The sequence below is a fragment of the Bos indicus genome, chromosome 3 (genome assembly GCF_029378745.1).
Source record: "Bos indicus isolate NIAB-ARS_2022 breed Sahiwal x Tharparkar chromosome 3, NIAB-ARS_B.indTharparkar_mat_pri_1.0, whole genome shotgun sequence".
In the NCBI taxonomy this organism is placed as follows: Eukaryota; Metazoa; Chordata; class Mammalia; order Artiodactyla; family Bovidae; genus Bos; species Bos indicus.
In genome coordinates, this window is record NC_091762.1 from 2,717,922 (window position 1) to 2,862,100 (window position 144,179).

A 144,179-nucleotide genomic window follows, 5' to 3' on the forward strand; every position below is an offset into this window, starting at 1 on the left:
AACACACAACCTCAATCTGCTTCCACTTGTCACCTTGTTTTGGCTATTAGGATCACATGTATTTAATTGCTGAAGCTGGAAAACTTAGAACTGGCCAGACTCTTCTCTTAACATCTAATCAATTACCAAGTAAATCGATGTTACCTCTTAAATGACTCTCAAAAGCAATTGGGCCTCTCCAGTCCCCTGGCACTGCCCTAGCTCAGACCCAAATCATCTGGCATCACAATATTCTGACACAGTGCCTCTAACCTGTCCTTCCTCTATCCCCCAAGTTGATAGAGAGTAATTTTTCTCAAAATGCAAATCTTGCATTCATTAGTTTCCACTGAAGATAAAAATATGGTTCCATCAATAACTGGTTCCTGGCCCGTGAGTCTGATGTCCATGGGTCTACACATAACACTTTGAGAATTGCATTGACTGTGAGCTGTTTATTTTCCTAATTATGCGGTGTTCTTTCATACCTCTATGCATTTTTGTATTTATCCAATTCTTGTGCTGCCCGGCCTTTTCACTCCTGTACTCTTAGCGAATTTCTACCAGACCTTGTAGATTCAATTCAAATGCCACTGCTTCAGGAAAGCCACGTGTGAATCTCTCAGTGGCTCCTCTATCTGGGCTCCTGTGGCCCTGAAAACATGCTATTAAAGCACGTGTCACAGTTCACAGCAAGAACGTGGTAACAAAGTTATCTTCTCCTGTGATCCACAAGCTCTTGTCTTTGAATCCTAGTATTTAGCACGATGCTTGGCTCCTGCCACGCAGTCAGTGTTTGCTGAATGGAAGGACCAGCGATTGAGATTGGTGGTTACATGGTAAAATGAGAGAAGCATGTTATCAAAGGGCAAAAACTACATTTTTTGTTAACTCTAAACTGAATCAAGGTGCCAGGAAAGTTAAAATAAGGATAGGGTACTTTTAGATCTCAACTGACTTTTAAATTACTCATCACATCTGTCCTTAGCTAAAGACTAACTCTAACCAGCGTCCTGTGCAGCCTAAGTCAGAATATTTCATACTTGGACACTGGATCCAACAAATGCTCAATGACCATGGAAGAAGTACTTAAAAAGAAGGTACTGGCTTTAAAAATACAAATGGGAAAAAAATGCCCAGTAAAATCATTTGCTTTTTTTTTTTTTTCCCCTGTTTGGTATTTTAGAGCACAATATCAGACACAGGGCATCACACTGTACACAATGTCCAACATCTGTGGTGGCAGTCTCCACTAAACAGTTACTGCGATGCTGTTTTTTGTTCACTCATTCATTCACTCACAGAAACTGCTGTGCAGCTACTGCGGGCCAGTCACCAAAGCACAAGTGAAGGAAACAACAGGTCCCTGAGATCCAGGATTTCTACAGGACAGATGGATTACTACAAATGGCCCTGGACTTGTATCATTAAGCAGTTACTATTTAAATCCAGCCCGGTTCCAAAAATGTTCTCAAGTTCTCCTTGTACTTAACAGGTCACAGGTTACCTTGGGTAACCTCAAGAAGGCTGCTAAGCATTCTAATGCAGCCAGTCTGTAACGCAAGGCATAACCCGTCTTGGGACACAGCTACATTCAAAATGCAGCGTTTAGGGTACGTTCACTACTGCTCTAATCTCCCAGTGGGTAGGGGTTTGCTGAAAGTCGGTTTTCTAAGAAGGAAAAGATTTGGATGAAGACAGATGATGAGTGAAGCTGAGTTCGAACTTCAACCAAAACTCTTGGCGTGTTAGGGCACGGAAGAATTCTCTGGATACCCTCACCATGTAGAGTGGTGCAAAGAAAAGCTTCCAGGGCAAACCCAGTCAGGGAAAGACGTGAATTCACTGCATTTAGCACCATACTGGAGCCCAGACTTCGGCCTTCTTCAGGGTAAAATACTAGGGGAGCTCAAGCCTAATTCTTAACAAACTACATTATAAATGACGGGCCAATCTCAGATATAGCTGCTCCCCTAACCCTTAGGCTGCCCCATAGGTTCACTGCCGGGTTCCCACCCAGACTCTGGACAGCGCCCCGCCCTTCTCGGTCCCACCCACTCACCCCAGAAGGGGTCCCCGCAACCCCCAAGCCCACCCCTAGAGAACCACCCACTGCAGCCCCGCCCCTCCCGAGACCCACGTGTCGGGCCCCACCCCGGCGCTGGCGGCCCTTTAAACACCCCCACCTTTACACAGTACCCCCCCAACCCCGACCCGAACGGCAGCCGGAGAGGGACAAAACTCATGGCGTTCAGCCAGCTTCCTCCGCGGATCACGTCCCGGACTGCCCTGCCCGTGGGGCCTTCCACCCTGGGTCACAGCCCCTTGCGGCCCCGAGCCCGCGGCGGCCCGGCAGAGGAGTGTCGCAGCGGCCCAGCTGCGGGGCGGGGCCGGCGGGAGAGCAGGTCTCCGCCGCTGCCACGGCTGCCTCCGCCTGCTGCTCAGGCTGCCCGCTCGCCCGCCGCTGGGTGCGCTGCACGCGGGGGGCCGCCGCGGTGCAGAGGTTCATGCAGCGGCGGCGGCGGCGGCGGCGGCGGCGGCGGCTGCTGCCGCTGCCGCCGCGGAGGCAGACAGACCGGGCGCTGCCGCCGCCGCCGCCCTCCCCCGGCTCCATGCCGCCACCGCTGCCGTCTCCTCCTCTCCGGCGAGGGGCGGGGGGCTCCGGCCCGGGGTGGGCACCACTCCTCGCAGCGCTGCTCCCCTCCCTGCCCTCCGCTAGGGCCCTGGAGCTGGCGGGGGCGCCCGCTGCCTTCTAGGAGCGCACGCTCTCCGCGCGCCCTGCGGGAGAGAGGGGGCGGGCGTGGGCGGGGGCGGGCGGGCGTCGGGGCAGCCGGGACCCCGCAAGGCGGCGAGAGGAGGGGGCTGCCTCGGAGGATGCCCGGCGGCGGCTCCCCGCTCTTGGGCGCGAGCTGAGCCGGACCCAGAGCGGGCGGCGCGTCGCCATGCCGGTGTGACGGGCGCCCCCGGCTGCCCGCGCGGTCCCCGGCGCTGCCCCACGCCGCGCCGCGCCGGCGCCGGGCGGCAGGATGGGCTGTATCCAAAGCATTACCTGCAAGGCGCGGATCCGGCGCGAGAACATCGTCGTGTACGATGTGTGCGCCACCATCGACCAGTGCCCCACGCGCATCGAGGAGACCTCGCCCATCGTCCTGCGCTACAAGACCCCCTACTTCAAAGCTTCAGCCCGCGTGGTCATGCCCCCCATCCCCCGCCACGAGACCTGGGTGGTGGGCTGGATCCAGGCGTGCAACCAGATGGAGTTCTTCAACACCTACAGCGACCTGGGCATGTAAGCGACCGGCCGCGCGGAGTAGGAGCGGGCTTCGTGGCAGGGTCTCTCCCCACCCCGACCCTCCTCCCCAGCTCCTTCTTACTGCTCTCCCCATCCTTTTTATAAACCTTCCTCCCGCCTCCTTTTCCATCTCCCTCCTCCCTACGCTTTTGTCTCAGTGACAGGGCTGATGTGTGTAGGGAGGCTCCTCGCGAAGGCATTTTCTCGTAGTTTGCTTCTGATTCCCTATGAATGCTAGGAGCACGGTGCGGGGCGGGAAGAACGCTCTGAGGAGGGTTCAAGAGACGGAGGTGGGGGTGGCTGGCTAGTGCCCTGGGAGTTTCGGGGCGCCGTCTGTGGTTTGCAGGGCTTCTGGGGAAGAGTTTGGGGGGACCTGTAGAGAGTAGTGGAGTGCTGGGGGCGCGTGGGCTGTACCGCGCGTGCTTTGGAGAAACCCGAGCCGGTTTGGAGAGGAAGGTCCCAGGCGTCCAGCCTGGACTTGGTCTGCCCTTGTTCCTTCGACTGTTGACTTCGAGTTCTTGTACCCCGAACCGGAAAGCCTGGAGGCGTTTCCATCCGGAACCGCACACCCGACAGCCACCTCTCTGGCTCAGCGCCCTCCTGAAGAGTACTGGAGGTGGTGGGAGTGGGAAGGCTCCGGGCGCGTCCCAGCGGAGCGAGGCTGATGGCCTTGTGCGAGCAGCCTCTGATTGGCGTGGTGCGATACGTGTCTTTGCTCAGTGAAAGTATGGGTCTCATGTCGGTCTAGGGTCTTTACTTACTCCAAAACTTTATTCTCCGGCGCTGGGAGGGATTCCCCAGCGCCCACCGCCGAATTCTGTCCGAGAGATGGGAGCTCTCCAACTTCTTTCAGCAGCGCCGCTCGGCGCGCGCCTGGCTCCGCAGCTGCGGTGGAGACCCGGGATCGCGGCGACTCCTCTGCCGCCAGGGGCCGACAGCCTGCCCCGGCACCGCAGGCTGCTGACAGTCGCGTCCAGGACTTTTTTATTAACTAAATTTTCATAACTCCCTGCCAGACTCCTTTCAGAAGTACACTCTACACAGTTGGCAACTACAATGGCTAAAAGGTTTGGGGCCTGCATTTTGCCTGCTGTTACAATGTAGGTCTAAACACCCTAATTAGCTTGCAGCCCGTAGGGAAACCCTCTTCTGAAAAGTCAGCCTCATTTCATTAGTAATCTAAAACTCCAGAGTTCCCAAGGTTCATCTTTTGAATATGGATATAAGGTGGGAGAGTTTCCATTTTAAAAGGTCAAACTATCTTTTTAACAGCAGTTTGCAGGCTTTTTATTGCACTTTGGGAGCATGTAAGTTAACACTAGTCATAGGTGCTAAAAGGAATTCTGACAGGTTGCTTTGTCTCTCCCGGCTTCCACTCCCACCCTTTTCCCCACCCCAGAGAGTCTGAACTTTCCTCTCTAATCATAAAAATACAATTCTGGAGAAAGCTCCTTCCTAGGGAAGATGTGTGACAGCCCGGTTTACTCCGTCTCTGCACCCGGAGTGTATCTTGTCTTTCTGGAAGGCAGCTGGATGTGAGAAATAGGGGAAATCTTATTTGGGGTGAATTCTGGTGGCTCAGATGGTAAAGAATCTGCCTGCAATTCAAGAGATCCTAGTTCAGTCCCTGGGTTGGGAAGATCCCCTGGAGAAGGAAATGGCTACCTACTCCAGTATTCTTGCCTGAAGAATCACATGGACAGAGGAGCCTGGTGGGCTACAGTCTCAAAGAGTCGGACACAACTGAGCAACTAACACACATGCCATTTACAAACATACAGCCCCTCAAAAGAATTATTATATCTGAACATGTGTGTCTTTTAAAGATTTTTTTTTTTTTAAGAAACTCATTATTTCCAGCTAAATCAGAGAAAGCCCCAGACAGGGCAAGGGCACCCTCACGTTTGTTCTCTTGGCCTGGCCCTAACGGCAGTGTGCAGCATTGGTTGGGGGCAGTAATTGCAGCCTGGGGCCACTCTGGGAGACACGAGGTGGGACTGAGCCGAAAGTCTTATTTTCCCAAGACTGCACAGCCAAGAGTCTCTGCTGCCTCACATCTCCTGTAAATTAGTAATCTGAAAGTAAATAAATCATTCTTTCATAAAAGAGAATATATTCCACCTCAGGAGAAGCCAAGGTGAGGTATAAACAGACATGGTAGTTGAACTTCCTTGACTCTATGAGATGTGTCTACATGGGAACCCACTTTAGGGTGTGAGTTGGTGTCTGCTCAGAGGGACACATTCTCCCTGACCCTTCCTTGCTGAGTTCTTGCCTTTGGGATTTGGAGGGGAAAAAAAGTTCTGCCTTTAAACTACCACTTTCAGTATTTTAAGATTCTTGCTTTTCATGTTGTTGTTGGCGGGGGACAAAAATAGTCCCCAAGAAATCATAAAACATATTATTTTAGATTTGTGTCCAGGGGCCTCCTGTCTTTGTGGCTGCAATAATGGCTGTGTGTGTTTAAGGCCTCTTTGGAGCCTGGATTTGATTGAACCAATTTCCACGAAATGTTTGAGCCCTGAAAACTTGGCCAATGTAAACTTTCTGATAGAAACCCATATTGCATTAAAGTCACTGCAGCCTATTAGTTATTATGTCCATTTTAGCCAGTACCTTGAGTGGAGAAAACACCACAGGCTGAATTCTCCCCCCTGTGTAATGCTCTTGTTACATGAAGTATGGTATGATGAGAGACTATAGGTTATAAAACTGCCTTTTTCAACATTTAAAAGGGACTATGCCAGAGGAAACCTGCAACTTAAAATGCCAAGAAAATTTATCTATAGGTTTAAAGAAAACATGAGCTTTCATGGTTTAAATTTCTCCACATTTCCAAGAAAGAAAAGGCTTCTACAAGAGCATTTGAAGTAGCTGATGGTCAGGATGGCCAGAGCTTAATTTGAACTTTAACTCAAGTGACTTGAAACTCCCTCTAGTGATTCTGTAGGAAGCAGGCTATTAATGCTTGTGGCCCCCATTTCTTTCTCATTTGGCCCTGATGAACCTGCTCCTGCAGCCCTGCCAAGACTGCTGCAAGGCTTCATCCTTCAGGGAGGAAGAACCACTGGATTTTCTCAATCAACCCATCAATAAACAAATGTTTATTTTACCAACTGCCTCTGATGTACCAGTGCCAGCAAAGAAAACAAAGGAATAAGCAGGCAGCTTCAGTGTTCCTCAGTGCAGGAGGTAAGTAGGGGCACAGGCAGAAAAGGCCAGTGCTCCCAAGTAATATAGGAGAAATGCCAGAGAAAGGGACCAGGCCAGGTATTCTCGATATGTAAAGACTCAAGCTGGATGCAAGGGACTGGTGAGATTCAGCCAGGCAAGGAGGAGGGGCTAGTTCTAAAGGGCAAAACCAGCAAATACATGGAGTAGGCAAATAGAAGGGGGCGCACAGAGGCAGTAGAGGAGCTTTCAAGGTGAAGAACAGTGGGCGATAAGGTCAGAAAGGGTCTGCTGGGAAGGCCTGGAAGAGTAGATCTGGAAAAGGGAAGCTTGAGATCAGATCTTCTTAACCAAAAGAGTATGAGGAAGCGCTTCATACCCTTTCAGTGCCTCTTGGGCATACAGGAGCTTTTCAGTAGAGACTTAAGACCTTTATGATAGAACAGGGTTTGTTTTATTTTCTAATTTATTGATATAGTTGACTTACAGTGTTGTGCCAATTTCTGCTGTACAGTGGAGTGATTCAGCCTACATATGGACAGGGAGGCCTGGCATGCTGTGATTCATGGGGTCACAAAGAGCTGGACACGACTGAGCGACTGATCTGATCTGATCTGTTATTTGGGGGGGCTCAGCCCATAAAGAATCCACCAGCAATGCGGGAGACTGGGTTCAATCCCTGGGTTGGGAAGATCCCCTGGAGCTGGGCATGGCAACCCACCCCCGTATTCTTGTCTAGAGAATCCCATGGACAGAGGAGACTGGCAGGCTACAGCCCATGGGGTCACAAAGAGTCAGACATGACTTGGAGGACTAAGCACAAGTACATATATGTGTACACACACACACACACACAGACACACACTCTTTTCTGTTACGGTTTATCACAGGATAGAGCGCAGTTCCTGTACAGCACGGTAGGCCCTTGTTGTTTATCTGTTGTATGTGTGATAGTTTGCATCTGCTAATCTCAGACTCCCAATCCATCCCTCCCCCCACCCCATGATGGAAGTTTTGAATGCTCGAGTACAATACCCAAGAGTAAGGAGTGGGGTTCATGTGCCAAAGATGCAGGCAAAGCTGAGGTCAGGGGGAGAGCCGGCAGCGGCTGAAGGCCCTTCCCGCTCCCTCCGCGCCTAGGTGTGGTGTCTTCTAGAGCTGTAAGGGTCAGCTGTGGTCAGCTTAGGGCTGACAGTGTAGGGCTTGGAGAGCCTTGGCCTGGGTGCAGCTTGAGGAGCTGGGAGCTTACGCCTCACCTTCAGGAGACAGCTCCTGCCTGTCTCTCTCCTCCTCCCGCAGAGCCAACATTACTGAGGGTTTGACTATCCCCACCCACCTCTGTTACCGTTTCAGTTTATTCCAAGCTGGTTTCTCTCAGTTCCAAATTTGCGCTTGCTCAGCTTGTCTGGGCTTTCCATATTTCCAGATCCAGCGGACACTTACCTTTTCATCAATATTCTGTATGACAGCTTTCCTGTGTCTTGAGTCACTTCCATCATTTAGCCCTCCTGCTGTTTTTCTGGCTGTTCCTCTATCTGACCTCAAAGTGCAGTTCACTGGGACACTTCTCATTCTGTACTGGATGGATAGTTATTTCATCCATCCCAAGGGCACCAGATGGCCTCTGGGACAGAGTCACCTGCAGTACAGGCGTATGTGTCTACACAGTGTCCACTTGGCTGGCTGGAAGAAATCTCAAGCTCAGCGTATCCAAACCTGTGCTCTCAATCTCCGCTATAGCTCCCACCCAAAAGCTGCACCTCTGCCATTCTTTCCCATCTTAGTAACACCTTCAGTCCCTGGGTTGCTTCAGCTGAAAATCCGTTTGTCACTGTAGATATTTCCCCCGACATTCATTCCATTATCAAATCCTGCTGATCCCATCCCGCAGATAACTAATCCAGCCACCACTTTCTATGCCCACCTCTTCCAGTGTAGGACATGTCACCATCCCCTATCACTTGCTCCGACAGAGGATTTCTGACCAAACTTGCCACTTCTGTTCTTGCCCTCCCCCATATGTTCCAGCCTATCCCCCATATGATAGTCAAGTGACATTTTAGAAATGTAAATACTGTTGCTTTCTTGCTTAAACCCTTTAATGGCTTCCCTTTACAATCCCAGGATGAAATTTGCAAATCTCTTCCCACTCTGAATGTCTGTTCTTAAGCCTCTTCAACCTTTTTTCATTTCTTCAGAGAAACTAGCTTCATCCTGATTCAGAACTTCTCCATGTGCTGCTCTCTGTCTGAAATGCTCTACACACCTACCCTTTTCTAGCAAATTCCTACTCCTCATTCAGGTCTCAGCCGTTACCTCAGAGAGGCAACCCTGAGTTCATAGTTTATATTAGGGTTGTCCTGTTCTCTTGAATAACACACTACTCTTTTAGTTGTTACCGTTAATAAGCCAGTATTTATATGTTTATGTAACTTCTGATTTATCTACAAGACTGTAAGCCCCATTAAAGCAGGTATTATATACATTTTATTTCTCTGTGAATAGTGCTTGGCCCATAACAGGTGTTAAACATTTGATCAAAATAAAGGAGCCCTTTTTCTAACCTCAAATAGTCTGTGTCCCTTTCAAAAAATCATGTGTCTCTGGAAAATTAGCCTTTCATGTAAAACCTAGTGCTAATTCCACAAATCTCTCCAACTCCCGACACTCCAGCAGTCGCTTGACACACGAGCAGTTGAACTCCACCGTGCTTCTGTGTCATTTTGAGCTGCATCGTCCCGTGAGATTCCCTGCTCCTCAACCCAGGGCACGTGTATGCCGCTCCCCCTGTTTCCCTGTGGTCTTCTGCACACCAGGAGTGGGGTTCAGTAAACACTGAGGCCTGCCTGTCACGTTGCCTGCTGCAGAGTGGCATTCAGCTGAATGCCATGTCCCATGCCCAAGGAGCTGGGACATGGAAGCCGTGTCCTAGCACAGCTCCACCTGCATCATCAACTCATAGCCTGAACTCCGGGACTTCTGGAGGTGATGGTCCTAGCCAGGCCGAGTAGGGCGATTGCCCCCCTTGTTCAGGGCAGCACGTGCAGCATAGCTTTGAGCGTGGCCCTCACTGGTCATCGAGATGCCTCCTTCAGGCACTTTGCTCTTGCGTCCCAGGAGCCAGATGAGCGTGAGGTGCAGTGTCCCACCAGGCCCAGTGCCCCTCAGCAGCTGGCGGCCACGTTCTCAGTCTCCCTGTGGAGACCAGAACCTACACCCCTCCCCCATTCCCATGATGCCCCCAGTCAGGGGCCTTATTATCTGGAAGTAGTGAAGGCGGATCCTCACCAGAAACGATGGGGACCCCTGTCCCAGAGCATCAGATGGGAAAGCAGGATGCAATTCCCTTATTAAAGTCCTGAGTGCCCTTGAAAGGGAGGCAGCCTAACCCTTTGCCTCTAATCTTCTCCATCTCGGCAAAAGAGGAGCAGCAGCAGATTAGCTGGTCTTATCAGGAAGCATTAATCTCACTGGAGATAAAGCACAACTCTGGAGTTGGAGGGGGTTAGAGGAACAGGCAAGGAAACATGATTCAGAAAAAGAAGGGGAGCAGTACGTGGGAGTTAAAAACAAAATGTGGCTTGTGTAGCATGGGATGCTGAAACAGCTGCGCTGGGTGGAGAAAGCAGGACAGGTGAGCTGGGAGGTGCGGGACTGCAGGGTGTCAGCGACCTTCCCCATGACAGCAGCGGCAGATACTGTTTGTGGGGTGAGGTCTGCACATGCTTCATGATCTAGGTTAAAGGAGGCTGCCAGTTGAGTCAGGAAATGCAGAATCTAGTGTAAGATGCAAGATCCCAAACATCCCCTTCCCTCTGATTTGTGGAGTGCTGCGATCTTGTCTCATCCTCCCTATTATGACCCTGGGAGCTAGATGCTCTGATTATATCTGTTGAGAAAACTAAGGCTCAGGGAGTCAGAGGACTTGCCTGAGATCATGCATCTAGTTGGTGGCTGAGCTGAATCTTTGTGAGAGGGTAGGGCCAGGAGGGTGAGATACCAGGTCCATCCATTGCTGAGCTCATTCCCTGGGAGCAGGGGGACACCTCCTCACCTCTCAGGGACCCAAGCTGGCCAGGACTGCAGGTTTTAGTCCTGTGCTGTCTCCTCCAGGATCTTCCCTTGGGCTCACATGTCAGCCCAAATGGGCAGCCCTGGACCCCAGACCCCTCAGTTATTGTACTTGTGAGCCCTTTCATCCCTCAAACTCTCCACACAATTGCTGTTTGGACAGATGATTAAGAGGAAAAAAGAGGACCCCCTTCTGGTAGTGGGAAGGACCCCTGGCTCTACCCTCACTCATCGGACTTTCCGCTGGCTCCTAGGAATTCTTATACTATTATTGCAAGGTTCACTCAGGCCTAGCTGTGTGGACTGTGTGCGCTGTGTTAGCTGTGTGGACCCCACTCCCTCAGCAGCTCTGACACAAGCCAGTTGGAACTGTCCACTGTGCCAGTTGAGGGTATACCAGCTCTCTTTCCAGCACAGGGATTTGAGTCAGAAGACCTTGGATTTGATTCTGAGCCATATGACCTTTGGCAAATTCCTTAACAATCAATCTAGTGTCTAGTTCGCATTCATGTAAATAGACAGCAAAAAGTCCTGTGCTGTCTACTTGGCTGGGGGTCAGGAATCAAGTGAGATGAAAACCGTGAAAGTGCTCTCCAGACTGGTGTATTGTGCACGTGTTTTTTTGTTTTGTTTTTTTTATAGCGCATGACTCTTGTTGGGCTTCCCACGTGGCTCAGCAGTAAAAAATCTACCTGCCAATGCAGGAGATGTGGGGTCAATCCCTGGGTTGGAAAGATCCTCTGGAGAAGGAAAGGGCAACCCACTCCAGTATTCTTGCCTGGAGAATTCCATAGGTGGAGGAGCCTGATGGGCTCCAGTCCATGGGTTCGCAAAGAGTCAGACATGACAGAGCAACTAAACAGCAACATGGCTGTTGTTACTAGAGGGTGACTCTGGATCAGCCTCAAGGAACAGGGAGGTTGTGGCTTCCCGCACAGAGAGAAGCATTCACACTCTGGGGAAGGGTCCCTCGTGCATCAGCCACACTCCCCCAAGTGCCACTCAGAGTCAGAGGGGAGGAGAAAGGCTCACTTTATACTTCAGATCCAGGGCTGTTTTTCATTCATACTCAGAGGAAGGGGGTAGCTGCTACCTTTTGTCCCACCCAGAGGTTGCCCTCCCAGATCTGCTCTGAGCTGTGGACTCTGGGCAGCAGCCAGGACCCTGCCGCTCCCAGTCCTTGGCGCCATGCCTGCATCTCAGCCAGGTCCTCATGGGGACTGCCAGCCCTGCCCCCAGACCCCCTGATGTCAGTGTCAGTTAGGCCCCAGATGAGAAGTCAAGGACTTGGGGCTGGAGTGATACTGTGCTGTCCCTTTTCAGGAAGGTCTGGAGTTTCCAGCCTGAGTGGGCAATGAGACCCACACCTGAAATAATTTGTGTCCAAAACTATTTCTAATACATTCTTCCTGATACATCTTATAGTAGATCTTTAACTTATACTTTCATGAATTTGTCCCTTTAGAAGGCAACCTCACGTAATCCTGAAATCATGAGAGCTATGTAGGACAGCCATTTTTCCTATTTTAAATAAGCAAGCTGATTAAATAACTAATGTACTCAAGGTCACTCACTGTGGCAGGCACTGGTAGAATCAGGGCTGCCTCATGCCCTCCTGTGCCAAGTGCATGGTCTGTGCCAACCCTGTACAGGAGGTGGGGATGAGAGAGGTCATCCCCGGGGTTGTGTACATGGAGCCCCAGGGGCAGTCGGTGCACAGGCATTTTGGAGGGCATCATTTATGGTCTCTGAAGATAAGAGTGGGCAGATAGGAACATCCAAATGTGTTCCAAAAAGGCAAACAGAAATTTTCAGGCTGTCCAATTAAGCAAAATAAATAAGGCCGTGTGTCACCTGACGGCGCCTCGGTGGGGTTACTGTGACAAGCCTGTCTCAAAAAGCCTCTGGCTGACTGACTCTCTGGAGACCTGACCTTTCCAAGCTGGCGTGTGGGCTATGTCAGGCCAGGGTGCCTAGAGGCTGTCAGAAGTCTGGCTAATGGGAAGCAATAAATCGGCATCCTCAGTCAGCAAGCTCAGCAGCATCCTGAAGGGACAGGCAGGCCAGGGAGGTCACGGTTTGTGGGCACGAGTGGTGACAGGGACAGCCTTTGGCAAGGCTGGAAACTGCCAGAAACAGGCAAAGGAAATGTTCCTTTGCCCTGGGCATGGGTAAGGGGAGTGAGTCAGGATCTGGCATGTGTCGGGAGGGAAGGATGAAGAATGAGAAGTGGCTTTCTCCCTCCTCCTCCTCCCAAGAACCACCAGCTGAGCTTCCATTCCAAAATGGCAAATGACAGCCTTCACACCAAAGCCTGGGCAACTCGCTTCAAGACCAGGCTTTAACTGACTCGAATATCTGAGGCTCTTTCAAATTTCCATAAATAAACTTCACTGTTTTTTTTTGTTTGTTTTTTTTTGTTTTTTGAGGAAGGATAAGAGATTTGTGCTAAAGAACTAAACCCAAATTCCTGTTGAAGATGTCTTCCTGACCCTTGGAGCCAGGGAGCTTGTCTTCCTGGGACACATGTACACTTTAAGAAATGGGCAGGCATTAGGCTATTGTCTGTCTCCCACGAGGCTGTAAACAATGTATTCAACTTAATGATCACAGCCACCGTTTATTGAAGACTTCGCCAGTGCTAGATACTTCGTATGCTCTGAGAGCCGGGTACCATACTATCCCCACATTAGAGATGACAAAACCAAGGCCCAGAGAGAGTGGGTAACTTCCCTAGCATTAACCAGCTCACAAGCAACAGAGCTAGGATCGGAACCCAGAATTCCAGTGACTCCTTACGATGTTTCACTGCTGCATTAAGGCCAAATGGTAGAGTGAATGGATGAACACATGGGTGAGCAGAGAGCGTTCAATATAATGCCTTGAGTGCTTGCCTTTGTCCTTGCTGTGGAGACTCAGGGAACAAAGCGTTTAAATCACTTTGGAAGCAGCCAGTCTCGTCGCCTCCCAGCTGGTTTGCTCAGCTGGTCCGGGCATGTTAATGAGATCAGGGTCTTGGGGTCAGACCCAGGGGACCCTCCCAGCACCCAGGTCAGCACTCTCTGCCCTTCCAGCTGCCTCACACAAGACTGCTTCCAGGTACCAGTCATAGCAGACTCTAGGTTACAGGGCAGAGGCACAGCCGGGAAAATGCGAGTCAACAGAGTCACCCTTGACTTGGGGGTGTTAGGGCCATGTGAGAAATCGTGTAGCCCAGCTGCTCACATTACAGACGGGGACAGTGAGCCCCAGAGAGGTGCACTGACACAGCGAGTGAGTGCTGGAGCCGGGAAGAGACCCGGGTCTCTCTGACTCCACAGCCAACGTTCTTCACCACCAGGCTGCACTGGGCCTGACGGGGAGCAGGTAGCTCACTCCATGAGTCAAGGCTGGTGCACCCCGGTCTGTAATGCAGTCATCAGGGGTCAGCGCCACCTATTTCTCGTTTGTTGAGGGTCCGAGTCTGTGGGCCGCCCAAGGGAGGCCAAAGCACAGCCCTTCTGCACAGAGAGGAAGTCAGATGGGCCCTGGGGAACAGCTACCCAGGTGCCAGGAGCACAGAGACCAGCCTCTTCCCAGTGTCCATAGGCAGTGATTAGCAAACCAGAAAGGAGAGGGGCTCCCCGGAGACGCCCGGCACAGATGGCAGGAAACGGGAGGGCTTGGCAGCCAGGGGAGGAGGCATGCATGGAAAAATTGAAAATTGAGATTCGGCCTGGATGCCCAACAACCCAGAATCCATTTCCTCCGCCCCTCAATGCTCCCCATCCCCAGCCCAGGTGCCAAGGCCATCCCCGGGCCCCTGGTCCCCTGCCCACAGGCAGCAGGGTAGCTCCAGGGCCCCTGGCAGCTCCAGAAGAAATGAGATCCAAGTGATGTCAGAGATGGCAGATTGTGAGGGGGCCAGGGCCCTCCCCTGACAGCAGGGCTCAGCTGGGTGGCCCCTGTGGAGCGGGAGCAGATGGGGAGTCTGAAAGGGAGATCCTGGAAGCCTGGAGACTGTTTCTATTGTGGCTTTTAGTTGGGTTTTCTCCTTTTTTTTTTTTTTTTTTTGTGAACTCAATACAGTTTAGCATCGGGTTCTGATCCAGTTTTGCTGTGTCTGCTTACTCTAAAGGAGGTGAGGGCGGGGAGGAGCAGGAGCGAGCAAGCTGGGCTACAGCACAGTTTGCTTTGTCCTTGTTGGGATCTGAGGGATGGATTAGAGGAAGAGGGAGCTGAGTTTGTGCCTCCAGGCAGCCTGTCACCTCTGCCTATCTGGCTGAATCCAAGATCTTTGCACCACTCCAGGCTGCCTCTCCTGAGGAAGATGCTAGAAATTCAGCATGATGTCAGGGAGTCTGCTTTCTCTACACATGGTCCCATTCCAGCGTTAGCCCTCCCTTTCAAAACCTGTACTAGTGACCTACCTCTGGCATTCTCTAGAGGCCTCCGTGGAGGAGGAGACACCTTTAGGTCTCCTGTCTAATCAGCCTATATTTGGGAAGGCTTTGCCTGCCTTTATCCCTGTCCAACACTTGTGCTGTCTCCGTGTCCATCTCAGTATCTCCCTGCTTGCCCTCTGACCCTGTTTCTGGTCAGGCGCTCTTTCAAGCTGTTGGGCTTTAGCCAGATGCCTGCTCCCAGGCGCCCTGTCTCCTGGCCCTCCTAGTCAGGCTTACTCTGTCCCTCTGATGGGGAGACACAAGTGCAGAGGGAGCTGCTGCCAGAGAAGCTCACACACGCCTCTGTCCTCCTTGGACCCTCCAAGCCTGTCCTGGACTTCCACCTTCGTCTCTTGAGTGAGCATGATCTCTGTAAAGAAAACTGCTTGTGCCTTAAATGGGCAACTAAACTAGTGTTCTGGAGGTCTGATGAGGCAGCCGGAAGAGCTAGAACCAGAGCACCAGAGACAGCCTCAGAGCAGGTGGGGGCAGGGATGAGGAGATCAGTGTGACAAGCCTTCAGGCCTAGGCAGCACACAGTCTGGAGCAGGGAGAGGGGGCATAAAAGGAGGTTCAGAACCTGCTTTACAGCCCTTGGCTTCCCAGCAGCCATCAGAAAGGCCTGGGTGTCCAGAGCAGACCCTCAGACAGAGAGGACAAGTGGCAGGGATAGATGGAGTCCCGGGGAACCATGGGCAGCCTCATTCCTGCCCAGCATGCCGAGATAAGCTCTGGACGCTTTGTCTTCCCAGGTGTGAACGTGGGGGGGACTGGCCCATCCTTGTTTGGACCCCACCCCACCGCACAGCCGATGCCACAGAACAACCTCCCGCAGAGGCTTCCCTGCAGAAAAGCCCCCGCAGGAAACTTTCTCCACATGGGTAGTCGAGCTGAGAGGCTTCTGAGATGGAAGGGAGGACCGGAGCCGGGAACTCCAAAGTGGTCTCTCTGCAGCCAAGGCAAACATCCTCCTGCCCGAGCCAGTGCCGGCTCCTCTCAGATGTCTCTGGAAGAGTTCATCTTTTCAGGACCTAAATCCCACCGGGAACCTAGACCATCTGGCTACTAGTGGGGTTGCTAAATCACTGTTGAAAAGACTTTCAGAAATGGACCTGATGGAGAGTTGGACCCAGGGCAAGGCTGACAGAGAGGGGTCTTGCAGATGTAGTGCCAAGGGCCCCTCTCTCCTGCAGAAACCCCAGGCCTCACTGCCGAATGGAAGGAGAGAATTTGTCCGCATGAGAAGAAGTTTTCATGGAAACTGTCAACCTTAGGATCTGTGCCCAGTTACCTTTCCACCAAGTGGCCAGTGGTCTTTCACCAAATAGTGGCGTGGATCCCACATTAAGGCTGAGACATGGGTACAGCCCTCATGGAGGATTGTTTGTATCTACTTGGAATTGAAGATGGTTTCCTCTCCACTCACAGAGGCCATAGTTTCTGCAGTTTGTATCAATGCCTTCAGACTTGGGATTAAGGAGTCACAGGCCAGGTACCCCTACCATCGGACAAACAACCGCTATTGAGCCGAGAACAGTGGGGGTGCTTCTGGATGAGAACACAGGCATGTTTGTGTGGTTATTCTGAGAAAGAAATCCCCTACTTGGATGCCAAGAGGTTTTTTTCAAGATTTACCCTCAGCATCTGGTGCCTCCTGAAACGTCTGGTTGTCAGAATTGGTATCTAGAGTTACATGCCAGTGTCTGCGTCCACGAGAAGGAAAAGCACCTTGGAGTGTTGTCATCCCATCTTGAAAGAACAAAGACATTGAAAAAGTATTCTCCTAGAAATATCTCTGGTTAAATGGAAGCAGAGTAGCCAGAGAGAAAGAAGTGGGTGGGATGGTCAGGCTGTTTTCACTGGGACAGGTCAAGGGCTAAGTATCTATCAACAGTTCAAGAGCGCAGACCAGTTTATAAGGTAGCAACGAACTCCTGAACTGTTTCAAGTCTACATGCAGTTGTTTCCAGTCTCAAGTGTTCATTTTCTTCAGATGCATCCCTGTTTGTCAACAGTGGGATATTTACATGACCCAGGATAGAACTGAGGTGGGTCTCCCTGACAGAAATCACTTTTCATAGGAGCTCAAAATTCCAGTACCAGGCCACTCCATTTAACTTCTAAACATTCCCGACGGGCTTCTATGTATGCTTAAAATGAATGTATTTTTACTATTTCTTATGTCCATAAGCTCAAGCTTGTTAGCTGTGTTATGGAAATGTTCTATATTCTTGCCAAGTTTTATCTGCTCAGTCTATCAATGATTGAGAAAGTCTGTTGAAATTTCTCTCTCGCTTGTGTATTCATGACTCTTCCTGCAGGGCTGTCCACTGTCGTTTTATACATTTTGAGCCTGAGCTTGTTTACCTGTTTGATTTTCAGTTTCCTCTTCATTGCTGACTCCTGGGGATTTGTTTTGCAACCTGAACTGTGGATTCAGTAAGAAATTTGTAACGGAGGGTTTTTCAAGATATTTAGTTTACCACAATTATGATTTGCGTACTAGATTCTTCTGTTCCTCAACTATAGACAGAGCTTTTAGTGGCTACTTTTTCCAGTTTGAAGGGATGCCTTTCAAAGCAAGCTGCCTATCTAGGAAAGGTGCTAAGGTGCTTTGATAAAAAGAGCTGAAGTTTCTTAGCACTGACATTGAGGGTGAAGAGAGGAGCTAAGGCACTGTAAGGATCTTGGGCCCACAGCTCAGGACAAGAGTGTCCAACAAGACCCCTGCTCTGTACTGGGCATGAATGACAGGTGCAAACCACTGCCTCAGTGGACCCAGCGCCTCTGCAATGTGGTAAGCGACTGCTGAATGATAACTGCATTTGCCAACCATTTGTACACAATTCAGGGCCCCGAGATAGCCTTGGCAGGACAGAATGTTCTGCTGGAGAAGAAGCTGCTTTCCTAAGAAACCTCAAGGCCCCACTCAAACACAGGCATCCTCAGTGACTCTCTGTAGTGGCAGAAACATGAGTTGGCTCCAAGATTCCCCACTCTCCTTCCCTGGGCCTTCCCCGCCCCCCAGCCCCGAGGCTCACTTTGCACTGGCATTTGGCTTCTGGCAAATGGTGAGCTTGTTTTACCTCCTTCTGTTCCAGATGGCTCTGAGAAGGACCAACAGGAGGAAGGAGGGTGGGAGGGCAGCTGGGAGGCAAAGCTGTCTGCTATTTGGAAGGCATATCCAGGGACCCCTGAGAAGGCATACATGCCTGGCATACATGGCCCTGGCACTCAGCAGGCTGACTCTCTCCAGAGGTAGGGGCAGGGGGTGGAGATTCCCTGTATTGAGCTATTTAGGGCTGTGTAGATCTCAAGGTGGTTGGGGCCACATAAAGCTCAACTTAGATAAAGAAAGACAAAGCTAGCATGTCGGCATTTACAAAAATGCTTTCAAGTATGTTACCTCTGTTGAACTTCATGCTCACTCTTAGAGATGATATTGTCCATATAACAAGGGGAAAACCAAGGCTAAGCAAGTTGTAAGTGATTTGTCAGGTTAAGTGAGGAAGTGGTAACACTTGCTATCTGATTCCAAGTTGATTGTTCCCTTTAGGTAGCTGATATTGGAAGGAAAAACAGTGATAGACCTTTGGAAGCTGAAAAGATGTTGAAATTCCATGCTCTGACTCCTTTAAATTTTTTGCAGGTTAAAAGAAGAGGGGAAAAAAAAAAAAAAAAACATAAAAAGAGGTAAAAGGAATTGTCCAAGGTCATACAAAAAGTAAAATGGCAGACCACTTAGCAATCCTCAAAGGATTGCATTTATTTTAAAACTTTGTGTTTCTGATAGCATATCAATTCAGTGAATTTCATTTTTTATGAAAGCTTATCATTTCTTTGGGAAATACACTCCATAATGTAATGATAGTCTACAGGAATGGCCTAGCCTAATAGACAACTATATTGGTAAGAAAGGTCCTGACCACAATTGTCAGCTGGGCCTCCTGACTCCTAACTGGTTGAGTGAATTGTCTCCTCCTTCACATCCATTTAGTACCCATCAGAAATCTGAGTTGTGTAACCCACTTGGCTGTCAGTATAGGTCCATTCCTAACCCAGATGTCTATTATTGATTCATCACCTGATAAGCACAAGACGAACAGGAGATGTTAGGTGTTTTACACAAATTGTTGTTGTTCAGTAGCTCAGTCATATCTGACTCTTTGCGATCCCATGGACTGCAGCACGCCAGGCTGCCCTGTCCTTCACCATCTTGTGAAGCTTGCTCAAACTCCTGTCCATTGAGTTGGTGATGCCATCCAAGCATCTCATCCTCTGTTTTCCCCTTCTCCTCCTCACTTCAGTCTTTCCCAGCATCAGGGTCTTTTCCAATTAGTCATTTCTTTGCATCACTTGGCCAAAGTATTGGAGCTTCAGCTTCAGCATCAGTCCTTCCAAAGAATATTCATGATTTGATTTTCTTTGGAATCTGGTTTGATCTCCTTGCAGTCCAAGGGGCTTTCAAGAGTTTTCTCCAACACCACAGTTCAAAAGCATCAGTTCTTCAGTGCTCAGTCTTTTTACGGTCCAACTCTCACATCCATACATGACTACTGGAAAAACCATAGTTTTGACTATATGAACCCTTGCCGGCAGGGTAATGTCTCTGCTTTTTAATATGCTGCCTAGGTTTGTCATAGCTTTTCTTCCAAGGAGCAAGCGTCTTTTAATTTCATGGCTGCAGTCACCATCTGCGGTGATTTTGGAGTGCAATAAAATAAAGTCTGTCACTGTTTCCATTGTATCCCCACCTATATACCATGACATAATGGGACCAGATGCCATGATCTGCTCTTTGAATGTTGAGTTTTAAGCCAGCTTTTTCACTCTCCTCTTTGATCTTTATCAAGAGGCTCTATAGTTCTTCTTCACTTTCTGCCATAAGGGTCCTGTCATCTGCATATCTGAGGTTATTGATATTTCTCCCGTCAATCTTGATTCCAGCTTGTGCTTCATCCAGTACAGCATTTCATGTGATGTACTCTGCATAGATATTAAATAAGCAGGGTGACAATATACGATCTTGAATCTCCTTTCCCAATTTTGAACAAGTCCGTTGTTCCGTGTTCAATTCTAACTGTTGCTTCTTGATCTGTGAAACCTATATAGGTTTCTCAGGAGGCAGGTACACAAATTACATCTCATTTAAAGTTCATTTATATTCATCTTATCTCTGTTTCACACATAAAGAAACTGAGGTTTTTGAAAGATCATGTAACTTGCCCAAACTCAACAGTGCTAAAACCAGAATTTAACACCAGGTTCAAAGGACTCCAAACATACGCTCTGACCACCAATATTAGTATATTATTGCTTCATCTGAAAGAATAATTCAAACTCCAGGCGGTGGTTGAGAATGCTGGGAACAGCAAATAATTTGAACATCTGATAACAAAACTATTGCAAACATTCTTACCAAACTGCATGCATATGAAAGGTATTTCAAGATTTATCTGTTAAGCCAAAAAATCAGACTTAACAGAATAGTATCAAAGATTTCAGTTCTTTTTGTGTTAACAGCTCTCTAGACCCCTTACATCTTACCTTGCATTCATCTGGGGTTTCTGTGTAGGTGGACCACAGCATTGGAGACTCATTGTTGTAGTTATTATTGTTAAAGATAAAGCCATAGGTGAACAGGTAGAGTGTGCCCCTAGGGAGAAGAGCATGGGGTTCATAGCCATTGGTCACTGAAAATGCATTGTGCTTTACTTCTCTCTGACGGGAAGCACTGTAGCATTAAAAAGCACTGACCTTGCAGCCTCTGTACACAGGTTCAAATCCTGCCTCCACCACTTGTGTGTGTGTGTGTTAGTTGCTCAGTCATGTCTGACTCTTTGCGACCCCATGGACATCTTCTCTGTCCGTGGAATTCTTCAGACAAGAATATTGGAGTGGGTTGCCATTCCCTTCTCCAGGTGGTCTTCCCGACCCAGGATCACACCTGGGTCTCCCGCATTGCCGGCAGATTCTTTACCATCGGAGCTTCTCGGGGAGCCCCTCCCTGCCTCCACCACTTACTAGCCGAGTAACTTCAGGCAGCATAACTAACCTCTCTACAACTCTGCTTCTCCATCCATAATGAGAGGTAATAATATTTCCTACATCATAAAGTTATTAGGAAGATGTAATGAATTCACATTTATAAAGTGCTTAGTATGGTGCCTGATGAGTTGCAGGCATTATGTTTTTGTTACGTTTTAAAAAATAGAATGGAAACCACAATTACAGAAAACTAACCAAACTGATCACATGGACCACAGGCTTGTCTAACTCAATGAAACTATGAGCCATGCCATGTAGGGCCACCAAAGACGGACGGGTCATGGTGGAGAGTTCTGACAAAACATGGTCCACTGGAGAAGGATATGGCAAACCACTTCAGTATTCTTGCCTTGAGAACCCAATGAGCAGTATGAAAAGGCAAAAAGATACGGCACTGAAAGATGAACTCCCTAGGTCAGTAGGTGCTCAATATGCTACTGAAGAAGAATGGAGAAATAGCTCCAGAAAGAATGAAGAGGCTGAGCCAAAGTGAAACCAGTTGTGGATGTGACTGGTGGTGGAAGTAATAGCTGAGAAAAGAAGAGAAGCAAAAGGCAAAGAAGAAAAGGAAAGATGTATCCATTTGAATGCAGAGTTCCAAAGAATAGCAAGGAGAGATAAGAAAGGCTTCCTAAGTGATCAGTGCAAAGAAATAGAGGAAAAGAGTAGAATGGCAAAGACTAGAGATCTCTTCAAGAAAATCAGAGATACCAAGGGAACATTTCATGCAGAAATGGGCACAATAAAGGACAGAAACTGTATGGACCTAATAGAGGCAGAAGATACTAAGAAGAGATGGCAGGAATACACAGAAGAACGACAGAAAATCTAAGATCACTTACCTAGAGCCAGACATCCTGGAGTGCACAGTCAAGTGGATCTTAGGAAGCACTATTACGAACAAAGCTAGTGGAGGTGATGGAATTCCATCTTTGTATCCTCAAAGATGATGCTGTGAAAGTGCTGCACTCAGTCTGCCAGCAAATCTGGAAAACTGTGCAGTGGCCGCAGGCCACAGGAAAAGGTCAGTTTTCATTCCAATCCCGAAGAAAGGCAATGCCAAAGAATGTTCAAACTACAGCACAACTGCACTCATCTCACATGCTAGCAAAGTGATGCTCATAATTCTCCAAGCCAGGCTTCAACAGTACATGAACCAAGAATTCTAGATGTTCAAGCTGGTTTTAGAAAAGGCAGAGGAACCAGAGATCAAATTGCCAGAAAAGGCAAGAGAATTCCAGAAAAACATCTACTTCTGCCAAAGCCTTTGACTGTGTGGATCACAGCAAACTGTGGAAAATACTTCAAGAGATGGGAATGCCAGACCACCTTACCTGCCTCCTGAGAAATCTGTATGCAGGTCAAAAAGCAACAGTTAGAACCGGACGTGGAACAACAGACTGGTTCCAAATCAGGAAAGGAGTACGTCAAGGGTGTATACCATCACCCTGCTTATTTAACCTATATGCAGAGTTTATCATTTAAAATGCTGGACTGGGTGAAGCACAAGTTGAAATCAAGATTGACGGGAGAAATATCAATAACCTCAGATATGCAGACGATACCACCCTTATGGCAGAAAGCGAAGAGGAACTAAAGAGCCTCCTGAGGAAGGTGAAAGGGGAGTGAAAAACCTGGCTTAAAACTCAACATTCAAAAACCTAAGATCATGGCATCCAGTCCCATCACTTCATGGCAAATAGATGGGGAAACAATGGAAACAGTGACAGACTTTATTTTCTTGGGCTCCAGAATCACTGCAGATGGTGACTGCAGTCATGAAATTAAAAGACACTTGCTCCTTGGAAGAAAAGTTATGACAAACCTAGGCAGTGTATTAAAAAGCAGAGACATTACTTTGCCAACAAAGGACCATCTAGTCAAAGCTATGATTTTTCCAGTGGTCATGGATGGTTGTGAGAGTTGGACCATAAAGAAGGCTGAGCACCAAAGAATTGATGCTTTTGAGCTGCAGTCCTGGAGAATACTCTCAAGAGTCCCTTGGTGAGCAAGGAGATCAATCCAGTCAATCCTAAAGGAAATTGGTCCTGAATATTCATTGAAAGAACTGATGCTGAAGCTGAAGCTCCAATACTTTGGCCAGGCGATGCAAAGAACTGACTCATTGGAAAAGACCCTGATGCTGGGAAAGATTGAAGGCTGGAGGAGAAGGGGATGACAGAGAATGAGATGGTTGGTGGTATCACTGACTTGATGGACATGAATTTGAGCAAGCTCCGGGAGCTGATGATGGACAGGGAAGCTTAATGTTCTTCAGTCCCTGAGGTCGCAAAGAGTCGGACATGACTGAGCGACTGAACTGAACTGAATGAACAGTGCCTGATGAGTAACAGGCATTATATGTTTCTGTTACATTTTTTGAAATGGGTGAAGAAATTATTAAATGGACAAATATTTATTGAATACCTGGTATGTGGCAGGAACTGTGCTGGGAAATATTTCATACTGTGAAGAAAAGCTTGCCGTGGTTGTGTAAGAACCCTTTATCCTGCTGGATCAGCCTGGTGGTACTGTGCAGCACCTTGGTACTTGGCACCATGCTGGGTCCAGGAGGCCCACCCAGAGGAGGGAGAACCCTGTAGATGTGTAAAGACCAGCTGACATCCACCATTAGTTCACCTTTTCATCCAGCTTTTCTAGGCAGAATTTCTAGGTATCCAGTTTCCTAGAGTATCCTTGTGGGGTCTAACTTGCTCATCCCTGGACTCTGTTCTCAGGGAAGATCTAGCCTGAGCAGGCAGCAGCCATGAGAGACTTCCCCAGGCCTCCTGTTTACTGATTTCCATCTGGGTGTTATTTTTCCCAGTGTTGTATCTGCTTCCTATCTCTGGAACCATAGCATTCCAGTAAGAGATACCAGCTGTTACCTTCAACAGCCCCTAGGACTTTGCTGACTGTCCTCACTTCACACACAGCCGGTCTTTCCTGTCCTGGGTTTGAACAAATTTCCTTTCCTTGTGTCAATTGCTGGCTTGCAAAGTTGCACTTTGTTCTTCCCGGACATCTCTGTGCTCATCTCCTCCTAGATATGGTCTCCCTTAAACACCAGGCAGGTGAGATCCAGAGCCAGAGCTCAAAGCCCTGGAATTAGGTTATGAACTCAGAATTTCTAGGAACCCTGAGGGCAGGGGGTGAAACCAGCGAAGAGGGACCGTAAGTCATTATCACAAAGTCATAAACTGAGCTTGAGCACGGACTACTGGGGAAGGCTAAGGAACTAATGCTTCACCAGAAGGAAGCCCAGGAAAATTCCAGGTCCTGTGAGCCCAAATGAAATGAATACCAGTGCTCAGGAGGCTCTTTGCCTCTGCTGAGAGGTTGGAGGAAATGTCCCCCAAGACGTGTTCCCTGCTCTCGGTCCACTTTGACATCCTGTTGGCTTTATAATGTGCCACCCCTGGCCCAATAATCAAAAAGGTTAATTCAGAGATAGAAAAGGTGACTCAGACAGGACCTTCAATAAACCCAATGTTTTGTGGTCCCAGATGCCATAAAACCCTGAATGGAGAAGTTAGAAATTGGCCCTTGAGGTCAAAAGCCTTTTCAACAAAATGGTGGTGGCAGTAACTCTGAGATATTAGTCTGTTGGACTAAAGGCCTAAAGCACACCTCTGAATTGTCCTCAGGGAAGATTCTGGCCCTTGCAAGCCATGTTACTACTAACCATCCTTCATCCTGGTAATAAAAGCTTACAAAGTGCTTTTGCTTATAACATTTCTTTTGCTTCTCACAGTAGCTATGAAAGTAAAAGTAGAGAAAGTGTCATTTCTCTTCCAAATGAAGAAATGAAGACTCAGAAGTTATGTGACTTGTCCAAGGCCAGAAGGTGCAGATAGACTAAAGTATCTTTACCATCCTACTAGCCTTTCGGGTCCTGAATTTGAGAAACAGTTTAATGTGCCACCAACCAAGAAAAAGAGTCAGTCCCCTTTCATTTGGAAAACTTGCCTAGATGGGCCCCTTTGGGTGCCACAACTGTGTCAGACTGGAGATTGTTTTTGATCATATACAAACCCAAGACTGGACATTCTGCTGACTTTTTCTAAGATAATGCTTTGTGGCATCTCTCAAACTTGTGAAGCAACTGGAACGGAATTGGGGGAAACATCTGACTCTTCCTCTCCCTCCTCCACACCGCCCAGAACAGGTGGGTGTCCTGTACCATGCAGGCCCTTCCACACATTTCCTCTGCCCATTAGGAAGCCCTCTTTTCCTTTTAAAGCACAGGCAAAGTGCTGATGCTATGATGGCACCTGGTGCCAACCAGCAGGATGCCCTGGAGGCAGGATGCCAGATGTGCTCCAGGATGATATTTTTTGCCAAACAGGTTGGGCAGGGGAGTGAGGCAGGTGGGAAATCATGCAAAATGTAAAATCTTGGCTCTGTTCCTTGTGTAGGAGGCACCTCTAACTTGGAGAGGCAAACGTGACAGAGGCAACCTTGATGGAACAGATGAGAGTCTGAAGCAAGGATGGTTGTGCCTGCAGTCCTTGGCCTCCTGAGGATGTCACACAAGGGTTCAGCTTTTTTTGTCCTCAGGCACATTCTTCACTTTAACTATAATGGACTCAACCCAACCTGAGGGCACCCTGCCTCCTGTCTTCTTTGACAAAGTTTGAGATCTAGGAAACTGGGAGCAGATGTGTGTCTTTCAAATGATGGTCATGTCTGGCAGGTACTGAGTCCCCACAATACCCACCCCATCTTTGGCTTTTTCAAAGAAACCCCAAAGTTCTCCCTTTCCCAGGCAGGAGGTTGGAAGAGAGTTGCTTTTCTTATGGAAAGATGAATGAATTCCTAAGGAAGCCTCCAGGTGAGGTACCTCCGTAGAGAACATAGAGGGGGCTTCCCTGGAAGGTTTGTCCTTCACCCATAGGCTCTGTACCTTTGGTGTGCTTTTTCCCTTTGCAGCAGAAGATCTTGCCCTGAGCGAAGTTAGTTTACACCTTGTTACTGAAGAAAATAGCTGAGGTTTGAGAGATAAACAGCCACCCACTCCCTGTCTGTCAAGAGCCAGTACAGCTGAAGATGAATGGGAGACCTCACTCTGCTCCCATCTCTGCCCGCCCCATTACTCTCTAATTCTTTCTGCTCCATCATGGGGACAGCCAGCCGCCTCTTCCCGGTCCTTGCCTCCCACCTTCCAGAACTGAGCTTATCCTTCAGGAAATATTTAATGTTCGTATGCCTCCCTTGCATAGAAGCAGTTTAAGGGTTCCTGTGATCCTGGATTTAAATCTGTCTCTTTCATTTTCTACAAATTTATTGCCATCTGTTGATTTCATTCCAGTGACACCCACATCACGATCATTCATAAGGAGAATCAGACTCATTCCTAGACCCCTCCCTTACTCACAGCTCTTTCTTCCCATCCAAATGCTGGAGCATGCATGAATTTGTGAAAATATAGTCTCTCTCTCTCTGTCTCACACACACACACACACACACACACACACACATTTGACAGACTGCAGACTGTCAGGCAGTTTTACATGTTGATATTTATTTCCTGAAGCATTAGCAGTAGAGACCCACCGACTCCTTTATGCTTTGGGAGCCCTGGTTACTGTGCCCACTGATCTGTGTTCAGGATTTCTATGGTGCCTTTTGTCATCTGTTTTGGCTGCCTCATGATTACTTACTCCTTGATAAAATTTCCTTTTTTATTTCTTCAAAGGTCAGTTAGTAGGAAGTGTCTTATCTGTCCTCTAGTCCCCAAGTGCATCTGTCCTTCCCTCATCCCTCCACCGCACCCCTGTGAAGTTCGTAGGGTATGAGTAAGGACTAAATGAGATGATCCATGCGGGCTATTAAGCCCAGGGCCTGGACCGTTGTTGAGGGCTCCATATGTGTTATTATTGTTGGTAGTTTAGTATATGCCAGTCTTGTTGTTTAACACGACTTATTTAATCTTTCTGGGATCTGTCTGTCCTTTTCTCTCTGTCCCCACTTCTTTACTGCCAGCCTCAGCATCTCATCTGCCTTACTGCCATGGCCTCCTAACTGGCCTCCCTGCCTCCCATCTCCACACTCTTCACCTCTGCCACCCATCCTCTGCATCACGGTCAGAACGAGCATCTCACAGTATAAATCTGATCAGGTCACTCCCTCCTAAGGTTCTGCATGCCCTTCAAGATAAAATTTAAACTCCTTAGCAACTAATGCCAGACCTTCCCCACTTAGAAAATCCGAGGCATCTCTTAACCATCTCATCTGTGGTCCCTCCGCCAGGTCCCATGGACACAGTCAGTCGTGTCCAACTCTTTGCAGCCCCATGGACTATAGCCTGCCAAGCTCCTCTGTCCATGGAATTTTTCAGGCAAGGATACTGGAGTGGTTTGCCATTTTCTTCTCCAGGGGATCTTCTTGACCCAGGGATCAAAGCCACATCTCTTGTGTCTCCTACATTGGCAAGTGAATTCTTTACCACTAGCACCACCAGGGAAGCCCCCCTCAGCCAGAGCCATACCACATTACATGCAGTTCCCAGCCAGGATGTGTCATCTCCCCAGAGAGTCCCCCTGGCACCTTCCCCCAGCCTGGATTCAGTGTCCCTTCCCCCAGCCCAGCCTCCTCTATGTGTTAATAACTAGCACTTACATGTTTCCAGATACTTCATATATCTTAACACATTTAAACTGGGATCAAGATTGCTAGGAGAAATATCAACAACCTCGGATATGCAGATGACACCACACTAATGGCAGAAAGCAAAGAGGAACTAAAGAGCCTCTTGATGAGGGTGAAGAAGGAGTTAAAAAGCTGGCCTCAACATTCAAAAAAAATTTTTTTTTCAAAATATTAAGATCATGGCTCCAGTCCCATTACTTTATGGAAAATAGATGGGTAAAAAGTGGAAACAGTGAAAGATTTTATTTTCTTAGGCTTCCACATCACTGCAGATGGTGACTGCAGTCCTGAAATTAAAAGACGCTTGCTCCTTGGAAGGAAAGTTATGACCACCCTGGACAGCACAAAAAGCAGAGACATTACTTTGCTGACAAAGATCAGTCTAGTCAAAGTTATGGTTTTTCCAGTAGCCATGTACAGATGTGAGAGTTGGACCATAAAGAAGGCTGAGCACCAAAGAATTGATGCTTTCAAATTTTGGTGCTGGAGAATACTCTTGAGAGTCCTTTGGACTGTAAGGAGATCAAACCAGTCAATCCTAAAGAAAATCAACCCTGAATATTCATTGGAAGGACTGATGCTCAAACCGAAGCTCCAGTATTTTGACCACCTGATGCAAAAAGCTGACTCATTGGGAAAGACCCTGATGCTGGGAAAGATTGAGGGCAGGAGGAGAAGGGGATGACAGAGAATGAGATGGTTGGATAGCATCACTGACTGAATGGACATGAATTCGAGCAAACTCCAGGAGATGGTGAAGGACAGGGAAGCCTGGAATACTGCATTTCATGGGGTCACAAAGAGTCAGACATGAGTTAGCAACTGAACAACAACGACAAAACATTTAATCCTCACAGCAACCCTGTGAACTAGGCACTGTTACTGTGGCCACTCACAGAGGAGGAAATTGAGACACAGAGAAATTAACTGATTTGTCCAAGATCTCACAGCTCTTTGGAACTGGGATTTGAATCCAAATGAACTTGGCTCCAGAGTCTACACTTGTAACCACTGGGCTCTGTCACGTCTAGTGCTGTCGGCCAAGCCACAGTCCTCTCTGGTCCCAGCCCCTTGACCTGAGAAGCCCTGTGCTGTGCATGTTTGATCCTGGAGCCCATCCCACTGTCTCACTCAGGGTATAAGCACAGTTCCTTTTCAGGTAACCTTTCCACCAAACCATCGTTCTAAGTCTGTGGCACTCAGTAGATTTAAGATTAACCCAGTTTGCCACCAGTTGCCCCTGCATCATTCCATAAAAAAAGGTCTAGAAGGCCTTCATGTGCTAAAACTTTGGAGTCAGAGACATAGAAGATGCAGCTGCACCCTTGGGAGACTTATACTTTGGTTGAGATAGAGAACATTATACGCAGGCCTAAAGTAATGATATTGATTCCTCAAATCACAAACAAAATCAGTTTCTTTGTTTTATAACAAGTCCTTGTGTAAAAATAGTCTCCCATTCGTCCCCACTAGATCCCAAGTCCCTTGAAAAGCGAGCCAGTGAACCGCAGCTCCACGCCCAGTGCTCAGCAAGGGCTTCTCTGTGAACCTAAGACTTCTGCAGCTGCACTGTGTCCTAGCTTCGGTTATGCAGTCTTCCCAGGCCTGAGTAATAAAGGTCATCTGAGAGATTCCAGGTTGGAAGTGGATTTCTGGGCACAAGAGTCCCAAGCGGCAATAGACCCAAGTTGTTCAGGACACTGGAGCCTCAATAAGTACAGCCTGACCCCTCCACTCGTTACCAGTTGTTTTCCATTGCACAATACACTCTACAAGGCAGCTGCCTCCATCCATGCAGACACGCCCTAGGGCAGAGCAGGGCTGCCTGCCACTGTGTCAAGTCACCCCCATAGCCAGTCTGACCACAGGGAAACTATTCTCAGAACAAGGAAACCCAGGACCTCTCACAGTTGGCACATCTTGCCAGGATTGCAAGAAACACCACATTTTTGCGAGAGCAGCTCACTACCTATCAGCCTGCCTCCTCGCCTTCTCTACCTCATCCAGCCCAGAACAGTTTCCCTCTAACAGAGTCAGGGGCACTTGCAGTCTATCCCTGGCTTATACAGCTTTGCATCCTTCGATGTGGATTAAAAGGCAATGCACGCTGTCAGGGACTGCCTCTAGAAGCACCTTGGACAGCCAGAGGGTTGCCCACTCTTCTATAGGTCACTCTTTACCAGGTCCCGCATGCATATCCAAGTCCTGTCACCTTCTAGTAGGAACACACTTTTCTCTTCTGTAAAATGGGAATAAACATACCTACTTTGCAGAGTGTTTGTGGAGATTCTATAGCTGTTTGTTTAACAAATATTCAAGTACCTATTAGGGACACAGCTTCCGGTACATAGTAAACACTCAAATGTAATAGCTTTAAGAAATTCTGTCTTAGACAAAGTGGTTTCAAAACAACATGGAAAAACACACAGGTAGCAGTATTCCAACTCTTTTCCTTCAATTGTTTGATGCTTTTAGAATATGCAGGGAAATAGAGTGTCTTATTCGGTAACTAGAGTCAAACCCACAGAGATTTCCATGTCTCCAAACCTCTTGTGGTGGGGCACTTGCCCCATTAGTCATCTGTCTGACTATAATGTAACTGTGTGTTGACTTATCTCTTTGTTGCACTAGAGACCATGAGGGCAGAGACTGTCTCTGCACCTTACATGTTGTTGCCCCAGTGGGCACATCATACAGATTTGTTGGCCCATGGCGGGTGAGCCATTTATGCGCATTTTGCCTGCTCACTGACCCAGCCTTCAATATCAAGGGAGCATCGCAAACACATAAAGGTGTCCACTTTTTGGACACTTAGTGCCCCTCTAGTTGAGCTACTTTCACTTACAGAGGCAGCCTGGGCTTTAGTGTCCGAAGGTCAGATTGTAGTCACAGCTCTGCTATTGGTTGGTCATAAACTCTGAGCAAGTTGCCTGATTTTTCTAACCATCATTGTCTCTTCATCTAGAAAACAGACATTAATAGTAAGATCCCAGCCTCATGGGAGTGTTCTGAGAGTGTATAAGATGATGGGAATAGGAAGATTTTGTAAATTTCAGAGCACTGCCCCTCCTCTCTTGCTATAAACCAGTGGTCAAGACTGATACAAACCATGGAGAAAAAAAAAAAAATTTTTTTTAAGTCTTCTTTGTAGTTTTCTTATCAAGCGTTTTCTTAGAAATGTCCACTGTTTCCTTATATTCAGCAACTTTGCCCACTGTTTGCAATAAGGGAAACAGGCACATCATATGACTTTGCATTGGCAAAATAGAAAAGGACGGAGGCCTTCTGCAGGTCAGTTTCCTCATCCCACCCTAGTGCAGAGATGAGGGTGCCTCTTTCCTCTGGCTCAGATTCATTAGTTGCCCTAACGATCATTTTCTGAAGGCCCAGTGCTCTGTAATGCTGCTGTCTGACTTCCCAGATTTATAATCAGTCTCTAGCCCCTAACAATGTCTGGATTCTAATTTGCATATTCACTTTCACTGTCCAATCCAGATCCCCCAGGCCGCAGTCTGGCTGGGGCTGGTTCTGTCACCTAATTGTGGTTGCTGCTCTTGCCTCCTCTCTCCAGGATGGGGGCAACTCTTAGGAGTCGTATGTTGGCAGTTGATTGTGAGGTGGACGAAAGAATGAATAAGGAATCTGCACATTTGAAGGCTTGGTGGGGAGGGGGATGCGATGGGTAGATAGCAGTTCTGCTCCTGGAATAGAAAGGCTATCTCCTAGCTAAGAAGAGTCCAGCCCTGCTGGGTGGTGTCAGAAACACCTGTGCTCTGCAGCTCTCTTTCCTGGTCATTTAAAGCAGTCCTCCAAAAAGGTTTGGAGAAATCTCCCTCCACCCTGCCCCACATCCTGTATGGCCATCATTACATCCTGCCTTTGAGGGTCCCCTGCTGATGGTAGTAGTGAGGCGGCCACCCTGGCTCTGCATCATAGTAGAGTTCAGCCTGTAACCTTCATCCCCAAAGTAGGACAGCCCAACTTGGACTTGCCTGATAATGCAACGGCAGCAGGCTGTTCAGCTCTTTGGCCGAAAGAACATATTTCTGGGGCAACACAAGCCTGGCTGATGGTGTCCACAGGAAGAGTAGCCCATGGGATTTGCTAGTATGGTTAAGACCAGCCCTGCACCCCCTCTGCCAGCTACACATCTGTATGTATCAGGGTTCAACCTGAAACCAGTGGCAAACCCAGACCAGGCATGTCTTGGTGGTGCTTACTGGTGCTCAAATGCTCCTTCCCTCTCCAAGAAGCCTACCCCACCTCCTTGACACTGACTGAGTGGCTCCTCTCTCTCTATTCCTATTAACTCTGCCCCTGTATCACTGTGGCCATTTTGTCTGCTTGGGTTTCTCCACTAGACTGTAAGTATCAAGTATATAGAAGTCTAAGTGTCAAGTGTATAGAAGTGTGTCAAGTGTTTTTCCCTCCGCTTTGTAGCCTCAAAGCCCAGCACAGTTCATAGCACACACTGATTTGTCAACAATGCTCGTTGAAGAAATAAAAAATCTGACTAAATAGGGAGCCATAGTCGTTAGTTTCCTTTTAGAGACACCTGTTTATGCTACTCACAGGGATAGCATCAAAAAGTTGGGAAATGCATTGGGACTTGTTTTACCTATGAAGTTTCTGCATCATAGAGCTTATCAGTTGTGTCTGATGTTGGCCTGCATGCCAAATCACTTCAGTCGTGTCCGATTCTTTGCGTCCCTATGGACTGTAGCCTGCCAAGCTCCTCTGTCTATGGGATTCTCCAGGCAAGAATACTGGAGTGGTTGCCATGCCCTCCTCCAGCGGATCTTCCTGACCCAGGGATTGAACCTGGATCTCCTGCATCTCCTGCATTGGCAGGTGGGTTCTTTACCACTAGTGCCACCTGGGAAGCCCTTATGTTGGCCTACCTGCTACTTAATAAAGATTTGAGCCCAGGCCTCTCCTCCTAGCATAGTTGCTGTGCCTTTATGGGTCTCCAAGTTTGAGTCTAAAGTGAGAACATGGATTAGCTCGGAAAACATCAGTTATCCCCCTTGCTGTCTTGTGATTCTGGAGCATGTTCAGAGAACACCCCAAGATGGGAAAAGGTCTGGATAAACTTCAGATAATATTTAAGGGATTGTCAGTATTTAGGGATGGAGGAAAAAGACTCAGGGATATACCAGTTGTTTTGAATTATATGAGGTGCTATAATATATAAGATAAAAAGAATCAGACTCTCTCAAAAAGCCCTAAGGGCTAGAAAGAAGACCAATTGTTGTTCAGCAAATAATTATTAAGCATCTTCCATATGCAGGCACTATTCTAAGCAATGTTGTTTAGTCGCTAAGTCATGTCCTACTCTTTTGAGACCCCATGGACTATAGCCCACCAAGGTCCTCTATCTGTGGGATTCCCCAGGCAAGCATACTGGAGTGGGTTGCCACTTCCTTCCGCAGGTGATCTTCCTGACACAAAGATTGAACATGCATCTCCCACGTTGCAGGAGGATTCTTTACTGCTGAGCCTCCAAGGAAGCCCTATTCTAGGCAAAAGGGATGCAGTAATGAAAAAAAGAGACAAAAATCCTTACCTTCGTGGAGTTTGCATCTAGTGAGCAGTGACAACCCAAAAATAAAATAAATGTATTGGGTGGAGTTTCTTGGACTCCCAAAATGGGCTGCCTGGGAGCTAGTGTTTGCTGTGTTCAGGGATACTTTTCTAAATGAGTCACAAAGGACTCATATATCTGTACTCATAGAGCTGGAACTGAGTTCAGTTGCTTAGTCGTGTCCAGCTCTTTGTGACCCCATGGACTGCAGCACGGGGGAACTAGGTGTTGGGACCAGAATATCTGACATAATGAAAACGCAGTGGACTAGTTGTCAGGAGTCCTAGCTTCAGATTTCACTTCTGCTACAGTCCAGCTGTGTGACTTCAAATACATTAATTTTAATATTTATGATTTGTTTCCGGTGGCTGGTTAGACTAGAGCTTCTTAATGCCTTTTAGCTCTGCAATGTTATGAATCTAAGGCTAGTTAAGATGAGTGATCTGGCTGTATTCTAACACCTGTAGGCTTAATCATGGCCTCTACTCTGGTGACTTTCATTCTAGGAGAAAAGGTAGATGCTGTGGCTGTTTTTATGAAAGGCATGCAAGCTCAATACTTCACAAACATGCATGGCAAGGGGTGGGTGCTTTTTCTTGATATCACTGTGATACTGAGGCTGAAGAAGGAGGACTTCAGAAGCTATGCAAGTCGGTTGAAGAACCAATAAGAGTGAGTCAGAAGGAGGAGGAATTAGCAAGCCTGAGAGATGGAGCCTTTGATGAGCAGAATGAGGTGGGAGCAGAAGTAAGAGACAGACAGAAAACCCCTGAATGCAAAGCCAGAAATCCCAGCTCACTCTCCTGTAAGCCCTAATACTGACAAGTGGGGAGGCTACCTGCAGTCCAGAATTCCAGTCACACAACTCATGTTCATTGACTAGGTCTGGGACATGTACTCTGGAAAGTAGGCTAGAAGGATGAGTGGGATATAAGAGGACAAAGCTTCTACCTCCAGTCCCATGCTCTCCTCTGCAACATACACAGACCGACTGCCTCCCAGGGGACTGAGGACTGCTTCCCGGTTAGCCTTGCTTCTCTCCCGTCCTGAGTGTTCCTGAGCTGAGCCCATTTGGCTATAGAGAGAAAGCCTGCAGAGCACCTGCAGGTGTGGAGCGGATGCAGCTGAAGAGAATCTAGGGCTCCAGACTCCTCACTTCCAATAATACTGCTTTGCATTTTTAGGGCTGCTTTTGCCTTTCAGTGTTTTCATGTCTATTGATAGCATCGTGGTGCAGTAGCAAGAATGTGGGCCTGGAAGCTTCAAGTTCTGAAATTCTGGCATTTCATTTGGTTTTGAGTAATTCTGAGACTGATAAAACAGGGTTTTATCTCCTCTAATCTGCAAGTGAGGAAACAAGAGTCACAGGGGACTGTATTTGTATCTGTATTTGTAGAGCTAGAACTAAGTATTGGGGTCAGGATATTATTATGAAATAGTGAAAGTGTACTGGACTAGTAGTCAAGAGTCCCGGCTTCAGATTTCACCTCGCTTCCGTCCATCTGTGTGGCTTTGAATATATTAATTTTCTAATAGACTTTATTATCTATAATACAAATAGGTAGACTAGAAAAAGAAATATGACAATAGATAACATCCTTGGTTCTGTTCGCCCTTTCCAGACCTGTGGCAGACATGGCTAATCGGTCACAGCACACTTCTCCCCTCGGCAGCCCCAGAGTTCTCAGTGCCATGCTCCCAGGGGGTCGGCAGCCACCACTGAGAATCAGAGTTCGCACATAGAAGGAAACTGCTTGTCATCCCCCAGCTATTTCGCCAAGTTCTTTTCTAGCCTAACATTCTGGGGCGTAGAAACCTGGCCTCCTCCCTTCCAACTCATGCTGTTTCTACTAAGTCAGCCTGGGACATTCCTTTTCTACAGACATTTAGAAGAAGTTATGGAATGAGATGATCTGTGTTCAGGCGCTTTCTCTCTCCTTTAGAGTCGTAGTGTTCTTGAGTTTAATCTGAGGGTCAATAGCACCATGGTAGTTATGAGAAGTGAGGGGATGAGGTGAGCAAGCACTTTACTAAACTATAGAATGCAGTACATGTACGGACACTTAACAGACACTCGGTGGGCACCTGTTGTATGCCAGGCACTGAACTGACACGTGGGGTAGAGCCTTATTTGTACTGGGCCAGGCCAGGACCTAGAGCACCCCACCAGGCAACTAGATCTTCTTCCTGCCCAAGGGCAGAGAGCCTAGACTCTCTGGAGCAGATTCATTCCCAGCTATGGGCAGGGTGGCCTGGGACCTTAGGCAGGAGGTAGATTTGTCCACCCCATACTTACCATGTGCTCATTGTTTTTTTCTTTTGGAACATCTTTCTGTTACCCCCTGTACTCACTTATCTGCTCTTTGGCTCTCTTATTTTTGGTTATTACTTAATAAAGTTCTGCTGCCATAAAGAAAGTGAGAAGTAAGGAGTCACAGTTTGGAGTAACACTGGCAGTGAGAGCTGTCAGCACTGGCAGCAGCAATCAGGGCAGAAGGATGAGACATCTGGATATGGCTGTCTTGGTACCCACGTCACTGATCTGCTCTGGGGGGCCAGCACACAGCTATAAGTCTGCTTCCCCAACCTTACACCCTGTCCCTGAAGGCTCAGGCTTTCCATTACCCAGGCTCTGGGAAGATTAACGTGTCATCTTTAAAGCACTTGGCACTTCTTGGAATAAGCCATGCTGTGAATTCAGACATTGGTATAGATTGAACTCATTAAATCTCTGACACCCTCCATGCATTAGAATTCTTAGAGCCTTGTTCTGTTACATCTCCCGTGTCCTTTGCTAGTTCCCAGCTGGTCTCATAGACAAGCAAATTACTAGCAGGGTTTGGTTAAGGCATTGTACTTAGCCCATCTTGAAATACTGGTGATTGACAAGTCCCCCTCAAAGGGGCTATTTGAAAAGATTTAGTGTTGAGGCTTGCTATGTTTATACATTCCTTCTGCTCCATCTTACAAATGCATGAACCCCTGGGGATTTCCTGGGTCTTGGGAGACTAGATCTCTTCTTAATACATAGAAAACCGGCTTTTGGAAAGTGGGTTTGGTCTGTACTGATTCTAAAATACCTCAGATTATTAACCTTTGCACTATCTCTGTGGAATGCATACAGATTGTAAATCTATTTAGAGGAGAGAGAAGCACATTTGGGCACCAGCCTCCACTCTCCTCTGGACAGACGCCATGGTGCTGAACTAGAAGCACTCTGTGCCTGTGTCGGTTGGGGCTGCTAACGCAGAACCCTGCACCTTAGTGGAAACGGCTCCGTCTGGAATTCTCTCTGGCCCAGTTTTCTCTCCATCCCTTTCCTGCCCTAACCACAAAAGGAGACTCAGAGGGTGCCATATAGCTGTTCTTTCTTTGAGTCTGGGAAAATGTCTTCACCCAACATGTCTCATGCTATGGGCTGAATAGAAAACAACGGAAGCTTATTCCTTATTGTTAGCGAAACAGAGGCGGGGGTGGGGGTGGCAAAGCATACTTTCATTAAATCGTGATCTGGAAGGATTCAGGTGATGAAATCTGAATCTTCATCAAAATGGTGTTTCCTACTATCCCATCTCCCAGCTTTAGCTATGGGAGTCAGTTAACCATTCCCAACATACCTTTGTCAGAAAGGAGTTATTTTTGGTTTTGGACTTTGAAAACAAAAGAATGCATTTTCACGATGTCATTGCTATAAGACTCTAGTTACAGATTATATATCCCTGCCCCTCAGACTCCCTGTTTTCATTTTTCTTCTGGGGAAGCCACAAACCATGCCCACACAGGCATGAAAAGAAAATTCCTACTCAAGTAGATTCTACCTGGAAGACATCTGGAGAAGATCAAGTCCTGTAGGTGGACTGAACTCTTTCAGGAAACTTGTAGGAACCTCAAAATTGGCCTAATTAACGCTTTTGCATAGTAAATATACCTGTTTTCATTGTAGACTTAATTAGCTGCTTTAAAAATAATTCTTCAGGTGAAAGATGTTAATGGCTTCTCGTCCTGACCTGCTGAGCACAGCTAGAGAACTTGATAGTTTTAGGCCAATAAAAGGAAGTAGTACTTTACACTGTAGGTAGTAAATGTGTGAAAACCGTTGCTCCTAGAAACAGTATGGACTGAAATTATAAATAGATTCCAGGAATGAACTTTTAGAGTCATAGATGACAAATATAAATTGAGCTAAGGAACCCAATAAGTTAGGCAACATTTTCCAAATGCGTAAGTTAACATTAAAGATGAGTCTCCCATATTTTCCCTCGACCCTTGGTGACACCACCATCAGGGGCTCGGGATAGGGTGGAGTGAATGTTGGTCTGACTCACTGAGGTGTTTTAAATTCTCATACTCCATTCCTTTTAAGCCATTTTAACCAATTGAACCTCTTGTTTTTTCTTTCCTTTTCATTCTTTTCTTTCTTTCTGCTGTTGATGATTATGATGTTCTGATCGTTTCAACAGCCACTTTTTCAGAATTCTCTGAAATGGTCTGAAAAACCTACAGGGGATTAGTGGAGAAAACATAAAAATTCTAAGTAGGAATAAAGAAAAAAATCTTACAGGGTAGTACAGTCCAACCGTAAGACAGGGCCGTTGAGCTCCAGCCCTGCCTCTGCCACTAACTAGGTGCGTGACCCTGGAGTGTCACTGCATTTGTCCTGCCTGGTTTTCTTCTCAAAGAAAGGGAGTCCAATCAAATGCCCTCTGAGGTCCCATTCGTGGTGAAATTCTCTGAATCTATAAATAAGTATGTTATGCACATTCATTCAAGTAATTCATAGAGTAAAGAATAGTGGGGTGGAAGAGCTGTTTTGTCTTGTTTTACAATAGGGATAAAGTAGAGAATTTCCCCCTTCTGATAGGAAATGGACATTATAAGGGCGGTGCAAGGAAGCTGGTGTCCGCACCAGGAAGCTCATAACTTCCTTTTCTTTGAATTTGGTAGATGATGTGAGACAGAGAGAGGGGTGAGACAGTGTGTGTAAGAGTGAGGCAAAATCTGAATTCAGATGTGGCCCAGTCACCAGCAGAGTCCAGTCTTTCGATGGTAAAATGGAAATAATAATGGAACTTGTGGCATTGTAATGAGGCTGAAATGAAATTAGTGGCATAAAGTGTTCTGTCCAGTTTCTGGTATAGAGTCAGTACTCAGTAAATCATAATGTTTAGAGAAAAGAGAGAGGTGTTCCAAAACAGAACAGTTATAATGGCAAGCTCCTCGTTAGTAGCCTTCAAGGAAGGAGAAGCTGGTGCTGCTGAAGGAAGCAGCCTGGGAAAAGTTGCAGCCTGCAGTCCACAGCTGTACAAAGTCTTCTGCAATTAATTAGGCTTGAAATTAGCAGCGGAAAACATTCCTAACCAGTAAAAGTCAGATTCAGTGTTCCACATTATATCCATGTTTTCTTTTCTTTAAAATTGCTCAGCTTTGCATATAATATTGTTCAAACGTTGTACATGTTTTAATAAATCAGTGGACATAACAGTTATACACTTGTGGAGTTTGGGGAGAGATCTCCACAGAAGCAGATGTCTTGTTTGGTTCACATCATTGTCCTCTACTGGCAGAGTATGTAAATTGCAGGTTCTTTCAAGAAATTGTACCTTAGGAAAGATAAACCTAAAGTTATTATACAAGAACAACAATCATCTTTTCCTGAGATGTAGCCTGCTCTTCAAAAAGAAACAAAGAGGGCCTTATTAGGAGTTTCAGGCACTGCCTTCAGCTCCTGGATCAAGACATTCAGCTCTGCAAAGCTCAGCCCTTGTTCACCATAAAAAATGCCAAGAGAACACTGGGGTCTGGACTCTAGCAGAAATACTGTTCTCAAAGATGAGAAGGAAGCCACTTTGTCCTTCCTAGATTCAGCAATACCCCTTTCCTGCCAAGATCCTGCCAATTTAATAAACAACCCATCGCTTCCCACATTATTGGAAGCACAGTGGCCCAGCAAATACCCAGTGCTGCTGATGACATTGGACTGGCCCAGAGATTGTCCCCATATCCCTGAAGGAGACACATGGGACAATGGACATCCTTACAAACTGCTCTTCCTGCTTTCATCATGCTTCATCTTAAGAAGCCAACAGATATTGTGAAATATTGTTTCATCACACTGATAAGCCAGTGTTATAACTCAGGTCACTGTTTATCTAATAATACTTGGGGGCCATTAGCAACAAAACTGACCTTCCTGGTTCACATAGTTGATGAATTATACTATACTTTATAGTTGTTCCTTCACAGCAAACAACTGGAAGTGAGTGGCTTTTTAACTTGGTGCCTTCATCTTAACATGAGAATCTTTGTCTAGTTGGGCAGAATAATTCAGTGAGAAGAACAACTCTTAGGTGGAGAATTGTGCAGTGGAGGGAGGCAGAGCAGATTCTTCCTCTGCTGCGACTTACAGCAGTACAAGGAGAGGGAAATGACTTGGGAAAGCCCTTTGTAATGATGGCTGACATTCAGCAGCCACCTGACCACACTTCCTGTGCCCTGTATGAACATCTCGTTTAATCCTCAGCAGTCACCCTATAAAGGTAAGTAGTAGTATTATCCCAATTTTACAGATGAGGGAACCACAATGTGAAAATTACATGACTTACCTAAGGTCACCTGTTAAGCTGCAGTGTCAGATTTTGAATTCAAGAAGTGGCAGTCAACGTCAGTGTATCGTTCTCTTCATACTGTGAGTGTTGGGGGAGAAGAGAACTGGCACCACCCCTCTCAGTAACAAAGTGAGAACAGAAAAACCACTTTTCAATTGTTTACTGAGCCACTTAGCCCCCATGTTACACAAAAGTAATAAGATACCACTGAACATACCCACTTTATTACAAGTTTTCATAATGATAACCAATACATGCTGACTCTTCATAGCCTGTGGCACTTACCATAGAGACATCTGCTAACAAATTTAAAAAACTGGAGAAAACTGTACTTAAGCGAGTTTTTACGGCCTTCCTGACTTTCAGTCTCAAATTGAAGCGGAAGTCTTTCTCAACTGAAATCAACAGCTTTGATCAGAGTGAAAGCAGTGCATATTCGTCACTGTCACTGCAAAATTTAAGACCTAGGTCTTCTGAGTTGAGCTGAACGTCTCCTGCTATGTGGGGGCAGGGCTTTTTCAAGTCACATCTCCATCCCAGACCAATCATAAGCTTAGACCCTGCAATTGGCACATTGTCACATAACCTTGCTTTTTCTTTCATAAAGCACATAGGATTTTGGAGATATCTAATTGGGAACTTCTTCAACATCTCTTGGAGATCATCTAGCTTACTCAGAATCCCAATGATATGGAACTTCATGCAGTTGTATACGTTGTCTCTATTCTCTCTCATATTGGGCCCAAATCTGTCAAATTTTATCCTGTCCATGAATGTCAGTTCTACCCACAAGAGCCCCCAAGATAATTCCTTCTCAGAGATCCACATGGCTGTTGAAGAAGCGGTCATACCCACCAAGCCTCTGCGCTCCCCATCAGTCTTCCTCAGCCCTTTTCCATCCTATTGCTCTCCTACTGATGGTAGGTTTCAGGACATGGGCCCAAATGCTAAGAAAAAGTGATATCTGTGTCTGTCAAGCCCTCCATGCCAGCATGCTGCCTCTCTTGAATCAAGGAATTCAGTAAGCAAGCCTTGGTGTAGGGTTTCCCAGCATGACATTTTCATCACTGGATATTGACTCCCCTTGGGCCTCTTCCCAGACTTCATACAACACTTGGAGCAAGGAAAATTGACCTTGATGCTATTCGATCTCCACAAAGCCACTATCTGCTGGAGGGTTCAATTGTCTATTGATGGGAAGGGCCGGCGTTTTCCTCTCTCTGACACCCTTCCCAACATGGCACAGTGGAGTTGGTTCAACCCCAGAGCAATCTGGCCCTACCTCCTGGGATGGGGGTCCACTGCCCTCTGGCATTGCCTTATACTATCTTGTTCAATTTGGAGGATCTATAGAAGAGCATCCTGGAGCAGGGGTGGGTGGTAGACCAAGTTTTCCAACCTGGGCCTACCCGCATGGTTGTTTTGGCATCAACCAGGCTTAATAATAGCATCTTCGTCAGGTCTGGTGCCTCTGAGTTCCTGCCATGGTGTCTGCTCTGTAGATGGATGCATAATCTAAGAGAAAGAATGTAGGGCTGGAAAACAGGGAACCTGGAGTTTAGACAGAGGAAAATTACTGTCACTTAAACTGCTGTGTTATTGTGGGGAAATCATCTGTCTTGTCAGTTCTTCATCTGAATTATGGGGTTAATATGCCTGTTTTACATTAATCTAGGGTTTGTCAACAATAGTGTTGATATTTTGGCCCAAATAATTCTTTGGTGGGGGCCTGAGTGGAGGACTGTCCTGGGAATCGCAGCATGTATAACAGAAGGCCAGGCCTCTGCTCCCCAGATGCCAGTATCATTTCCACCTTGTGGCAGCCTGAAGTGTCTCTAGACATTGCCAAGTGTCCCCAGGTGGGAAAAACTTCCCCCTGTTGAGAAGCACTGCATTAACTCATAAGATTATCTGGATACATGAAGTAACAATGTGTGCAAATACAGGACATCATAGTTGACATCATCATGCTTTTTACATTTTAGTGTTCTCTGATTTGACTATAATTCTGTAGAAGCAGAAACACCCTCTTCCAATGACACAAGAGAAGACTCTACACATGGACATCACCAGATGGTCAACACTGAAATCAGATTGATTATATTCTTTGCAGCCAAAGATGGAGACGTTCTATACAGTCAGCAAAAAACAAGACCGGGAACTGACTGTGGCTCAGATCATCAACTCCTTATTGCCAAATTCAGACTTAAATTGAAGAAAGTAAGGAAAACCACTAGACCATTCAGGTATGACCTAGATCAAATCCCTTATGACTATACAGTGGAAGTGAGAAATAGATTTAAGGGACTAGATCTGATAGAGTACCTGATGAACTATGGACGGAGGTTCATGACATTGTACAAGAGACAGGAATCAAGACCATCCCCAAGAAAAAGCAATGCGAAAAAGCAAAATGGCTGTCTGAGGAGGCCTTACAAATAGCTGTGAAAAGAAGAGAAGTGAAAAGCAAAGGAGAAAAGGACAGATATAAGCGTCTGAACGAAGAGTTCCAAAGAATAGCAAGGAGAGATAAGAAACCCTTCCTCAGCAATCAATGCAAAAAAATAGAGGAAAACAATAGAATGGGAAAGACTAGAGATCTCTTCAAGAAAATTAGAGATACCAAGGGAACATTTCATGCAAAGATGGGCTCAGTAAAGGACAGGAATGAAGGACCTAACAGGAGCAGAAGATATTAAGAAGAGGTGGCAAGAATACACAGGAAAACCGTACAAAAAAGATCCTCACGACCCAGATAATCATGATGGTGTGATCACTCACACTCACCTAGAGCCAGACATCCTGGAATGTGAAGTCAGGGGGGCCTTCATCACTATGAACAAAGCTAGTTCATCACTATGAACAAAGCTAGTGGAGGTGTTAGAATTCCAGTTGAGCTATTTCAAATCCTAAAAGATGATGCTGTGAAAGTGCTGCACTCAATATGCCAGCAAATTGGGAAAACTCAGCAGTGGGCACCGGACTGGAAAAGGTCAGTTTTCATTCCAATCCCAAAGAAAGGCAATGCCAAAGAATGCTCAAACTACCGCACAATTGCACTCATCTCACATGCTAGTAAAGTAATGTTCAAAATTCTCCAAGCCAGGCTTCAGCAATACATGAACCGTAAACTTACAGATGTTCAAGCTGGTTTTAGAAAAGGAAGAGGAACCAGAGATCAAATTGCCAACATCCACTGGATCATTGAAAAGGCAAGAGAGTTCCAGAAAAACATCTATTTCTGCTTTACTGACTATGCCAAAGCCTTTGACTGTGTGGATCACAATAAACTGTGGAAAATTCTGAAAGAGATGGGAATACCAGACTACCTGACCTGCCTCTTGAGAAACCTGTATGCAAGTCAGGAAGCAACAGTTAGAATTGGACATGGAACAACAGACTGGTTCCAAATAGGGAAAGGAGTATGCCAAGGCTGTATATTGTCACCCTGTTTATTTAACTTCTATGCAGAGTACATCATGAGAAACGCTGGGCTGGAAGAAGCACAAGCTGGAATCAAGATTGCCGGGAGAAATATCAATAACCTCAGATATGCAGATGACACCACCCTTATGGCAGAAAATGAAGAAGAACTAAATAGCCTCTTGATGAAAGTGAAAGTGGAGAGTTAAAAGTTGGCTTAAAGCTCAACATTCAGAAAACTAAGATCATAGCATCCGATCCCATCACTTCATGGCAAATAGATGGGGAAACAGTGGCCGACTTTATTTTTGGGGGCTCCAAAATCACTGCCAGAGACGGCAACGGCAACCCACTCCAGTACTCTTGCCTGGAAAATCCATGAACAGAGGAGCCTGGTAGGCTTCAGTCCATGGGGTCGCTAAGAGTCAGATACGACTGAGCGTCTTGACTTTCACTTTTCACTTTCATGCATTGGAAAAGGAAATGGCAACCCACTCCAGTGTTCTTGCCTGGAGAATCCCAGGGACAGGGGAGCCTCGTGGGCTGCTGTCTGTGGGGTCGCACAGAGTCGGACACGACTGAAGCGACTTAGCAGCAGCAGCAGTAGCAGCAATATCAACTGTGTGTTAGGTGAAGAGCCAGAAAGATGAGTGAAAGTGAAGTCACTCAGTCTGTCCCACTCTTTGTGACCCCATGGACTGTAGCCTCCCAGGCTCCTCTGTCCAAGGGATTTTCTAGGCAAGAATACTGGAGTGGGTTGCCATTTCCTCCTCCAGGAGATCTTCCTGACCCAGGGATTGAACCCAGGTATCCCGCATTGTAGGCAGACGCTTTACCATCTGAGCCACAGGGAAGTCCTTTTTCCAACATATTAATATCAACTGTGTGTTAGGTGAAGAGCCAGAAAGATGTGTAGCCATGCCTATTTTCATGGATGATAAATTCCAGTGGGAAAAATATTTAAACACAGAAATGACTGGAAATGCAGAGTATACATACCTAAGACCAGAAAGAGGCACTCAGGTAGCAGAGAGAAAATACTCATCTAAGAGGCGTTTTTTGGGACAGGCCCTGAGGGTTGAATGGGATTTCAGTAGGAAGCAGTGTGATTAAGCGCAGAGAAGCACATAGGATTAGATGACAGGGCGGCAGGAGATAAGACTCTATGGCCTGTTCACGGAGGCTCCAAATGCCATGTTTGCACAATGTCTTTAGCTTGATGGGGGAACCATGGAAATTTTCTAAGCAGTGGGATGGCAGGGTCAGAGCTGTATTGAAGGGGGTTGGCAGTAGTGTCAGGGATGAATTTGAGTGAGGAAGGGCCAAGTACAAGATGCCTGAGGGGTCAGATTAGAGTGATAGTGGTTGGAACGGGGGATGAGGAAGTGGAGAAGAAGGTGCAGGGGGAGAAACAACGGAACTTGTAGGAGGTGAAGGAGGAAGGGAAGGAGGCAGAGAGGACATTGAATCTGATCCCTGAGAAAGAGGTTTCCATTAATAGAACAGGAGGAGATGGAGGCAGAACCAGGAACCAAGAACTTTGGGCACTGGAGAGGAGCCAGGGAAAAGCATTAAATGTGTGTGTTTCCCAAATCCTTCCACATCCATGCATGACTCAGTCTAGCACACTTCCTGTGGGAAAAGGCACCCCGTCGTTTGCTCAATGCTTTGTCTTTTCAATGGAAGTGGGCTTCTCAAATCCACTTATTTTTGAGGGACTACTTATGTTCCTAACATTCAGTGAAAAGAGGGAGGAAAAAAAACCTCAGCTTAGGGCCTGAGTCCCTGTGCAAAGCACCTTTTATAAGCAAAAAGAATCAGAGTTTGGAATTAACTAAGTTAACAGTAGGAGAAGAATTGCATGCAGAGTATATACCATATGCTGTTTTTTCCTAATATTCTAACAGTACACCGGGACGCTCTAAATCAATATACACAAGTGTGTGCCCACAACAGGGGCTCTGAGCTCGAATTGGTCCACCTGCTGGAGCAGGTATCCCCATGCTTATGTTGCCACAAAAGGCTTCACCTTTCCCAGGGACTCCTCTGTCACGTTCCCATCTTGTCCTGTCAGCAGGTGATAACGGTTTTGGTTTATTTTTTCTTTATCCTCACCCTGTGTACTATTTTATTCCAACGCACTCTGCAATTATGATGTTGAGATTCTTAAATGCATCTAAGAAGGGACAATCAAAGGGATGGCTCCCAGGACACTCATCCATCTTCCACCCTACATACATGTTTAGTCATTAATTTTTATCTGCTAATCAGCCAAAGAGATGCTTCCTGCATATGTAGGGCTGTCACGGGAAAGATGGCCATGCTGCCTCGGCCACTCTCATTGACAGCCCCATGCTGGGTTCACTCTCAGGGGGAGAGTGGGAGGAGAGGTCCAAGGACCAAGTCCTCTGGCTCTGGTTTATAGAAGTTGGCAGTGGGAGCCAGCTGTGAATCTTCTTCCCTCTGTTCTCCAGCAGTGATCAAAAAACCACACCTTACCTGTGGATACCTGTTCATAATTGATCAAGAATTTTCAGGCACATTAGCCCAGCCAGCTGGCATGATGGAAACTAGCAGAGGTATTAAGTTGCCTCTGCTTTGTAGGGGACTGAGGTGCAGAGAGGTGCATGGCTCACCCAGGGCCACACAACTTTGTGCCAGAGCAAGGGCCGGAAGCCCAGTCCTCTGTCCAGGCTCCTGCCCCCTGGTGACTTTTGTCAAGTCCATCATCTTTGCTTTCCTTTCTCCTGCTGCAGGCTTCCCCTGGTCCATTCCATTGCTGATTAGGGCTGCCATGGAGTGAGGAACAAATAAGGGAGGAAAAAAATAAATACATAAAATAAGTGACTTGGGGATGAATAAATAATGTGTAAATAAATGAATGAGGAATGAATTAACTAGAGGAATAAATAAGGAAAGGATATGATGTACAAAGAAGCAAAGTTTAGCTCCTGGGAATAGATCTAATTATGGTGTCAAAACGATATTTGTTGGCTGAGCTCTTCTATTTCTCTGTTTACCCATTTCCTTTAGCTCCTGTGTCCTGGGCTTTTGTTTTATACATGTTTCCTGAGGTTCCTACAATAAAGTTTATACTAGTGAGGCCAGCTTCACACGTGGTTTTTATCTCATAGAAAAATGCCTTGTCCGATATGATGGCTCTACATTTTATATTGGTCACTTTGAAGATAATCACAGGTGCATACTCAGTAGTTCTGTGCAGATCATCCATTGGCTGCCTGACCGACCAGGACTGCCGCAGGTGAGGTGTGATCTTGGTACCCGCCCGAGAGTTAACCCTAGCAGGCAGTCTGTGCTCTCGCATCTTGGTGCAGCTGTGTCACTGACTTGCCCACATATGTAATGGCTGTTCAGACAGATTTGTGAACTAAATTTATCTTTCTCTTTCCATCATTAAGTTTTCCCTTTCCAGTGTCTGTTCAAATTGGCAAGACAGTTTTGGTGGCAGTGAGGTCCCTTTCTACTAGTAATAGCGACAACCATTTATTAAGTACCTACTACATGTCTGTCACTTTAAACAGAGCTGCAAGTGCATACAGAAGGGCCCCAGCTGAGAGGAGAGGAACTGCGGAGACTCACGGCTGGGGACCTCCGGAGATGAGGGTGGAGGACAGTGGACTCGCCATGCACAGGAGCAGATAAGGGGGACGGTGCCCCACAGTCCCAGGGAAACTCCAAGCTCCCCACTATATTGGCAATGATTGCAGGGAGGCTATCAATACATATCCTTTCTGTCCATGTTGTTGCAAATGTCATTATTTCATTCTTTATGGCCGAGTAATAATCCATTGTGTGTATGTACCACGTCTTCTTTATCCATTCCTCCATCAATAATAAGGACCTACTATATAAGACAGGGAGCTCTACCCAATATCCTGTAATAACCTATGTGGGAAAAGAATCTGAAAAATAATGGATACATATATATGTATAGTTGAATCACTTTGCTGTATATCTGAAACTAACACAATATTATAAATCAACTATACTTCAATTAAAAAATTTTAAATATATATCCTGTCTCTGTTTGAGATAGGGTTGAGCTTTGAGATTGGATTGTCACTGACTGCAGCTCCAAGAAGCTGGGGGAGGAGATAGAAAAAAAAGATGAACTGTAAGCATTTTTCAGAGCCCTGGTACATACATCATTTCATTTAATCTGCACAACTATATGAGGCAGGAGTGATTGTTTCCATTTTACAGGTAAGGATACCTGTCAAATGTCATATGACCTGTCACCCAGCAAGAGGGAACACCCAGGCTTCAGCCACAAAGTCTATTGTTCCTTCCACAATACCAGAATTGGACGAGAAGATTTCTAGCGTTCCTTGCAAGTTCAGAAACTTCTGAATCTTGGGTCCCACTCAGCCTAACTTGGTTGACATGGGAGGGTATCAAGAAACTTCCTGGTTTGCCATGTGTGGAGAGAGGGGGTATATAGTATTAGGATATGCACATGGGTTGTGATTGTGGTTAAAGCTGGTTAATTCCCAGCACTAATACAAATCGTGGCGTGTTGGGCATAAACTTTCTCTGCCTTGGTTTGCTCATCTGTAAAATGGAGATGATAGTGGTATTCATCTTGTGGCCTACAAAGCCCCACCCCACGTGGTCCCTCGTAGCCTCTCATCCACACCTTTCCCACCTCACTTCTTTCCAGCCTTACTGGCCTCCTCACCACTCTCTGAACACTCCTGTCATATTCCCACCTTCAAGCCTTCACATTGGCCATTCTCTCTGTCTAGAATGATCTTCCTCTATCCACACAGCCTATTCCTTTACTTTCAACAAATTTTTGCTCAGATATCATCTTCTCAATGAGGACCATCCCCCAGCACTCCCGGTCCCTCTTATCTGTGCTTCTGGTTTATCCATAGTATTTTTCCCTAACCAACTACATATTGACCTTGTAGTTTACTACTTGTTTATTATCTTTATTGCTTGCTGTCTGTATGCAAGTTAAAGGTCTTTGACTGTTTTGTTCACTACTGTGTCCCAGGTGCCCAATACAGAGCCTGGCATATACGGATGCTCAAGTCATAGCATTGAAAGGATTTACACAGATTTGTGAGGACTAGAGAGTGTTTCTTAATCACTTAGCTCAAAGCCTGACCCATAGCAAAGACTCAATAAAAGGCTACTCTTGTATCTGACCTTCACGTTGATTAATTTGTTGGGTTGAGGTCCCACTGGAGGGAAACTCAGGGTATGTTCCACAGGCTTATCCATTGTAGGCAAGTTCCCTGTTGCTGCCCACCTTCCTAGTGCACACAGATAGAACATTTTGTGAAGCTCTGTGACCCACTCGGGCTGGAGAAGCCAAGTCAGGGAGCATTTGGTAGCTTGTTTAAGGAAAGACGGTGAGTCAGATACCTGCCTATGTGGCCATCCAGCAACGGAAGGAAGGTGCAGCTACGCTGAGAAATGCCTCAGCCCTGGGAGAGAATCCCCTCAGCACGGTGCACCCCAGCGCTGGCCTTACCAAGTTATGGGTGGAAAAGAACTGCAGTCATCAGAGCTCAGTGCAGAACCTTCCTTTTTTGTGCCACTAGGCAAGTCTCAGAAAACCGTAGGAGAAGCCAAATTTGCCTAAAGAATACGGAGACAAATTGGAGAAAAAGAAAGTGTGGCCCAGTCAACCAGAGATATTCCCCAGAAATGGCCGGGTGGGCAGCAGGGCCCGGCCAGCCTGTGTGGTATCTGTGCCCGTGCCCCAGCCCCCACCCAGTCCTGTGACCACCAGGGCACAGGCGATGTGAGACTGGACTCCTCTGATTCCATCCCTTCCTCGGCCCTGCAAACCCAGCTCCCAGGGGCCCAATTAGCCTTTTCTCCTTCCTTCTTCCTCCTTTTGTCTCCCAACAGAGAAGGTTCTGTTGAGTCCTGTCTGGTAGTGTTTTGTGAAGGCCCGCTCAGCCATCACTAAGCATGTGAGGATGGTTGTCACTGTCCCTGAATTAGGGCTTCCAGCCCAACACTACCAACTGAGGCTCTTGAAGCCATTTCTAGAGACAGTAGTTAGGAATACAGACCCAGAGCCACCCTGGGTTTGAACCTGGCTCCCATAGATAGAGGATCCTGGTGGGCTGCAGTCCATAGGGTCGTACAAGTCAGACACAACTGAAGCTACTTAGCACACGCTACTACTTATTAGCTCTGTGATCTTGGGGAATGAGGACTAATAATAGTGCCTATATCATCAGGTTACTGTAAGCTACAAATGAATGTCAAGTGCCTAGAACAGTGCCTGGCGTATAGTAAATGTTTGTTTTTCTTGTCATTATTATTGTTTAGTGTTATTCTGTAGTAAGTGCTATAAAGATTCACAGGGGTTCTAGGAGTCCAAAAAGAAACTTTAATGTGGGGAAGATTCCTGGAAGAGGTAACAATGACCTGAATCTGGAATGATAAGTAGACATTACCCCAGTTGAGAAGGTGGAAGGTGGTGCAGGAAAGGGGTGTTGATAAACCATGAGTGTGACGTACCCGAGTGTGTTAGGAACTTCACGGAGGCTAGTTTTGCTTCTGTGTTGAGGTTTGAGGCAGGATGCTAAGGGATGAGACTGAAGCAAGATCAGATCATGGGGGGTTTTATTAGCTCAGCACCTTCTTCTGAATTCTGTTAGCCCAGATCCCACTCTTCTCACTTCCTTTAGGTCCAGGTAGCCATCACCTTCCCTGTACTACTGGCCACAAGAGTTTTGGAGAGATCGGTGTGTTCCCCAAGCTGGCCAATCATTATGGTCCCTGGGGAATTTCCGCTGGGGCCTGGGAGGACCAGCCCACAGCCCCTCGTGGCATATTGCTGGAGGAGTGTGGTTCTGGGGAACTACAGGCCTCTTTCCCACAGTGACGTGGTCCCCAGTCCTGGCCTCTCAGGTCCTGGGACTGCCCAGGTGCCTGCAGGCCTTCCTTCTGTGCTGTGAACTTTCCCATTGTCCTGCCAGCAAACCTGTTTGTAGAATCTCAGCTTCTTCTAAGAAGTTTCTGACATTTGCAAATGAAAAAGGCCTAATAGACCATGCCAAAGAGCTGGGATTTCATCTGCTGAGAGTGAGGAGCTATTGAAGGGTGTTAAATTGGGGTCGGTTGGGCCTCTCAGAGACATCTCCCTGACAGCACTGTGGAGGATGAATTAGAGAGAAAGATTGCAGATGGGGACACCAGGTACAGGCTGTCATCCTCAACTAGGAGAGAAGTGGCGAGGGCCTGACCTGAGAGAATTGAAGTAGGAAGGGGGATAACAGGCGGATCCTAGAAACGGAGGCAGGTGCCTGAGGAGGCCCAGAGCAGGAGGGATCAGGAGCTGACCGGCCATCAGCCACGTCCCCACCCGTGAAGCCCAGGGCCTGAGGCCTCTCGACCAGCTGCAGGTGGCCTGGCTTGGAAGGTCAAGGCCAGGTGGTGGCAGAGACAGGGAGAAATGCTGTTCTCCCCTTGCAGCAAAGCCTTTCTGCTCGACACACTGTCACCTGGCCATGGAGGGTCTGCCTCCACCCCCCGTCCACCCCAGTGGTCTGTTATCTGTCACTGCCGAGGGGGTTCTTTTAAATGTGTTTGTCCATTTTCCCATCTTTCTTAGAGTGATTCCTCATCAAAAGTAGGCCCTGCTCTCTGCTGCCTTTGTGCCTTCTTCCTGGGGCTCCCAGCCTGACCATGTTTCCCCTACATGGAAGAGGCCTCCTGGAGCTGGGAAGCGCCCGCCCCACAGGAGCCTAAAAGAGGCAAGAGAGAGGCTTGCCCAGGGGAGGAGTGGAAGGGGACACGGCTTACGAGTTGGGGAGAGCACGTTTTAAAAGTACATTCTATGGGAGGAACTTAAGGATCCATCAACAGACAAGTGAATACAGGAAAGGTGCTATATATATATACTTATAAATGGAATACTGTTTAGTCAATAAGATTGAAGTTTTTCACTTACAGCAACATGGATGGACTTGGAGGACATTAGGCTATGTGAAAGAAGTTGGACAGAAAAAGACAAATACTGTATTATGATGTCATTTATATGTGGAACCAAAAAAGTACAACTAACTAGTGACTATAATAAGAAAGTAGAAGGCTCACAGAAATAGAGAACAAACTAGTGGTTTCCCGTAGAGAGAGGGTATGGAGTAGGGAAAAAGGAAAAAATTGTTACTGTGAGATTATATAAAACCATGTATGTGAAAGCTTATAAAATCATAAAGCACTATAGCATTTGAAGAACCCTTCATTCAAGTTTTTAAAATTAAAAAAAAAAATTGAGAAAAAAGTTCATTATATATATGAAAGACTTTACAAATATCATTTGATTTAATTCTCACAATACCTTGGTAGATACTTTCTACTCCATTTTACAGGTGAGAAAGCCAAGGTTCAGGAAAATCAAATAACATAAACAGCATCATGCAGCTGCTAAGGGAAAGAAATGAAGTTTTGAGCCCAGCTCCTTGGTCATTCTCACCTTTAGACAGTTTTTTGTTTTTTTTTTTTTCTTACCATTTTAGAGTGGGTTGCTATTATCTAAGTCCAGCAACTATAATTATCTAAGATGTGAGCTGGTTGACATAGCACTGGATAATAAACTTTACAAACATAATGTCAAATTGATGGTGTTTTTCTTCACTTTAATTATCTGATTTAAGTAGAGATGGGTTGCACTTTTTAAAGGAGCAAGTTGAGGTACAGAAGTTTTCTTTTTGTTGGTTTGTACTTTCCCCCAGTTTCAAAGCAGGTACCATCGCTGGCTTCTAGAAACCTCGTTCATCTGGGGTGTTTTCCACCTCTCACATTTTAGGCAGATCTGTGTCCTGAGGAGAGCAACTGTTTTCTGGTTATCAGCCATGGCATCAAACCACACGGGCCCTCAAACCATGCTTACCCCTTCCTTAGGGAAGATTCAATTCCTTATCTCAGCTGAGTCAAGAAAAAAAATCCATCTTCTAAGTTACTTCCAACTCTTCAAAATGATCCTTCAGCAAGTCTACCACACAGACCTGGGAATTAATCTGTGATTCATCAAAGGCATCAGAGATGCAGGGATGTGACAAAAAGTTATTCCAAACATTCAGGCATATGGGCAACAAGTATCCTGTAGGTGCTCCATAGTGCCTGATTGGAAGTTATCTTGAGGGCCATGCATCCCTCTGGGAGGGAGGATCCTGGGCATGTCTTCTTGGCCCTTCAGAACTCCATACACTGTGGGGTGCAGGACTCTCTAAGGCATGGGGTCTAAGGACAAGGGTCTAAGAGTGGAAAGAGGCTTATGTGCCCCGAAGGTGGGCTTTACCATGTGAGGAGGGACCTGGAGTGATGGATAAGAGTGAAGACCTATAGCCAGACAGCCCACTCCATCAAATATAACCCTGGGCAAGTAGCTTGTCAGTTCTGTGTCTCAGGTTCCTCGTCTGAGAAATGGCGATAGTGGTACCTAGCTCATGGAGTTGTGAGAATTACCTAAGTTAAACCCCATAGAGTGCTTAGGACAACTATTATTACGTGATGCTCAGTGGGTGTCAGAGAAGGTCATTATCACTCTTAGACCCTTGTCCTTAGACCCCATGCCTCAGAGAGCCCTGCACCCCACAATGTATCACGTTCTAAAGGGCCAAGAAGACACGTCCAGACTCCTCTTTCTAGACCATAAGCTTCAGATACCACGACTTCAGAATCTTCATGAAACAGCCTCATATTTGCTTCCAGAACTCCTGTAGACCTTTTCCCCACATCTGCCTCTTGTGGGTGGACTCCACTGCCTTGGGAAACCCCAGAGGCCCCATGTAACTGAAGATGATGATGTGGATGGAACCTGGACCTGTGGACTTCGGTGTCCCCACCTGGGTGTGATCAGCTCTCTGTGGACCACAGGGTCTGCACCTGTGTCTCTGTGGCCCCTCATGTCTCTTGGGGATGTGGGTGTGCTCCTCATGGACTGCAGTGTCCACATCCATGTGACTGCTGTGTCCCGCCACCATGGTCCTGCAGAACTCAGTGGAGTCTGATAATTCTAAATTTGGGTCCAGTCTTCCAGACATGAAGCTTTAGAGTTGTCAGGGTCAGAGAAGAGCACATATTTTGTTTAGCAATTTGTAAGATTGACCTATAACTTTAAAATACTTACTCATACTGTATGTGGGCTTTTCTTAAAAAAAAAATCTTGTCCCAGACCCTGAAAATTTTAGGGGAGTTGAGGGAATGCACTGCTGATATTGGTTGTGAAGGGGGAAATGGAGAGTGATTGCCGAGCTGATGCTCTGGGCCCAGCACCTGGAAGTGACAGCGAGGTATTGATTTGCTTTCTCACTTCCTCCCTCTGCTAACTGGCCAAGTGGAGAGAAGGCAGAGGTGCTGGAAACTTAGGAGTAACAAACAAAACAGTGTGTGTAGGTGTGGCAGGGTTCCTCGAGGCAGGCCGAGCCCTCCCACCGCAAACATCTATCTGGTTGCGCAGGTTAACTGGGAGCTCTCGGTGGGGATCCCACTCTCTCTTCTCTTGGAAGCAGCTTTTGGCTCCTCCTGTTTTCTCTACCCACCTCACTCCAGAACCAGCTGGAATCTTGTGTTTCTGTTATCTTCGGCATCCCTGCAGAGGCCTTCAGGGACCCCTCTTCAGGAGCCCTAGGGTCTGACTTCACACAATTGTCTGTACATCTGGCTCTCTCACCAGCCAAGATAATTCACATGATTCACGCCAACATAAACAATTGTATTTCCACATAGATTGAGTTTGTTCTTCCCTGCCTCACTCTCCGCATTCCCTCTCCAAATGACCTTTGAAAGTTCCAGAAGCTCTGGTTTCAACATGACATAGAGTAACTCAGTGCCCTTGGTTCCTCAACCCAGGTTCTTGCAGCTGCTGAGCACCCCACTAAGTATGTGAGGCACAGTCAGCCAGCACCTGCAGTGAAAGAAAGTCCCCAGATGTAAGAAGTGGCACAGAGTGATTGGAAGCACCCACACACAACCATGAGTTCAAAGCCCAGCTCCAACACTTAATTCCTGTGCATCTTTGGGCCAGTTACTTAACTTCTCTGAGCTGTGAGTGCTAGATATATAAAATGAGGATAACAATGCTGACCTTAGGGCTGTGCAAGGATTTAAAGAACTGCACATGTAACACCCCTAGCATAGGACCTAGCACAGATAAATTCTCAATAAATGTGAAGACAGTGACCTTATTTAGTTTTTATTCCCAGTACCCCATCCAATGGCTGACATAATACATGTGGGTTCTCTAAGCTATTAGGAGCTGACTCTGCTGAGAGGAGCAAACTGGTACAAGTAACAGCAGATCCACCAGCTGAACCCCAAGCACAGCTGCCTCTGTTGATCCATCTTCTCTCTCAATCATTGACTTTCCTCCCTTGACTAGAAAATGTCATCCTTGAAATTCGAGCTTGAGTTGGAATTGGGCAGGAGTACTGTGGGCCCAGGGAACCACACACATGTCAAATGTGTTGCCTTGGCAAGGCTTGCGGGGTCTCCTGTGGCCACTTACAAACCTCATCATTTATTCTCTTGACCACTTATGTCAGGGCTGCTGATGCACTTTAATCTCCTGCATGAATATTCTTTCTTATCTGTCTAAGAGAGATGTGTAATAGAAGTGGAAATGCAGAAAATGTAAAGGTTTATAAATGGCAAGGAGGAGGAAAATAGCCCTCTTAGGGAGGCAAAGTAGGGGTTGGCTTTCAGCTTATACTCTCCAGGACAAATGTAGATTGTTCTATTGGTCTGATTGATCCTCATCGCTCTGGGAAATCTCCCACAGGGAAAGTGGAGGCCTGACTTGGGCCTCAGATTGCCTGTTTGTTCCTTTAAATATGATTGTGGGTACATAGGGCTTGGGTTTTTTCCCCTCTCCTTTTGCACTGTCTCCTTTGGAATCTGTTATTTCAAAAAAAAGTAAATATCAGGTACTCATATGTTTTGCTGTTTGTAGCAGATGCCACCAAAGAAATTGAAGGCAACTGAGTGTGTTAAAATCATTTCAGCCCATCAGGGCTGCTTGAAGTAATTTCCCTGGAAACCTGTGAAAAGGGTTTTCAGGCTGAACTCAAGACAGTTGTAAATGTGTCCTTTGTTGAATAACAGAAGGTGAATGTTAATGCTGAGAGGGACTCAGGGAGCCAGATGAGTGCTAGTCTTAGAAGCTCTCAGAAGCTCGCACTGCCTCCCAAGGCCTCAGTCTTCCTGGAGGAGCAGTTTGGAGCCAGCTCTGTCAGGTCAGAACTTGCAAATGACCATGGGCCAGTCAGTCCACCTCCGCCCTGGGGCCCTGGGTCTGTAAAATATGAACGTGGCAGGACGTGAAGAGGTGCTTGTACAGAGAACAGCCAGGGTTGGGAAATATGGAATGAGGTAGAGAAACACAGGCTTGAGTGTCAGATGCTGTGATTCTTAAACCAATTCAGTCACCAACTAACTCAGCCTAAAGGGAAGTCATTGAACAATGTCAGTGTCTTGTTTTCTTTTTTTTAGGTTTTGGCTGTGCTGGGTCTTGGTTGCTGTGCACAGGCTTTCTCTAGTTGCGGCGAGTGGGGGCAACTCTCTAGTTCTGATGTGCATTCTTCTCATTGCACTGGCTTCTCTTGTTGCAGAGCACAGGCTCTAGGGCACGTGGGCTTCAGCACTTGTGCTGCATGGGCTGAATTGCCCTATGGCATGTGGGAGCTTCCCATACCAGGGATCAAACTGGTGTCCCCTGCATTGCAAGGCAGATTCTTAACCACTGGCCCACCAGGGAGACCCAGCCTCCATTCTCTTACCTATAAAATGGGGGACTAGATTAGACTGAGGACCGTACACCACCAGGCTCCTCTGTCCATGAAATTCTCCAGGCAAGAATACTGGGGTGGGTAGCCATTCCCTTCTCCAGAGGATAGAACCCTAGTCCTCTGCACTCTAGGCAGATTCTTTACTGTCTGGGCCATCAGGGAAGTCCTGGATTAGATTGAAGAGTGGCAAACCTTTTCTCTAAAGGGCCAGAAAATAAGAATTTTAGGCTTCACAGTCCATTTGGTCACTGTTGCAACTACTCAGTTTTGCCATTATAACATGAAAACAGTCAAAGAAAATATGTAAGTGAATGAGCATGACTGTTCTAATAAAACTTTATTTGTAAAAACAGCCAGCAGGCCATAGTTGACCAACCATGGATTAGATGACCAACAAGGTCCTGGTTTTTTTAATTTACAAGTTTTTAATTGACAGCTTTATTGAAGTATAACTGATATACAAAAAAACTGCACATATCTAATATTTAATTTGATGAGTTTGGACATATGCATCCACCCATGAAGCCATCACCTCAATCAAGGTAATAAACATTACCAGTAAGGTTCTTCTTAATAATAAAGTTACAGGTTTTATCTTGTGAAAGCACAAACCCATTAGAATGTGAAATTGTTCGTGATTTTATTTGCTATGTGGTTAGCTAAGTTACACATTAGATGACTATCTTTTTTTTTTTTTTGCTTGTTTTGAGACATGTATTTATTTATTTTATTTAATTTTATTTATTTTAATTAGAGGCTAATTACTTTACAATATTGTATTGGTTTTGCCATAGATGACTATCTTAGTATGCACTTTTAAAAATCTCATAGAATGGTGGACTCATAACTTAAAGGGTCTTAGGGACCACCACCTGCTTCATCCTGGAAGCCCCTCATGAGTTCCTGATTCATGCTTACCAGTACTTTGCGCTAAACTTCTCATCTCAGGAGATAGCCCAGCCCATCCGGCCCTTACTGCTGTCAGTAAGTTCTCAGCAAAGGCAGACTCTGCTTCCCTGTGACCTACCCAGTTGGTCCCACTTATGCATGCTTCTTGCTTCTACCTTCTCTTTCTGGCCTCAACCACCACAGATGAGTAGCACATCCTCTTTCGAGTCCAAGAGGTTTGCCTCAAAGGACCATTTCAGTGCTGCCTCCGTCCTTCCAGTAGAAAGCTGGCCCACTGTCCCTGACTCCTCACACCTTCCCAGCTGCCACATGTCAGGCTGGCTCACCCAGGTCCAGACTTTTGGGGGAAGCACTCCTGCTCTAGAAGGTCTGCATGTTAACTTTCCATTCCAGCTGCACTCCCAACTCTACTTCTTAGACCGTACTTGGTTCAGCCCCTATGCCCTTCCCAGATATCCAGAAGCTCTTCCTGGATAGCCCCTGGGCCCCAGTTATCCAGGAACATTTAGAATACATGATAACTCTTTAGATATTTAAAGTCCACTCTTTTTCAGACCAAGCAGACTCCCTAGTGTCTTTCAGTTCAGTCCAGTTCAGTCGCTCAGCTGTGTCCGACTCGTTGCGACCACATGAATCGCAGCACACCAGGCCTCCCTGTTCATCACCAACTCCCGGAGTTCACCCAAACTCATGTCCATCAAGTCATTGATGCCATCCAGCCATCTCATCCTCTGTCGTCCCCTTCTCCTCTTGCCCCCAATCCCTCCCAGCATCAGGGTCTTTTCCAATGAGTCAACTCTTCGCATGAGGTGGCCAAATTATTGGAGTTTCAGCTTCAACATCAGTCCTTCCAATGAACACCTAGGATTGATCTCCTTTAGGATGGACTGGTTGGATCTCCTTGCAGTCCAAGGGACTCTCAAGAGTCTTCTCCAACACCACAGTTCAGAAGCATCAATTCTTCGGCACTCAGCTTTTTTCACAGTCCAACTCTCACATCCATACATGACCACAGGAAAAACCATAGCCTTGACTAGATGGACCTTTGTTGGCAAGGTAATATCTCTGCTTTTCAATATGCTGTCTAGGTTGGTCATAACTTTCCTTCCAAAGAGTAAGCGTCTTTTAATTTCATGACTGCAGTCACCATCTGCAGAGATTTTGGAGCCCAAAAAAATAAACTCTGACACTGTTTCCACTGTTTACCCACCTATTTGCCATGAAGTGATGGGACCAGATGCCATGATCTTTGTTTTCTGAATGTTGAGCTTTAAGCCAACTTTTTCACTCTCCTCTTTCACTTTCATCAAGAGGCTTTTTAGTTCCTCTTCACTTTCTGCCATAAGGGTGGTATCATCTACATATCTGAGGTTACTGATATTTCTCCTGGCAGTCTTGATTCCAGCTTGTGCTTCTTCCAGCTAGTGTCTTTAGCCTACCTATAAATCCACAGTTCAGCCATTCCTGCTTTGAAAAAAAAAAAAATAGTTAACTGCCTTTTCAACAGAAATCTATGCTAATGAAAGCATATATCCATTGAAAATAAGTGCCATTAAAACTGGGAATGAAGCAGCAGCCCTAGGAACTTTGACTCGGGTGGGAGTAAATGGACACTTATGTTATTAGCCTGTCAGAGAAGTAGGAGCTGTGCTGATGAGGAGACACAGCTCTGGGGGTACCAAGGTGGCAATGGCTGCACGTCTAAATGAGCAAAGAAAAACTTGCTATTTGGGGGTCGGTTATATTGCTGTTGTGTTTATTGACCACTAACAGTTAACTATATGCTCCACACAATATCATATTAGGCAGGAATCCCCTCCAGCAACTTGTGTCTTTCCCTAAACTGGGGCGAGATGCAGAAAGAGACCATGGAAAGGCAAAAGTCAAGGTAAAATCAAGGGACATGGTGACTTCTCAGACAGGACAAGATGGCAGGGTGGTATCATTGAAAATGAAGAGTCCTGTGACCTTGGAGTCATCTGGTCTCATTCCCTCATTTCACAGACAGTCACTGAGGCCCAGGTGCTCAGAGTCATAGAACCAGTACTTAAACCCAGCCAATATTCCCCTATGAATCAAGAATGGGTGTTTCAGTTGAGGAGGGTGAGGTTTCCATAGGACAACTCTGATTGAAGAAAATACCCTGGAACATGAGGTGCATAAAGCCCACGATAATTGAAAGGAAATTCTCTTCCTCCTAAAGGGACCTAGGAAAAAGAGCTTTTCAATCATGGAATAAGATGTTAAGTTCGTTGGGGATTGTTTGGTGTTAAACTATGACCTTGCCAATCTGCTGATGAAAATTTACTCCCAAGATGGACCTTCTTTATAAAAAGAACAGCCTTGCTCTTTCCCTGGCTGAATGCCTCTTACTGCAGAGAACTGCCTCTCTGGACAGAACCAAATCTGGTGTGTGTTAGTTGCTCAGTTGTGTCCGACTCTTTGTGATCACGTGGACTGTAGCCCACCAGGGCCCTCTGTTCATGGGATTTCCCAGACAAGCATACTGGAGTGGGTTGCCATTTCCAGCCCCACTGGTGTCCACAGTATGTGAAGAGTCTACAGGATGCAACCAGGCCTCTAGTTGAGAAGCTTGGCTTAGATCTTCACAGACTGAGCCACCAGCTCTGGTTGGGCTCCAGAGGAAGGAGAGAGGCCATGAGCCTGTGCACTCACACACAGAGTCCTAATTCATAGGAAAAGAAAATCATGCAATGAGAGAATAGCAGTGTTTTACATCTGTTTGGGGCTTTACAGTTTTCAAAGCATTTTGACATCTATGACCCTGTTTTTGTTGTTGTTGTTGTTGTTGTTGTTCAATCGCTTAGTCATTACCAACTCTTTGTGACCCCACGGACGGCAGCACCCCAGCCTTCCCTGTCCTTCTCTATCTCCTGAAGTCTGCTCAAATTCATGTCCATTGAGTCGGTGATGCTCTCCAACCATCTCACCCTCTGCCAATTTTTTCTTTAAAGAACAGGTATTATTATTCCCATTCTATGCATAAGAAAGTAGAGGCTCAGAGAGGAATTGGACTAAAATAGCAAATGAGCAAAACTGGATCTAGAACACAGAACACTGGATTCTTGCCGGCTCTAGTGACATCTCTGGAAGGTCTTTCCTGAGCCCTTGGCCCCTCCAAGTGCCCCCTCAGCACTGACCCTGGGGTCCTGGGCTCCCTCTCTTTGTCTGTCACCCTTCCCTAGACCATAAGCTGCATGAAAGTGGGGGCCACGACTGTTCACCGGAATATCGCCAGGTCCTAGGACATGCCTGGCCCAGAGAAGATGCTCAGCAGACCCCGAATCAGATGCGCTCAGGTGCACCATAGTCCATTCAAACTGGCTTCTAGGGCCCATAACATCTGCCTCACCCTTGGATCCACAGCCCCCATGACCTAACCTCTACCTACCTTCCCTAAGATGACCTCAAATGCATGAAGTGCTTCCACTGCAGGGCCTTTGCCTTGGAATCCCCTCCTTTGCCTTTGCATATACAAGCAGCTGTCTTCCTCACTTCATTCTGTTTTTTGCTTAAAATGACAATGGGACCACATTCCCAAAGAGCCTTCCTTGCACTTCTGTCTTAAAAAGCAGCCCCATTCCTCATTACCTCTATCCTGTTTGTTTATTTATTATCTATTTCTCCTACCACATAAGCTCCCTGAGGGCAGGAGCTTTGTTTTGTTTGCTACTGTGACCCGAGAACTTAGAACAGCAGACATCTTTCAAATGAATGAACAAGCCATGCTGTTCCATGTTAAGGCACCAAAATTTGCTTTCTTGTTACATCTGGAGAGCATAGTGGTACCACATGCCCCTCCTCATCCCTCATTTGCATCCTCCACCCTTCCACCTACCGACCTGCCCCCCAAGTTGAAGAATCTCCATCTACATGCTAGCAATTAGAGAATGCTACAGGTAACCTCTTGTACAAGACGAGACTGTCTTCCTAGGGCTTCCCTGGTAAAGAATCCACCTGCAGTGCAGAAGATTCCTGGGTCAGGAAAATCCACTGGAGAAGGGATAAGCTACCCACTCCAGTGTTCTTGGGCTTCCCTGGTGGCTCAACTGGTAAAGAATCCACCTGAAATGTGGGAGACCTGGGTTCGAGCCCTAGGTTGGGAAGATACCCTGGAGAAAGGAACGGCTACCCATTCCAGTATTCTGGCCTGGAGAATTCCATGGGCTGTATAGTCTATGGGGTCATAAAGAGTCGGACACGACTGAGTGACTTTCGCTTAGACTGTCTCCTTGGGAGTCAGGAGCCCTGAAGTTGACATTGCTAAGACATTGGCCGCCGCAGTTACAGTTTCTGAGTTTTTGGGGGAAAAAACCCACAAAGAACCTAAGCTGCATTGTTGCCTCTTTTAAAATAAAGAATCCACGTTGTTATACTCTCCTGAGCTGGCAAAACGCCTTTCTCTTCTGTGTCCTCCGAGGTGACTAGCACAGGGCTGGGGAAAGGAGGTGCGGGGCTGGGAGTTGGGGCTGGGAGCGGGGGCGGGGGCTGTAAAGGCCACGGCCCTACCCCGACTCTATTATAATGCGGGATGGACTACATTTTTTTTCAAGTCCTACTGGAAATCTCCTGCCTGGAAACCTTCCCAGATGTCCAATTTTCTTGCTTGAAGTGCATTTCTTTTCTCCTTGAAAATTAGTACAGGAGAATTTGTCTCCATTACAAACCTCGTCCTGGTGACACGAGTGTTCAGTATCGCACAGAACTTCCTAAACACTTGGTGTGCGCTGAGCACTGTGCAGGGGCCTGGGCTCCTAGGGATAGGGTGCCAAGGATGTGGGCAAGGGGCATTCACTCAAAGGAATTTCCGTGGACTCTGGTGTGACTCAGGGACATGTAAACTGGCCCAGGATTCCTCTGTGTCAAGACTGGGAAAAACTCTCTGTAAGGCTTAGGTCAGGAAATTGGGGTGCAGATCTACATCCCAGAGGAGCCACATGCCCCATTCCTTTTTAAACTTCTTTTCTTCCCTCAGGGACTAAAATTGCAGGGAGCTCGGGCCATTCCCATCTGGAGACCCAGAGGAAAGCAGAATTGGCCTTTTCTTTGGGAACAATGGGCTTCCCTGGTGGTTCAGGTGGTTCAGTTATTCCCATCTGGAGACCCAGAGGAAAGCAGAATTGGCCTTTTCTTTGGGAACAATGGGCTTCCCCGGTGGTTCAGATGGAAAAGATTCTTACTGCGGACAATAACTCAGACCTCAGGAATATCTGCATTATTTGAATAAGTCCATCACACACCTCAATAAATGGCAGCCCTGTTCTGGGTACAAAGAACAACTGGACATAGACCCTGCCTCCAGGATGTTTCCACTCTGAAGGAGACAGACGTGTAGGTTCATCGGGACACAGTGGGAGATGAGGTCAGAACATGGAGAACTTTGGGAGCCTCATTAAGGAGCCTGTTCTTCATGCTGTAGCTGACAGGGAGCCACTGAAGTGTTTTGAAAAGAGGAGTGCTTTGCTTAGTTTTTCATTTTCAAAAGGACTCTCAAAGGGGATTCTTAGGAAGATGGCTGACGTGGACTCGTCTTGGAGGTCCCCAGCCTCCCTTGACCATGAGCACCCCCTCCCTTGCCTCCACCAGCTGGACCAGGTGCATCTGCCAGGCTCTCATGCTATGCTTGGACTTGTCCCTGTGACAGCGCTCATCCTCACGTAGGGCTGCCTGTTCTCCTGTCGTGTCCCTCACTAGAACAGCAGACACTAACTTCTGTGTCTTGTTCTATCCCAGTGTCCAGCACACAGCCTGGGACACTGCTGCTACTCACTAACTGTACACATATTTTTTTTTAACAAATGTCAGATGGAATGATTGCAGTAGCACAAGAGAGACAAAATCAGGGTCTGGGTGAACTAGAGCCACGACAGCAGGAGGATGGAAGGAAGGAGAGGACTTGCAAGATGGTAGGCAGTCCTGTAGTGGTCTGTGCTCCTGGCAACCTGCAGGGCAGTGGGGGGATGCAGCAGCTCTCTGCCTCCTGTCCCTGTCCTGCTTTTCCCTTTTGGAAAGCAGGGTTTTCACACCTCCTCCCACAGATGTTATGGAGATGAAAAGAGTGTGTAACATGGCAGCTGACCGCCCCCCAGTGTGATTTGTGATGCTGGGCTTCCTGTGTCCTCTGTGTCATGGTCTCTGGACCCATAGGAGCTGAGCAAAAGAGAGGCACAGTTTGAAGTTGGTAAAAGTTCAGTTTTCTACCTGTTACTCCTCCCTCTGTGTTCAAGAGAGCAGCCACTGTCCTAGCAAGACCACATCAACCAAACAGACATCTCTGTCTCTCACAGGCCACTGGGTTCTCTGGCCTCAACAGTCAGTCTTTTCTAAAAGATGACAGATCTACACCAAAATCAATTAAGAAAAATCCCAGCCACTTTGTGAGTGATGAATAAATGAACAAATGGCCTTTGGCCTGAGCTCTGTTATTTACTTTGATTCAGGGTACCCTCTCTGAACCTCAGTGTCCCAACCTCTAAATGGGCATTAGACTATGTTCTGCAGTTTGTTTCAAGGACTCAGTTAGATAACACATGTGTGAGCACCTCAAAAATTCTAATGTGCATTAGAAATGCCTTTTTATACCATATATCTTATTCCCCAATGGTCCCCAACATAGAGTGAGCACAGAGTGGGCCTTTGCCTGAATATTAAGAGCATAAACGATGTCGCTTTGATTTACTTACTGCCCTGCATCTTGTTACATAAAGAGTCTGCATGCCAACAAGCATCCTCAGGGTGATGAATCTCGGGACGGTAGAGGGTGTTACAGGTTACGATGGGCTGCCTCCTTTTGGCCTGTTTGACCTTCTTTGGATTATACATTTGGATCCTGACACAGCTCCTGCCAGAGGTGGCATCTTCCCCCAGCTTCCCCATCTTGCATGGCAGAGCTGAAGTTTCACAGTGGCTCTCATCTGCGTGCAGGCCCCACTCCCTACTGCCCACCCCCGGAAGCCCCTCTGTACCAGGAAACACCAGCTCATTTCTGTGCTGGGCTGTTCACGGAAACACACTTGAGTGTGGGTGCACCAGGCTGTTCAAGGAAACACTCTTGAGTATAAATGCACAGAGACCAGCTAGAACAACACAGCAGGGCCAGAGTCTTTCTGAAGCAAGGACAGCGGGCCTGCCTGCTGGAGGAAATAAATGGGATTCTTGGATTCCTGGTGTCATATCAACAACCCAGGGCTTCAGCCTGATTTGTTTTGTCAGATTCCTCTTTTAAAATGCAAGGACGCTTTAAAATGCAAAACTCCTATTGGTCATTCACACCCTGGTGAAAATGAGTCTTGTTATATATTTAACTGCTAACATTTACAAAGCTCTCCTTGTGTTCTCTCACCACACATTTCATGTATCTTCACAACTGTGATGGACCGATTAGCTAGCTCTGCTTCACAGCTGAGGACACCAAAACTGGAGTGCTAAAGTTATCTGAACATATAGGTACAAATAGGAGAGATGGAATTTCAAATCCAGCTTTCCCCTTCCCCCTCCCTGACCCCTACTTGTCTCCTGTCTCCAAGGAAACCTGTTGGGGGGCAGGACCCTGATGGGGAAGGGCTGTGAGTCCAGAGCCCACAGAAGGGGAATCCTGTCTGAGTACAGCAAAGCGGTCCGGAGGCTCATCATGAGAGTCAGCTTGCTCATCTGCTGCCCACCCACCCACACCCACCCCCACACCTGGACCAGGACAGGGCATGCAGCGTCTGCAGGCCAGTGACTATCTTCGGGCTCAATAGCCTGATGAATGATAGTAAGTTTCTGTAGTCTTATTTTTTAATTAAGAAGCATGTTTGTTTTTAATCTCTCATCTCTCTAATTTAGCCATGTACATTTAACGATGTACTTTGAGTGGACTTCCCAAGAACGCAGTCTAATGGTTTCATGTCTCAGCTCTGGCACACATTAGTGACTTTGGTTAAATTACATACCCTCTCTGGGCCTCACTTTGCACATCTATAAAATAGGGGTAGCCTAGTCTGTGCTTTTTGGTGTTGTTGCAAAGATGAAATGAGGTGACTATATAGAATTCTTAGCATGGGGTCTGGCATATAAGGAAGTACTCCCAGAATGGTAGACGGTCCAGGGCCTTGTCAAATCCCCGTCCTTCTTGATTTGAAGAATCAAGGAGCTCAAACAATACCTGCCTCTTGGGGTGACGGAGCACCTACTGTATTTTAGCTGCTTCTTGAACGGTGAGCCATCTGCAGAGGAGTGGGACATTGGTGTGTGCTCTGCTCTTCAGGGAAATCCATGAATTAACATCTCCCTCAGGACTTTTCCTCAGGTACATCACTGAGGCAGTGCCGTGCGTGCTGAGGGCTGGGAGCTTGGTCTGACAACATTTAAAGGAGGATTATGAGGGAAGCTACCCTTTTGGGTTCCAGAGGTTTCTGTCCAAGGTAATTCAGATTGTTGACCTAAGCAAGAGCTCTGGTTAGTGCTTAACAGACATAGAGAACAGATTTGCGGTTGCCAAGTTGGAGGGATGCGGGAGAGGAAATGGATTGGGAGTTTGGATTAGCAGATGCAAACTATTGTATATAGGATGGATAAATAACAAGGTCCTACTGTACAGCACAGGGAACTCTATTCAGTATCTTGTAATAAACCATAATGGAAAAGACAAAAATAAACTGGGTGAAGTGAGGTGAAGATTGGGCTTCAGTGGTGAGGTGGCTCAGTGGTAACAGAATCCACCTGCTGATGCAGGAGACACAGGTTCGATCCCTAGGTCAAGAAGATCCCCAGAGGAGGAAATGACAATCCACTCTAGTGTTCTTGACTGGAGAATCCCATGGACAGAGGAGCCTGGCGGGTCCCAGGCCATAGCCACAAAGAGTCGGACATGAGCACACACAAATGAGGTGAAGAACAAAAGAGAAGAAATAGGCTGGACTCCATAGAACCCTGCTCTGGGCTTGGGCCTGTATTTTCCCTTGACCTTTCTCTCTGTTTTGTGTCTGTCCAGGGACTGGGGTTGTGAGTATGATTGTAATAGAAATGTGATAAATAAGAAAGTTAATCTCTAGTAAGTCTATTCTGGAGAAGGAATGACTAAGCTGAAAGAGGATTGTAGACAGAGCCAGTGGGGAGATACACCCCAAGAATTTAGACAGAAGCAGCAACGCCAGAGACCTGGCTGCTTCTGGAAACAAGATTACAGAATATAACCAGGGAAGTTCATAGTGCTGAGTAATGATTCCTGATGTTAATCAAGTCTCTGAGAACCAGGATCATGCAACTTACTGAATTCAATTTATATTCTCTTAGGCAAAATCACTATGACCGGGATAGAAATTTAGCCAGAGAGCATTAAAAGCTGGAAAGCCACAGGTAATGAATTAGCCTCTGGGAAACCAGGAGCCCTACTTTCTGGCTGGTTATGTTTTAAATATTGTAGGAAATTAGATAATTGAGCATTTCCCAAATACTTACTATGTATTAAGAACTGTACTTCGAATAACCTGCATTCACTGGATCCCCTCTAAAGGCCCTGTGCGGGAGGCATCCTGGTTTAGTAAGCACTTGACAATTTTCTGTTATAAAGACATATTCTGGGACCTTGTGGTTTGGCTTTTCTCCCACTTTGGGTGGCCAAAAAGACGGCAATTCCTAGTTATTTGTAACTACAGGAAGAGACTGATTACATTTCCAGAACAAACTGTAGGTACATCAGAGACTGTACATGAACCACAGTCAGTGTGTCCTTGTTGGATGACAGCTATTCTAGCCTCTGTTACAAGTTGTCCTGTACTTGTCTGAGACTTCTGGTTTTCTGTCTGCATTGATGAGATCATCATGTCAGGCATCTTGACTTGACAATCAAGCTCTGAATGCAGAGGCCCATTTACTGGGGTGCAGAGTACAAACGTAACACCCAGTATAATCTTATCCTTCCTATTTCTGCCCATAAGTGCTGGAAAGAGTACCTACTTTTAACAAACCTCCTAATATGGAAGGAGCAGATGCACTGAAAGGCGCATTCTCTGGACTGATCTCAGCCGCTTAAATCCCACGGTTGCTTGATCCAGGGGACATATGAAAGAGAAGCGTCAGGTCCAGACCAGCATTTTCAAGGTGGTCAGGAGACCCTTATCGACAGTGATCCCATCTGTTGTCTTCACGAAGAGGCTTAATTCTTTCCACTCTCCAGCTGTGATCATCAAAGGCAGCTCATCCTGGTCACTGGGTTTCACACAGCTATGGTGTCCTTCTTCATGCTTGCTCAGCAGGGACCTTTCAGGTTTCTTGGTCATTCCTGTCGACACTTGTAGGGCACAGGACCTCTCAAAGCCTGATCGTATAGTGCCAGCCCAAGCTCACAACTGTAACTTTTTAATTCTCAGTATTGTAAGCAAAGAAGCTGGAGGCTCAGAGCTGATGCCTGTCCCGGGCCATGCCATCCCATACCTTCTGCCTTGCTCCTCACAAGTCCAGGCGTGCTCAGCTTCCTGGAGCTCTGCCCAACAAGATAGCAGAAGCTGAATCTTTCATAGTTGAGGGCCACAGGCTCTGCTTTCCTAAAGCAGAGGAGTCCCCAACTTTGTAGAATCTGAAGTGCCTGATGCCCACCTGGCCAGCAGCCAGTGTGCGCAGGGTGGGCTCAGAGCATCAGTGACCAGCAGGCAAGAAAGGAGCAGGGAAGGTCACTGTTCGCTGGGATTTGGCCGCTCATGGGAGGAAAAGCCAGCCATTGCTCACCGCTTACCTTGGCCTCGGCCACAGGAAGAAAAGATAATGAATAACGTCCAAAACAGCAGAAGTAAGACAGCAGTTACAGTCTCTTACTGCCTGACTCTTCAAAGATGCCCAGCTGTGCTGAGGAAGGATGTGAAGTCAGGATTTCATGATACCCAGGGTCAGGGCCAGAGAAAAATCCTGCTCTTTTCCTTTTGAAGACAGCTCTTCATTGTCTCTTGATCCTAGGACTCCAGCCTGGTTTCCCTGGTGACTAGACTGGCTTCCAGAGGCAGAGGTCAGGGTGCAGTAAGATGCAGGAAGACCTGCCGTGATGGGTGTTCAGGACAGGAAGGCCAACTGGGTGAAAAGAGGATGAGAACACTGGAGCAGTCCTCTCTGGTAACTTCAGGGCAGCCGGAGATATTCTTCTCCTTAGTCCTCATCTTGGATGATGAAACTGAACCAGCTAAGCAGCTAAGTAACCTGCCCTAGGTCACATGGGAAGGACACTGTAGAACCAGGAATTAGATCTATCATGGGGTGACTTTTCCTTGTTTCCAAAGAAAATGCTGCCACTGAGCAGCCATCAGGAAGCTGAGTGCTTACAGTTGCTTCTCTTGGAGAAGAGACAGGTGTAGAGTGAGGTGCATGGAGGGCTGTTAGGGCTGGCCAGTGGGGTGAGCTTCTGGCCCACAGGTGGGAGTAGACCCACCTCACTGCCCCTGCCAGACCTGCCAGTCCACCTGCTGGCCAGTGGCCAGTCATCCCCAGCAGTCTCTCCTGGGTAACAAGCAACAGGGACCCAGAGGAAAGCTGGAGGTCCAAACTTATGTTCTTCCCACCAGTCAGAACAAGTCAGGATAAAAACTTGCTGAGAGCAGCAGAGAGTCTCCTGGGATGACTGGCAATTTGAGTTTCTTAGAGACAGACACTGCTGGTACCAGACGTCATTTTAAGCTAAAAGCCTATGGTTATGTTGCATAGCTGATCTTCTTTATTTACTCTAACCCGTAATCCAGAAGCCGCTCTAGATTGAATGTGGGCCGTTAAGCATTCCTGTGAGAACCACAGCTCAGTATTTTTAGGTGTTGTCATTGCCAGCTGGGGAATTACCTTTCTGTCTGCAGCTTGTACATTTAAGGTCTGATCATCTCTGTGCTTCTTCTAACCATCACCAGTCCGCGGGAGTCAGCGCCTTGCTCCTCTCTGCCGGTGGAGTGTCTCCACCCACAAGGGTTCCCGATTCCCTCCCCTGCTCCAGCCCTGGAGGCCTCTCTGGAGAGGGTCTGTGCCTCACTAACTGTATCTATCACTTGGGCAATGCGCTGCCTGTTTCCCCCCGCCTCTGTCTTGGCTGGGGTGACAAGAGGGATGACTAGGGGTTGCTCAGGGTCCCCAGGGGCTCAGGAGTTGTGGGGCAGAGGCAGGGAGTGAGGATTCTCTGCCAGGGCCTTGCCCAGCAGTCTGTGCTGGAGGCTCCAGCTGTACCTCTCCTACTGAAAATGCTCGTGGTGGCCTTCCTTCCCATGAAGTCCCTACCTCCCATCTCCTGACAGCCCCTGCTGCCCCATCAGGAAGCTATAAAGTGCACCCATGCCCCCGATGTGCCTGAACCTCGGGCCAGCATGAGGCCAGCCTCTGTGTGTGTTCTGACTCCTCCCTCTCCACGAGCTCTCCTGCCTGCCTGGCCTGGCTCCAGGCCCACTGGCCACTTGGACTGCCGCCTCTACCTGCCTCTCTGGCTTTTATTTAAACTGTCCAGATGCCTCCCGATTACCCTGGTCTCCACCTCTGCACTCCTCCGGGCCTGGCCTGCCACTGCAGAGGGGCTGAGACAGAGGGAGAAGCCTGTGCACTGAGCTTGCCACACTCAAAGGAAAGGAAACTGCCACCACAGGGCCTGGCAAGCCCTTGGAGAATGGGAAAACACAGCCACCTGAGGCCCGGCCGCCCGAGCCCCCAGGTGTGTGGCAGCCTTGCTCCTGCAGGGTCCTAAGGGCAGGTGCAGATGGACAGAGGTCTCCTGCCTAATGAGGAGGGCAAGCATCTTGCCTACCAGCTCGGCCACCTCTGACTCACCAGCTCCTTGAGCTTGCGTTCTTATATATTGAATGGCTCTAACAATACCCACTGTGCAGAAGCATGGTTCTCAGTACTAAGGGAAGAAACGTCTATAAAATGCTCTTCACCCTCTGGCACGTCACAGGTGCATAAACCACAGTAACGAGTACACTCGTATTACTGTCACTGCAACAGAAGCCTTCCCTTGTCCCTCCCCTGCACTTCTCAGCTTCAGGTGGCCCCAACCATCCTCCTCTCCTCTCAGGGCTCCTCCCAGAATATGTGACCATTTCAATTCATAGCAGCATCCATACGGGGCCAGATGTTCACTTCAGAAGAATTAAGGCACGTTCTGTCCCCGTATCTACAGGACACTCCTGCCCCGTCAGCCTTCTAGCTAAAGTACAAACCGTTTGAAGCAGAGGGAAGTCTTCGCTGACAGAGCACAACAGCAGGAATCCACAGACTCATTGCAGCCCCAGTGCAGCCTGGCCAAGGGCAGCGAATGCTGGGTCCACCTTGACTGGAAAATGCCTGCTGCAGCCTTCTCGTGGAGAACAGGTCAGCGTGGCGCACACCTCCGGGAGAGAGGCTAGCAGGCTCATCCCACAGGGAGTGCAGCACATTTCCTGCCTCTGTAGGCGGCTGGTGGCCTTCCACTTCCATCCCCTCCTCCTGGCTGCAGCCTCACACTCCATCAGGACCACATCGACTTTCATTCCCACCACCCCTGTTTGCTCTTCATTTGCCTCCATGTTTCTCTTGGGTATGGGCGCTTCCCTAGGCACAGTCCCCCTCAAATGGCTTCTGCTGTGCGGCTGCATTCAGCGTTTGCTGTTTGAGATCAGCCCTGCATCCCGACCTCCTGCTTCCCCTCCCTCTGCTGGCCCGCTGGCTCTGTAGAATGTGGACTCCAGAACACACACACATACGCACAGATTCACACTCCTCACGTGCCCCCCTCTCCTGCTCCCCACATCCACATCTGCCTCTCCCCTGTGCAAACATTGTTCCCAAGATACGCAGTCTCTTCCTTGCAGCCCTATTCTATCATCCGAGCCAATCAGGAGGCATCAAATCTTCCCTAAAAATCAATGCCTGCCTTACTTCCAGTGCCTAATCTACATCTGCTCATCCTCTCCCTTTCTTTTTTAAAAAAATAAATAAATAAATAATAAAACGCTCTTTTCGCATGACCTGCTTGCCTGCCATTGCCAGGGCCCTGAAAAGCTTCTGCTGATCAGGAATCTTTTATTCTGCAAAGAATTGGTCTGACACACTTTTCTCTCATGAGTTTGTCCTCTGTTCATGTGGCACAGGTTTTTAGAGGCTGTACTTGTGAGAAGGGCCAGGAAGATATTTGATAGCAAAGAGGGCTTTTAAAAGGGTTCTCTGAGCTCTGGGTCCCATAGCACCTGGCAGGGAGTGACATATTAACCTCTTTCCTTCTGCTTTTGGCCTAGAGAAAAGGGAAATAAAAAGCAACAGATGCCCCTCCCCACCACTACACACCCGTGTCAAGAATTCTTTTTTAAAAAAAAATCTTTGTGTTGAAGTAAAGTGGATCTTCCCAACACAGGGATAGAACCCTGGTCTCCCTCACTGCAGGCGGGTTCTTTACCAGTTGAGCCACCAGAGAAGGCCGTAGTTGTTTTACAATGTTGTGTTAATTTCTACTGTATAGCAAAGTTATTCGGTCGTACATATATATACATTGCTTCCCTGGTGGCTCAGATGGTAAAGAATCTACCGGCAGTGCAGGAGATCCTGTTCAGTCCCTGAGTCAGGAAGATCCCCTGGAGAAGGGAATGGCAACCCACTCCAATATCCTTGCCTGGAGAATCCCATGAACAGAGGAGCCTGGCAGGCTACAAACTGTGGGGTCTCAAAGAGTCGGACACAACTTAGTGAATAACACACATAAATTCTTTTTCATATTATTTTTCATTACAGTTTATATTATAGGATATTGAATATAGTTCCCTGTGACATACAATAGGACCTTGTTTATCCATTCTATAAGTACCAGTTTGCATCTGCTAATCCCAAACTTCCAATCCATATCTTCCCCAACTCTCTCCCCCTTGACAACCACAAGTCTCTGTAAGATCCCTTTTTTTCTTGGTAAGAGTAGTAGGAAGGGCAGGGACTTAGAATAGCTGCTTGAAAATTAGAATTCATGATCAGCTGTGTATTCGCCCTGCTATTCACAACCACCATTCATGACTAGACTTGAGACATGACTTGGCCATGTCTTCCCACCATCCCTTTCTGCCCAATACTTTTTCTGGGTCATTTCTCACAAACTGACGTGCCCACTTTAAGGAATTGGACATACAGATTTAGAGAAACTTATAAAACCAGAAAACTAACGGGTGCTTATTTATATTACATAAAGATTTTTCTGTTCCACAGTGCTTCCCGGACAAGCTCGTTTAAGGAGCAGCTGCCCAGTATATCTGTCTCTTTACATATCCTTAACTACTGCTGAAGTTCCAAGTGGATCTAAGAGTATAGGCTTGGGGCTCAGACAGGCGGAGGTTTAATTCTAGCCTGGCCACTTAGTGGCAAGTTAGAAGACCTCAAGATCCTACGTGCTCATCTGTAGAGTGAACATGGTTGAGAGTATTAAACAATTTCCTTGTCACTTCACTCATCAAAAATGTGGTTTATAATGGCATGTCTGAGAGACTCCTTTACTGTTTCATACAAAAAGAACCCGGCAGATGTGAGCAAATTTAAGAGACTATGTTTGGGATGGTTGGACCTAAGATAAAAACTCTGCTGTGCACACAAAATTCACTTTGGGGAGCCCATATCCATGGCTCCCAAGTGTCAGGACTGGAGTTCTGGGTGGCCAAGGCTGACTTGTAACTAAGGGTCATGGAGTAAAGGAGAAGCCAGGTCTGCATCCTGATTGACAAGAGCAGGCTAAGGAAGCCTGAAGCATGAAGGCAGAGAATAGGTAGAGAACCAGAATGGAATCCAAGGTGAAAGGTCTGCAGAAGAGAAGACGACGAGCAGGACTAACTGGAGGCAGGAGGGGGGTTGGGACCACTGACCACCTGGAGGGGTCCCTTTAAACAAAGCCCCCACAGAGAGTAGGGTCAGGACCGTTAGGCAGGTTTGGAGGGCAGGCCAGCCCAGGACCCCCAGCTGGGGAGCAGGGCCATGGCCCCACCATCTAAGAGACGGTTTCCTGTGACTTTTTACCTCCTTCCTCAGTACCTGTCTCTTTGGGCACAGATAATTAGCACTGATGGTAGCTCATTAGCTAATTATTTCTGCTTCATGTTTACCAAGTGCATTACGGACAACTTGGACACGTCTTTCTGAGAGTCAAGTACTGGAAAATTCTTCAGAAAAAATAGATGCTTGATACATAAGGCTCCCATCCCTCTGTCTTTCAGAAAAATGACAGCTCAACTGTGTCAACAACAGTGTTTCTACATTTTCCTCCATCTTGTCTCAGTGACGGCCGTGGGGAGTGTGGCAGGAGACACAGAATGTATATGTGGGCTCAAGACCTGTCTCCATTGCTGACTAACTATTGAACCTTGAGAAAAATTAGTTAGCTTTTCTGAGCTTCGGTTTCCCTGTCTATGAAGTGGAGGACATATTGTCTATTTCGTAAGATTATCATGAGGATTAAACAAGATCCTTTATAAGAGGGGTATGTTTTGGGACCTCCCTGGTGATCCACTGGTTAAGACCCTGTACTTCCAATGTCGGGAATGCAGGTTCGATCCCCTGTCAGGGAACTGTGCTATGCTTAGTCACTAAGTCGTGTCCAACTTTTTGAGACCCCATGGACCGTAGCCTGCCAGGCTCCTCTGTCCATGGGGATTCTCCAGGCAAGAATACTGGAGTGGGTTGCCATGCCCTCCTCCAAGGGATCTTCCCAACCCAGGGATCGAACACAGGTCTCCCGCATTGCAGGTGGATTCATTACCCTCTGAGCCACTAGGGAAGCCCAAGAATACTGGAATGGGTAGTCTGTGCTTTCTCCAAGGGATCTTCCCGACCCAGGAACTGAACCGGGGTCATGGAACTAAGATCCCACAAACTACGTGACACGGCCAAGAAAAAGCTAAGAATGTTGTGAAAAGTAGAATACTAAGCCAATATTTGTTGGGCTTCCCAGGTGGCGCTAGTGGTAAAGAACCCACCTGCCAATGCAGGAGACATAAGACCTGTGGATTTTAATCCCTGGGTGTAGAAGATCATCTGTAGGAGGGCATGGCAACCCATTCCAGTATTCCTGCCTGGAGAATCCCATGGACAGTAGCCTGCCAGGCTCCTCTGTCCATGGGATCACACAGAGTCAGACACAACTGAAGCAACTTAGTACAGCACAAGCCAATATTTGGCTGTCATTGTTTTCTCGTTCAGTCACCAAACGCTGTGGAGCATTTCCATGGCTGCAGGAGGTAACAGGACCACAGGGTCCTGTTCTTGAGACCCTACATCCCTGTACCAACCTGCTCAGACAGCCCTGGGGTAGTTGTCAAGGCCACTACCTCCCCTCCAGCCTTGTCCTTCTTGTTTTTAGCCCAGCATCTGTTCAGGTGATACAGAAATTACTTCTTCTACCTTTTCTGCCCACCGCACACATCAAGGCCTTGCTCACACTGCTTCCTCTTCTGCCACCCATTCTTTCTCCTGATTCTGCTCAGGAGGCAGCTGGCCTGCATTCAAATCCTGCATTACCCTAAGACTAGTTTCTTCACCTCTCCAAACCTCAGTTTTTCCCACTTAAAATGGAGACAAGGCTGGGACTTCCCTGGTGGTCCAGTGGCTAAGACTTCATACTACCAATGCAGGGGTCCCAGGTTTGATTCCTGGTCAGGGAACTAGATCCCACATGCTATAACTGCAGATTCTGCATGAGACAACTAATATACAGAGCAACCAAACAAATAAATAAATGTAAGTATTAAAAAAATAAGTAAAATGGGGACAAGGCTGGTGCTGCTGCTAAGTCACTTCAGTCGTGTCCGGCTCTGTGTGACCCCATAGACGGCAGCCCACCAGGCTCCTCTGTCCCTGGGATTCTCCAGGCAAGAACACTAGAGTGGGTTGCCATTTCCTTCTCCCAGGGGACAAGGCTAGTTCCAGCCTTACTGGGTGACTGTGAAGATTAATCAGATAATACATGTGAAGGGCCATGAACAATGCCCACACAGAGCAGATGCGGCATCAGCGTTGGCCGTCGATATTGCCACCACCACCCTCTCTCCAGAAAAAGCACTCCTTCTCCCATGACGATGTGTCTCTGTCCCCAAATGTACCACACTGTGTTGGAGTGGTCTGCCTCTAAGTCGTCCCCAAATAATGTTGACATTGTCTGAGGACAGGGACCCTGTCTTATGAGTCTTGATGTTCTCTGTGCCCAGACAGAGCCAGGCACATGGTACAGGTTCAAGAAATCATGGAACTGACTTCAAATATCCCTGTGGTGGTTTTTCTTTCTTTAATACCATTTTTTATTATACAGGTAATTCATCCATAAGCAGATAAGGCAGAAAACAAAATCACCCTCAGCACCACTCTCAGAAATAACATGACATTTCAGTGTACGCTGTAGATGACTTCTGTCCTGTCTAATGGCATCTGAGCTTCGGGTCTGGAATGAAGACTCTACAGTTGGGTGGGACTTCAGTGTAACTTCTTTCCACGATTTATCTAATTAGGTGTGCAAGCAGGATGCTGCTGAAAGGAATTTGGCAAACTTCCCTGCCTCCATATCCATTTGATCATGATTGTTTTTTTAACTGAAGTATAATTTGACCTACCACACTGTTAATTCCTGGTGTACAACATCAGATCAGATCAGATCAGATCAGTCACTCAGTCATGTCTGACTCTTTGCGACCCCATGAATCGCAGCACACCAGGCCTCCCTGTCCATCACCAACTCCTGGAGTTCACCCAGACTCATGTCCATCGAGTCAGTGATGCCATCCAGCCATCTCATCCTCTGTCGTCCCCTTCTCCTCTTGCCCCCAATCCCTCCCAGCATCAGAGTCTTTTCCAATGAGTCAACTCTTCGCATGAGGTGGCCAAAGTACTGGAGTTTCAGCTTTAGCATCATTCCTTCCAAAGAACACCCAGGACTGATCTCCTTTAGAATGGACTGGTTGGATCTCCTTGCAGTCCAAGGGACTCTCAAGAGTCTTCTCCAACACCACAGTTCAAAAGCATCAATTCTTCGGCGCTCAGCCTTCTTCACAGTCCAACTCTCACATCCATACATGACCACAGGAAAAACCATAGCCTTGACTAGATGAACCTTTGTTGGCAAAGTAATATCTCTGCTTTTGAATATGCTATCCAGGTTGGTCATAACTTAATATCTCTGTACTTTACAAAATGACCACCACAATGTCTAGCTACCATCTGTCACCATGGGGTGGTTTTTCTTTACTATCAATTTTGACTGGAACAACGTTCCTTTCAGCAGAGCTAGTCATAGTCATGGAAGAATGGATTTAACCTATGATCTTGTATGGCTCTGACTCCACTGTCATCATCAAAGTGGTCAGCTTCTGGCGCCTGCTTCTCCTGATGACCTTTACTTTTTCAGCCTGTCTTCCTGTTGCGTGAGGGTCAGTTTCAGTAGCTCTGGAATGTGGTCTGTCTGTCTAGGGACAGGGCTTGTGAATGAGCAGATGGTTATCATGGTCCTGGCTTGGAAAATGAAGATCTACCCCCACAGCTTATGCTTAAGAGCCCTGAAAAGTGATACACACGGGACAGGGCTTCCTGTTTCCCAGTTTTCATGTTGACATCTTTCAATCCACATGAGAGCATCAGGTCAGAAAGTGGACATTGAGAAGAATTGTAGGCCTGGACAGGACAGGGCGAGTGTTGTTTAACTGCCCTTGGTATGAACCTTTGTATTACAGAAGAGCTGCTTCTGCAAGAGGCTATTACCAGCTTCCTATCTGGCCTTCCCTCCATCCTCTGCTGTTCAGCTTTATCATTGCCACCAAGAGGATGAAGAGCCCCAGTGTGGCCCAGGGGCAGTGAAAGCTGAGACTCACAGAGTCCATGCAGCGTTTTTGGCCACACAGCTCCAGACCATAATGGAAAGCTGCTACTTGACTCCCACTGCAGTTATGTTCACAGAACCACTGCCTCCCAGAGAGAGCTCCCTCCTGCTGAGTCCAAGGAATACATGTGAAATCCCAACTCCCGCAGATACCTGGAGGCAGGGCTGCCCCATCCCACAGGGTCATGACAACACAGGAGCTCACTCCTACTTCCTGGTCTGTTCCCTAGCTCCCAGGGCCTCTGGATGCCCCAACTGCACAAGACCCAATCAGGAGGCAGCACGTACCCCTTCTGGGAGCTTCAAAACAGACCATCTTTCAAAACTGCTCCTATGAAATCTTAAATTCAAATACTCACTCTCAGGTCTTCCACTGGACTCATCTTCCATCTCATGGAGCCCTCTGCTTTCTCCCTGCCTCCTCACCTCTCAGGCGCATAATCATCATCACTCATTTTGCAGCACTCTCCATCCTCTTGCCTCTTCTGCAGACATTCACCCTTCCACAAATTCATGAAACAGCACCATGAGCCAGACTCTGGCAGGTGCTGAGTCTGTAACAGTCATCAGAGTCTACGTGTCCAGTCAAACATGAAGAGACAGAGATTAAGCCACAAATGCATTCACACATCTGTGATTGCAAGCAGTGATATGTTCTATGAATCTGGGCTCAATAAGAGACCTAGTTTAGTTCAGTGATCACATGCAGACCAGAGAGGATCCCAGAGGAAGTAATACTTGTACTGACAGCTAAGATTACTCAGTTATCCACATTAACAGTGGGAAAAGTGGTTTCTCAACAGCGTGCGCCAAGGCCCTGAGTCAGGAAAGAGAAGGCACGTTTCAGAACTATAATGGAAGCTGCTGGGGATGGAGAGATGAGAGCTTAGGGAGTATAGTGTGAGGTGAAGCTGGGGAGAGAGTCAGAGACCAGAGTAGGTAAGGCCATGTGGAGCAAGTTAGGGCTCTGCATTTTATTCTACTTGTGATAGGAAGCCTTTAAAGTGTTATGACTGGGGAGGCCATCAGCCCAGCAAAACCCAAACCCCAGATTAATCCAGCATCTGCTTCCTGTGCCCATACATCTGGGAAGAAGTCACACAGCCCTCTGGAAGTCAAGTGGGCTAGACTAATCAAGAAGCCCTTCACAGAGATTCAGAGGGTGGAAATGACTTGGCTGTAGCTGAAAGTTACTCGGTGAAGCCTAGAAGTTGTAATGGACATAAAACCTAGCATTTCACTTACTTCTCATGTAACTCACATGGTGGATCCACAAGAGGGCATTATTATCTCCATTCTACAGCTCAGACAACTGAGGCCTAGGAGAATGTGACTCATGAGAGTCAAGCCGCTGACAGCTGGGAATGTGGACCTGGAGCTTCTGCCTCCCAGTGTTTTTTCTGCCCCACCCAGCAGGGTCTGCAGAAGAAAGAAAATTCCCTTGGAAAGAGAGTGAAGTGGAACATGGTGGGGCTGCAGGCCATGCAGGTGTGATGCTGGTGTTCTTTCTGAATCCACGGTAGCTCCCAAAGTCATAAAGCTCCGCTTTCAACTCACCCTTTAAAAAGCATGAGGTTTCAGAGGCCTCTGTTGAAAGCTAGCTCCCCTCCTGGCTCTCAGGCTGACACCAGAATCATCAGAGCAGAGATGATCCATCCAAGGGAAAGAGCCAGTCCCATGAGTATTTGATGGAGGTGATCAACGGCTTGAAGGGAACGGGTTCAAAGTGTGTAAGCCTGGACTTCACACTGGAGAAGGCTGACTCCTAAGCCATCTTCCACAGGGTGCAGAAGGAAACAGTGGCAGACGCACTGTTTCAGGTGCTCCCTGAGTCAGCTGCATCTCCATACACTAATAATGAACTATCTGAACAGGAAATTAGGAAACAATCCCATTTACAGTAGCATCAAGAATAAAGCACCAAGAATAAGTGCCCTCTGCCATCCCCGACACCCCCAAAATGTTCTCTGGTTGAGCAACACTCCTCACCTTCCTCCTTCCTCCTCGGATCCCAGTCACCATACCCAATGGGAGCCAGACTACAGCCAGCTTTGGTTCCCTCCCCCATACTGCCTTGGACACAGAAGGACTTCAAAAATTACATGTTAAAGGAATTAAACAATCAACGAGCAAAGCACTGTCAATAAATACAGCTGTCCCTCTGTATTCACAGGATATTGGTTCCAGGCCCCCCGGAGTATACCAGAATCTGGGAATGCCCAAGTCCATTATATAAATGGCATAGTATTTGCATATACCCTACACACATTCTCCCATATACTTTATTTTATTTTATTTTTGGCCACACTCCATGGCATGTGGAATCTTAGTCCCCCGACTAGGGATTGAACCTGTGCCCCCTACATTGGAAGCATGGAGTCTTAACCACTGGACTACCAGGGAAGTCTTCCTATATACTTTAAATCATCTCTAGTTTATTTATACCTAGGTATAATACCTAACACAATATAAATGTGTAAATAGTTGTAAATACAATATAGAAGTGAAATGAAGTCGCTCAGTCTTGTCCGACTCTTTGCGACCCCATGGACTGTAGCCTACCAGGCTCCTCTGTCCATGGAATTTTCCAGGCAAGAATACTGGAGTGGGTTGCCATTTCCTTCTCCAAGTGCTATGTAAATAGTTGGCAGGAGGAGATGGGGACAACTGAGGATAAGATGGTTGGATGACATCACCAACTCAATGGATATGAGTTTGAGCAAACTCCAGGAATGGTTAAGGACAGGGAAGCTTGGCATGCTGTAGTCCATGGGGTTGCAAAGAGTCGGACATGGCTGATGAACAACAACAATGGCAAATTTAAGTTTGCTTCTTGGAACTTTCTGAAATATTTTCCCAAATATTTTCAATCCATTGTTGGTTGAATCTGTGGATGCAGAACCTTTGGATGCCAAGGGCCTGTTGTAGTGTAACTTCTTAAAATTGGAAACACTATACAGCCATGTAGGAGGCACACCATGCTCTTTCCCATGTTAGGGGAAAGAGCATGGCATAGAGGCATCGCTCTTGGGCTAAATCTCAGCTCTGCAGTTACTAGCCAGGAGAATGTAGATAGGTTACCAACTTCCGTCAATCTAAGTTGCTGCATTTCCAAGTCAGGGCTTTGCCTCCTTCACAAGGACAGTTATGAAGCTTGGATGAGTTGACCAAGGACCTAGCATGCTGCCTGAAGCATAGCAGGTGCTCAAGAAAAAATATTTTTCTCTCTCTCTGAAGAGCCAAGTGCCTGAATATGGGCCATGGAGAGAACTGCTTGGGTGTGAATCCTGGCCCCGTGGTTACCACTCACGTGATCCTGGGCACCTCTTAATCTTTCTGCATCTGTTTCCCCCTTTGCAAAATAGGATGGCAATAATATTGGGTTGGCCAGAAAGTTTGTTGGGGTTTTTCTGTCACATTTAACAGAAAAGCCCAAATGAACTTTTTGGTCAGCCCAACAGAAAGCACCTGGTAGTGATTCAGATGCAATGAGGACAAGCGTGTGAAGCACTTACCTCCACTGGAGCCCAGAGGAGCATCACACCTGGACATGCTGCACTGGGAAACACCGAGATGCCCCGCATGGAGCCCTCTGTGCCCACGCATGTGCAGATCTCAACTCCCTGGACACGGGTGCTCCTTCCATGTGCTAAGCAGGCACCTGTCTAATGAGTCCTCTTCATGGCTCTGTCACCAGAACACACACTGAGCTGCCAGCATCCTCATGGTCTGCCCCCAGCTTAGCTGCTGCCAGTAACTCCCCACATCTGCTGCCCTGCTCAGCCTGTGGTGAAATGTGGCCTGGGATGAACACACAGTGGAAAGCTAATGAAAACAGTCAACTGTGATTTTCAAAGCCTGTGCGGCTACACGCCTCCACCTCCATCCTCAGCCTGGTCCGTTCTGGGTCTCTGTGTCTGCCTCTCTCCTCAGCTGAGCCTGGTGAACCTGACCCTTCCCTCTGCCTCCTTTGCCACTGAAAGTGAAAGGAAGTCACACAGTCATGTCCAGCTCTTTGTGATCCCATTGATTGCAGCCTGCCAGACTCCTCTGTCCATGGAATTCTCCAGGCAAGAGTACTGGAGTGGGTTGCCATTGCCTTCTTCAGGGGATCTTTCTGACCCAGGGATTGAACCTAGGTCTCCTGCATTGCAGGCAGATTCTTTGCCAACTCAGCTACTAATAATACCTTGGCCATTATTTGGCAGAATATAGGAGCTCCCTGAAGAAGCAGTGGAAGGATTTGGCAGCTGGGAGAAGGAGAACAGGCATATCCATATTCTGCCAATGTGGCTCGCAGCTGCACCTGGCCCAGTACTGGGGAGAGAGAACTGGTCCCAGCAGCCAGCAGCAGCAGCCAGCAGTCTTGTCCTTCTGCCATCATGCCTCCCCTGGGGACCTGCAGTGTCACTATAGTGTCACCTGTACAGAGAACCAGTGTTTGGGGGCTACTCAAGCAATCAAGTTAGGGAACGGTGGTCAATAACTTTGGTTCCAGGCAAAAGATGGGCGCAGGTGCTAGAGAGTTAGGTTCACAGCAGCTCGGCCACCTACTTGCTTTGTGACTTTGCCAAGTGACTTAACCTTAGTTCCCTTAAGTGGGGAGAAAAAAGGTGGAGGGAGTAGCAGTGCCTCCTTTGAAGCTGATGTGTCAGGCATTTAGTAGATTTGCTTGGCACACAGTAAGCCTCCAGCTCTTATGAGTAATAGCAGTATTAATAATACCTGACTTCTGAGAGTCTCCCCTCTGTCTGCCTTGATCTTCTCAACCTTGTCAGCATGGCTCTTTTGCTCAGTCTGATTCTCCTGGTCTTGTTCTTGCTCCAATTAATGTATTTTTAACTTTGACTTTGTTTCCCAGCTTCCAGATTTTAACCTCCTCTAGACCACTGAGGCTAAGGAGCCCACCCCCCAAAATCCTGCATTGCCCCCCCCACCCCTCGTACCCAAATCATTGGGCCACTCTTGAGCCCAAGCCTTGGCTCAGTGGCACAGACCAGAGTCTGTTAGCCTCTCTACCTGCCTCCCTAACTCTAGTCCCCCAAAGCATCCAGAGCTCAGTGGGATGTTCCTCAGGGCCAGCTGATGGGGTGGGCAAGAGTGGAAGAGGGCAACATTTCCTCTTCCCCAGGCTGGGATCAATGAGCCTTGAGCAGCTCTGGTCCAAGGAGCTAGGTTTAAATAAGTTGACAAGCAGACATGTCCAAATCATGGTCATTTCTTACTTGGTCCCTGAGACCTCTGTAACCAGAAGCAGGAGAAAGGTAAGGATGCTCCCTGACACCAGAGGGTGGGTGGTGCCCTGCAAGCCTGCACAGAGACTTGTGCCCAGGAGTCCTGCTCTGGTTCATTCACTCACTCCGATGGTAAATATCTAGGGACTTCCTGTTCATCTCTGGGAAGACTTGACAATTGTGTCATTACCCATACCTCCTTGATCTTGAAGAATTTTTCCCCTTAATAGTCCTCAAATTAGATGGAAATCTAGAAATCACAATAACTCCTGCCCAGGCCAACAGATAGGAAGACTTCTGAGTTCTGGCCTCAGCCCCCTTCCATGTTAGGTGCAGATGACAGACTGGGGTGGCAGAGTGTCTGTCTCCTCTGGGCTGCCCAGGGCTCCCATCCAACCTTCCTCTTATTGCCTTCATCATACATATGTGCCACCATCAGATTCAGCCCCCAGAAAACTAGCCGTATCTGTATAAATAACAGTTAAAGCTGCATATATTCTGGGGTAAAAGAGTCAATGAGACTGCAGAGCATGCAGGGCCAGATGGTGTCAGCTCACTGAGATGGAGTAAATGGGAGGACCTCAACATGTCCAGCCCTAGGATCAACAGAAGATTCCATACTAGGAATCCTACTTTAATAACAAAAAAAGAAAGAAGCAAACCACACCTCCTCCCAGTCAGGAACAAGAAACAAGAAGAAAAATGCAAATAAAGAAAGAGATTGGATATTCACACTGTGAAAGGCTTTTCATCATCACAAAGCTCCCAGATTCCAGGCTCCATTGGGAACTGTAGGGGAGGCCTGGCTTGGGGCTGGGATCCAGGCCATGTGAAGGCAGGTATGGTGTCTCCTTCCACCACCAAGGCACAGGTTAGAAGCCTGACAACTGGCAAGTCAGATACCCATCAGGGCTCAAGAACTGCAGTGGCTCCCCAGCTGCAGGCTGTGCAGGAACCTCAATCAGGATGATGTCAGACCCTGGAGTGGAGTGTGAATGAAGGGAAGCCACCGTAAGTCCCCAGTGTTCTTGGACCTCAGGGAGAACAATTTGTGTGGGATCTTGTGTTCTGGAACAGTGCTCTTCCCTGTCCCTGGGGAGTACCCATGACATTTCTCTTCTGAAACCAGAGCTTCTTCCTCTGTGGCCCTGCAAACCCCACTGGCCATTAGCACAAGAACTGAGGTCTTTGGTCAGAGAGCATAGGAGCTGAACATGGCCTTATTCATGAAGCTGTTTGTTTCATTCTCTCAGTTTTATAGATGAAGAAGTTGAGGATGAAAGGGCTGGTATTGGAGTAGGAGCCCCACAAGTCATCCCAGAAGAGCATGAGAGGGTAGTCTCTCACCAGGCTAGTAGCTTCCAAAAGAGGTATTTTAAAATTGAAAACTCTTCTCCCATGAAATTGTATGCAAAATTTGACAGTGGTGGTGTCTTTGGTCCTCTGTATTAACCACAAAGTCTGACTCAATGTTGAGAAGAAAGTTCAATTCAGTTCAGTTGCTTAGTCATGTCCAACACTTTGCAACCCCATGGACTGCAGCACATCAGGCTTCCCGGTCCATCACCAGCTCCTGGAGCTGTCTCAAACTCATGCATTGAGTTGGTGATGCCATCCAACCATCTCATCCTCTGTTGTCCCCTTCTCCTCCTGCCTTCAATCCTTTACAGCATCAGGGTCTTTTCCAATGAGTCAGTTCTTCTCATCAAGTGGCCAAAGTATTAGAGCTTCAGCATCAGCATCAGTCCTTCCAATGAATATTCAGGGTTGATTTCCTTTAGGACTGACTGGTTTGATCTCCTTGCTGTCAAAAGGACTCTCAAGAGTTTTTAAACACCACAGTTCAAACGCGTCAATTCTTCAGCACTCAGCTTTCCTTGATAGCTCAGTTGGTAAAGAATCGATCTGCAACGCAGGAGACCCCAGTTTTATTCCTGTGTTGGGAAGATCCTCCGGAGAAGGGATAGGCTACCCACCCCAGTATTCTTGGGCTTCTCTTGTGGCTCAGCTGGTAAAGCATCTTCCTGCAATGTGGGAGACCTGGATTTGATCCTTGGGTTGGGAAGATCCCCTGGAGAAGGGAAAGGCTACCCACTCCAGTATTCTGGCCTGGAGAATTCCAAGAGGGGTTGCAAAGAGTCGGACATGACTGAGCAACTTTCACGGCTTTCTTTATGGTCCAACTCTCACATCCATACATGACTACTGGAAAAACCATAGCTGGGATGGAAGGGATATACTCAGGTACCCACATTACCTGCATAAAAGAAGGAAATACCTCTTACCCTTTGAGGATGCTTGGGTCCCAGTCAGTCAACATTCTCCCTAAATGAGCTGTGTCTGTAATAACAGTTCCCATTCATGAAGCACCTACTCTGTGCCAGGCACTAAAGAGATTGCTTTGCAAAGCTGTCTCATTTATTTCTAAAAGCAACCTGTAAGATAGGTTTTATTATTATTCCCATCCTTGTTGGAAACTGAAAACCCGAGAAGCCTAGCTGTTTGCCCAAGGCTGTGTGGTGCGTTACGAAGCGCTGTCCAGAGCTACACACAGGTCAGCGTCAGCCGCACCTGCTGCCTCCCCATGTCACCTCCAGTTGCCAATCGCCTACCCAGCTCAATTCATCTTACATTATGTTGCCACTCCTCTTCCTCTTTTTTCTCCCCAAATGCATCATGCTCATGATATGCAATCCTGTGAAGCATCTCATCACTTTTGATTGCAGAATAGATACACATTAATTATTTTTTATGTAAGCCCAGTGACCCAGTGTTAGTCACTCTGTCATGCCCAACTCTTTGCGACCCATGGACTGCAGCCTGCCAGACTCCTCTATCCATGGGATTTTTCAGGTAAGGACACTAGAGTGGGTTGCCATTTCCTTCTCCAGGGGATCTTGCCAACCCAGGGATCAAACCCAGGGATCAAACCCAGGTCTCCTGCACTGCAGGCAGTTTCTTTACCAACTGAGCTACCAGGGAAGCTCCCTTTTATATGAGAAGACATACAAAATAAAAATAAAAGGGAATACCCATAATCTTATCATCATACTTTTAACATTTTGATGGTCTCCACCCAACAATATCTTTTTTAAATTTTAACTAAGATTCTACCTGTAGTAGCAGAATTCCAAAATAAGAAGAAAAAAAACACATGTCCACTTTCCATCTTATTTTGTCCACTATCTGTCTGCTTCAAGAGATGCCATGCCGGAATTGTGCACCCGCACCACCCGTCTCCTATGGCCTCTCCCACCACCTGGGGAGCCGGGCCCATGGGCAGTGCTCACTGTCAGGAGGGCACTCAGCACCAAGCCAGAAGCCCCAGGCCATTTGTCCCAATGCGTCTTCATCCAATCCCTTTGCATTCCTTTGGCTGTCATATCCAGCCTGTCTTCCTGGTCTCTTGAAAAGCCTTCCTCATCTCATCCCCTCTGCTGCAGATGCAGCACACGGAAGTTCACAGGCTGTTGGGCAGCCCCTCTCAGGAGGTGAAATTGTAACTGCAAATTGAGGATGAAAAGGAGTCAAGCATTGAAAGAACTGGGAGAAGGGAGCTCTGGGCAAAGAGAACAGAAAGTCCCAAGGCCCAGAGGTGGGAAGGTGTCTTGTTCCAGGGTGAAGACGGCCAGTGCTGGTGGAGTGTAAGGAGCTGGGGGAGGCAGTGGAGATGAGGCTGGAGAACTGACAGGGGCCAAATAATGCATTGTGGATGTTAAGTGCAAGAGAAACCATCATAGGAGTTTTCAGAGAAGTGAGGCATGACCTGACTTACATTTCTTAAAAACCTCGTTTGTGGCTTGTGAGGGTAGGGCAAGCTTAGATCTGGGGCCCAGCAAGGAGGTCATTGCAGCATCCCAGTGAGAGGAGAAATGATGAGAAACAGGATGGGGGCCTCGCACACAGAGAGAAAAGGTGAATTCTGGTCTCCAACTCATCAGGAGGTGTGGTCTGTCACCTCAGCTCTCTGAGGGTAGATATAGACCCTCATGTGCCAGGGCCTGGTCAGCTCTGTAGGGGACATAGCTCCTCATTCCCACCCCACAGGCATACATGAGGATGCTCCATGGGTAAATCTACCCCAGCCTGTAGCTCGCTCTCGCTCTGCGGGGGAAGGACTTTGCTCCAAGAAGCTCAGAACTGGAGTCAGAGACAAACCATCCCCAGACATGACCCAGAAAACTGGCCACTGATCCAAGACCTCAAGGCTATCAAGTAAGACAGCCCAGCAGAGGCCCTCTGAGACAGGGGCTTCGAGATGGTAACTGACCTCCAAGTGGTGATGGATAAGTACATACTAAAACGTGTCTCCAGTGGTAGAGAAACCCAGTCTAAACAGAACATGAGAGTGACTGACCAAAGAAGCCTTTCACTTAAACATGGAGTCTTGCCCAACACTGATGACTCTAAAAACACTGGAAATTGTCCTTTCTGCTGTGGGGGAAAAAATGCCTCCCTGTGTGCCAGAAAGAAAAGGATGTGGTCAGGAAGGAAGAGGGCGGAGGGGGAGGTGGGAGGGTGGTATTTACAGGCTTCTCAAGAGTCTGACATAAACAGAGCAGAATGAGGAAAAACCTAATTTTAAGACTTAGTCTGTAATCATGGTGCAGACCATCTGAGAATCAGGACATGTGCCAGCACCCGGGCTGGGACTGGTGCCTGAGCAAGCCGAGGGGCCATGGACTTCGTAACTCCCCTGGGGAACACAGGGTGTTGGTTTCACCCCCACCTCAGCCCTCTCCCAGTTGTGAGCCCCATCCCCACCAACTCTTTCCAAAGGGGCGTATCTCCATCCTCTCCCTCTCAACCTCCCCACCTGCCTTGGACTGCTGCTTCCAGAGCCTCTTCTGCAGTGGGTTATGGGGAGGAAAGATGCTGGGTGCTGCGTCTGCCAGAAGTGATGCAGAGTAGGAGGTTTCCTGGGACATGGGCACAGGGCCCTTAACACAGTCGGGAGAAGAAAAGCTGAATTCTCAGAAAACCTTGTGTGCTCTTTAAACTTTCCACATTCCTGAGTGGTAACTGCATAGGTTCAAACCATGACATAAAGAAACAAGGTAGGGGCCTCTTTTCCACCATCTAAATGCAGTAAAGTTTACACAGCAGTCAGACTTCCTTTAAAAGCAGGCTTGTGATGGTGGTTAGGCCACAGACTCTCAGAACAGGGCCTGTGACATGACCAGGACTGAGACTCAGTGGCAGAACTTGTCCTCTGCCATGCCTACGCTAACACTTAATTGTTGGGCAGAACGAGAGCCCAAGGAAGAACCTGGGTAGCCTGGGAGGGTGCTCTTAGGGAGAGGGGAGTCAGTTTAGTAACTGTTTCAAAAATGTTTTAATATTTTAACAAGGGGTATACTGATAGCAGTGTGTGCCAGCCATTATCATCCATGACTGTTATTTTTCAGAGCCTTTGGAGCACTCATTTAATACTAGAGTCAGTGTACAGAATTTAGAATAAGATCTTGTGTTTGCAACTCAATTCTGCCCAGCACTAGCTGTATGACCTTGAGTGGGTTTCTTATTATTATAATGGAAAGTGGAATGATGTCCACCTCATGCAATCGACATAAGAGGTAGATGCAATGCTATTTCCAAGAGTTAAGACTAAGTGGATGTGAATAAAACTCACATACCCAGAGAAAATTCAGAATTGGAACTCTTCATGGTTCCTTGGAGAAGGAAATGGCAACCCACTCCAGTACTCTTGCCTGGAGAATCCCATGGACGGAGGAGCCTGGTGGGCTATAGTCCACAGAGTTGCAAAGAGTCAGAGACGACTGAGCGACTTCACTTCACTTTATGGTTCCAGAGTTGTGGATAGAGATCTCCCACCTCTTGTTGTTGTTCAGTCACTCGGTCTTGTTCAACTCTTTGCGACCCCATGGACTGCAGCACACCAGGCTTCCCTGTCCATCTCCTGGAGTTTGCTCAAACTCATGTCCATTGATTCGATGATGCCATCCAACCATCTCATCCTCTGTCATCCCTTTCTCCTCCTGCCTTCAATCTTTCCCAGCATCAAGATCTTTTCCAATGAGTCCCACCTCCTACCCACCCCTAATATTTTCATGGTCCAAGAGAAGCATGAAGGCCCACATACCATATTTTTGAATATTAATTTTAAGTCAAACTAACAATGCTAAATGTTAAAGTCATACTAACAGAATGCTAACTTCTATCCTCTGACCTTAACAGAGGTATCTTTTTAACAACCTGGAGAGCCAGGTTCAGCTTTAGAATATTTAAGCTCCCAAAGTTCTGTGCCAGATATAGCCACATAGGTGTACCCGACCCTCAGGACCTAGTTCCATGGCTCTTCCTTCCCCTCGCTCTGTATCATACTGACCTTCAGGACCTAGTTCCATGGCTCTTCCTTCCCCTCGCTCTGTATCATACCCAACCCTCAGGACCTAGTTCCATGGCTCTTCCTTCCCCTGGCTCTGTATCATACCCAACCCTCAGGACCTAGTTCCATGGCTCTTCCTTCCCCTCGCTCTGTATCATACTGACCTTCAGGACCTAGTTCCATGGCTCTTCCTTCCCCTCGCTCTGTATCATACCCGACCCTCAGGACCAAGTTCCATGGCTCTTCCTTCCCCTGGCTCTGTATCATACCTGACCCTCAGGACCTAGTTCCATGGCTCTTCCTTGCCCTGGCTCTGTATCATACTCGACCCTCAGGACCTAGTTCCATGGCTCTTCCTTCCCCTTGCTCTGTATCATACCCAACCCTCAGGACCTAGTTCCATGGCTCTTCCTTTCCCTCACTCTGTATCACATCAAGATATGGATCATCACACAGAGGCATGTGGACATTTAGTGTATATATGTCCAAACTCCATGAGTACAAACACCTTGGTTCCAGGGGTACACACACAGGTGGAGTGGACTACCCTTAGGAAAATAGACCAGGAAAAATGCCTATATATATCTTGAAGGCAAGTTTGGGGCCATCTGAGCAGATACCCAGAGGAGTATCTTGAAGGAGGGGCCCCGGTTATAGGTGGGCATGCCCTCTTGGCCCCACAGACTCCCTGCCCACCATGTAAGGGCATGGCCAGGAGATACTAGAGTGGGTCTCTTTAAAGTGTAGGGCCAGGCAGGGGCTGTTCTTACCTAGGCTTGGTGGGTAGAACCATCCAGGATCTCAGAGCCTTCCCTGGCAGCTATACAGGCTTGAAACCATCCGTCATCTCGTGTGTGGCTCTCTGATTCCCATTCCAGTCTCCATCAGAAGATGTTAGTATCAACCGTGTCCTGCACACCTGCCCACTCCCTGCCTTCAAGAATGCTGCTGCCCCAGCCCACATCCACTTGGTGACCACAGGGCTTCCATGAGAGCAAAGCAAGGCTCCTTCAGAGAGGTTGCTCTGGCCCTCATGGACACCAGGAAAACTGCCTGGGTCTGGGTGGAGGCCTGTACTTAAACCCAGGGACTGGTTATTTGAATGAAATGCTTCACATAAGCTTGTTTGATTGAGATTTGCCTCTTTATTCTAGAAACGGGATTCAGAAAGCATGAAGGTTGCAGTAATCGATGTTTTCATTATCAGCTCCATTGGCGAGTCCATTAGCTGTGAGCTTCAGGTCAATGGCTGATTGTCTAAAACAAAAACACTGTGTATATCACAGTGAAGAGAAGGGTTTTTGGAGAAGGAGGGGAATGAGATGATAAGGATTAACACTGACCTAGTGTGTTACAGTTTACAAAGCAGTTGTTCACACATCACATCACTTCATCTGATCCTTGGAATAGCCCTGAGATTAAGGAGGTGGGCTTATTTTTCTTCCCATTTTGCACATGAGCAGCCTGAGGCTGACTTGCTAAGGTCAGCCAGCAGCCACCTTGGGACTGACATCCAAGACTCCTGAGGGCAGTGCTGGTGCTTCCTCCATCCATCACACCAAAGACTTCAAGGAAGGAAAGGTGAGACATAAAACTCAAAGGAGCTGTTCCCACAAGTGTGGTGCAGTAGAAAAGGCAGAGTTTGAGGTCAAGGAGATTCAGCTTTAAATCCTGGCACCACCCCTTCCCATCTATATGACTTTGCATCATTCTCTTTTCCTTATCCATGCTCAGTCGCTAAGTCATGCCCAGCACTTTTGTGACCACATGGACTGTAACCTACCGGGCTCCTCTGCCCATGGGATGTTCCAGGCAAAACTACTGGAGTGGCTTGCCATTTCCTCCCCCTTTCCTCATGGAAGGACACCGCATAATCGTCTCTGCCTCTTAGAGTTGCTGCCAAGTGCTTGCGCATGCAAGGGTCCTGTGGCTGTTTGTTTCCTTTCTCTCTAACCCTGTCCCATCTCTGTTCCTTGTGCTGTGCTCAGTCACTTCAGTCATGTCTGACTCTTTGCAACCCTGTGGACTGTAGCCCACCAGGTTCCTCTGTCCAGGGGATTCTCCAGGCAAGAATACTGGAGTGGGTTGCCATTCCCTTCTCCAAGGGATAAGTAAGTTATATAATATGTTGTTGTTGTTCAGTCGCTAAGTCATGTCCGGCTCTTTGAAATCCCATGGACTGCACCATGCCAGGCTTCCCTGTCCTTCCCTATCTCCTGGAGTTTATTCAAACTCATGTCCATTGAGTCAGTGATGGCATCCAGCCACCTCATCCTCTTTCACCCCCTTCTTCTCTTACTTTCAATCTTTCCCAGCATCAGGGTCTTTTCCAATGAGTCAGCTCTTCACATCAGGTAGCCCAAGTATTGGAGCTTCAACTTCAGCATCAGTCCTTCCAGTGAATACTCAGGGTTGATTTCCTTTAGAGTTAACTAGTTTGATATCCTTGCAGTCCAAGGGATTCTTAAGAGTCTTCTCCAGCACTACCCTTTGAGAGCATCTATTCCTCAGTGCTCAGTCTTCTTTATGTTCTAACTCTCACATCCATACATGGCCACTGGAAAAACCATAGCTTTGACTACATGGACCTTTGTCAGAAAAGTGATGTCTCTGCTTTTTAATACACTGTCTAGGTTTGTCATAGCTTTTCTTCCAAGGTGAAAACATCTTTTAATTTCATGGTTGCAGTCACCATCCATAGTGATTTTGGAACCCAAGAAAATAAAGTCTGTCACTGTCCATCTTTTCCCCAACTACTTGCCATGAAGCAATGGAACTGGATGCCATGATCTTAGTTTTCTTAATGTTGAGTTTTAAACTAGCCTTTTCACTCTCTTCTCTTACCTTCATCAGGAGTCTCTTTAGTTTCTCTTTGCTTTCTGCCATTAGGGCAGTGTCATCTACATATGTGAGGTTATTGCTTATCTTTATTCCAGCTTCTGATTCATCTAGACTGGCATTTTGCATGATGTACCCTGTGTATAAGTTAAATAAACATATAAGTTAAATATATGTACTCTGCATATATCTAATATACTATATTAGACAGTGCTGTAGAGAAAAATGAAGCAAAGATGGGGGATGGGGAGGGCTGGGGCAGGAAGTTTTGATTTTAAATATGGCGATCAGGAAAGATTGCGCTGAGATTCAGGCAATCAGGAAAGATTGCCAGGAATGATGGGGCCAAAGGGGCAAGCCTTCCTGATAATTAAAATCCAGGACCTATAAAGACCTGGAGATATCCATGGAAGTGCAGAAGAAAGCTTCCTGGAGGAGATGGTGCATGCAATGATTCTCAAATATCAGGTAGTTACACACAGTAAGACTTTAGGAGAGGAAAGAGAAGTGCAGGCAGAGGGCACAGCATGAGCAAAAGGGCAGAGGTGAGAAACAGCATGGTTTATAGGGACAGGAAGGCCAGACCACAGAGGGCCACAAACGTCCTGTTAAGGAACTTGAACTTTTCCTGTAGGTGATACCAGTGATGTCCATGTAAAGGAGACTATGAAGGGTTTTAGGCAGAGAAAAGACATAATCATATCTGCATATTTGAACATCAGTGCAGCCTGGAAGATGAATTTAAGAGGGATCAGAGTTGGATGCAGAGAGACCAGTTGTGGACCATTATAGTAGACCAGGTAAGAGATGCTGAGGGCTTGGATTAAATGAGGGCAGTGAGAGTTTGATGGAGAAAGGGAGATAAAGTCAAGCATCACTTATGGGAAAAAATTCACAATATGCAGTAATACCAGTAGCTGTAGCAGTCTAGGACAGGGCAGAGGAAGAGCCAAAAATGATCACACTTCTGGCCTGGAAGGTGGGATGAGCAGCGGACCAATGCCTGCAGCAGAGACAGGGTGAAAGGACCAAGTTTATGGTGAAGGTTGCTCAATCGTGTCCAACTCTTTGTGACCCCCATCGACTTTACTGTTCATGAAATTCTCCAGGCTGGAATACTGGAGTGGGTAGCCGTTCCCTTCTCCAGGGGATCTCCCACATTGCAGGTGGATTCTTTACCAGCTGAGCCACAAGGGAAGCCCAAGAATACTGGAGTGAGTAGCCTAGCCCTTCTCCAGCAGATCTTCCCAACCCAGGAATTGAACAGGGGTCTCCTGCATTGCAGGCAGATATTTTACCAACTGAGCTATCAGGGAAGCCCAAGTTTATGGTGGATGTGGTGGATTTAGTTTGGGTCATGTGGAATTTAAAGTGATTCTGGCATCTCATTCAAAGTAGTTGTAATAGTTATAGAATGACTCCAGTGGTCCTATTCTTGGAACTTATCAGGGATCTCTTTGAAGACTATTACAAAAGCTGCATTAACTAGTTATGTATTTTATAGGCATAACTCTTTTTGTAAAAATCCACTACCTTGGAATGCACATTAATAGCTATTTTTCATAAAAGAAATAAAGATGATATGATACTTTTCAAAAAGAAACCTACTCCCAATCACTAGGCTTAAGTCATAATGAGTTTTGGCTGCTTCCAAAATCAAACTCTTCCTTAACCATTGTAGTCCTGGGGCACCTGGGGCTGTGAAAGAGACCATACCTCAGACCTGAGGGATTTCCAATAGAGCAGTGGGCAAAGTCACAGCAATGGGTGGAATGAACAAGTGTGTAGCCTCCCAAGGTCACCACATTCACTGGCTACACGTTCCAGATGCCTTTGTTTTGATGTGATGATTGTTGTTCAGTTGCTAAGTCATGTCTCTGCGAACCCACGGACTGCAGCACTCTGGACTTCCTGTCTTTCACTATCTCCTGGAATTTGCTCAAGTTCATGACCATTGTGATGATTAAGAAGCCTGTTTCATTTCTCTGTTCCAGAGAATCTTCCAAGACAAGGGTATCTTTTTTCTCTTTCAAGACAGGCACAAGAGTGCAACTTTATTTTATTATCTCTGTTTTCAGAAAATCTGGGACCAAACTAAGCTTTGGGCCCAAGTCTCTGCTCACATAATTTTGTGTAGGAAAATAGAGGCAAAGTATGAACTGTAAATACTCTATAGAAAAAAATAATTTAATGACAAGATATTCAGCCCAGAAAAGGACAGCATTATAACAAGCCAAATTCCCTAAACAACATACCACAGCCGGCCCAGTGTTTAGGACAGGAGAGCAAGTACAGTTTTACACTATTGAGAATACTTGTCCTCCAGTCCCACAGAGGAAACCTCAGGCCAGCAGAGCCCGGTCACTGTAACCAGTGAAGAAGCAGGTTGGAGCAACACAGAAAATGAGTGCCTTGCAACTGAATAATTGTAGCAATCCTTTGACTTGGGACAAAAAGCTACCTCCAGTGTGGTTGTTTCATCAACCCAGCGAGCAGTTCAGTTCTCACTTTACCTGACCCTTGTATGATTATATCCCACTCAAACAACACGTATTCCCTTTTGTACAGTAAGAAGCAGCTATAGAATTATCTGGCAGCTACTTCTTGGTCCAGCTACAACTAGCACAGGTAACAAAATGGTAACAAAATCTCCAACTTTCTGCATCAAGTCAATTCCTCTTACTTAGTTTCTGCTAACCATTATACACTGCAGTTATTGCCAGCAGTTATTAAGGGCATGGAGGCAAGATAAAAGGTTCTTGAAGCTGTGGGCTCACCTCCTCTCCAGGCAATCCAGCCTTCCCTTCCCTTCAGGCTGGGTCTGACTAGCATAGGGAATGCTGGGGCAGGGGGCAGCGGCAGCAGGAGGCAGCAGTTATGTTATCCTTGTATGAAGGATTCTGAGACAGTTCAGTACTAACCTGGCAACATAGCTCCCTTTCAGGCCATTGGTATAAAGTCCTGCAGGATCTCTGTCACTTCGTAAGAGGAAGACCATTATATCAAACAAGACTACCTCTTCGCTGATGAGTGGCACAGTCTCCTTTCTTTCCTTAATTATTGAATTCTTACACAATATTACTGAGTTATTCTTGGTCCCAGGAAAGGATATATGGAGGTTGCATAGCCAGACTCTGCTGACTAAATATCTGCCCCCAGTAGGGTCCAGTCCAGCTTCCCATGGCTGCTCTGGGACAGCCTGAATCCCCTCCACTCTGGCTTCTTCCAGCATCATGCAAGGACACTTCAGAAGGCATTGTTGCTTAGTGGTCAAAAGCATAGACTTTGGAGTCAGACAACTCCCAGCTCCACGCCTTACAACATGTAGAACTCTTGACATGTGCTTTAATATTTTTAAGTGTCCATCCTCTCAAGTATAAATGGAAATAAAAATATATTTATCTTGTGGGATATTTTGATCATTAACTGAGATAACATAAAAAACCCAGCATAGTGGCTGGAATAGAGTAAGCACTCAATAAGTATCAGCTATGATGATGATGAAGAATATTCCATAGCATTGGGGGAGAAACATGGGCTAAGAATATGGGCATATCATCTCCTCCTTCCTTCTGTTCAAAGTTAGAAGCAGCCAGGAGGAGTAACAACATGCCCAGAATGGCGTGTTTGCTAAACTAAGCAATTAAACTTCCAGGCTGGACTTAAAGGTGATGGGAGAACAGCACAGTAGACTATGTATGCCAGTCTGTGGTACAACTTGCACATTGAGGTGGTTTCCCAAAGGTGACCCTTATCTCCTGTTACAAGTTTCTGTGTGCAGGTTTTCTAAATACTGGATTGGCCAATGACTAGAATTTAAACATTTTTCTTTGTTGAGTAGAAATTCTACTACTGTGATTTCATATGAAATCAGTATAACCTTTAACCTCAACTTTCTTTGCCCTCCTTTCCACCTGCAACTTCCTTACAAGTATGTCAGATTTCAACCACCATCTTTTCTTAACAAACAAACCTTACATAAGCTCACACTTCCTGAGAAAGTATTTTTATTCAGTTGAATACCTCTAGATAGTTCATTACGATTATACTATTGCAGCGAGTTGATGCCTTTGTGGATCTCACAAATGCTTCTTTGAGATTTTTGCTCTCTGTTGAACTACTTATGGCTTAATTTAATTTGTACTGGTGTTGCATTTTATTTTTGTTTTGTTTTGATTTGTTCTCATTTAATCCTGAAGCAGCACAGCATAGAAATTTTTTACCTGAATTCCCCCTCTAAACTTCCCATTTTGCCCAAGTTGACTGTTAGTAAGTGGTGGGCACCTCTCCAGCTTTTAAAAAATTCATTCAGCCTCTTCTTTTCTTGTGCATCTCTTCTGCTTTGCCAGGTCAAGCTGGGAACTGCCTGACTTGAGGGAAGGGAGAGTAAAAGCCATCAGTGACTCAGATGGGGTGAGCTACCCTTGGTACGGGAACACCACAGAAACTGTGACCCTGGTTGGCCCCACCAACAAGATCTCCAGGTTCTCCGTCAGCATGAATGACAATTTCTACCCCAGTGTGACATGGGCGGTGCCAGTGAGTGACAGCAATGTGCCGCTGCTCACACGGATCAAGAGGGACCAAAGTTTCACTACCTGGCTGGTGGCCATGAACACGACCACAAAAGAGAAGATCATTCTGCAGACCATCAAGTGGAGGATGAGGGTGGACATTGAGGTGGACCCTCTTCAACTTTTGGGGCAACGGGCCCGGCTGGTGGGCAGGACTCAGCAGGAGCAGCCCCGGATCCTGAGCCGGATGGAACCCATACCCCCCAACGCACTAGTGAAGCCCAATGCCAACGATGCCCAGGTCCTCATGTGGAGGCCCAAGCGGGGGCCACCTCTAGTTGTGATCCCTCCTAAGTAGAAGCAGACTGGCCTGACTGTGTGTGGAGCATATGCCACTGAGACACGCAGTGAGGTTGCCAGGGGTGGCAGGAGCCAAACTGAATTTCTGAGCCAAAGCAGACCTCATGGTTTGCCAGCCTTTGCAGCCACTTGTGAAGAGTAAAGCTGCTCCTTGGGTGGTAGAACCATAATCCTTAGGGAAAATCCCTTCCTTTTAGGAATAAAGAAAATCGCTGCTCTGAAAGACTTGCTGTGATTACCATGCAAGTAGCCATATTTTGGAGCTGACCAGGATGATTCTTTTATCTGAACTATTGACCATTTCTTTCCTGTGAGAGGCAGGGGATGGAAACAAAATTAAACAGTGCCTGTGGCAAATGCTGCTTCCCAACCAATTAGAAGTGAGAGTGAAAACATCCACATCAGGTGTTTGTAAGACATATGTCCCATTGTCTAACTGGAGGGTGCTGGGGAATGGGGTGGAATGAAAGTGAATGGGCAATGGAAAGAGGAGGGGATAACTTTGTTACTGCAAAGTAATACCTGTGCATGTATTAGTTAATAATCAGATCATCAACACACTCACTGAAATGAAAGAAACGCTAAGAAAACAAAATATGTTGGTTCCATTCCAAGGGAGAGCCTCCTAGGAACTGTCCAGGGTGCTGACGGTGGTTCTAGTTGATGATGATGACAGCATTTCCATCTACCCACATCTTTCCAAAAACTGTTTATTCAAAGTATCCTCAGTCACAGTATTTGGATAGATGGTTTCTGAATTCTGCAATAGCTGTGATATTTGGGGCCTTCACCATGTTTTTACTGAAACCCAAATTGTGATTTTGTTTACAGCTTCTGCTTCTCTTCCCATTACCAGCCCTAAATTTACAAAAAGATAATTGTTTTTAAGGCACGAACCCATGCAGAGTTTCGAGACCATTTCAACAAGTAAGAATGGTATTTTGCTGTTACACATTCACACATGCAAACACACATGCCAGCATGATTGCTAGCAAATCTTCTAGCTGTATCTGCATGTGTGCTTATAGCCTGTATGCACACACAGTACATATGCTGTGTATCTGTGAATGTTTATTTTAGCTCAGTTTCACAGAAGCTCAACTTTAACTGCTTGAGCATTTGTGAGAAAGTGCTTCATAATGCTTAACTTCAGACTCTTAATGAAAATCTGAGCTACTCACAGGAAACAAACCTGTATTGGTGAGATCCAACCAATAAGGATGAGAGGCCATATTTCCTCTAGTCAGCACAATATAAGTTTTTAAAGGTTTCCAATCTTTGCCATAAGGATCACCACAAAAAAGAACTTTTAAATCATTACAAAAGAACTTTTCCTTTTATTCTTGCTAATGCTAATTTTGATAGATAGATAGATAGATCCTCATTCAAAACCCCCCATGCAAAATAATTCTAAAACTCCCACAATACCATTGTGGATTCTATGAGTGGATATTGCCAGCCTGATTTCAGAGATGAGAGAGTTAAGGTTCGTGCAATTATTCTAATCCCATGGTTGGCTCCACTGATCTATCTTTTATCTGAGTTTGAAGATGGAGAATAAAAAGCAGGAAGACTTGTTTATTACTTTTATTAAAAATGGAGTGTAGTCTCATTTACTTCAGGTTACTTCAGGTCACAGGAGTAGGTGCTTATTTACATGAGAAGTTTAACAGATCCACTCCAAATTTTAACCTCACACCCTAACCACCAACTCCTCTCTTATAGATTAGTTATTGATGGCAAGCTGAGCTATTTATAACACCACATTAATGACACATCAGTGACTCACAGAAGACCTGGAGACATTCCATTTAGAAACAGTTCAACTGTTACATTTGGATCTCCCTGTCCTTTCCTATCTCTCCTTATTTTATGGGAGAAGTAGTCTGAGAGAGCTCCATGGTTTAGTTTAAGAGCAACATGGTTTAAGTAGCTCCAAAGCTACTTAATTTTCCATGTTGACATCAGAAATAGGAATCTGTCCCTGTGATTGAATTAGATGTTACCCTTATGGAATTCTGGAGTGTTGATACTGATCCTGAAATCTAATCCTTATGGCCCTACTTTAAGAAAACCTGATATTTAAAAATCTAAAATTGTAACAAACAGAAGGTTAAAGAGGAAAGGTTTTTTTACATTACAAAATGCTATGCAAGATTTCTGCCCATGAGAATATGATATGATTTACACAATTATGTTTACACATAGCATAACTTTTTCCAGGGCATATCTGTATTTATAAATGCTACATACTTAGTTAGATGTTTTTCCCACTGAAAACTCACATTTTCTAGAGTTTTAAAAGAAATTACCCTGGGCAAGTTTTCTGGAAAATTAGGTAATAACAAAAATGAGAGAAATAGATAGGAAGGTACTTATAAAATTAAAGGTACTGTGCAAATATACATTATGATTATTGTCAGTGATAGTGCTGTGAACTCTTAGTTGGGTGTCTCAGTTCTGAAGTCAACCTGGCAGAATGTTCTATTGCTCTGCAATCTATTATTTTGAAGTTAGAGTTGCTTTACAAGGAAATAGTGTCTTTTCTGTCATCCATAGGTCATTACCTTCCAGCTTAGTCGGATTTGGCAAAGGAAAGGCTCTCCAACAAGAGTGAATTCACCTTGAAATCTCTGTTTGAGTCACCTCCATCCTCCCATCAGGCCTTTCTTTCCCTGACAGTCCCTGTGTCTGACACCAGATGCCGTCAGTTTGAAGGGGTTCGTGCGGTGCCTCGATTAGGTTTTAGTTGGGTAGTCTCAGTAGTATATTTGGATTCTAAACACACATACATACCACAACAGTCTCTTAGTGGCACAAGAGTTCTTAATTCCTGTGTGGAAAAGAGCATTTTATTAAGTCATAAATTCCTCATAGATTCCTTTGAGATTTTTTTATTCCATAATCTCAAGGAAATTGAGGTCGCATCTATTCAGGGTCACATCATTCTCAGGGTCATAATCAGCAGCAGAGCCAAGAGAAGACCTGGGTTCCTGTATGTCGTATCACAGCATGGTCACACTTACCTGAGACCCGTAGTTCTCCTCTTGGCTCCAGGCAAAACGTTGTCACAGTCCTTGAGCCATTCACCCTCTTAGCACTAGAGACAATCAAATCCATCCTTTAAAGAACAGTTGTGTCCAAGAAATGAATGTTCCTGATTCTCTTTTATCTATACCAGCTGTTTTGAACTCTTAGTCTGGGTCTTTGCAGCATCTTACATTCCCAGCTTCTTGCTTTGGTCCACAGCACCCAAGAAGGTTGGAAGCTAGTTCTTTCTCTGTCTTCCTTTCCATGGGCCTTTTTGCAGTTCCCTCTTTTCTGAAGCTAGGAATATCTCACAGGTCAAAATCATGTTCTCAGCAGTCATTCTGAGCAGTAAAATAAAAGAACTATGATTTATGAAGTAGTTTACAAAAGGCTTCCACATGCATTTTTTCATCCCCAGACAGTCTTAGGAGTATAACCGTAAATTGAGATCCACTGAGGTTAAGTGGATAGGCACACAAATAGAAAATGTGGGGAGTTGGGATTCAAACTGAGCCACTTGGCTCCACATCTCTCACCATGACGCTACACTGTGGCGCCTCCTGGGTTGTTCCCTGCCTGGAGAGCACAGAAGAGAAGGAAGGAGAAAACAGGTCACTTTCACCTACACAGTCATGTAGTCCCTACCCGTCAACTAAGTGGGCATATTAAACTAAGAGAAGTAACACTGTTTTCTTATGCAGAAAACTGTGCAATCCACAAGGAGATTTGCCCAGAAAAAAATTCCTGTGAGGGGCTGCAGTGTGGGTGAGCTGGCTGTCACTCACCAGCTTTTAGCACAGTACTGGTAATCAGTGGAGTAGGAAATCTACTCTCCTGGTCTCAGAATCCCTGAAACACCAAGAGCACAAAAGGGGGAGGAAAGCAAGCATCCCACAGCTGAGGTCGCAGCTGAGCAAGGCCCTGCCACCCGCCACCCCTCAATGCAGCAGGAGCAGCCCATGGGGCGGAGGCACTGGAAACAATGGCTTTCCAAGCTCCAGTTGGCACATTGACTATTCTTGTTAGAACTGAGGGCACAATTAAACATTGCCAGAGCCAGCTCCCAACTGAGTTGCAAAAAAAGATGTAAACACACACACACACACACACACACAGACCTGCTACACTCACACATGCTTCAAGCTGAAAAGAAAATTAATCAAAACCCCAATGAATGCCTGAACTCTATAATTAAGCCTAAATGATCCTTACATAGAAAGGGAGTGGAGTGAGCTAGCTCAGTGCCCAGAGATATTTTTACCCCAGAGTCTTATTGCCATTAATTTCTTTTGAGATCTTGAGTACGTCTGGTTCCAGTTTCTTAGTTAGGACATCTGCCTATGGAAGGCCTTCAGAAGAGTTGCCAGCTCAGTGACTAGAGGACAGCCAAGGTTGTTTGGCCATTTTTAAACATTCATAAAAATGCCTCTGGAGAGATGGAGTCCTGCTGCTTACCTTGGTTAGCCATGCTCCCTCCCATGATGGATCCCATTACTAATTAACCTCAGCCCTCCAAACAATTCCTTTGAGGTCTATAGCACTTTACAGCTTACAAAGGGTGCTTTCTTCCCTTTACATAGAGTATAAAACATCTCTATTCAAGATAGAAATTCTTAGTATTGGTCTAATCCTTATATTCTTATTAACAACAATAATTCCCATTTGATTAGTTTGTTGCAGTTTGCATAACACAGACACAAATACTTTTTGATTTGATTCTCAACAATCTTGTAAGGTCTAATTTATATCCCCTTTTTACAGATGAGAGACTTGAAGGTCAAGTGGCCTGTCCAAGGTCACACTACTACCAATGGTGCTCTTAAGATTTGAATTTCAGTCTTCTGGCTCCTCACCTTTCCTCCACTCTCATGGAGCATTTTCTCCACTGCTATTCCTCAGGAAGGGTGACTCACTTGCAGGGGAAGTCTGTGCACAGCCACCCTAATTGATCTCTGGGTGCACTTTGACCAGGCAGCGTAAGCTCCCCTGAGGAATCTGGGTTCAGTGGTCTTAGGCTCTGTGTTTTCAGTGACTTCTCTCTTCTTCCCTGTTGGAAAGGAGGCCTACTTGGGTGCTCTGAGGTCAGAGGCCAGAGCCCAGGACCTCCGAATGACCCAAATCTTCTAAACCCAGCTGATGAACTAGACTGTCAACAAATCATGTCATTCATCTCAGCCTGTTTCCTCCTTTGCTAACTGAGCCACTAACACAGCCCAGCCAACATCGTAGTCAGGAAGACACAGTGATGTGATGTCTGGAAACACTCCAAAATGTCTGAAGTGCTGCCTGATGTAAGGTCTTGTCGTGTCAGTAGAATCATGGGGCCCAGGAAGAGTTGCAGGCTCTCAAGCCCCATCAGATTGGAAGCCCAAGACCATCTCAGAGAAGCCCACTGTCCCTGCCAGGGGAGGCCTGGCTTTGTGGGGAATGGTGGGGATCTCGAGTTCACCCTGCCCCCGGATACCTTGTTGGTGAGGCCTGGACCCTTGCAGTCAAGGAAAGAAAGCAGATCTCTACATAGCCCTGTAGAAAGCAGCTCTGGGAAGAATTTATAGCTGGAACTCAAAGAGATCTTTCAGAAAGGAAAAGAGGCTGATCAGATCTGGGCCAGACTTGAAATCCCAAAATGATTTGCCTATTTAAACCTCCTGCAGAAGCCAGCCAGGGACAGTTACATTTTTCCTATCGTGGGCTCAGGCAACAAATACAGAGGGGGAAATTATTCTTATTATTATATGTATACATATCTTTATGTGGGTCTTCACTGGCCTGTCTGTCTCTACACAGTTCCCATCTCTACAAGATGCACCAGATCTTGGCTGGGACTCCAAGTTTGTAACGTTACAGATTTGGTCACATGGGTGCACATAAAAGGAGGAAATGCTTCTTCCTACACTGCCCCCTACCCCCGAGCTGTCTCACCATGCTGGAAATATAATTGGCTATGGCCCCTCTCTCTGCCTGCCCTGCCTGCTAAGGCCCTATTCCATATACCCCACCCTGGACCAGCCACAGAGCTTGCTTCAGGGCTGCTTCCCAAGGCCCCCTGCTCCCACATCCCAATCTGTGCCTCACTCCTAGGTTGGCCGCACCACAGAATTTCTGGGATGAAAAGCAATTTTGCTCAGCTGGATAGTGATCCCAAAGAGAACCTACTATCTTTTCTCAACAAAACAAACATGAAGTCAGGCCTTTGGGCAGCAGGTCACATGGCCATGCAAAGGAGGCTCTTCTTTGCCTCCCACTCCTATCTGTTCTTCACTAACCCAGAAAATGTGGCCTGACCCTTAAAACAGCTGAATACTGGGTCAGAAATGCCCAAGAGAAGGGAAAATAGATGTTCAACTTATAGGAGAAGGGAGAAGGCCAAGACACAGCCTAGCTGCATGCAGACCTCCCTGGGGATTGTGAGGGGCTCTGATAGTGCACATGAAGCATCTGAATAGAGAGATGGCTAAGCATGGGGGCTGGGCTCAGACTGGCTGAGACCCCACATCACTGGGAGCAAGGAGGATACAGGAGAGAGGATGGAATGCTTTGCTTCAGGCCAGACATAAACCAACCAAGGTGCCTGCCCTGGAAAATCTAAGAAGGCACTCACTCCTGTTTGCAAACACTCATTCTGCATCTGCTGAGAGGGAGACCCCTTCAGTGTCTGCCCTGGACACCCGATTGCTCACCCCAGGCCCAGCCCTGTTTCATGCCTTCTTCTATGCATTGTTCTCTTCACAGGAAGAGCAGATATGGGAAGGTATTGTGAGGTCCTTCTGGAGACTCACTCTTAAAACAAATATTTATAAGAGGTGTTCACTCTTGTAGGCTAAACAGAGTCTGCAGATAGACAATATTCACAGGAAACTTTAGGAGCTACTCATTTTCCCTTTGGAGTCACACATCTCAGAAAACCCAGGGACCTTGGCAAGAGGTCCCTTTGTCTGTCTGGCCCAAGAGATCGGTGAGGATGGTTAAGGTGACAAGGCAGCACTCTGTCAAGCTCTTTGAGCTCTTCCAAGGAAAGGCATTGGGGAAAACCTATAGCTGCATCAGTGCATACATGGCTCTGGTGATGAGAGGAGCAGCTGGTCATCTCTCTATCTGCTCTCATCCCCTCACCCCCCTCTTCAAACCAATTAGAATATTCCACACAGACATGATCCAATGAAATATTAATTGGAAAAATAACAGGAAAGATAATACATACACTTCAGGCTGAGAACTATTTCATTAAACTGGGCTTAAAAAGCAAGACAGCCAATTAGATTATTTCCCACTTCATTCCCTCACATACCAGAAACTATAGAAAGCTATTATTACTAATTAATTAGGAAAGAAAGAAGGACTCTGTGTGTGCATATCCAATGAACAGGGACCAAGGCACTATCCCACCTACCTCTCCATGCACAGTGCTTATGCATATACACAGTGTACGTACATGCACGCACACAAACACACACACACACACACACACACACACATCAGGGACTAAAGACTCACTATCTCACCTGAAGAAATAACAAGAAAATACCACCTCTGAAAAGCCATTCACAATAGCAAAGAGAAATGCTATCTTTGGGTGTGTTTATCATAAAGGAAATGGGCCATTTCTTATGAGAGAATGCTGCTAAGTCACTTTAATCGTGTCCAGCTCTGTGTGACCCCAGAGACGGCAGCCCACCAGGCTCCTCTGTCCATGGGATTTTCCAGGCAAGAGTACTGGAGTGGGGTGCCATTGCCTTCTCCGTATGAGAGAATAACCAACTCTAAACTCAGTTGGATTCCAAACTTTCTGCAGCCAGAACAATCTTGTCTTTTCCTCTTCAGTAGAGAAAGAGTCATTTCCCAAGCCTATTTCAAGTGCTCAGGAGGTCTTCTGGATGCAGAAACCTGACATTGGCCTGATATTGAATTGACTTTATTAGGCAGGACTTCTCATACAGATCACCTGCACTTTTCCATCTATAAAATGGGAAGAAAACCTGTCCTCAGTGCCACAGTCACTCCTTTAAAGCTTTTAGGTTTGTGGGAGCACATTGACAGAGAACTCTAAGCTTCTTGTGCCTTACCTTGGGGAAAATTGGTAGATGAAACTCAACTATGTAGTTGAAAAAAATTTTTGTGCAAAAATTATGCTAATCTAAAGGCATCCTTATTGTATAACTATTATAATAGGAATATGATAATAAATATAATAGTCATATAAAGTGGTCATCACGATGATGTGACTTTCACACACAGGTATCTCTCCACTGTGGTCCATGAGCAGTAGACAGATTCTGAGGTTGTCTCCAAGCTTCTGCACACCTGTATCCACTCAGTACCCCACTCTTCCCCATCACGCACCGTATGTGTCACTCTGTGGCATGCGTGACGTCAAAGGCTGGCAGAGCCCAGCACAATCAGTCTCCCACTGCAGGAAGGGGAACTGGCATTCATTGATGCTAGAGCATGGCAGTTATTCCAGAGCACAAGATGAAGGGAGGGACAGTTTCTAGAATGGCTTCTAGGCTATTAAGTCCCTATTTGTATATATAATGGGGTTGTCTGCAAACTTCAAACAGTTGGAACAGGTTTATTTCACCATCTCTATAAGAATTTGAGATTTTTTTTTTTCTTTCTGAAACTGACACCATGCCTAAAATCTGAATGCAACAGTGTTCATTTGGAATCACAAAAACTCATTGTGCCATTATAGTAGTACATTGCTATAACCAACCCCGCCTATCAACAATCCAATGATACAAAGCATAAACAAATGATCAGGAAAGCAAGAGGAGGATGTCCAATGCTTGGATTTATCTCAAAGAAACTCCTTTCATGCATTCAAAAATTCCCTTTTTATTTTAAAAATTCGGTTCACTTCTTCTTTAGGACCACAACTTACCATATATGCAAGTACTCCCCAAAAATAGTCTTTAAAAAAAAAAAAGAAAAATTGATCAACACTTTAAGTTGAGTAATACAGATTCACATTCAAAATGTTTTAGCAGAGCTCGAATATATGCCCATGCACAGGTATACTGGGAGGGCCCTAGATAGAGTTCTGGTGAATCAGCAATTCTTACAAATTACCTTGTGCCTTTGGATGCTGAGAACCAAAGCCATGGAGGGTCTGGAATTCCCACCCATTTCTGTAGACCCTTTTGTGCCTTGCTAATGGGTTACACTTATAGATGATCTAGAATCTAATATTGTTTTTGCTTAAAAACCACATAAATACTATAGACTGTCTTGACAGAGCAATGCATATGTAAATAAGTACTCATAATTTTGCATAAAAATCTCAGGGTCATTGTCTCCTTGCAATCTATTTATGAAGCCCAGATTATAAACATCTGCTTTTAAGGAAAAACGTTATTTGGCCACTGTCTTAATGCCCATTTTATTTACATGTCTCCATGTCCACATACAGGTCACCTAGTAGAACAAGGCACGCCCAGGAGCAGAACCACATGGCAGAGACTAAAGAGGAGGAAGTGAGCAATGGCTGCTGGCTCCAGAAGCTGAAGCCCTGGATAGCTGACTTCCCATTAAAATGGGTGCCATCCTATCCTATCTGTCTCCTCGCCATCCTCCCATTCCCTCATCCCATGACCTGTCCCCCCTCCCACCCCACCACATGCCATGCAGCACTCTCCATAGGCTGGCTGGTTGGCTCCTGGGGAGCTGTGTTGAAGTGGGAGTTGTGCCTGCTGTATCTTTTTGTGTGGAAAGATTGGGTCCATCCAGATCTCAAGTCCATTCCCACACCTCTAAGTGAAGCTGGGATGAAGGACTTCAGATACCGAAAATGTTCCAGCATTGGTTCCCAAGCCCTAACTTCCCTCCCTATACTTTTGGGCGAAAAACAGAGGGAATATATATCTCCTCTCTTTCTCCCTCCTCCACATGGGTGGCCGATGTTAATACTCTGTCTAGATTTCTCTGATCCTTGCAGAGCCGGGGCCAAAGCAGTCCTACTTCCTCCACACAACTGGGCTGGTTACCTTCAGGTGACCAAGGGCAAAGTGTATGTCACCAGGATCAATGGGATGAGGAGAGAATCACTCTAACAGAGCAAAAACTGTGTGCACTTTTTTGTTTATTGCCTTGCTTACTGGTTTGTTTACTTATTTATGAAACATGTGTTTATTATATAACAGAAAAATCTACTCCCATCTCGCCCCAGAATTTGTCTTCTTGGCCCCATACAGCACAGTGAATTATTCCTCTTTGAAGTGACAGGAAACAGCGGGGGCGGGGGTGGGGGGGATTTCTCTCCCTGTGCCCAGACACCTCCACCTCAGACAGATTTTAAACCAGAAGTGGGTTAGAGACCTAGTCAGGCTGTAAAGCCAAACAAACTAGTAGAGGCTTGACTGTCCAAATAGAAGCTCTCAGAACCGTCCCCCACTGTCCCCCTTCATATCAACCCATCTCTTCTCCTTCTTCATGTGATGGTGGGCCCTGACCAGTCAGCTCCAGCCTGGCCCTCTCAGAACTAGACTTCTCAATTGCTCTGGTGCTGTCTTCTCAACTAACGCCACATGTACATTTGAGACACTGAGGAGCTTACAGAAAACCCATGTCTGATCCCTGCCCCAACTCATTCCAGCAGAATCTTTGGGGGTGGGGCCTGGGATGGGTGTTTTTAGAAAGTCACACAGATGATCCTAATGTAAGACTAGGATTGAGAAGCTCTTCTAGTGTCTTCCCACCTTTGCCCCTCCCCCCGCCCACATTCTTCATCTGTGATTTCCCAAGTTTTGTTCTGTGCCAAGAATAAGAAAAGGCCATTGAGGATTGACGAGTTCTCATCCCACTCCTCCAGCTCTGAACCTTCCCCATTTCTGACTCTTCCCCATTAGGTCAGTCAACCAGAGCAAACCCCTGGAGAGCTGGCAGATCCTTCCCGCTGTACCCAAGAGTGGTTCATGCACGCGGCCTGGGGGCTGATCTCAGACCTACCCTTTGCCAAATTCTCTCTCCACTTGCCCCTCCCCCAGGCTCCCCAAGTCCACATGAATGTCTCCAAACCCCAGTCCAGATGGAAAGGCCCACGCCCAGTGTTTATAACCCAAGCCTTAGGCCATTTCTGCAGAGCCACCTGAACTGAACGAAAATCTGCTGATAATGAAGAAAGGAGCCATGTTGCCCCAAGCCAGTCCTTTCCCCAAGAACTGGACCCATCCAAATCCCAGATGGCTTACAAGATCTCTTACTGCGGAGTATGAGGACAGGTGTGTGTGTACACATGTGCACAGACTGTATACACACCATAGGGATGCACAGAGATGTGTTCTGTTCTTCAAAGGCCCAAGTGAATTCTGTTGGGTTGGCCAAAAAGCTCATTTGGGTTTTCCATAATATGTTACAGAAAAACCTGAATGAACTTTTTTGACCAACCCAATATATTGGGCATATACCCAGAATGTTGTAATATTTACAAACTGTTAGATATACCACACACACACACACTAAGGAAACCTGTGATGTGGGAGGAGGTTTTTTTGCTACCCCATCCCTCCAAGGGTTACTCTCTTGCCCCTGAGTAACTTCCTGGAGTAACTATTAACACGATGTCACACACCCTCAGCTGCCCAACCTGTCCCCCTCCCGCATCCCACGTCACCAAGCCTTCTTCCCCCAACAGTCAGAATGTGCCCACCCCTCCATCCCATCTGTCAGGGTCCTACTCTGGATAGGAGACAGATAGTTCAGTCAGTGGGTGCTAAAGAGTTGAGTGTTACCCTCTCCGGTGACACTTATGTTTTAATAGGGGCTATAGATTTTGCCTTAATCTGAAAGCGTGGCTCTCATGGTGGGAATTTCAGGCACAGTGGTGGGCCAGTAAGGGATATTATTTTTTATCAGAAGGGGGCCTTTTAGAGCCCCTAAATCATACCTGTATCTAAAATCAAACCCTCTTCAGTGCATGAGCACAAGCAGGCACATTTACTGTGTACACACTTTCCATAATTTTGAGACACCTCCCTTATATTGGCCCCATCTTAAAAAAAGGAACCAGCTAAACTAATTGAAACCTCACTGGGAAATGTAGCCTATTTTTCACTGGCCACCAGCCATCTGGCCCACCCCGCCCTGTCCCATTTCCCTTCTGCTCATTCTCTTTTCTGCTCCCACTGTGTCAGTTCATCGATTTGTACATCTTCTCTGTGTTCTTCTGACCCACCTCACCACATGTATTTCCTTCCTTTCCTGTTTCCCAATTGGAATTGTGCTGTTTTCTGTGTCGTCAGGACAAAGAGCAGGTTCAAAGCATGAGCATGTGTGTATCACTTTGAAGAAAGAGAACCCAGGTATTCTGCTACAGTTTGGAGAAAAACCCAATGAAGGAAGAGAATGAAAGCTGGCTCTGCAGAGTGCCTTAAAAATGACTTTAATTAGGAAATTCTGAATTGTCAGTCTTTGGACGTTACACAAACTCAAACAGATGTTGCATTTCACTTCTCTGGGATTAAAAAAATGTTAAATACAGTATGTATTCAACAACGTATCTTTTCTCTTTAATTTGGTCCTTAAAGATGCAGTGCTGGGTTTTCCATAAAGCCCAGGGAAGGCTCCAGGAATAAGCAACCCTGGGACATACAGAGGCAGATGCAGATGCCCTGCTCAGCAAGGAGATCTGGCAGACTAAGGCAGAGTGCTGCGACCATCATTGGTCCAGAAGGCAAGTCTCAGTTGAGAAAGAAGCTGGATGACATTGAGTAAGGAACAGAAAGGTGTCCTCATCCTTCTCCCTGATGATATTCTATTCTAGTCTGTGACTCAGTGCTATGAAATTAGGGGAAGGAGAACATTCTAGAAACACAGAAGGCAAATCTTGCTCTTCCATCCTCTCTCTCCACCTTCACTTCCCTGGAGCACTCTTTGACCAGTTTCTGCTTTGCTTTTGCTAAATGATTTTCCTCTAGCTTAACACTTGCTACTCAAGTTCTGACTACACCAAGATATTTGGAAGAAGGCAGTTAAACCTTCTGGGGTATTGCCTTCTCTCCATCAGAATTGCATTTTCAGATGATCAGATGGCAGCTAGGCAAGAGTGGAAGGTGTAGTGGGGATGGACCTCTTGGATTCTGAAACCCAATGGAGACAATAGGAATTGATGACCCAGCCCATCAGAATCCCAGCCCCACCCCGCCCCTCCCTATTACCTAACCCTGAACCTGCTTTTCTGCTTTGGAAGTCAGTGTCTGGGTGGTAAGAGCTTGGAGTCATCCAAGTAACAGCTCTTCTCTCTACTGCAACTTTTATTTAAATCTGTCATGGCTATTTTAAATATGAGTTGTGACCATTCTGTGGGATCAGCAGTTTTAAGAGGGCTAAGAGTCACTAGTTCCATCTCTCTTTAATTCTTTCTCTCTCTCTCTGTCTGTCTGTCTGTCTCTCTCACACACACACATACACACATACAACCACCACCACCACTCAAAAGAGGGAGAGCAAGAAAGGAAGCCCAGATATAAAAATAGTAAATAGTGGTTTCCATTCCTGGAAAAAATATTTCTCTATCATACATGTCACGAGGCGAGGGGAATACATTTTTAAGCATACGTATTCTTAATCAAAGACACACAACCCCCCCACAACCTTACAAGTTAGCCAAGCCACACATCCTCAATTCCACAGGAAGCAGCTTTGTGGACACATTTTAGGAAAGAATTTCTGCATCTTCTTCACTAGAAAGCATATTCTGAGGTACTGTCTCTGAGAAAGGGCAATTTGCACTGTTTTTCTATATCATTCGTTTTAAGAAATAAACGATGCACTGGCAAAGGCTGAACGCACCAAGTATGAATGTATGTATATATAAGGGTCTCTCCCACTATCCGAAAGCAGAGCATCCAATGAAACCTTTCATTAATCAAAATGGCATAAAGCAAAGAAGTAAGTACCTTAGGACACATCTTGCTAACGGATGCACCAAATAAATTTAGATAAAGCACAGATGCTCACAGACACAATTCAAAGCCAGGGAGGCTTGATGCTGAGAGCGTAGTTCCTAGGGATGGAGCTTGGCAGGGCCACTCTCACTGCTCTAGGTGACCTTCCAGAATCAGTCCTACCTTATGCCAAAGTCACCCTAGTCACAAATCTCTATGCCTCTGCTTTATGCCCAAGTCAAGGAGCTGAGCCCTGTCCTCCCTGGGTCAGCAGTCTCATAACCCATCCTTCTCTAAGCCAGGGTAGGGGCCCCTTGGAGATCCCAGCTTCTAGCCTGTAGAGGAGTTGGCTCTCAGTCCTTGTAAATGCCCAGGTTCTCTTTGCAAGCTGATGTGTTTCTTCCATGCCCCCTCTCTGAAAGCCTGCTCTTGCATAAGTGAAGGAGATCACTGGATTGATCCCCAGAGAAAAAAGATTTTTTATTTCAACAGATACTTATTAATGACCAATATGTGCCAGATGCTCTGTTCTAGATGCTGAACATTCCTCAGTGAACCAAACAGATGAAAATCTGTCCCTCCTGGCACTTCCATTCTAGCGGGAGGAAAGACAGACAATAGATACAATAAATAAGGACATTGTACAGTAGTTAGATGGAAAGAAGTACTATGGGAGGGGGAAAAAGAATAGATAAGAGGGATCAAGAGTTCTAGAAGATCTGCTTCCAGGTGATTTTCTGTGTAGGCTTTATACCAAGAAACAGTGTCAAAAGCACTTACTAATAACAACAACAAATAATTATGGTCTCTCCAGATACCCCATTTAATCTCTGCATTAACAGTCATCCTTTTCCATGTAAAGCTTGAGATCTACAGTTTATACATTCCAAAGCAGTCTTAGGTTTATTGTCGCCTATCTTAACCCACGAGGACTTAATTTATTGCAGCTGAGAGAGTTTAAGTGCCTTCCCAAGGTCACATAGCTACTAAGTGTCACAGTGAGAATTCCAATAAGTCTCTCTTGACTCCACTGTGTGATTTTCTCAATGCATTTGTAAAGAGCACAAGATATGAAGCCAGAAAATCCAAAACGGAGACCCAGCATTGTCTTACTAGGTGTATGAAACCTTGAAAAGTTCCCTGCAAACATAAGATAAGACCAGATTTTAAATTACATTATAAATCATAAGGCACAGTACAAATATGATGCCTTGGGGCAACTCTGCAGGCTGCCTCAACACTCCACACACCTACTATCTGTGTGATTCATTAAGAAAATAAATATAATTAAAAGGAGTTATTTTTATAGCACGCTGCACACAACTCCCAAAGCAGTTCTTACTAAAGTTGGACAAATTAAAACAGTAAATATTTTCTGTTTGTAAACTAATTATCTGATTCAAAGAGACTCAAAGCAAGCCTGCTTTGAAGGTGTTCTGTAACTGCACATGCATAATCACACTAAATGTATTGAAGAAGCACTGGTACGTGGACCTTGTTAGGAGCTCCTGAGCATCAGTGCAGACAAAGACAGTCCTGTGATACATCCCAGGGTACAGTTGTGGCTGTGAGCAACTAGTTGTGTTTCTTATTCTCTTCTAGGACTCTTCATCATTTTTGTTATCTTTGTTATCTCAGCAATTGGAGAATCCCCACCAGTAAATTAAAAAAAAAAAAAAGATGTCACATTGACATGAAAGGCAGCTTGTACTGAGCCTAGTCTGGTACTATTTCCTAGTCTAAGCTAAGAAATAAGTCTGAATTTTGTTTCCGTGAAAGCTTAGAAGATACAAACTATAGGAGGAGAAGTGTTATGGACTGAATGTTTGTACACTCCTCAAATTCATATGTTGAAGCCTTAATCCTCAAAGTGATAGTGTTTGGACATGGAGTCTTTGGGAGGTAATTAGGTTTGAAAGAGGTTGTCCTGAACCCAGGAATCAAACCAGTGTCTCTTGCATTGTGGGTAGACTCTTTACCCTCTGAGCCACTAGGGAAGCCTGTGTGGGAGGAGCCTCAATAATGGGTTTGGTGCCTTTAATGAAAAGATCCCAGGCGTCTCCCCTGCCCCATGTGAAGAAACCAAGAAGAGGGCCCTCACTAAAATGCAATCATGCTAGTACCCTGATCTTGGGCTTCCAGCTTCCAGAATTGTAAGAAACAAATCTTCATTGTTATCTAAGCGACCAGTTTATGGTGTTCTTGTTACAGCAGCCCAAACTAATGCATGAGGCATACTCTATTTTCTGAAATGGTTCTTAAATCTAACAGTCCAATCCCTGTGCTTCTATAAAGGGACATACATACTTGCCTTCAGGGAAAAAATTTAAAAGTTCTCCAGTTGATAGAACTGCCAAATGTTGTCTGCTCCCTTCTCCCCATGGTCAGTATAGGAGACTTGAGTAACCAGGAAAGACTAATCTCTTCATCCACCCTGCCAGCTTGGAGGATGCATGAAAATTGTTCTCTACTTCTGCTGCTCCTACCATAAAGATTCCAAGAGAAGTTGGGGGTGGGGGCGGTCCTAAGATGGTGGAGGAATAGGATGGAGAGACCACTTTCTCCCCCACAAATTCATCAAAAGATCATTTGAATGCTGAGCAAATACCACAGAACAACTTCTGAACGCTGGTGGAGGACACCAGGCACCCAGAAAGGCAGCCCATTGTCTTTGAAAGGAAGTAGGACGAAATATAAGAGATTAAACATAGAGACAAAAGAGGTAGGGATGGATACCCATCCTGGGAAGGGAGTCTTAAAAGAAGAGAAGTTTCCAAACACCAGGAAACCCTCTTACCAGCGGGTCTGTGGGGGAGTTTTGGAATCTCAGAGGGCAACATAACCAGGAGAAAAAAATAAATAAACAAAACCCACAGATGACATCAGAGAAGGCGATGGCACCCCACTCCAGTACTCTTCCCTGGAAAATCCCATGGATGGAGGAGCCTGGTAGGCCGCAGTCCATGGGGTCATGAAGAGTTGGACATGACTGAGTGACTTCACTTTCACTTTTCACCTTCATGCATTGGAGAAGGAAATGGCAACCTACTCCAGTGTTCTTGCCTGGAAAATCCCAGGGACGGGGGAGCCTGGTGGGCTGCCATCTCTGGGATCACACAGAGTCAGACATGACTGAAGTGACTTAGCAGAAGCAGATTACGTGCCTAACAACAACTCCCAATGGAGAAGTAGCCCAGATGCTCGCATCCACCACCAGCAAGCAGGGGCTGAATAAGGAGGTGCGGGCTGCATTGCTTAGGGTAGGGACGGGGCCTGAATGCCCTAAGGGCAATCTGAGGGAGCCAATGTAAGATAGCAACCCAGACTGTGGGATAGCCAGAGAGGAGAAAAAAAAGACGAGAGAGAGAAAGAACTTCCCCACAAAAAAACTCCAACCTAAGGTACTGCTGGGCCCGCTCACAGAACAGAGGACTGAGCGAATACCAGAGGAGAGCTAGCTAGCTGCAGACCGGCCCATCCCCCACTGGAGGCAGGAAGGCAGGTGGGCGCCAGCCAGAGCCAGAAAGCAAGGGGCAAACTCAGCCCCAGAGACGGCATCCTCTACCAAACTGTGAGCAGGCTTCCAGTTCCTGACCAAGTCTTCCTGGGATCCTGGACAGTTGACATCCGCCAGGAGGGTCGCAGCCAGAGATCAGCTCTCCAGAGGAAACACACGGAAGGCGCTCCCACTGTACACCCAGGAAACCGAGCGGCTGGGACCAGGAGGGTGATAAGATGCACCGCCTACCTGAGGAGAGTGTGCTTGCCAAGCACCTGGTCGCCTGAGCTGCTCAGACCTGGGAAGGGCACAAACCACAGGTCCAACCGAGTCTGTGCGTTTGTGGAGTACCCAAGAACCTGAACCTGAGCGGCATAGATCTGGGAAATGCAGGCAACCCAGGGCCCAGCTCAAACAGTTCCCCAGCAGAGCAAACTGGAGCCTGAGCAGTGTAAACTAGGAAAGTACACACAGCATGAGCAGGGGCAAAGCCACTGTGGCCCAGACACTGCAAGCACTCCCCACACATGCCAGTGGTATTTGTTTGCAGTGTTCCTCCCTCCCCGCAGTACAATTGAACAAGTGTGCCTAAATAAATGACCACCTTCACCCCCTTGTTACAGGGCAGAAGTTAGATACTGAAGAGACTTGCAAACAGAGGAAGCCAAAATAAACAAAGAAGAGGGAACGGCTCTGGAAGTGGCAGGTGCAATAGATTAAAACCCTGTAGTTAGCACCGGCTACATTGAAAGGGACCTATAGACCTTGAGAAGAAGTATAAGATGGAACAAGGAACTATCTGAAATGGAACTGACCACACACTACCCTCAAGAGCTACAGAGAAATTCCTAGATATATTTTACTATTATCATTTTTTAATTTTTTATTTTTAAGTTCTTTATTACTTTTTAAATTTTCATTTCAAAAACCTATTACCATGGAGGGGAGAAGACCCTATTTTTAAAGCAAATTTCATATTTTTTTAATAACTTTTGCAATTTTGTTTTGTTTTGTTTTAATATTGTATTTTTGAGAGTCTAACCTCTACTGTAGATTTTTAATCTTTTCTTTTTAGTATTTGTTATCAATTCTGTACCTTTAAGAATCCAATCTTCATTTTTACTTAGGAGTGTGATTACTGGCTTGATTGCTGTCTCCCCTTTTGACTCTCCGTTTTCTCCCCCAGATCACCTCTATCGCCTCCCTCCCCCCTTCTCTCCTCTACTTAACTCTGTGAATCTCTTTGGGTGTTCTGGGCTGTGGAGAACACTTAGGGAACTGACCACGGGCTAGAATGGTCTCTCTCCTTTTGACTCCCCCTCCTCTCCTCCTGGTCACCTCTATCTCCTTCCTCCCCTTTTCTCTTCTCTGTGTAACTCCGTGAACTTCTCTGAGTGTTCCAGACTGTGGAGAGCAAATAGGGAATTGATTCCTGACTAGATTGCTCTCGCCCCTTTTGATTACCCCTCTTCTCCTGGTCACCTCTATCTCCCTCCTCCCTCTTCTCTTCTTCATGTAACTCTGTGAACCTCTCTGGGTGTCCCTCACTGTGGAGAATCTTTTCACCATTAACCTAGATGTTTTATCATCGGTGCTGTGTGGATGGAGAAGTCTTGAGGCTACTATAAGAATAAGACTGGAAGCCAGAGGCAGGAAGCCTAAATCCAAAACTTGAGAACACCAGAAAACTGACTCCAGGGACCATTAATCGAAAAAGCTCATCCAAAAGCCTCCATACCTACACTGAAACCAAGCTCCACCCAAAAGCCAATAAGTTTCAGAGCAAGACATACCAAGCTAATTCTCCAACAAAGCAGGAACATAACCCTAAGCATTAAAACACAGGTGGCCAAAAGTCACACCAAACCCATAGACACCTCAAAACCCACTACTGGACACTTCATTGCACTCCAGAGAGAAGAGATCCAGCTCCACCCACCAGAACACCAATGCAATCTTCCCTAACCAGGAAACCTTGACGAGCTACTCGTCCAACCCCACAAACAGGGAGGAACCTCCACAATAAAGAGGAACCACAAACTTCCAGCATACAGAAAGGCACCTGAAACACAGCAACCTAAACAAGATGAAAAAGAAGAGAAATATTCAGCAAGTAAAGGAACGTAATAAAAGTCCACCAAACCAAACAAAAGAGGAGGAGATAGGGAGTCTAAATGAAAAAAATTCAGAATAATGATAGTAAAAATGATCCAAAATTTTGAAAACAAAATGGAGTTACAGATAAATAGTCTGGAGACAAGGATTGAGAAGATGCAAGAAAAGTTTAACAAGGACCTAGAAGAAATAAAAAAAGAGTCAATCAATGATGAATAATTCAATAAATGAGATTAAAAGCACTCTGGAGGGAACCAACAGTAGAATAACTGAGACAAAAGATAGGATAAGTGAGGCAGAAGATAGAATGGTAGAAATAAATGAAGCAGAGAGGGAAAAAGAAAAAAGAATTAAAAGAAATGAGGACAACCTCAGAGACTTCTGGGACAATGTTAAATGCCCCAACATTTGAATCATAGGAGTCCCAGAAGAAGAAAACAAAAAGAAAAGCCATGAGAAAATACTTGAGATAATAGTTGAAAACTTCCCTAAAATGGAGAAGGAAATAATCACCCAAGTCCAAGAAACCCAGAGAGTCCCAAACAGGATAAATCCAAGGTGAAACACCCCAAGACACATATTAATTAAATTAACAAAGATAAAATATTTTAACAAAGACCAAATATTAAAAGCAGCAAGGGAAAAACAACAAATAACCCACAAGGGGATCCCCATAAGGATAACATCTGATCTTTCGATAGAAACTCTTCAAGCCTGAAGGGAATGGCAGGACATACTTAAACTGATGAAAGACAAAAACTTACAACCCAGATCATTGTATCCAGCCAGGATCTCATTCAAATATGAAGGAGAAATCAAAAGCTTTACAGACAAGCAAAAGCTCAGAGAATTCCAGACCACCAAACCAACTCTTCAACAAATGTTGAAGAATCTTCTCTAGACAGGAAAGACAGAAAAGGTTTATAAACTCAAACCCAAAACAACAAAGTAAATGGCAATGGGATCATGCTTATCAATAATTACCTTAAATGTAAATGGGTTGAGTGCCCCAACCAAAAGACAAAGACTGGCTGAATGGATATAGAAACAAGACTTTTATATATGCTGCCTACAAGAGACCCACCTCAAAACAAGGGACACATACGACTGAAAGTGAAGGGCTGGAAAAAGATATCCATGCAAATAGAGACCAAAAGAAAGCAGGAGTAGCAATACTCATATCAGATAAAGTAGACTTTAAAACAAAGGCTGTGAAAAGAGACAAAGAAGGACACTACATAATGGTCAAAGGATCAATCCAAGAAGAAGATATAACAATTATAAATATATATGCACCCAACATAGGAGCACCACAATATGTAACCCAAATGCTAACAAATATGAAAGGGGAAATTAACAATAACACAATAATAGTGGGAGATTTTAATACCCCACTCACACCTATGGATAGATCAACTAAACAGAAAATTAGCAAGGAAACACACACTTTAAATGATACAATGGACCAGTTAGACCTAATTGATATCTATAGGACAATTCACCCTAAAATAATGATTTTCACCTTTTCCTCAAGTGCACACGGAACCTTCTCCAGGATAGATCACATCCTGGGCTGTAAATCTAACCTTGGTAAATTTTAAAAAATTGAAATCATCTCAAGCATCTTTTCTGATCACAATGCGGTAAGATTAGATGTCAACTGCAGGGTGGAAAAATCTATTAAAAATACAAACATATGAAGGCTAAACAACACACTTCTGAATAACCAACAAATCACAGAAGAAATCAAAATATGCATATAAATGAATGAAAATGAAAATACAAGAATGCAAAACCTGTGGGATTCAGTAAAAACAGTGCTAAGGGGAAGGTTCATACCAATACAAGCCTACGTCAAGAAACAGGAGAGAAATCAAATAAATAATCTAACTCTACACTTAAAGCAACTAGAAAAGTAAGAAATGAAGACTCCCAGGGTTAGTAGAAGGAAAGAAATAACAAAAATTAGGGCAGAAATAAATGCAAAAGAGACCATAGCAAAAATCAACAAAGCTAAAAGCTGGTTCCTTGAAAAGATAAATAAAACTGACAAACCATTAGCCAGACTCATCAAGAAACAAAGGGAGAAGAATCAAATCAACAAAACTAGAAATGAAAATGGAGAGGTCACAACAGACAACACAGAAATACAAAGGATCATAAGAGACTACTATCAGCAACTATATGCCAATAAAATAGACAACTTGGAAGAAATGGACAGATTCTTAGAAAAGTATAACTTTCCAAAACTGAACCAAGAAGAAATAGAAAATCTTAACAGACCCATCACAAGCACAGAAATTGAAACCGCAATCAGAAACTTTCCAACAAACAAAAGCCCAGGACCAGATGGCTTCACAGCTGAATTCCACCAAAAACTGAGAGAAGAGCTAACACCTATCCTACTCAAACGCTTCCAGAAAATTGCAGAGGAAGGTAAACTCCAAAACTCATTCTATGAGGTCATCATCACCCTAATACAAAAATCAGACAAAGATGCCACAAAAAAAAAAGAAAGAAAGAAAACTGCAGGCAAATACCACTGATGAACATAGATGCAAAAATCCTTAACAAAATTCTAGCAAACAGAATCCAACAACATATTAAAAAGATCATACTTCATGACCAAGTGGGCTTTTTCCCAGGGATGCAAGGATTCTTCAATATTCGCAAATCAATCAATGTGATACACCACATTAACAAACTAAAAAATAAAAACCACATGATTATCTCAATAGATGGAGAGAAAGCCTTTGACAAAATTCAACATCCATTTATGATTTAAAAAAACCCTCCAGAAAGCAGGCATGAGAGGAATATACCTCAACATAATAAAAGTCATATATGATAAACCCACAGCAAACATTATCCTCAATGGTGAAAAATGGAAAGCATTTCCCCTAAAGTCAGGAACGAGACAAGGATGCCACTCTCACCACTGCTATTCAACAGCATTTTGGAAGTTTGGGCCACAGCAATAAGAGCAGAAAAAGAAATAAAAGGAATCCAGATTGGAAAAGAAGAAGTAAAACTCTCACTGTTTGCAGATGACGTGATCCTCTACATAGAAAACCCTAAAGACTCCACCAGAAAATTACTAGAGCTAATCAATAAATGTAAAATTAACACGCATAAATCCCTTGCATTCATAGACACTAATAATGAGAAAACAGAAAGCAAAATTAAGGAAACAATTCCATTCACCATTGCAATGAAAAGAATAAAATACTTAGGAATATATCTACCTAAAGAAAAAAAAGACCTATATATAGAAAACTATAAAACACTGATGAAAGAAATCAAAGATGACACAAATAGATGGAGAAACATACTGTGTTCATGGATCGGAAGAATCAATATAGTGAAAATGAGTATACTACCCAAAGCAATCTATAGATTCAGTGCAATCCTTATCAAGCTACCAATGGCATTTTTCACAGAACTAGAACAAATAATTTCACAATTTGTATGCTACTGCTACTGCTGCTAAGTCACTTCAGTCATGTCCAACTCTGTGCGACCCCAGAGATGGCAGCCTACCAGGCTCCTCTGTCTCTGGGATTCTCCAGGCAAGAACACTGGAGTGGGTTGCCATTTCCTTCTCCAACACATGAGAGTGAAAAGTGAAAGTGAAGTCACTCAGTTGTGTCTGACTCTTCACGATCCCATGGACTGCAGCCCACCAGGCTCCTCCATCCATGGGATTTTCCAGGCAAGAGTACTGGAGCTGGGTGCCATTGTATGGAAATACAAAAAAACCTCAAATAGCCAAAGCAATCTTGAGAAAGAACAATGGAACTGGAGGGATCAACCTGCCTGACTTCAGGCTATACTACAAAGCTACAGTCATCAAGACAGTATGGTACTGGCACAAAGACAGAAATACAGATCAATGGAACAAAATAGAAAGCCCAGAGATAAATCCACACACATATGGGCACCTTATCTTTGACAAAGGAGACAAGAATATACAATGGAGAAAAGACAATCTCTTTAACAAGTGGTGCTGGGAAAACTGGTCAACCACTTGTAAAAGAATGAAACTAGAACACTTTCTAACACCATACACAAAAATAAACTCAAAATGGATTAAAGATCTAAATGTAAGACCAGAAACTATAAACCTCCTAGAGGAAAACATAGGCAAAACACTCTCTGACATAAATCACAGCAGGATCCTCTATGACCCACCTCCCAGAGTAATGGAAATAAAAGAAAAAACAAACAAACAGGACCTAATTAAACTTAAAAGCTTTTGCACAACAAAGGAAACTATAAGCAAAGTGAAAAGACAGCCTTCAGAATGGGAGAAAATAATAACAAATGAAGCAACTGACAAAGAATTAATCTCAAAAATATACAAGCAATGCCTGTAGCTCAATTCCAGAAAAATAAGTGACCCAATCAAAAAATGGACCAAAGAACTAAATAGACATTTCTCCAAAGAAGGCATACAAATGGCTAACAAACACATGAAAAAGTGTTCAACATCACTCATTATCAGAGAAATGCAAATCAAAACCACAATGAGGCACCATCTCACGCTAGTCAGAATGGCTGCTATCAAAAAGTCTACAAACAATAAATGCTGGAGAGGGTGCAGAGAAAAAGGAACCCTCTTACACTGTTGGTGGGAATGCAAGCTAGTACAGCTACTATGGAGAACAGTGTGGAGATTCCTTAAAAATCTGGAAATAGAACTACCATCAGATCAGATCAGATCAGATCAGTTGCTCAGTCATGTCTGACTCTTTGCGACCCCATGAATCGCAGCATGCCAGGCCTCCCTGTCCATCAAATCTATCTGCAAAATTCTGGAAACTTTGCCTCAGCCCCACAGCCCAATCTGTGGTGTGGCAACTGTTCACTCTAGTGGGATTATCTACATTGAAGATGATGGGGATCAATTATTTTCCTATCACTGAGGAAAGAAAAAGAGAAATGGGCTCTAACTGAAGCTTGTTAAGATTCTGAGCGAGTAAAAAGTGATATCTGGTGGAGAATTTTTCTTCTCTTCCTAACATCCCTCTCCCATCCCAAACAGAGGAGTCCATACAGTGTCAGCAAATTCAGCAGACTGGAGGGTTTGTTCTGGGCAAGTCTGAGTTGACTCTGGCTCTTTCTTCCAAATACCACAGTGGTAAACAGATGGCTTGAAGAACGCCCCAAATGCCAGCTCTCTAAAAGAGCCTGCTTCCAGTGGGAGAACCACCTCCCAGGGGAAAGCCAAGCACTCTGGGGTGCCCATGACCAGGCTGTATTTGAGGTTGTCAAGAGGCCTCAGGTCATCTGACTCTCTTGAGTGTTTAGCGGTGTTCAAATGTCTCCTCAGTGTCAAATAAGGAGTGACTTCAGGGCTGCCTTCCATTTGTAGTTATCATTTATTCTGAGAGAGAAGTGAACTAGCTCCTAGAGGGTTAAGGTCTCACATACCCCCTGAATTGCAGTTTCCTCTCATTCCCAGATTCAGAGATTTCTAAGTACATTCCACTGTATAAAATCTCGAAGTTGATAAAACTTTGTCCCACACAGTACTTCAACTTATCCTACCAGTAATCCTGTAGGGTGATAACTGTTGTGCAGTCTCAGTTGTGTCTGACTCTTTGTGACCCCATGGACTGAAACATACCAGACTTCCCTGCCCTTCACTATCTCCCACAGCTTGCTCCAACTCATGTCCATGGATCCGGTGATGCCATCCAACCATCTCATCCTTTGTTTTCCCCTTCTTCATGATACTAGCCTGGGCTTACATAGGAAGAAAACAGATTCAGAGAGACTGAAAGTAAACATTGTCCTGAAACTTTCAGTGAAGTGTCCTGTCTCTATTCTATGCAGTGCATTTTGCATGGCTCCTGCTTGGAAGTTTAGAACTGAAGAAATAAACCCACCTATCATGCAGTCGGGCCATTTTAGCAATGACTACCTGAGGTTCGAGAAGTCATTGTTTTTTTCACTTAGCCACAGGACTTGCCCAAAGTGCAGAAAAGAGGTACCTGGATCCCCAACAAACATCTGGCAAGGATCTAGCCCCAGGTTCAGGAATGGAGAGGTGGCCAACCAGGAAAAGGGCCCTCACTCTCAGCTCTGGCTTCTCCCTCCCTAGTCAGGTGGGGACAGGCAGAGAAAGCCACAACTTATTTCCTGTGGATTTGTGCTCTTCCAGAAAGTTTCTGATGTATCTCTTCCACCTGAGGTCAATCCTCTGGGAACCGTCTACCTCCATAACAAGAACAAGCTGCAGAATTAGAATTCTCCCTCTGAACTCCAGGGCAGGGTTAGGATTAGCTGGGGGCCCTCTTGGGCATAGCAGCAAGACACTTATTTCACAAGTAGCATCAGTTCTGTGCCTAAAGCTGCAGAAGCAATGGGAAGAGAAAATCAGCTGCCTTTGGATGAGAACTCAAAATACCACTGACACCCACAAGCCAGCCCATCTACCAACACACATGACTGCTTGGTCTGGCACTGGGTCCCAACTCCATTCAAGCTCCCTCTAGCTGAAGGCTCCTGAGGACCAGGGTTCCCTCTGCTATGGGAAGAGTGAGGGGGGCTGAGGCAGCTCTGTCTGGGGGTCCTGCTAACACCCCACAAAGGCTGAGGACAACCTCCCATTCCAGCCTTGAAGAAGTCCCCCTGACTCAGGAAGGCTGATTCCCAGGGAACTCTGGCTGACCCATCTCTGGGAGGGAATGACGGGATTTCTCCCCAGTGTCTCCCTTCATGATTCACTCCTGTTTCACCTTCCTGTCTCACAACCCCTATCTCCCCTAAAGACAGGGGAGGGGTAGTGGGAGGTCTCAAGGCGGATGAAATGAAGACCAGCATCACTGCACTGATGGTATGTGTATGGCTAGTCTAGGGAACTGAGTGACTCAGTAATCACACAGCCTGGGATCCCAGGGACAGGGAGGCCACCACAGGAGCAGCAGGAAACACAGCAACAAAGTTAATCAGGGACCCTGGCTCTGTACTGCCTGCTTCCCGCAGTGAAAGATCTCCCTGCTGGTGAGTTCAGGTAGGCAGAAACCAGAGCCCATACAAGGACATTCTTATATCTCTGTTTCATACCTTTGTTGCCAAGCTACACTAAGAAAACACTGCCTGTGATGGGAGAGGTGGAGGGGATAAACAAACATCTGAGCAGCATCTACTGTGCAGGGGTTGGAAAGAGGAGCCCTACTGCCTTCCTAATCCCAAGCTCTCAAGGATGAGGAGGAGATCTCAAGGATGCTGTGACCAGGTCTGCCTAAAGGGCATGAGGCCTCTCTGAAACAAGGCTGTGGGCCCCAAAGCCAGGGAAACAGGGGCTTGGAAATGGCACAGAGGAGGCAAGCAGCAATTTCTCTTGTAACCCACAGCCACCATCCAGTGCCTTTCAACAGATGTACAAGATAGGCCCAGCTACCTCCCTTCAGTCTCATTGTTCAGCCCTCAGAAACAACCATGTCTTTACTGTTTATTCAACATACACATAGGGCATGCCTGATACACTCCAGCACCCATTCTAGGAGTGAGGGACCCAGGAGTGAGCAAGGCAGGCAAAACTCTGCCTTCAGGAGTTTACAATATAATTGGGGACTGGGGAGTGATAGATGAAACAGACAATTTGTAAGCAAAATATAATTTATGTGAATAAGTGCTCTGGAGGAAAATAAAGCAAGAGATAAAGGGTAGATTAATGAGTGGTTGAAGATATGATGGTCAGTGAGGTTTCACTGAAAAAGGAGCACTTAAAAAGAGACTTCGAATTGATATGTATACACTACCATGTGTAAAATAGATAGCTAGTGGGAACCTGCAGTATAACACAGGGAGATCAACTCAGTGCTCTGCAGTAACCTAGAAGGGTGGGAAGAGGGCTGGGAGGGAGACCCAAGAGGGAAGACCTATACTTATACATGTAGCTGATTTACTTTGTTGTACAGCAGAAATGAATGCAACATTGTAAACCAACTATACTCCAGTAAAAATAGACTGTGAAGATGCAAGCAGGAAAAACCAGAAACAGAGCACAGATACTGAAACCAGATAAAGCTGGACACACAGAGAGCCCTTTACTTCCTAGCAGAGTGGATGTGAGCAAGTCACTCAGTCTTTAACACCTCTAGTTCTTAAAAGGTGAAGAGCGATATACCTACTTCATGGGCTGACTGTGAGGATTAAGTGAGATAATGCAAAAAATGCTAGATCAGCCCCTGTCATGTGGTAGGCAGTTAATATATGGCAACTACATTTTTTTTAATGTGAGTGAGTCATGCAGATACCTAGGAAAGGAACTTACTAGGAAGAGGAAACAAACAGTGCAAAGGCCCTGAAGCTGGAGTAAGCTGGACATGGATGAAATTGAGGAACAGCAGGAGCCCAGCGGGGTGAGAGTGGAATGAGTCTTGTCTTTAAGACCCAGCATGCCAGGAGCTCATTCAAGAGCCCTCCCAAGTCAGAACTGACACTGCCCACTGGTCTTCATTAGAGGTGAGGATGTTCTGGCTGGGTGGTCAAGTTCCCCATGAAGATTCTTCACTGGTTCCTAGATTTATAACAGCTGGTGAAGATGATTTCAGAACTGAATAGAGAAAGTAAAGGAGGAAAGAAAATAAGAAGAAATAAATATAGGACACTTCTAGTGGTGGCAAGACCATGGATGTCTGGACAGAACTTTGTGAACATGTCATGCTGATTTCTTGGTGCCTCTGCACAAACTGTTCCATCTACAGATGGCCCTTGCTCCCTGCCCTGCTTGTGCTACAGAGCCCAGTCATTCCAACCTGCCCACACACACCTCTAAACTCACATCAGCTGTTCTGCAGTTTGTTTGTTGTGAGTTTCTCTAGGTCAAGAGCAATACCATATTCCCAGGACCTCAAAATAGATATTCATTTAGTGAATGAGTATGAAATTCTAGGATCACAGAGCTTTCTTGAGAACCTAATTCTCTGAGGGCAGTTATTGCAGCCAGTGGAGGGAGCATATAACTGCATGCGTGCTAAGTCACTTCAGTCTTGTCCAACTCTGTGTGACCCCCATGGACTGCAGCCCACCAGGCTCCTCTGTCCATGGGATACTCCAGGCAAGAATACTGGAGTGGGTTGCCACGCCCTTCTCCAGGGGATCTTCCCCACCCAGGAATCAAACCCAGGTCTGCTTGGCAGGCGGATTCTTTATTACGGAGTCACCAAGGAAGCCCAGGGAGCATCTATACTGGAGCAAAACAGTTCTTTTTTTGAGTTATTCTCCTCTCCCACTGCATCTGTGGGCCATCTGTCCCATTCTCTGTAGGCCTGAGACTTAACATCCTTGAAGTGGGGCAGGGCCTCCCAGAGCTGGAATCAACTCAGCACAGCCCTATCTTCATGAAGACTTGGAAAGGTGAGGGATGTGAGGGAGGTAGGGGACAGTTGAGGATCCCATTATTAGTACTAAGTGCCTATACAGAAAACCCAAGCAGGAGCTCACATTAGTGCCATTTTTAGGAGCCCAGAGGGATAAGGAAAACTTCATTGGCTTCAGTTGTTTATTTTTTGCCATGAGTGTGAGATTTCACCCATGGTATTTGCTGCCTCATGAGTCCAGGGTTTTTTGTTTGTTTGTTTGTTTGTTTTTTAGTCCCTAAGTCATGTCGGAGTCTTTTGCAACCTCATGGATTGTAGCCCACCAGGCTCCTCTGTCCTTGGGATTTCCCAGGCAAGAATACTGGAGTGGATTGCCATTTCCTTCTCCAGGAGATCTTCCTGATCCAGGAATCAAACCTGTGTCTCCTGCATTGGCAGACAGATTCTTTACCATTGAGCCACCACGGAGTCCAGGGCTTATTCTCAAATGCCCCTGTTATAAAAGGCTGCTTGGCAGGAGGCAGTTACCAATGGAGGTTACATTTTAGTATGAAGAGGCACAAGCTCAGGTGCAACCACAGCCCCACACCGCCCTGAATGCCACTGAAGCGCACTCCCAAGTAGCACTTGTCCTTCACACCTCATGCGCTCACAGCACTGCCCCGCCCCCCCCCACCCCCACCGCCCCCCCCCCCCCCCCCCCCCCCCCCGCCTTAGCCATCACACAGAAGCACACCAGCAGCCATTCAAGGTGCCAGCGAGGCAGGTGTATTTGTCTGGGGCAACAGGGTGTGAGAAAACAAATCCTTTGTAGAGCAAATGTAGAGAATGTTTATTTAGTTGTTAGACATTTCAAATCATGTTTTCGGTAAAAACTGGCTCCAGGGCAAGAGAAGCTGCATAAAAAATCTTGGAAGCTGAGATGATGAAAGCACAAGAGTGAAATACAGGAGGGTCTGAAACACAGCCCTTCAGACAGGAGGAAAACAAAAGATCTTATTATCTCTCAGGAGAAGGGTCTTAGAAACTAAGAGCAGGATAAGGAGATTAATTCTTACAGAACACCCTATTGCCATATTTGATTTGTTTCTATGTATGTGTAATAGCTTTTCAGAAGTTGCTAATTCATCATATTTAATGTACATAGCCTTTCCCACATCTTACAGTGATAGTTTTACCATTCCTACATATTTCCTTTCCAAGAAGCATTGAAAACTACATTTACTGAGATTACTAAGTGCTAACTGCTTAAACACCCTCATTTCACCTTCACAACAACCCTGCAAGGTCACGGGATGACCCTTCACAGGTTTTCCATTGAAGAAGCTGAGGCTCACCAGCACTGAGTAACTCTCCCCAGACCACCTGGTCCAGAAGTGGCACCATTATCCTAAAATCCAAGTCATTTGGCTGCAGAGTCCCTATCAGTCCACTTTCTTGTCTCCTGTGTGAATCCTGAACAAAGTGGTCTGGATGAGATTTGGGGAAAGGTCCCAGAGAAAACAGAGAAAAGATTAAACAGAGAAGATTTAAAACAGAGAAGATTTAAAAGATTAAACAAAGAAAAGATGCTCTGTTTAATACATACTAAGAGGCAGATGAGGAAATGGAGTCAATCTGCTCCCTCTGGCCTGCACACATTTCCTGTTTTCTGACTTACCTTTTCTGGGGTGTTTGCTTTCCCTCAGTCTCAGCAATACCCAACCTTGTCTTGTCTCCTAGACTGTGTGGACAAGACAACAATTAGCTGTTCTTACCTCTGTGAGTTCCTTAGTGTCTCCAAATCAAACCTCTTGACAGCTTCTCCCCCCACCCCACCCCCCCCCCTCTTTCACATACACACCCACCCCACCTCTCTCTCTCTCTCTCTTTCACACACACACACACTTCTGCATCCACTTTCAAATTTGTCAAACCAACACTCTTACAGCAGAATATCAGCTCTACACTAATTTAGACTTATTTCCAGAGAATGGCATGAACTCTTGATCCAAGTAAGGGTAGACATAGAATGAATGAGCTGGATGAACAGTGAAGATCTTTGTACCCAAGGCTGTATTCTCGTGGTGGAAGACTGAATGACAGATGCATGGTTTTCTCAGGAGCCTCAGGGAACCCCACTTCCAGCATCCTTGATGCTACATGCTGAATGTTTGTGTCCTCCCCAAATCCATATGTTGAAATCCTGATTCCCAATGGTATTAAAGGATGGTACCTTTGGAGTGATTAGGTTATAAGAGTCTCATGAAGGGGATAAGTGCTCTTAGAGACTCCAGAGAGCTCCTTTGTCCCTTCCAACCTGTGAGGACACAGGGAGAAGATGGTCATCTACAAACCAGGAATTGTCCCTCACTGGACACCAAACCTGTTGACACCTTGGTCTTGGACTTTCCAGTCTTCAGAATGTGAGAAACAAATACTGCTGCTTATAAATGTTCAATCTGTGGTAATTTATTATAGCAGCCCAAACAGACCAAGATATTGCTTTAAAAATACCTATCGCCACCCCCAGTGGGCAACACCACAAGTTCTTTTTACAGAAGGCTTTGATGCTATTAAATGCACTTGCCTCTGAAGGCAGCCTGAAGTGGTGGTGAGAAAGCCCATCCCCATCATGGCTGCTGTATGTGACTATGGACTATATGCTCCACAACTCATGCGATGTCATTTACACATCATAATAGTGGTGTGCCAAAGAAACGATGCTTTTGACCTGTGGTGCTCAAGAAGACTCTTGAGGATCTCTTGGACAGCAAGGAGACCAAACCAGTCCATCCTAAAGGAAATCAACCCTAAATACTCATTGGAAGGACTGATGCTAAAGCTGAAGTTCCAATACTTTGGCCATCTGATGCGAAGAACTGACTCATTGAAAAGACCCTAATGCTGAGAAAGATTGAAGGGAGAAGGAGAAGAGGACAACAGAGGATGGAATTTCTGGATGGTGTCACCTATTCAATGGACATGAGTTTGAGCAAACTCCAGGAGATGATCAGAGACAGGGAAGCCCAGTGCACTGTAGTCCATGGGATCACAAAGAGTCAGACACACCTTGACAACTGAAAAACAACAGAGGTGTGTGTGTGTGTGTGTGTGTGTGTGTGTGTGTTGATTATAACTTTTCAACAGATGGTGGTCAAAGGTCTAGTCTTGGTGCTGCTTGCTCCCAACAGGACAGAACCCAAGTGATGCGACTACCTTGCTGCCCTCACCCCCTGGAGAGGGTGCAAGCATCATGAACGGTGTCTTCTGGGGTCTCTTCTTTCCACCAGGGCTCGTGCTCATGCTCCCTGGTGGTTTCAAGCTGCCTGCACCACCTCCTTCTGCATCTTGACCAGGACCTGCATCCCACTCTCCTGTAGGAAACCTTGCTTGGGACTCTAGCCCAGGAGTTGATGGACAGTCACAGGGTGGGGAAAAGGGGTTGGAGTGGGTGGTCAGGGGTCAAGGGAGCTCTACCTGTTGACCACTGTAGTCTCTAGCTATTGAGATGCTCTTGCTCCCTAGACTGAATGCCTTCAGTGCTCTGCCACAGCCCCTAGTGCTCCTGGGCTCCTCTCATCCCCCCAGACTTGGTAGCATCCTCTTTGGAACCACAGCAATGACTGGAGCTACTAACATTGCTGGGCTGGGCTTCTGAAGGGCTCTGCCTCCACCATTGTAGGTGCCTCAAATGCTCACTTTGCTTTCTCAGTTCTTATGGCTATCTTTCTCAACAAACTGGGGACCTGATCCAACACTTGAGCCAAAATACCTCTGTAGAGTCCCCACACTCCTACCCTGAAACTATCTCACCCTCCAACAATCCCTAGGAGTCCCAGCACATTGGCTCCCTGTCTTTCCAGGGTCATCCTCTGTGAAGCCAGGGTCACTTCTTGGCCACAACTAGGACATCCAGTGTCTGAAAGCTTCATTCTTAGTGTTCTTTATTATCCATGGAGCTTTCTTTCTTATAAGTTTTATTTTACTTTTTAATTTTAAAAGCCATGTAACTCCCCTCCCCTACTCTCCCCCACAATTTTTCCTATGCCTGTATAGACAGCAATATACCCCTGGTAGCTGTTGGGGACTCTGCCTAAAATAAGGTCCCTGACAGGTGCCCAGACCTACCAACTCCCTAGGTTGATACAAAGCCGAGCCCCCCACCCCACCCCCGCATCTCCTTTGGTGGGGCTTCTGCTTTGTCTAACACACACAGCCCCTGGGCAGATGGAATCTCTGTTCCAATGGGACACAGCCTCAGAGCCTTGGTCAGTAAAGGTGTTGGGAGATTATTATTTACAGCTTCTTAATGTCTGCTTTCCATACCCAGCTCCTCAGGAAGCAATAAAATGGGAGGCATACTTGCACCTGCCCCAAAGATTCACCTTGCTGCAAACAATGGTTTCTGGTAATTTACGTCCCATGCTCCCAGTAGGGCCAGGCAGAGGTTCCCACAACCCTGTAATTATGCTTCTTGTCCTGAAGGGGTCTGAGGCAGCCCTGTCGGACTGTCTAAAACAGGGCAGTGTATTTATGTGTAAGCAAGCCAGACAGCCAGCGAGGCCAAGCCCACCAACCTGAGAGGGTCGAGGGCTCAATCACAGGAATTAACCCAGGAGCCAGCAGCACTCAGGACAGGCAAGCCATCAATAAAACATCAAAGGCTGGTGCCATTAGAGGAGGCAAAGCAGGATATTTTATTCATGACTGTATTTTGAAGGGGCTTGCTCATGACTCACAAATTATTCATGAACTTCTTTCTATTTTTAAATGCAAATATACAAGGGTGTTTAAAGGGGCAGAAGTGCTACGCCCTACCTTCGATACCTCTCTGGGCTATTTCGAGGAAAGAATAACCTACTCCAGGCACAGAGCCTCTTTCCTTTCAGAGTTCCGTCCCACTGCATGGTCATCATTTTTCTCTCCCAAGGGCCTCTCTTGGCCAATCAGAAGGCAGGCCAAGCACCTGCCTCCCAGATCCACCTTTCTGTCAGTTGTACCAACAGCTCCTAGCCAATCAGAACCAAAGGCCAGATGCTGCCACAGGTGCTTCAGGGATCATCTCCTGTGGTGTTGACAAACTGGAGGCAGGATCTGGAGATGAATTCTGAATCTCCCAGGATGCTTGTTAAAGGTGCAGTTTCCTGAGCCTCTCTGACTTTCCAAATCAGTACTTGTCTGATGGAGTCTAGGGATCATCACTCTAAGTATGTTACCCCAGATGGGGAAACAGTGGCAGACTGTTTTTTGGGGCTCCAAAATCACTGCAGATGGTGGCTACAGCCAAGAAATTAAAAGGCACTTACTCCTTAGAAGGAAAGTTATGACCAACCTAGACTTCATATTAAAAAGCAGAGACATTATTTTGCCAACAAAGGTCCGTCTAGTCAAGGCTATGGTTTTTCCAGTAGTCATGTATGGATGTGAGAGTCGGACTATAAAGAAAGCTGAGTGCCGAAGAATTGATGCTTTTGAACTGTGGTGCTGGAGAAGACTTTTGAAAGTCTCTTGGACTGCAAGGAGATCCAACCAGTCCATCCTAAAGGAAATCAGTCCTGAGTGTTCATTGGAAGGACTGATGTTGAAGCTGAACCTCCACTACTTTGGCCACCTGATGGGAAGAACTGACTCATTTGAAAAGACGCTAATTCTTGGAAAGATTGAAGGCAGAAGGAGAAGGGGACAACAGAGGATGAGATGGTTGGATGGCATCACTGACTCAATGGACATGAGCTTGAGTAAACTCCGGGGGTTGGTGATGGACAGGGAGACCTGGCATGCTGCAATCCATGGGGTCATAAAGAGTTGGACATGACTGAGCGACTGAACTGAACTGAACTGAAGTGTTTCTTACACAGAGGGCATTTTAAGAAGCACTGAGCTAGTCCACAGGTTGTCCAACCTTAGCATCTATCAGAGTCACCTAGATGACTTGTTAAGACACAGATAACTGAGTCCCAGTCCTGGAGCTCCTGATACAGTAGGTCTAAGGTGGGTCTGAGAACTTGACTTTTCAACAAAGTCCCTGGTGATACTGATGCTGCTGGCCTGGGGACCACACCTGGAGAACCACTGACCTCCTGAAGACTACTGAGGCCAATCATCTGGGTAAAAGAAGAGTCTTACCTAGAAAGTCCCCAGACCCCAGAACTGTAGGCCACTTCCTCCCATCACATCCAAAAAGCCTTTCCCACTTTTGAATGTGCTCCCAGAGCCTTCTCACTGGCCAGAAAATGGCCAGCGCAGAGATAATTTAAATATGATAGCTTTAAGAAGAAATTTGCAGTCTTTCCCTTCAATTCCTCAAGCCAAATTTCACCATACAGATTGCAGAGGCATTTCCTTTATAGAGTACCCTCCCTGCACTTCTTGACCCAATAAATGCCAATTAAGCATTTACAACATATGCACAATGATGGGACAATACAGAATTTCTGTCCTTAAAGAGGACAGTATGCAGGGGCTCACAGAACATAGCACACAGGTTCAAATACAAACATAATTTAATGTATTGTGGTTATGGGCAATGGTGATATTTAGGGGAACAGGGAGAGGGGTACATAATCCAGCCTGAGTCAGGAGGAGGGGCAACACTGGAGCTGAGTCTGGAAGGTTGTAAGGAGTCAGCCTGTCAAGAGGAGTGAGGAGAAGGGAAGACCGGCTTATGCTAAGGAACAAAGATGAAAAATAGCATTGGTCCAAGGGCAGGGGATGTGGGCTTCTATGGGTCATCAGTCTGAGTGACAGCATCTTTAACATTTTAGAGTAATTCATTCAGTACTTGGAGAAGATGCAGTGTAGAATAAGAAGGTGGAAGAAGCTAGAAGTGGGGAGCTTCCTCAGCTCTCGTGTGATGAGCCAGAAAGAAGATAGTGGACTCATGAGCCTGACACTGCATGAATATGACCTTGACCATCAGCCTTCATCACTGCTCCAACTTGAGAGAGTAAGAACTGGGGCTGGCAGATAGGTGGCTGGCAAAGTTTCTGGAGACAGCCAGCAGCTGGCCTTGGGGAAGCCGGGATCCTGATTGGCCTTCAAGAGGGTCCTGCAGACTCACTCACACAAATGGGTTTCTTCCACCTCCTGCTTCCAATGTCCAGATTAAATCCACCCTTCAGACCCAGCTTCACCATAGCCTTTCCCAAGAAGACTTCCCTGCTGTCCCATTTAAAAGTAAATTTCTCCTCCTGTCCTCTGAGCTCTGGGAGCGTTTGAACTGTGCCCCCCTCATAGCATATAAGACTCCCTTGTGTACTTGCTGTTTCCTCAACTAGACTGATGTTCTTTAGGGCAGATGCCATGGCTTATTGACTCTTGAATCAGACGTATAGCACCTGGCATGATGTCTAGCACATAGTCATGTCTCAAAAGATGTTGAAGACATGAAGGGATGAGTTGAATAAATAATTGAATGAAATCATTTCCCAGGATGGCCTCATTCCCAGGAAGGAGCCTAGCCACCATGCGGCTGGAATGGGGATTCAGGAGAAGCTAACTGGTGACCACTGGGTGATCCTCACCGACAACCAGCCCCGGTAAGGGATGGGGCCTTTACAGAGCCTCCCGTAGGCCAGAGCTGTCCAGCCAGGGCACCCAGCACCCAACCAACAGACAAGGATGCAGAGCCCCAGATCCAACAGAAGCTTCCAGAACACTCTGGGCCTGCTCCGCAGATAATTAGCTGTGTGCACTGGGGACTGCAGGCAGTTTGGGAAAATAATTATAACAGGGCAAGGACTCAGCCAAAGCAAAACCAGAATGAAATCATACGGACTGCTGAGGTTAGGAACAAAAGAAAAAAAAAGATTCTCTGGTCTTTGAAATCCCATCAAAGTAATTAGGAAAGGAAGGTGGAGCTGAGAAGGAGGATGAGAGAAGTAGAGAAAAGTCAGATTCCTGCCCCTGACTTTCCGAAAACTGTGGACCCAGCCTGCCAGACCCAGCTCTGCCTTCTCAAGCAGCTGAGGGTGACAGGTGTGGGAGAGGCCAAGAGGGTTAGCCTGTGTGTTTCACTTTTCTTTCTTCGGGTACATATAAAAGCTTGCTTACCCCTGTCTCTCTCCTCCTTGAGGCAGATCTGAAGGGACGGTTTCAAAAGAAAAAATTAAAATCACAATGCCTTGCTCTGGAGTTGCTGGGAACAGGGAACCACTCCAATTATTCACTCACAAAATCAAGGAGTCATGTGTTAAGCAGGGACCATGTGCCCAGGTCTGTGCCAGGCTTAGGCTGTGGGTAAAAGCAGTCAGATTCCTCCTAGGCATCAACAGCTTATCCCTGGGCTGGGGGAGAAAACCAAGGTTCGTGAAAACATTCGAGAAACCACAGGGTAAGCTACAAGTCACTGTCAAGAAGCAGCATGCCAAGGAGAATTGGCAGAGCATCCATCCCAGTGCAAGTGGTAAGCTGGTACCCTGTGCAGAAAGAAGATAGAAGCAAAAGACTCAATGAAGGCAGATCTGATTTATATTATCACCATTGCCATAATTAACAATATCTGTGATAGAATATTCCTCCTCACAGGCAAAGATGGCTCCTACCCAAATGCCACTAGTCTTAAGATAAAGATTCCCAAGGAAGGGGAGGTTAACGTAGGTTAGAGTAGCTTGGAAAGACTTCTCAGGTAAACAAAAATCTGAGATTCTGTGGGGAAAATGTAAATAACAAGGGATATGTATAAGGATTCCACTCAAGATCCCACAACTCTTGTCTGTTGCATTGAGCAGCATTCCCCCCACCCCACAAAGACTTCCTGTTGGTTGTAGATCAATGAGCTGGTGGAGGAGGAGCCTCTGGTTGAGGCTTGGTGCCCTGGAGCTCCCTGTTGGAATTTAATGGAGAAGGAAGGAGCTTGTCTCTTGGAAGCAGGCCCTGTGGTGTGCCTGAGGCACATGAGATGGTGCAGGCAACATTCTTGGAAAAGAAGTAGGATGTACTAAACAGCTTTGATTGGGGTCCCAGGGCACCGAAATGAAAAAAGAAATAGAAATGGAATTTTCAGAAATAGAATATGGAATAGACAGCAGAGTTTATTTCTTGGATTCCACAATGCAAGTAACAAAAATTGAGCTCTCCAGAGAATCAGCCCTCTAAGCTCCAGATTGAGGCCTCAGTTCTGGGGACAGGCTCAGAAGCAGTGTCATTTCTCAGCAGGGGTAGCTGAGAGGTGGCTCCAAGGATCTGAAGGAAGGAGAGGGATGAGTTTATGTGTATAGCTTCAGGTGTAGAATTCAGCTCAGTGTGTAGAAATTATAGGGAGGCAGATTTCAACCCAACATTAGCCTGATATTTTCTTGCCATTAAAGATGTCTCCTGCTAGGGTGCACAGCTTGAGAGGTGGCTGGCCCCTAGTCACTGCATATGATCAAAAAGTAGCTGGACAACTCACTGAGGGATTGTAGGAAACCTTGGAGTTTGATTCTAAATGTGATTTCACCCTTCCTACCATCTTGCTGGGGCTTCTCCTTTGCTCTTGGACGTGGGTGGGGTATCACTTTTTGTTGAAATCAAACATTCTCCTGTTGATGTTTGTTCAGCAGCAAGTTGCAATTTTGGAGTTCTCATAGGAGAAGATGAACACATATCCTTCTACTCTGCCATCTTCCAGATGTTCACGCTGGATTTAGAAAAGGCAGAGGAACCAGAGATCAAATTGCCAACATCCATTGGATCATAAAAAAAGCAAGAGAGTTCCAGAAATACATCTACTTCTGCTTCATTGACTACTCCAAGGCCTTTAACTATGTGGATCACAATAAACTGTGGAAAATTCTTAAAGAGATGGGACCCTTACCTTCCTCTAGAGAAATCTGTATGCAGGTCAAGAAGAAACAGTTAAAACAGAACAAGGAACAACATAATGGTTCCAAATTGGGAAAGGAGTACATAATGGCTGCATATTGTCACCCTACTTACATAACTTATATGCAGAGTACATAATGCAAAATGCCGGGCTAGATGAAGCACAAGCTGGAATCAAGATTGCCAGAAGAAATATGAATAACCTCAGATATGCAGATGACACCACTCTTATTGCAGAAAGCGAAGAGGAATTAAAGAGCCCTTTGATGAAAGTGAAAGAGGAGAGTGAAAAAGCTGGCTTAAACCTCAAGATTCAAAAAATGAAAATCATGGCATCCGGTCCCACCACTTCATAGCAGATAGTTGGGGAAACAATGGAAATGGTGACAGACTTTATTTTCTTGGGCTCCAAAATCACTGCAGATGGTGACTGCAGCCATGAAATTAAAAGATGCTTGCTCCTTGGAAGAAAACCTATGACCAACCTAGACAGCATATTAAAAAGCAGAGACATTACTTTGCCAACAAAGTTTTATATAGTCAAAGCTGTGGTTTTTCCAGAGTCATATATGGATGTGAGAGTTGAACTGTAAAGAAAGCTGAGCACCTGGAGAACAGTGTGGAGATTCCTTAAAAAACTCAAAATAGAACTGCCTTATGATCCAGCAATCCCATTGCTGGGCATACACACTGAGGAAACCAGAAGGGAAAGAGACACGTGTACCCCAGTGTTCATCGCAGCACTGTTTATAATAGCCAGGACATGGAGGCAACCTAGATGCCCATCAGCAGATGAATGGATAAGAAAGCTGTGGTACATATACACAATGGAGTATTACTCAGCCATTAAAAAGAATACATTTGAATCAGTTCTAATGAGGTGGATGAAACTGGAGCCTATTATACAGAGTGAAGTAAGCCAGAAAGAAAAACACCAATACAGTACACTAATGCATATATATGGAATTTAGAAAGATGGTATTAATAACCCTGTGTACGAGACAGCAAAAGAGACACTGATGTATAGATCAGTCTTATGGACTCTGTGGGAGAGGGAGAGGGTGGGGAGATTTGGGAGAATGGCATTGAAACATGAATAATATCATGTATGAAATGAGTCACCAGTCCAGGTTCGATGCACGATACTGGATGCTTGGGGCTGGTGCACTGGGATGACCCAGAGGGAGGGTATGGGGAGGGAAGAGGGAGGAGGGTTCAGGATGGAGAACACAGGTATACCTGTGGCAGATTCATTTCGATATTTGGCAAAACTAATACAATATTATAAAGTTTAAAAATAAAATTAAATTAAAAAAATAAAAAAAAAAGAAAGAAAGCTGAGCGCCAAAGAATTGATGCTTTTGAACTATGGTGTTGGAGAAGACTCTTAAGAACCCCTTGGACTGCAAGGAGATCAAGCTAGTCAATCCTAAAGGAAATCAAGTGTGAATATTCATTGGAAGGACTGATGCTGAAGCTGAAACTCCAATATTTTGGCCACCTGATGGGAAGAATTGACTCATTGGAAAAGACCCTGATGCTGGGAAAAATTGAAGACAGGAGAAGGGGATGACAGAGGATGATATGGTTGGATGGCATCACCGACTCGATGGACATGAGTGCGAGCAAGCTCCGAGAGTTGGTTATGGACAGGGAAGCCTGGCGTGCTGCAGTCCATGGGGTCATAAAGAGTCGGTCACCACTGAGCAACTGAACTGAACTGAACTGAACGAACTGAACAGGATGCCTTGGGGAATATTCCAGCAAGTGTGATGGGTCTTGAGGCCCACTGGAAGGGGCCTCTTTAAGTTTGAGATTCTGTGATTTTGAGTTCCTTCTTTGGCAAAGCTCTTGGACTTAAATTGTGCTACCCAATATCCAGACTTACCCAAACCAACATGGAATAACAATGACCATCTCCAGGGACACACCCTCCCTGTTAGCCTAGTGGAGCCCAACAAACCATCACTAGAGGGAGACAGGAAAACCACAAAGTCTTCTGTTTATGAACAGTCAGGGTCAGTTAAGAGAGCACTGGCCTAAGACCCAGGAGACTTATGTTCTGCTCTGAAACCTCATTAACTAGCTATGGAATCTTGGGCAAATCTCTTCTGGGACCTTGCTTTCCTTATCTATTAAACAAAAGTTTTTCAAAGAGGCCCTCAGGCTCTCCCCAGCTCAAATCAAATCTCTTATCCTCTTCACACCAAACTGAGAAAATGAAAACAACCACCTAAGAATCATCTCCACCTTCTTACCCACCTTCCTCTAAAGCAGGGGTCCACAACCTTCTGGATCTAATATCTGTTGATCTGAGGAGGAGCTGATGTAATAATAATAGAAATAAAGTACACAAAAAATGTAATGCATTTGAATCATCCCCAAACTATCTCCCCTCACCCTGCCCTACAAAACCAGTCCCTATGCCAAAATTGTTGGGGACTATTGATTGAAATCCTCACCCCCTGCCTCCTCCTTTGGTCAAATGGGAAAGTATCTTCACGCCTCTCTAATGTCAACTTTTCTGCTTGTGCTCTGAACCCGCCATCCACAGCAGCACTTTGGTACTGAAATTATCTCTCACTGTCCTGCATTAACAACTTAACCCTCCCTACTAGATTATTCCCATCAGCACACACACAGGCCAAAATAGCTACAAAGTACATCCTCTGGACCTTGTTCAGACCACAATTTAAAGAAATATACCCCATATAAGCATTTGTGGCACAATCAGGGAAAAGTGAACTCCTACTAAATGCTTGCTAATATTAAAAATTTTTTTCTTAATTTTTAAGTGTGATAGTGGTATTGCAATTATGATTTTTTAAAAAGTGCTTTCCTTTAAAATAACCTGGAGGGCAGGAGGAGCAGGTGGAGTTATGAATGAAATAATATTGGATATTTTGAAAAGACATGAGGGTATGTCATACTATTTTCTCCGCGTTTATATATGTCTGAAATTTTCCAGAGTAAAAGTTATAAATGATAAACAAAGGACAAGGCATTCAGCAGATTTCACGCTACATCATGCTGGAGTCTTACCAGTGTTCCAGATATCTGGCAGGGAGGCGAGGTAGGTGAGCTTTGTGGCCAAGAGGACTCATCCCCCAAAAGGCCAGGCCAGCAGGCAGAGAAACAGAGGTGATGAGTCCCAGGCTCTAGGTGTAGAGCCCTGAGACTGCAGGATCTCCAGACCCCTGACAGGAGGAGCAGTCAGGTCTGGTGATGAAATGTCCAACCAGGAGGCCTCAGTTAGCCTGCCCAGCTCTCAATCTACCTGATGGCCTAGGATGACCCATTTATGCAGTGATTTATTTGTACTTATAATGCTCTTCACGTGCTTTATCTCACTTCATCTTCACCATCCCTTTGAGATTGTTCTCATTCGCCTCTATTTTGTTGGTGAGGAAACACAGACTCCGAGTGGAAAAGAAACTTGCCCAGGGTTATTCAGCTGGCAAGAGGCAGAGATAGGACTTGAGCACAAGTCTCTACAAAAGTCATGTTCTTTCCCTGGCTCCTCACTGCTAATTCTTTAGAGATAGAAACTTTTTTTTAACATGTTTAATCTTTGAATCCCACACGTAAGAATCAATCTGAGAGCATCATAAGAGTTCAGTAAATGTTTTCTGAAAGAATGAATGGGTATGAGCTGTGCCCCATGTTTGTTGTAGATGCCTCTTCCCTCAGACAAGTGTTTACACAGCCTTATGTTACAGATATAAATGAGCATGTTTGCTCTCTCCCTAAGTGGACCATAAATTCCCCAGTGTTAGAAGGGGCCTTCCTCATTCCTGTGGTCCCTACCAGACATGGGCCAAGAGGCAGTCTGGGTAAATGGTTAGGAAAAGAAGGACAAAGATTCCTCAGCATGGTCAGTTCAGTTCAGTTGCTCAGTCGTGTCCGACTCTTTGCGACCCCATGAATCGCAGCACGCCAGGCCTCCCTGTCCATCACCAACTTCCGGAGTTCACTCAGACTCAAGTCCATCAAGTCAGTGATGCCATCCAGCCATCTCATCCTCTGTCATCCCCTTCTCCTCCTGCCCCCAATCCCTCCCAGCATCAGAGTCTTTTCCAATGAATCAACTCTTTGCATGAGGTGGCCAAAGTACTGGAGTTTCAGCTTCAGCATCATTCCCTCCAAAGAAATCCCAGGAGTAAATTTTTTATTTTCTCTCTCAATGGAAGATTATAGTTTTGTTTCACAGAATAAATAGAGCCATAATTTATTATTCACATACTGATATCTTAAACTGTTGACATATATCCCTTTTGTGACTTTCATAAATTATTTCCTCTCTATCACTGAAAAGTCAAATTGGGATGTTGGCAACCACACCCCCTTCTCCATCTCTCCACTGGCTACACGCACCTCAGGGTAGACAAGAATGATTCTCTATGGAATAACATTAGAATTCTCAGAGCCCGTCAATGGGTTGGCAGAGGCTAAATGGATATCCAGATTCACTGAGAATTCCAAGTGCCATGACTCTGGCAAATGGCAAGGGTTGGCACTCTTGGGCACATTCTGAACAGAATTGATGGGTTACCAGGAAGTAGGGAGGGAGGGCTGGGGAAATGCAAGGTTTAATTTCTTTCCCTGGCACCTTGCCAGCCGGATATAACAGCAGTTGCTAATATATTTCAAACAGTAAGTTTCATGCTATGCTGGTGATGTAAAAGCTGGGTTTTTGTCAAACCCTGGGAAGCTAAAATAGTGAATTGTGAGTGAAAGCCTAGGACTGGCATGGTCTAGGTGGACATGTCCACGGGCCCTGACCCCAGCAGCTCCAGCTGGGAGCAGCTCTTCGCCAGCTCTGGCCCAAGGTCCTCCTGCCTGGAGGGAAGTGTCAGAGTGTCTGCCAGGAGCAGCATGTCTCCGAAACCACCAGGCATTTTGAGTCAGCCCTGAAAACTCCTAGGGATTTTGGAAACAAAAAACAAAAGGGCTCAGAAGCAAATAGGCACAGAGCAATCAAGGTTTTTAATAAGCAATGACCTCTCTGTGCACCTCTGACCCATTCCTGGCACATCTGCGGTGTCTTTCCAGGATGTGGGTGGCCCCACCAGGACTTGGTTGATTTGATGGAGATGATGACCAAGCAGGCTGGGCTGACATCTAAGCAAATCAATCTAAGGCATTTCTCTTCCTCCCCCACTAAGACCTAGGGGAAATGTGCCCATAAACTCCTTAATACCACTGAAGAAGGAACCTAAGATAACATGGAGTCAAGGTCAATGGAGAATCCCTCAGATTAGCATCTAATCCTGCCCTTGTGGAAACTATGCCAGTTTCCTGGGGAGAAAAGGGCAGTGATTCAAAGTGATGCAAATGAAGGTTTCCAGCACTGGAGGCACTGAGAGGTCTGATGACATTGACAGAAAGATGCTGTGTTCCTACCTCCCACTTCCCTTGTAACGAGGAGCAGAACAGTGGCAGGAAAGGCCATTCAGTGAACAGAAGCCAGAGCCATAACTATCAGCCTTCATTCAATCCAATCCTAACCTCAGTGCTACTCATCACCAACCCTAACTGAACTGTCATGGGCCCAGGATCTACTGCAATCCATATTAAAAGGCCTTTCTGGGTTTTAGTTCTGGATCTCTTTGCTCCAGCAAAGAAGACATCACTGCATGTGGAAAACATGCGATGTGGGGCACCCCCTGGTATGTAGAAGTTGCCCTGGACCCTTATTAATGCATAGGTCTAGAGCTACCACCATTTGCCAGGAGGTGCCCCTCAAATGAATTACATCAAACAGATGTTGAAATGCACCCTGTGCTCAGTCTCAGTATGATGTCATTATGGTATGAAAGTCCCAACTTCAAAGTAACAAAAGCAACCTTTGGGGGACCACATGGGTTCACACATATGGCTCCACTCCAGGGTCCCTGCCTCTGGGCTCCCAGGGTATCAGAACTAGACCTGAATGCAAAACACACTGGGCCTGCATTTTCTTGGGAAGAGAATTCATTGCTTTCAGCAGATTTTCCAAAGGCAATGTGTCTGTAAAAGTTGAAAATCACTGATGTGCAGGCAGAAACTGCACATCAGTGCAGTTTACACTGATTGTAATGGTTTACACTGTTTGTAAACCAAGTTTACTTGGTTTACAAACAAGCCCAAGGGTCTGGCAGCCCTTTCCAAGTACGGATTGATGCTATGACCTTACATATGGAAGATAAACAAATCAGAAGTTCCCTAGATTTTTACTGTTTTTATAATTTAAGGAAACTACTAAACCTAATCTTCTCACAAGAAATTCCCAGGGTTTGTTTATTGGCCAGTTTATTACAAAGCCTTGTGACTTCACATTTAAATTGCAAATAGCTCTTTTGTGTGGACATTTGATTTGATCTTCAAAAGTCCACGATATTTTTCCATGGTTTTTGGTGGAATTGGTGGCTCCCATCCAGAAATCAATTAGTATACTTGAAATACAATAGATAACAGATAAGTATAATAATATAATAGGTAAGTAACTAATTTGGTTAAGTGAAAAAAAGTGAATAAGTGAATTTGAAGATAGATTTCTTACTGCACTGTAACAACACACATTCAGATGTCTCCAATTATAATGCTTAAGAGCTTTGCTTTTTTAAGATTAAATACTCATTGTTGTTTTGTGGCTAAGTCGTGTTCAACTCTTTTGTGACCCATGGACTGTACCTGCCGGGCTCCTCTGTCCGTGGAATTTTCCAGGCAAGAATACTGGAGTGGATTGTCATTTCCTTTTCCAGGGGTTCTTCCCAACCCAGGGATCGAACCTGTGTCTCCTGCTTGGCAGGAGGATTCTTCACCACTGAGACACCTGGGAAGCCCATATTCATCATTTATTCATTCATTCCACAAATATTTGTTCAATAACTCACTTAATTCCTGACCAAAAATTCCATGATAATAGGAAGCCTAGAACTATATCATATTCAACTTTGCGTCTTCCACATTTTCTGGTATATATGAAAGCTCAATAAGTATTTGTTTGGTAAAAATAGGAATTCTACTTATCTTTCTTCTTTTTTCCCCCAAGGAAATGCCGAACACATTTAAGCTAAGAATCTGATTTATGTACCCAGTTCTGAAATAACAGTAAATCATCAACAGATAGGATGCCTTGGTGGCCCTTTGGATATTCATAGCACAGACTTGCAAATTTGTAGCAACCCATTCATATGTTACTTCAACACATATCTATTAAGCACCCATCACTATGTACACACCAAGGATACACAGGTAAGCCTGATCTCTGCCAGATGATACATAATTTCAGAAATCTTAATTGATTGTGGGAGGAGGTAAGGGGAGATTAAGAGGCGTGACTGAGGGAAGAGGTGAGGAAAGCTAGGCCAAGTTCCTGCAAACATTCTCAAACATGTGATGTGTAACTGAGATTTTAAAAAACTGAAAGGGACTGAGGGCCAGGCAAAGAGGCAGAGCTGGAGGTGTCACAGGACTCACCCAGGAAAACTCTACCTCTGGCTGAAAAATCTTCCATCCCCAGCTCTTCAATGAAGACACCTAGAGTCAAAAATCACCTCCACCCTTGGGTCTATTGAAGACCTAAGAGTAGTTTGAAATGAAGAGATAAAACACCCTGATCTGATTTCACCTCTACCTGCCTCTCCTTTTCTTTCTCAACAATAAGATCCATGGTGAACGATGAGAATGGGCTTGACAGGGGGAATTTTCTTTGAAGAGGAAAAAGTATGTGTGAGGCCTGAAGGTAAGAGATAACTGGTCCATTAGAAGAACTGACAGAAACTCAATAAGGGGAGTGGGTGATGAGGCTAGAGAGGCAGGCAGGGGGAAAGTCTGCACAGCCCTGTGGTCCGTGCAAGGAATTTGTCCCAAATCCCAAGAACAAAGGAGTTGGGCTTGAGAGGAATGTGACATCACTCACATTTGTACTTTTAAAATATCTTCCTGGCTGCAGAGATTCCATCAGGAAGCACTAGTCCAGCTGAGTAATGATGGTGACCAAGGCTGGGTCGTGGCAAATGTTAAGAAGTAGATGAATTCAGGAAATGTTTAGGAGCTAGAATCCAAAGAGCCTAATGATTCTTAGAGCACAGACTGAGCTCTTGCTATATAACAGGCATAAAGCATCTTATTTAATTCTAACTCCATGGATTGTCTCTATCGTTAGCTCCATTTCCAAAGAAGAAATGGAGACATCAAGTGGAGGCAATTGCAAAAGACCGCCCACTTTGTCAATGGCTGGTCTAAGATGCAGGCCTACACATAAGCTCCCATCCTCCTGCCCTTCCCTCTTAATCCTCATGCCCTCCCATTCGGGTGTCTGGATGGAGCAAAAGTGAGAAATGGTGGTGCTAATGTCAAAGTTCAGGTTCTTTGTACACTATTGCCAAATTGAATCTCAGAGACAGAGATTTGGGTGAAGTAGAAAATGATAGTTTTATTACTATACTCCTAGGCAAAGGTGACCACATTGGGCTAATGTTCTTGAAACTGTATGTCCTTCCTTGGAGATGGGTTGGTGTTGAGGTAAGTAGGAGTCAGCATTATCAACCTTCAGGTCCAACTGGTCTGGGGTCTATTGCTATGAGCAGCAGACCAACATTAACTTCTCCCACCTGGAGGGTTGGGGGGAGGGAGTGGTCTCAGCATCTGTAAGTAGCTCAAAGATATTATTGTATGTATTTGTTGATGGGGAATAGGACCTTACCCCAAGGCTGCTCTTGACTGTTTCTCCCTGGTCTCACAACTAGTTAACAACTTCTAGTTAACAACTGCATGAATCTGCCCATTTGAACTCAGAAAAGGTCATGGAGGCTTAATGAAGGCTGTTTCCTATAATCTAAGAAATCGGGGACACAGAACGGCTTTGTGCCTAGGAGGCTTACAGAGCCCTTGTGTGTATCAGTGACATTTATGGAGGTGGAAAACATAAAAGGATTCACGAATTTGGGTGGGAATAAAGTTACGTGTTCAGTTTTCAGCGTGCTTGTGAGATCTCCAAATGGAAACAAGCAGTAAGTAGGCTGGACTCAGGACACAGGTTTGGTGGTAGGCAAGGTAAACACACAGATGAGACTCATCAGCACATCAGCGACGATTACACTTCATAGGCTTCCTCCCTGAAAATGATGTTGAGTGTGGGAGCAAACTCAACACCTTCAAAGTGCAGAGGGAATGAGAAAATGCCAGTGGTAATGAGCCTGATTTGGTCAGGGCTCTGGGACCTCCTGGAATGTGTCCTAGTAAGCTCATCCATCTCTGCACCTGGGTCTTGCCCATTAGCACTCAAAGGGTGTGTTGTCAGGCCCCAGGCACTACGGAAGCTCAGCCTTCCAGCCATTGGCGCCTGCTTTGTGACAATGCCACGGGAGCTGCTTTAATACTGATTAACTCCTCCTTTTATTAATTTTTTTTTACAAATTTAGTCATTTTAATTGGAGGCTAATTACTTTACAATAGTGTAGTGGTTTTGCCAGACATTAGTCACATTTCCACACTGCCT

At 46.0% G+C, this 144,179-nt stretch overlaps 1 protein-coding gene across 1 annotated transcript; it reads left to right on the top strand.

The window, feature by feature from the left end:
- The first annotated feature begins 2,809 nt into the window (after window positions 1–2,809).
- Window positions 2,810–96,410, top strand: FAM78B (family with sequence similarity 78 member B). The gene is made up of 2 exons (XM_019986618.2): window positions 2,810–3,268; window positions 95,529–96,410. Exons 1-2 carry the CDS (start codon window positions 3,006–3,008, stop codon window positions 96,049–96,051), a joined length of 786 nt encoding a protein of 261 aa, XP_019842177.1. The 5' UTR covers window positions 2,810–3,005; the 3' UTR covers window positions 96,052–96,410.
- Window positions 96,411–144,179: the final 47,769 nt, after the last annotated feature.

Coding starts and splice junctions, on each gene's coding strand:
- FAM78B (XM_019986618.2), top strand. CDS start 3,006: ATGGGCTGTATCCAAAGCATTACCTGCAAGGCGCGGATCCGGCGCGAG. Junction 3,269..95,528: donor ACCTACAGCGACCTGGGCAT/GTAAGCGACCGG, acceptor CTGCTTTGCCAG/GTCAAGCTGGGAACTGCCTG.